The sequence below is a fragment of the Ambystoma mexicanum genome, chromosome 8 (assembly GCF_040938575.1).
Source record: "Ambystoma mexicanum isolate Mex_15411 chromosome 8, UKY_AmexF1_1, whole genome shotgun sequence".
NCBI lineage: Eukaryota > Metazoa > Chordata > Amphibia > Caudata > Ambystomatidae > Ambystoma > Ambystoma mexicanum.
Window position 1 is genome coordinate 169,329,016 of NC_090929.1, and position 144,179 is coordinate 169,473,194.

Genomic DNA, 144,179 nt, shown 5'->3' on the forward strand with positions numbered 1-144,179 from the left:
AAAACTTCTGTCTGGCCCTATAACTAAGATGGGAGTAATCTCGACTATTGAATAATAAAGAAACAGCCCTAGTCAGGTTTTGTCAAACAGTAAAGGCCTATACACACAAAAACCTAATGCCTGCCCTCGCTCTAATACTAACTAATGTGACATAGGGATATGTATCTAAAAAAAGAAAAAATCAGTAGTGAAACAAAATATCAGAATGGAAAAATAAATCAGTATCAATTCTCATCCCACGTTGTATAGCACAGGGTTAGGTGCAACACTTGATGAATGAACACACTTTGGCTTGCGAACACAGTTAGGCAGCTGGCTCTGCCCTCCAGAGCCTTCTTGGCCGTTCAATTCTGAGTCACAAATTCACTGGTTTAACCTCTTAGGTTCCCATCACCAAAGTCCAGGTCACCCTTCAAGCTTCTGCACAGTTTCAACAAAAAGTTTCTAAGCATGGTATTTGGTTGCAGTTCACTATAGGGTCCTCGTCATCTGGCTCAAACCTTTTCTCCTTGGTGGGGTTCCTTTCCCAAGATTTCTTCACATTCCAAACTATAGCTTCCCCTCAATCAGGTTCAAACCTTTTCTCCTTGGTGGGGTTCTCTTCCCCAAACTGTCTTCACATTCCACACATGGGCTTCCCTCTGTTGGCTTCGAGACACCTTTCATGTTTTGATTTTGCTGTCAAAGACTTTCGAAATTGGGATGATTTTTGCTCTCAGCTTCACATGACCACTTCGACCCACCTTTCTTTCTTCACTTCCACTTTACATATTTTCCTTCAGTTCCAATCTCTCTTGTAAAATACACTTGCTATGTATGTATGTATGTATGACTTGCTTTCATATCAATTGCTCCTAGAACAAGTCTATCAAACTTTTCTTTCATGCGGTTTTCTGATTACTTTCTTTATCTCACTGCCTGCTGCCTCAGCAGCTTTAAAACATTTCACAGAGACTTTTGATTGGGCAATCTCACTTCGCCAGACCACTCTGCTACTTTGTATTTCAAATTCACACTTCTTAACAATGGATTCACTTTCTCTCGCAGTTTATCATCACTCGCATAACCTTCATCCCTCAGATACTGTTGCAAGCGTTTCAGTTAAATACAAACCAGGCTTTCTTTCCTTCCTTCATTCAACTCATTAGTTGAGTTAAGATGCTTTCCGTCTTTTGTGCCTTTGATGTAGGAGTCAGGTTTGTTACCACTGCCACTTCTGCGCCTCCCCAACTCTGTTGTTTACCCAGGAGGGTGGCTGGTAAACATGTAGCACTTTGAAGACACTTTCTCCCTTCCAGCTGTGCTGTCGTGCACAATCCTCACGTCCTTTCGGAAATAATGATCTCTCACCGGGGGCTTCTCTGGCTTCCTGCCCCTTAGGTTCAACCCCTTGGTGTGTAGCTCTCCTTCGCCTGTTTCGCCATAGCCCCGGAAGAAGTGCTCCTTTTCATGCACTGCCTTGCTCAAAGTGTGTCTCAGTATTGCACCTTTTAACCATGTGGGGAGAGTTAATAGGTCTTAGGTGTGTGTGATTAAAGTCAAGTGCCTGACCCTGCCTGATGTCATTAGAAGGACATGTGCAGTGTATTGCATGGGTGGTAATCCTTTCAGTCTTAGACCTCCTCTTCCTCTGCTCAGTGTTTGAGTAGGAAAGTGGGGTGGGGGGATTTTGGGACGTTGGAATATCCTATGAAATAGGAATGGATAGGGATATTGAGAAATGGAGGGTACCACGTCTCACCATGGGATGTCTCTCCCCCACTCCCTGAGGACCCCTCACCAAGGTGATCCTCCCGCACTTGTCCAACCCCAGGATTTGGATCCAAAGGCTATGGCCATGCCCTGGCCACCTGAGCAGTGGATCCCCGGGGTCTGGACTGTTAAACACCCTCTGGCTTTTCATAGTGCAGACACCTTTATTGAAATGGTGGCTGATGCCCAACATTATTCTATTGATTTAGATAATGAAATCATCTGACTGATTCCAACCCACTGTTTTGACATGAGTGACGGTATTCCTCCAGAAAAGATTTTTTACCAGGCATGGGGTAATTTCTTGGTGTACTCTTCTGGCCCTTATGGGGTGGAAGAGATGACTGGTGACATCAGGAGGGATGAGGTATTATTCAGAGTCAAAAACAACTACCTCAAATCCCTGGAGCCACCTGTCAAGGTCCACACCATAAAAAGAGATCTCTCCACACAACTGGAGGATACTGATGAAATTGCCACGCCTTAGGTCTTTCCAGGTTTCAAACAGATGGTTGTTGAACGGATCAATCTTGCTGATGCCTGCTACACTGAGCAGCAAAATAAAAAGCTGAAACAGGTCTTCCTGGACTTCTAGGATATGACTTCAGTGGACTCATATCACTGTGGATGCACATCTATTCTTTCAACCACCATATCCACTGATCTTGAGATGGCTTCAGTATTTGTTATGCAATACTGGTTACCTCTCGCGTCCATCGGGTCACTCACAGAGATTATTGAGAATTTAGAATCCTGTGGAATAATAAATCCGATCCACAGTATCCTTAAAAACCTGGTATTGGGGAAACTAAAACCCAATGGCCAATGGAGACTATGTGCAGACCTGAGGGAGTTGAACAAACGGGACCACATGTCAATATGGGCACTTCCCTACATCAATCAAGGGCTGACACAGATCCAAGGGTCAAAGGTGTACACATCCATTCATTTGACCAATGGCTGACTGGACAGTACCCGTGAGTAGGGAAGATGAATACAAGCTTGCCTTTACCTTTGGGGGCAGCAATAAACGCCAAATCGAATTTGAGCAAAAGGGGAAGCCTAGCCTATGGAGATGATGTTCTGATCAAGAGCTCAACTGCGGAGGAACACATAGCAGAAATCTGCTATGTTCTGACCCAGTTACAGAAAGCAAGAGCAAAACTGTCATTTCAGAAGGCACAGTGGTGTACCTGAGTAAACTTCTTAGGTCACACGATCACCCCTGAGGGTCTCAATCCCCAGGTGAAGAAGATGGAAGCCTTAAAGAAATGAAAATACCCTACTACTCTGCGATAATTAAGAAGCCTTCTTGGACTCACTAATTATAGTTGAAAGTTCATCCAAGACTACACAGAGGTCACTAGGCCTTTAGTGCTTCTATTAAAGGTTGGAGTCAAGTGGGAGGTGGTTCCAGAACAATATGAGGCAGTTAAACAGCTAGAAAGAAGCCTTTCCCAAGCTCCTTGTTTGGTTAACCCCAACAGGAATAAGGAGTTCTTCTTGGAAACAGAGGTTCTCAGACACTTGCGTAACAGCTGTATTTTACCAAAAGCATGACAAGGTCAACAAAGTAATCTCGTCGGCGAGCAAAACGTTGTCCTCTGTGGAGGAAAAATTCAATAACTGCAAAAGGGCACTCCTGGCAATGATGTAGGGATTGAAAAATGACCACCCATTTATCCAGAGGGAGCACATCATCGTCGAGACTCCTCAACAACCCTTGCAATATCTACAAAGTGACATAATCTGGGCGGGAGCATAAGTAATTCCAGAATTTCTTCTTGGATTCTGTCTATGCAAGGCTTTCCTGTCAAGGTCAGAAATGTCCAAAATAAGAAGAGCCCTCTAGTGCAAAGATTAGTAGACCTGCATGATTGTGCTCAAGGAAACTGTCTCGAGGATGAAAGTCTAATGACCAACAACAACAACATGGAGGCATACTTAACTTCCCTGCACAAGATCTATCAAGAAGACACTTGCCACGGGATACCCACAGTTTATGTGGATGAGTGCTCCTACCATGTTGGTATCAACAGCAAAAAAATAACTTGTGGCTGGTATTGGGAATGCCTGTGTGAATGATACCCCTGTGACCTCTACTGGCAACAAATTAGGACCTCAAAGTTGCCAGGTAGCAGAGTTTAATGGCCGTTTATCAAGCCATCCTCACTGCAGTGCACCACCAGCTCAAAGAATTGGTCATAATCACTGACTCTGTTCATGTCAGGAATAGGTTTGTGGAACACCTGATTAAATGGAAGAATCCACGCATGCTTTGTGCCAACAACAAACCCTTAAAACATGGAAAACAGATCCAATCAATTGATATTCTGGTGACCTCTAATGAGATGACTATCTATTGGAAGAAAATAAGAGGTTATTCCAAAATATAGAGGACACATAAAACTGGGAAATACATGGCTGACCAGTTGGCTAAAACCACAGCTCTGCAGGGGGATTTCATAGAAACAGGATCCCTGCTTGGTGAAATCCAAGTCGCTGCTATCACCCGGTCCCAAACCCATGCCAATAGTGAACTATTCACTGCCCAGCGGAATACAGCTACCCCGATGCAGATTTGATCACTGCACACAAAGAGGCACTGATAAATGGAAAAGTCTATCAACACATTGAAGACCCCTTGAGTTTTCCTCTAACAGTATCAGAGTATGCCGGTAAAGAGGATCTCTGAGTGTTGATGATGTTTTCCAAGATGTTCCAGATCCAAGACGGTTTGTTGGTATGGAGAGCCCTATCTGGCTGTGACCAGTGGGTGGTACATACCTCATTCCAAAGCCTGATGTTGAACTATGCCCATGAAGCGGCCACTGCCCCTCATAGGAGGTTTCATATGACATTGGACTTCTTGAGCCAGGTTGCATACTGACCACACATGGGCCAGGATCTCAGCCTGTATTTAAAGGGGTGTCTTGTGTGTGCTCAATTTCAACCTAGTTCACTCACACACAGAGTTCCCTACAAAAAAAGGGGGAATGACATTGCCTTGGTCAGATTTGCAAGTCAATTTCATGGGCCAGTGATTCGTTCCTCTAGAGCATGGGTGCACAACATACGGCCCGCGGGCCAGTTGCGGCCTGCCATGGCATTTTGTCTGGCTCACGAGGCACAAAGACTTTCCTAATGGAGTGCGGCCCACCAGCTGCATCGGCCGCCCTCCATTAGGAAAGTCTTTGAAACTCTTCTCTTCCGGGCCAGACAAAACACTGGCCCTCATTGGCTCAGGGCACACACACCACGTAGCTCCTACAAGCCACTTAGTGAGTGTGTGCTGCACCAATAAAGGGCCAGCACTACGGATGACGTGGCCAGTAAGGCTTGATGCAGAAGGCATTTCAGCCTTGCCACGCCCACGCCAGCCGTAGTGCCAGAGACCTCGCCAGCGTTCCAGCTAGCCTGCCTTCCAGCACGTCCGGTAAGTGGTCTGTTTGTTTGTGTTTGTGTGTCGTGTCTGTTCTGTTGTATGTTTGTGTGTATGTTTGTGTTGTGTTGAGATGCGGGTGTGGGTGGCGGGTGTGCACAAATGTTTGTTTTTGTATGTTTGTGTTGTGTATGTTGAGATGTGGGGGTGGGGGGGTGTCGGGTGTGCATGAATGTTTGTTTTTGTATGTTTGTGTTGTGTATGTTGAGATGCGGGGGTGTCGGGTGGGCATGAATGTTTGTTTTTGTATGTTTGTGTTGTGTATGTTGAGATGCAGGGTGGGGGGTGTCAGGTGTGCATGAATGTTTGTTTTTGTATGTTTGTGTTGTGTTTATTGAGATGCGGGGTTGGGGGGGTTCGGGTGTGCATGAACGTTTGATTTGGAGTGTAAGTGCGGTGTATGTTGAGATGCAGGTTCTGTATGGGTGCATGCTTGAGAGTGTGTGTGCTGAGTTGGGGGGTGGGGGTTTCGGGTCTGTATGGATGCATGCTTGAGAGTGTGTGTGCTGAGTTGGGGGTGGGGGTTCAGGTCTGTATGGGTGCATGCCTGAGAGTTTGTGTGCTGAGTTGGGGGGTAGGGGGGGTTCAGGTCTGTATGGGTGCATGTTAGAGAGTGTGTGTGCTGAGTTGGGGGGTGGGAGGGTTCAGGTCTGTATGGGTGCATGCTTGAGAGTTTGTGTGCTGAGTTGGGGGGTGGAGGGGGTTCAGGTCTGTATGGGTGCATGTTAGAGAGTTTGTATGCTAAGTTGGGAGGTGGGGGTTCAGGTCTGTATGGGTGCCTGCTTGAGTGTTTGTGTGCTGAGTTGGGGAGTGGGGGGTTCGGGTCTGTATGGGTGCATGCTTGAGAGTGTGTGTGCTGAGTTGGGGGGTGGGAGGGTTCAGGTTTGTATAGGTATTGGTTGGGGGTGGGAGCCATGGGGCATAGTGTTTGGTTGGGGGTGAGGGGTCCATGGGGCATAGTGTTTGGTTGGGGGTGGGAGCCATGGGCCATAGTGTATGGTTGGGGGTGAGGGGGCCATGGGGCATAGTGTTTGGTTGGGGGTGAGGGGGCCATGGGGCATAGTGTTTGCTTGAGGGGTGGGGGCCATGGGGCATAGTGTTTGGTTGGGGGTGAGGGGACCATGGGGCATAGTGTTTGGTTGGGGACGAGGGGGCCATGGGGCATAGTGTTTGGTTGAAGGAGCCATGGGGCATAGTGTTTGGTTGGGGGTGAGGGGGCCATGGGGCATAGTGCTTGGTTGGGGGTGGGAGCCATGGGGCATAGTGTTGCACTCCAAGAGTGAACCCCTTAATAAAGCTAAAACAGGCACAGTTAGGAGATGCAAGAATGACGAGGCGAGAGTGCACAGCTGATTTGCTGGTATTTATACTTCCTTCTTCTTTTGGTAGTTGTACTTCAAATAAATTGTGTATTTATTAGTAGGGTGCAGCCCACTATCTTGTGCCACCGTGTAGGGCACAGAAATTAAACATGGAGAAGAAAGACCTAGGCATGTGTGCCTTCGGTGTGGGCCGCACACCTCAGATACCCACTATGGGTTACTCAATTTTTGAATTAAGTCTCTTAATAAACTCAAAAACACTTTTGAGGTCGTTTTTTATGGTTTTGTCATTTTAATGTTCAAAAGTTCAAAATGATTTTGTTCAAAAGCAAAATTCTTTTGGGCTTAATTGGTTAAACTTCACCAATAAAGCTGTAGCTCAGTATTGAGGCAAAATGGGAAACCCATATGGCTAATGCATTTCGGAATCTATCCTTCTTCAGAGCCAGGGTATCTTAGTACTGCACACATTGGGATTATTGTACCATCAAACATTCCCAAATAATTAGTTCAGAATTGTGAAATCCATCATGTATATCAAGTACATCAATTATAACCATTGTCCAGGGCACCCACGAGGACAAACAAACATTTAGCACAAATTGTACATTTAAGAGAGAAAAACAGAAACAATTCTACAACAAAGTAAACAAGTATATCAAAAGAGAGGTCTCTTTGTTGTCCGTATATATACAATAGCATAAAAGTGCCCTTATCTAAATCTGGTGATTAAACCTTAACCATTGCTAAATTGTGTGATCTTTGAGTATATTACTTAAGTAAGAGCATACCGCATAAGATAGTACACGCTGTTGCAACACAGCAATAACTGAAAGGGTTACCAGTCACCAGTTAACAAATACGGCATGTTATTCAACACAATGATGCCATACAGTAATATACTCAAAGATCACACGATTTAGCAATGGTTAAGGTTAATCACCAGATTTAGATAAGGGAGCCCTGTACAATGGTTATAATTGATGTACTTGATATATATGATGGATTTCACAATTCTGAACTAATTACTTGAGAATGTTTGATGGTACAATAATCCCAATGTGTGCAGTACTAAGATACCCTGGCTCTGAAGAAGGATAGATTCCGAAATGCATTAGCCATATGGGTTTCCTATTTTGCCTCAATACTGAGCTACAGCTTTATTGGTGAAGTTTAACCAATTAAGCACAAAAGAATTTTGCTTTTGAATAAAATCATTTTGAATTTTTGAACATTAAAACGACAAAACCATAAAAAACTACCTCAAAAGTGTTTTTGAGTTTATTAAGAGACTTAATTCAAAAATTGAATAACCCATAGTGGGTATCTGAGGTGTGCGGCCCACACCGAAGGCACACATGCCTAGGTCTTTCTTCTCCACAGTTAGGAGATGAACATCCTTTGCTTTTTGAGGAAACCTGACTCAACGAAGGCCGTACTCCTCTTGGGCAACCCAAACAGCAAACTATAGCAGTCCAAAATAACGGAATGTCCAATCAAGGGTCAATAAAATATATATCATTTAATTAAACAGACAATATACAATAACTAAATAGAAATAAATTATAACAATGGGAAATGTGTAGTACAAAATGTAAGTTTGAAATGCAAATAAAAATTGTTACCCCTCAAAAACATATTCTTTTTCCATGTGTTTAATACACATTGGGGGTTGAAAAAGCCTCCTGCTATGCCCCGCCTACCGCCCCGCCCACATTTACTTTTCGGCCCACTATAGCCATCATGTAAGGTACTTTGCGCCCTCTGTCAAAATCAGTTGTGCACCCCTGCTCTAGAGGAATCAAGTACATGTTGACTGTAACATGCTTGTTTACTAAGTGGGTAGAATGTCTTCCGGCCCTGAATTGTAAGGCAGAGACAGCTGCTGCACTAAGGATCAACAATATCTTCTCTCGTTTCGGTCTCCTACAAAGGATTGAATCAGGCAGAGGAGGTATTTTTTACCAGTGAGGTGATGGCAAAGATGTGGGAGATTCTAGGGGTAGAAAGAAAATTCCACACTGCCTACCAACCAGCCTTGATGGGGGCTGGGTGGTAGAGAGATACATCAAGACAAATGTGAGCATCTTAAAAACGTTTGTGTCAGACTCTGGACCCAGTTGGGACATTTAATTACCGCTTGTCCTGATGGCTAATAGGTCTACACCATCTTCTGCACCGAAATGTCTCCATTTGAGCTTATGACAGATGTAAAATGGTGTTACCTCAGCATCTGCTCTACAGAATTCAGGAGCAGACACTGATAAATGCATCCACCACTCATGAGTACAATGAAAATGTAAGGAAGCACCTCAAGCATGCTTTTGCTTATGCTCTGCGCAATTTAGAAAAGTCAGCAGAAGGAATGAAAACATATTATGATCTAAAGACCACAAAGAAAGAGTGAGATGTGAGGATGAAAATCCTGGATGGAGACTAAAATATATAAAACAGGGAGTAATTTAATTAACATCCATGAAAGAATGTCAAAATATGGAGAAGCTCATGTCAATTCTATTAAATGTTTCATATTATAAATATGTGATGTTGTCCCATGATTGTCTTATCTTCCAGGGAAATATGTTGTGTATAAAACACGGAACCTCTCTTTTTCTTTCTATTTATAGGAAAATAACCTCCTTCTATTCTAGCCTGCAGAACCACAGGAGGGGAATCCGGGAAGGACCCCAGCGAACAAGGAAAGGAAACCAAAGAGAGGAAGGGGTTCCATACCATACCCCCACAACAAAATAATATGCAAGTGGAGGTTGAAGCAGCCAACTCTCTAAGGAAGGAAAATGAGCAGGGGGTGCTCCAACTAAAAAGGACTTCGGAGGAAAACCCCACTCTCCCCTGCTCTTTCCCATGAGAGATACATAAAAGAGCAGCGGGGTGGGGGGGTTGTGTGGCTTAATGGCAGCCCCAGCACACAAAAGGAATGGCAGGTTAGGGTCTAATTTGAAATACATTGTTATTATGGCAACGCACACTGGTGAATGAAAAGCCTACCTTAAAACCTCAATAATGCTAAATGTACCTAGCAAATCCAAATATAGGTATTTCTGCAGTTGACAGAAGGAATATGTGCAGATGGAAAAGACATGTCGCTGGTTCAGAGACAAGAAGCAGCATTTTCATTGGAGCTACCACACATCAAAATGCTGTGCACCATGAAAAGGTAAGAGCACAAACCGGGCCTCGCAGGTGAAATTAAAGCCATGTTCAGAAGTGTTTACATTTTGGCATTTGTAAATAAAGACTTGGAGACAAATGGTTTCTTGCTGAAATGGACATATTAGTAATCAGGGCATTGAACAATGATAGCAGGATTTAAGCTACTAAAATTAATAAAAAGGCTTCTCAGGGAAACAAATGTAATATTAGCAAGGGCTATTTGTTTTCAGATGCCACATGTAAACCTGATGAGCCCAACACAGGCATGCCTGTAGTTTCTGGGCAGGTTTTTCAAGGGTCCTCCCCATTATAGGTCTGCTTGGCTCCTTATGTGGAAGGAAGATCTCTTTGAGGCTCATGCCCACTAGGTATTAACGATGGGTGTGTTCCACAGAGCCAGCTCGGGTAGGTCCAGTGCTTGAAAGTACAAACTATTAGATCTGAATTGCAGTCAATTGAAGATTGTAAGGACAAATGGCATATGCCAGCATGGTCTCATGATGTCAGAGGGCAGAGGTGAGCCATATGCTGAATGAATCTCTCTAGCCCTATTAGCTCTCAAAGAAAAAAGGCTATTGGTTTTACCCCAGTCTAAAGTCAACATTTGAGCCCAGAGACCAACAAATCCTGTGGCCTCCAAATGGAAGAAATTAAACTTGATGTTGTATATTTTAATTGTGTGGTCATTGACTTACATTAAAAATGTTGTTTTATTGAGTAACTTTTAGACTATGGGCCTCATTACACGTAGTGCGGTAAGGGTTTACCGGTACTGGTAAGGGCACCGGTACCGGTAAACCCTTACCGCCTTACTACGAGGTCCCTTTGCGGGTTGGTGCTTTGACGCCTGCTTTTTAGCAGGCGTTAAAAACCAACCCGCAAAGGGACCAGGGTGCTAATTACGGTACCGCAATTTGCGGTACCGTAATTAGCGCTTTCCCCATCCCCATAGAGCCCTATGGGGCAAAAATGGGAATGGGGAAGGGCAATGGAGGAAGGCGGAATTACTGCCTTCCCAACCTTGGAATAGAGCGGTAATTCCCCTTTCCTCCAAGGCGGTACCGGTAAATTACTGGCATGAACCATGGTGCTAGTAGCACCATGGTTTACCGCACTACGTGTAATGAGGCCCAATGATACTTACAGGGTTGGGAGGGATGCCATTTTGAAGCTGTTTTCAAGGCAATGTCATTGGTATATGAATCAAATTTTTTGTAACCCTGTGTCAATGAAAAAGGTGTTTCTAGCTTCCCCGAAAATGTTATACATCTGAAAGTTGGGACGCTAATGGCTTATTGAATTAGATATCTGATTAGGAAATGACACACTCCTAACTATGGCCTCATTCCAAGTTGGGCGGTCTGGTAAAAAAGTGGCAGTATTCACGGATATTGGCACTTCACCGGACCACCTGACTACGGGTTTGCCGGAGGGGCACCTTGACTTACCTCCAGCTAAAAGATGGTAAGTCATGTGCCCTACAGGCAAACAAAGCCCTCATTACGGTGATGGTAATCACAGAAAATTCCTATATGGAGTCCTGTGGGACTCCATGAATGGGGATTTACTTGTCCCTCTGGCACTCGTAATCATGCGGTAATGCTGCCGGACCGAGTGCCAGAAATGGTAGCAGCCTTTGCCGGTATCCTGGTGGGTTTACCGTCAAGTTACCGGCAAGGTTGTAATGAGGCCCAATGTTCGTTTTTTTATAAAGGGCAAAAAATTCATAGCTCGCATGTGCAATAACTTACCAAAACAAAAGTCAGTTCCACCAATCCATCATGAGTAGGGGAACATTAATATCTATATAGTACAGTATTTAGTTTCAAATTACTAATTCTTTTGCCATGTAGCGCTTTTTTGGGTGAGAAATCTGAGAAGTTAGATTGACCACTACAGGTGTTCCTCCCTCCCATCAATTCAACTTCGTAGTTTCAAGAAGCCTATCAGCAGAGAGAGGTTGGCTCTTGGTAGGAGGAAAACAGAATAATCTGACAATGAAAAGTTAGCAGCCATAAACTGGCACTTTTATTTGTAACAATTGGAGGTGTGGCCTATGGAGAAAAGACAGTCAGACAAGAAGATAGAAAAGTTGGCAAAAAACACCTTTGGGGGTTGAGCTGCTGAACATCTTCAAGGACCTGCCTATAATCTGCCTGGGTGAATCATGACGCAGCTTCCTGTCCTTACTTGGGTGGAGAGGTATTAAATTGAGGGGCCTTAAACTTTGCATGGGAGAAAGAAACTAGGAAAGCCAAAAGCTGACTGAGGCTTTTTCTTAAGGAACGCCTAATGCGGGATGGATGCTAGGACTATTTGCGATAGCAGCCTACAACCAGACCTGTGCTGCTCACCCAGAGGAGCGCGGCTATCTTTCCTAAGTGCCCCAAAACAGAGTTCCAATTTAAGTAGAATTGATTGCTTTGAAGCCAAGTGTGTGGGGGATCTGCCTGCCTTAATATCTTCCCTTTATAGTGGGTACAGGGGGAATTGTGTAGACCCTTAGCATATTCGATTGAAAATTAATTTAATTAAGTCCCAAATAGATTAGATCTGCCCTCTTCCGTAGCAGAAATTAAGTTACAGTCACGTAAAATAATTTGGTGCCTTTATTTTTCCTGTCCACCCCAGAGTTCTGTAATGAACAGGGGTGTCCTTACCACAAAACAAAATGTATACTTGTCCCCATTCTCAAACATGGCCTTTAAAACAAAAAGGTGTTTGTCCTAAAATGAAATTCCCAACTGATACCACTTCCAAAAACCGTGTCTTTCAAAAAAAGGTGTTTTCGTCCCAAAATGAAATTCCCAATTGTCAGCCCTCCTTAAACATTGTATTTAAACAAAGTGGTGCCCTTGGCCCAAAACTAAGTTCCTAAACTGTCCCTACTTCATAGACATGGCCTTTAAACAGACGGGTGCTGCATATAACTGATGCTTAAGTTTAGGGTGTTTGGGGAGAGAAGTGCTTTGCAAAAGTGAAACCCATTATAATTCTCCATTGTAAAATATAGTCTTTCCAGAGAGTGAGTAAGGAACCCTGATAGCTGAACCATTTGCATTGCTTTTGGGGGTGAAAAAAGAAAGGTGCCATCAAGTAACAGTATTTCCAAAAAGGTCTGTGTGATTGCAGACTGCTACTGTGTTCAAGTGTGCAGGGAAACCCCATGTATCAAGCACTGTATGTGTAACGTGTAACTCGTTTTAAAATCAAACCTGTACTTTATATTCAATCAAAATCTTATTAAGTAATATTGACCTGTTTATTACAATAAGGAAAACACATTTTGTGTGAAATCTTAGTTTTGTGCCACAGAGAAGGTGGCATGTGTAACCATTAAAGGAAAATATATATTTAAATTTAAATAAATATATATTCTGTGTATACCCCGGCCTTGTTCTTGGCTCATTGTTGGGGGATGGATCTACGTGGCTCAATATGAATTATAGATAGGGCTTGTTGAATCCAAATCCATGGTGTGTTGTGGGCTCTCTTAATTGGGGGGGGAGGGGCTCCCTATGTTGAGTGTGGTCTCCCAATATATTGTTACAGTAGACCAGAGGATATCATCACATTTGCTTTATAACCTCAGATTATGTTGGATCTAAAAAAGTACTGGGATGTGTTGGGTATCGGAACTTGCAGGGTGCATATGCACTCAACAAACTGCACTGGGTAAATATAAACAGCCTGAAATATGTTTCACATGGGACATAAAAGTCTAAATTCAAAGATATAACTCAGAAATATAAAATGAATTAACGTTTAATAGCTCTGTTCAAGCATTTTCTAAAGCTGAAACAATCTCGCTCTCTTCTTCATTGTAGAGCTTACGTCCCTTTAAGGTTATTGTGCAGCTCATAATTTCGTTTTTCTTTACTTCTGTGTCTTGATTCTTTTGACTTTGTCAAACCTGAGGTACTAGGCTGTTCTATAGCACTTAAAGCACTCTACGATGGGTAATATTTTCTTCATTATGACAATGAATGTGACTAATGAACATTGTACACGCTGGAGCCTTTCAGATAGTGTAAGTAGGATGCCCAGTGTAAAAGCAATTTGATAAGTTCTGACGTCTGACTGAGAACAAAAATGACTAATGCGTTGGCCAATTGTTAAAGATGGTTTCAAGAATTCATCATCTCTTTGACCTGCATTTTACAGAATGAATATTGATTACACTATTGTCTAAATCTTGTATCTCTTAAGATTCAGGTTTATGGGACAGGGACGACCCTTGAGCGCTGATGACATCACAGGAAGTGATGTCATTTGACCCCACCAAGAAGTGATATCACAGGAAGCGATAGAACATGACCTTTCATCCCTTGGCAAAACAGGAAGTGGCATCAGATAGCATTGTTCCTAAGTACACTGTGAAAAATATGGTTACAATATCACTGTAATGTGATATACTTTTCATACAAGAATGGATCACTACACGTATCGTTAATATCAGTGTGTATAGGCTCATATTACCAAATTACAGTCAATGCAAGCAGACGTCCAAGGCCAAATGATAATGATGTGTTATTATATAGCACTTACACTTAACTTCTTTATATAGAAAAACAATACATACAATATCACCCAACCTATGGTACGCAGTTATTGACCTCTAAAGAATGAAAGGCTGAGTTGGCCTTGTTGGGATTTGAACCTGCAACCTGCAGATCACACATATCGCAGCAGAAAGCACTCAACCCACTGAGCTATCCTACCAGCTATAACTACCTTACCCCCTACAGTAAAATGAGCATTTGCATGTCTGATTGTTTTCAAAGTCAGAAAGCGAATTACACTCTATAGTGGATATCATTAAACTGGTAACTTAGATTTAATAGCAGGCCAGTTAATCTGCAGGTCTGGTGCAAAGTTGGCTACATGTCAAGCCTGCGTGGAGCTACTTTTCAGGCTTCAGTGGTTGGCAACATATATACCATTAGGAGGGTTCATAACTGTGTATCAAAGAATTTAGAGTAGCGGAGGCAAAATAATGCACTCACTCTGCATACCGTACTCTGGGCACTCGTTACCTCATACATGCAAACAAACATCCTAAACAGCATGCCATGGAGATAGGAAAGATAGACACATTGCAACAAAGCATCAATTGTGGCACAATTAAATCAAGGGCTAAATTATATGCTTTGGTCAAACATTTCTACACTCTACACAAGCTTTTAGCCACAAAGATTTTGTCAAGTGCCCAAGGACAACGAGATCGAATGTCTTGTGATGATCTTAACCGAGAAAATGGCAGAAATAAACATGCTATAACTGCAACCTGGGAAAAGCAAAATACATAGGGCCTCATTATGACCTAGGTGGCCACGGAATGAACGGTGCTGGTAAGGGACCGGCACCGTTCATTCCGGGCCGCCCTATTACGAGGTCTGCAGCGGGTCCCGCTGAGGAACGCCTGGTCAGACCAGGCGTCCTTAGCAGGATCCGCTAGCAGAGCAAGATGCTAACAACGGGCCTGTCATTAACGAGCACGTTGTTAGCATCCTCCCATTCCCGTTTAGCCCTATGGTGGCTCGAATGGGAATGGGGATGTACCGAGTCCGGGACCCGCGAAAGGGATTTACCGGGCCCTTAAAGGTCGGAATGGCCTGGTAAGTCCCCTTTTGCGGGACCCAGACCTGGTACCCGGTATAGGGGTGGGGTAGCCATGCCGCTTTTAGCAGCATGGCTACCTCCATACTCGTAATGAGGCCCATAGTCCGAAATTGATGCTTATTCGACTCTAAATGCTTTTTGGACGTTTTTGTCTGCATTGTGAATTTGAAGTGTTTAAGAACAGGCTAAATCAATGACTCGCCCCCTGAAGCTTGCCTGAAATAAACCTTTAATGAGTCTAGCAATATTGTATAGCATTCCAGAAAGACAAATTATTTGTTATCCCTATTCTTTCTTATTTAGGGTCACTGCTCAAAGTGTTACACTTGTGTAACCCCCTGTTTTTTTTAAAGAGGACTAAACAAGCCAAGCACTCCAGAAACAAAGGTGGCACATGGCACTGGCCACAGCCCAGGAGCGTCCCTTTGTTTTTTTTAGGGGTAGCAATGGAGGCCACAGGGGTAGCAAGGGACCCCTGGCGAATCCCAAATAATGTCCCTGGTTCGGGCCATTTGAAAGGCAGAGGGGAGAAATGTCAGACCCATTTGAAGCATGTATATCTTACCCCACTAAGAATGTGTTGATGTCTCGGTCCAACTTCCTCTCCATTTAAACCCCAATCTTGGTGACATCTCTCCGTACCTCTCCGTACCTGGAAATCCAGGTGCTTGCAATGTATTTGTAATGGACTCATTGTTCAACAGTCCCTCTTTAAGAAGACTATTACCCTGCTACCTTGCCTTAAAAATCCCCAAGACGTTGTCATGGCAACATTGCAAGGGTTAAGGTTCCTCAGTATATATTAATATAGACAAATAGAGTTTAATAGTTGTCTGTCATACTCACAAACATAAGGCTATGTGACTCAGCCAAAGGCCAGGGGTCTACGTATTCCAGGATGCATTGACCATGTGCATGATACTTCCATCTTGCATCTTGCTCCGTCCCCAATTGATTCATACAGTTGCTTTGTGATCACTGTGTGATGAAGTAGTCCTTCTCGGTGTGGGGGTGGGAGGGTGCCTATCACAGTATACCACCATCAGTTCCCATTCAGGATCCCTTCCCAGGTAACATGGGTCTGGAAAATAACATGCAAGTAAAGCCCCTGGGTGTAAAAGGGATGGGAAGCAAATTAGGAGGAAGAAGGGCATGGTTAGAAGCAGAGGCCAGCTTATCCATCAAACCCCACCAAGGTCACTGTGATGTCTTCACGATGATCAAGAACCTGAGTGACAACTGGGAAAGATACCTTAGAAGTCAAACGTCTGGCAGAGCACCAAGACGCCAATCTGCCAGAGAACCATGGACCCATGGCATAAGACTAATTCCAGGACACGTACAGAACTGGAGGAGAAAGCACCCTCCAAGAGACGTGTGGGCAGTATCTTCATTTGGAACCTAGAGGAACTTTTCTGGGCTTTGATATTTTGGCTATCACAATTTGGGATTAGCGTTTGACTTCTGCGACACTGGACTTTGTAGTGAAGAAACTCCTTTGGTGCAAGGGGGAAGGGGAAATCCCTTGGCCCAAACCCGCACTTTAGAGTCTGAATTTTGAAAACATTATCCCATCCTTACTTGTAGTCACCTTACTTCCTGACCACTGTTAGTGTTTACTTTGGCAAGCACCAAGCACCCTGAAATGTTATGTTTTTAGCACTTCCACAAACCTTTGAGATAGATCTTTGTTCGTCCGTCTCTATTTCTGATGGCATATAAGTGACGAGGTGATGAGTCCACTAATGGGGCGTTGCCACAACTGCTTATGCGAGCCATAGGCAGTGAATCTCGTCCATCCCTCCGATTCCATTGTACACAGCAATGGTCAACACCTCTGGCCCACAATCCTACAAACCTATTGGGTTTCCAGGATAACCAGTGAATATGTAAATAAGTTCCGAGAACTCTAGTTGTGCACCCATGCTTTACACAAATTTACAACAAACAAGAGGGTTGGTGCGGGAGAAAAATTGATTACTGGTGCTAGCAGGTCTGGCCACTCTATCCAATTATCCGCATAATATTTACCATACCCTTAAATTAAATAATCAACCTTGTTTTCAGAGATGTGGTGAGTTATCACAAAGTAAGCCCCAGTAACTGTGGGACAATTCAATATCCATTCAGGGAAAACAACGATATACAATGAGTGGCAACATCAAGTCCTGCAGCCGGACAAATCATCATAGATTCCTTAAGTGAAAATGAATGTCCATTATTATTCTGTGTCTACATTTATTGTTGCCATCATATCTTTGGTATTACCTAGAATTGAGTGTGGGGTTTTAAACAGTCTATACTTTAGCATGCTGGATTTCCTCACTAAGAAACTGCAATGCATTACTTAGAATATGGAGGCAAGATTTCTTCTTTTACTCAACTGGGTGAACACGTTTTGCGCACTCTACAATCATTCCATTGGCTACCAGTCTAGAAAAGTATTCATTTCACAGCACAATGCCTCACCCGTAGAGCCCTTCATGGCCATGACGCTGAGTTAATGATATGATATGATAGGATATGAGTTAATACAAGGAGAGATCATCTGGTGCCAACCAAGGAGAACTTTGAGATCCAGCAATGATGTACTTCAAGAGGCCATGTAATATTCTAAATATAGGTACTGATGAATGATCAGCTTTTTCTAACATCATGGCAACACCTTGGAAATAGCTCCCAAAGGGAATCCGCACTTTCAAAGATAACTTGGCTTTCAGGAAAACCTTGAACACCTGGCTTTTAACACACCGGGCTAGCCATGGCCCTGTTCTGCCACCCAAGCACCTGAAAGAGGCTCCAACCCAGCATTGCTGATCCTCCAACTAACATCTTCAAACTCAATGCCATCAGACCTCAAGCAACGCAACAAGCACCTCTGCAACCGACTCACATGGCACATCCCCAGCCAATGCACCCTGACACCATTGGCACACAAGGTTCAGACCTGTAAACAAAGATGTCTGTGCCCCACACAAGTAACACATAGAAACAGAACTGTAGGTAGAGCTCAGGGTAATTCTGATCTACACATCAACACAACAACCAAGCCATCTTACATTTTCCCTCTCCTCCCTTCAACCTAACCCACACCCTTCCGATTCAGATATGCCAGAGCGCCTGAGGGCCATGCAAATGGCAGGGGTGTGCAGTATAATTCCCAGTAAGATAACATGATCTAACATCATAGCCATCACCTCCAAAACATTCCTACTGACGTTTGTTGAGTAAAATGGTTTATCACACCGTAAAAGGATCCAAATTGGGTCAAGCCATAGTTTGCATTTTTGCTGACAAATTTATTTAAAGTCTCAGAGTATTTGATCATTAAAGAGAGCATAAATAAAAGACACAGAACATACACATAATTTATAGTTATTTCAATAATTAAATGTACAGACAACAATTTACAGATGGTTCTTTGATTTCCTCTCGTGTTATTTTCTATGAATTTACGAAATTCGTAAGAAAAGAATGGAGATAGAGTAATGGCGAAAAAAAATGATGTGTTGTCATCTAACAAAACTTGGTGCATGGACACCATACTAGCTCCAGTTCTGTTTGAAAGGGAAAAGCAAAACAGGATAAGCATTTGGCAATAGGCGTTAAGTGCAACGTGGAACGCTTTGCATTGCAATAAGGTGATTAGGGACAAAATGAAGAGCTTCAGTTCAAAATTGCAGACCTTAGATTGTTTCAAAAAGGTTTTATCAGATATTTAAAAAATTAAGAATAGTGATTATTTGGTAATAAACACACCTATTCACAGTATACCAAATGATTTAAAAGGAAATTGAAATGCTACTCATCTACAAATTAAATGTAAAAAATTGTCAACTGCTCGCCTTCAGTATATAAAGGGTATTTGTTTCAATTGGATGGAAGGCATATCAAAGATGTCTTGAAAGTGTAAAAAGGGGAATTAAAAGGTTGGGAGAAAAAATATGTACTGTGTTTACAAATGAAAAGAGCAGCGGTAGATGACGATGTAAGACCAACCGTGATTTTCGGAGAGGTACATTTTACAAGGTTGACACATCACCTAGAAATAAAGGCAGATACTGTCTTCCATAAGACAAGAGAAATCCTACGTATGGAGAAGCATTTCAATCCACCCTCCAAGAATGCAATGGTAAAAGGCAGCCAAGGACATTTGCTTTGTAAAAACTGTAAAACAAATGTCTTGTAGCGCATAGCGTTCTGTAGTGTTCGATGATCGTTCCTTGACTTTATAGAGTCCCTTTACAAGATCTCTTTAACAGGGGTTTGAAAAGTTACCAACTGGCAGGGCTTTGGGGTAGCATTAAGGTTCATTTCCTTGTATGCCCCACATTGGCCTAGTTGATGCTCATTAGTTCGTAGATGTCTTTTAGTGATTCTTGTATCAAAATTGGGCATGGTCAACTTCATCCAGCCAAGAGGCGGGGCTGGCGGGGAAATCTGGGTATCCCCCACTGCTTCCTGTTGAGAGATCAGAACTTGGTCCATTGCCCCCTAAAACTCGCATGGGCTGAGGCACGCCCGGTCCACCTTGGGCAAGGATCCCCAGGGCATTGTCTGGATAAACCAAGCTTGAAATGAGGGGCTGGTGGCCCGGCATCGCCTGCAGCGATGCCGGCGACTGGGGGATGCCATAAGGACTATTGGATCGGAGGTCTCGGTACTGGTCCTGAGTTGGGATTCCACCGTGTTCCAAAGAGAAGGCACCATTGGTACCTGCTGGCCTCCCCAGAACAGGAGAGGTGTCATTCAGACTGCTGTAAATCCCATTCGAGTGACTCATTTCTGACATACTGGGTTCATCTGGAACGAAAAAAGAGGAGAAATTGTCGATTAATAAAAAGGCTCTAGTCAACGGGTAAATCATGATGCAAATACATATCAGTAAACAATACAAGGTTCAATTGCAAATTTACTTCTACATTTTCAATACATCAATTTATTTGCCAATCAAATGTAGTGGAATCAGATGGAAATTAACAATAACACTAATGCTTTAAGTCATCCAGTGTATGGCGTGTTTACGTAGTATTAATATATTGACTAAAATTACTTAATATTAAGCATGCATGCATTAAGTCCTCTCACCCTCCCAGGGCGCAGGCATATATTTTCTATAATCTGTACTCATCTTTCGATAATCGCTAGTTTGAATCAGCCAGGTGAATTCGGCAATTTCTGCTGAGACCATTATGCAACGTGCAGGACACCCATTTGAATCCTGGCAGAGCGGACTCCACTTTTCATCTTTTTTTGAGGGGGTCAATACATTAAGTATCATTGATTTTAATAATAATACCTTTTTATCCTATGAAGCGAATTTGTTCAGCTAAGCTTTCAAACAGATCCTTCCTCTGCAAGACTGAAAAGTCAGTAAGTAATCTAGCAAGAATTATTTTATTTATTTATTCATCCGAATGGACAACAAGCTAACACTTGAACCGCAAGTAGACATAATAATCAAGAAATGCTTCTTCCACCTATCCATCTGCACACCATCAGAAAGATCGGATAATTGTTCTCCTTTACGAACAAAACACTAGCCATCATCTCCCTCATCATGTCCAGGATAGACTACGCCTACAGCTTATACCTCGAAATGCCTATCTATTGAAGAAACTTCAGCGTATACAGAATGCAGCATCCAGGCTCCTCCATAAACTATCACGAAGTGACCACACCACTCCAGCGCTAAAGATGCTACATTGGCTGCCAGTCAAAAAACGAATCACCTTCAAAACAATGTGCATAACACACACAGCAATCCCGGGCCTAGGAGCAGAATTCCTACAAAAGAAAATCACCATTCACCAGCTGGCCAGACCTCTCAGATCCAGCGACGACATACGCCTGGAACCAAAACAGTACACAAGGAGAAAACTTGGTGGATCAGCATTCTCTTGGCAAGCAGCAAAAATGTGGAACTCCCTCCCAAGAAAAATTCAAAACACGAAGGACCATCTAAAATTCAGAAAACTCCTAAAAAGCTGTCTGTTCAACTAAGAACCAGGCGAAGACGAATGAACAATACCCACACCCCTCTGGATGAACACACACCTCACAAGACGAACGATTAAAGCATACCACAATAAGTGCAGGGAGCTGGAGAGACCTTCCGAGTGGGAGGAAGAACTGGGTCCCCATGGCGGGCCCAAATATTGTCTAAAGAGGAAGACGGAGCGCCCCAGGTTGAACCACAGACAGAGGGTCACAGGACCAGGCAGATCGAGAGAACCGAGAAAAGGTCCTACGATACCCCCCACCCCCGAAGGGGCTGAGGAACGAGGTGGCAAGTGTGCACCTGGATAGGCCAAAGGGCAAAACAGGTGCAGAAATATACAACCCAGGACACTCGGTGGAGGGGGGGATACACTTCCTCTAGATAGCCCTGCAGACAACCCTCAACCGCACACAGAATACCTCCTAGAGCACCACAAAAGGCAACGCTAGCAGGGATGTGTATCACAGGCAGCCACAGCATAGGAGGTACAAAGGAGGGCCACCATTAACCAAAGCCCACTAACAATCTCATCCCTCTGCTCACACCTCTCAAACTCCAAAACACAACACAACCATACCGGTACTGCGCAACAAACTGCACACACTTCACCACACCACAACAACAAAACAAACCACATATAGCCTCGCACAACAACACACGGCAGCTACCAACCAAGAAATAAATCACACCCACGCTCAGCGAACAATGTAAACAGAACTGCAGCTGCCAACAGCACATCACAGATCTCCAGAGCCTTTTCCCGCTAAGTCTACCCTCTTGCTTTTCAGATCTGCCAGAGCCCCAGGGGACCATTCCGGTGGTGACAGTGCTCAGTATAAATATCCTTTAAAATAACATAACATAACATAATTGCATAGGGCAACCATTTCCCTTGCAGCTTAGTTAAGACTACCTTGAATACCTGTAATTGGCCAAATGTATAACATTATTCAGATTCACCAAATATAGAAAGCCACAGGTTACGGAAGTTGCATCCTCGCATCATGAGTTTGGAGGAAAATAAGAACATGTATCATCATATTATCCATATCCAGAGCACTTCTAATTTGTATTGTGACAACAGAAGAATACCACTGGCTCTGCCTAGTCTGCTGTGTTCCTGTATATTCACTAGAGCCCTTATCTTCATAGATGCTTGATGGGAGGCATGGATATTCTCGTCGGCCTTCTTGGAGTCCCATCATGAGCAATCAGACGTGGAACAGCAGGATCTGAATGGAACCCAGTGAAATATATGCATTCAACTATTTGGAGACCTCTGCTGATTGGTGCCAGGACACCAATGCAAGCTCCCATTTACTATGACGTTTAGTTGCTGGTGCCCAAATCAGATTCCATCATCATTCAAAGCGAATTTGACAACCAATGTGATTTGTCGATTTCATGCATTTCACGTGTTTCCACTTCTTCTATGAACTGGCAAGATTTATGTGTATATATGTTATGTTAAAGGTTCTTTTACGGCGCACTGTGGCCACCTGTGTGGTATCTTGGCGCTCGTGTTAATCAGATTCTATACTGCACCGCCCACCACAGTAGTGGTCCCACAGGACCGAAGCATGGTCAAGTATCGGTTCATTGCACCCTTGCCAGTGGTCACGGAACGTGCAATAGAAAATGGCAGATGGAAGAGACTGGCTGAATCTGTAATGGTTTGAATCACACATATGATCAGCTTCGAATGAGTGCAAGGGCTTGAGAGGAGCGTTTTGGACTGTGGCGGGATGGTGGGGTGGGGTGCGTGTGCAGTACTTGATAATGGATCCAAGTGGATCGATGATTGGAAGGAGGAAAATATATCCCACCTGTGAAGGTAGTGGGGGGGTTTCCACAAAGGCGGTAATTGTTGGGAGGTACTGGAATTAGTCAATCGTGAGGTTGGTTGGCTGATGGGCTTGAGTTGTGCTCAAGCGTTCCATTGAAGTGTGGAGGCTTATATGCCAGTTAATGTCTTTACCATCCGCTAGCATACTCCAAGGTGATTAATCGGGGGCTTCCAAGCCGGCCATCATACGGATCCTTAAGGCTTGTCACAGTTGCACATACAAAGCAATAATCTAAAGTACAACAACGTGTCAAATAATTCCTTAATTCAGGAATGAACTGGTTGGTTGTCCTCATACATGTTGCACTTTGCAGCATGGCGGCGTCCATGCATCCAAATGTCCTTACCTGTGAAGGATACTTCTGCGTCGCTGTCGGGCCCCTCCTCCTGGAGACTGTCTTTGTCGGATTTCGAGCTCCCCCTCGACCGTTTCATATTCCGGAAATACTGCCCCCACCTCTGCCTCCCAGCGTCTTTCTTTAATCTTTTTTCCTTCGCTCTTCTGTTCTGAAACCAAACCTTGCAAGTGCAAGAAGGATACAGGGTTAGTTGCAGTGCAAGTAAGGGAAGCAAACTTGATAGTCTAATTTTCAAGAACCTTAAGAAGATCATTACAGATGGAAAAGATAAACTGAAATAGATATTAAACTTTTCATGTGATTCTTTGTCAAATTTGTCAAATGCTGTTTATTAGGGTTTCTATATATGACCCTGTGATGTCATAGTGATGGGGCGTGGTTTACCATTAGGTGTCTCAGACCAGGTTGTAGAGCATCCGTGTATGAAATGAGATGTCTCAGGTCAGCCTATGGGGGCTGTAGCTCCTGGGTGAGGGGGGGGGGCGAAACATGGCGATGGCACAGTGCTAAAGTGACAGCGTAGTTCACTGGGGTTTAACTATAAAGGTTGGGGTACCTGGAGACGTGGTGGAAAATGTATGACTGACCAATTTATAAGGAAGTGGGTTTGGGTTGAAGTCACCAATAGAGGTACTGGGCTTAGAAAGACTGACGAGTAAACTCAGGCTCTAGGCAGTGAGCACGCCACTCTGTGTGGTGACTTTCATCTCCCACTCTATAGCCTGAGTGTGGCATAATTCTGCATTGTAAGGAAGTCAGTGCACGAGAAGCTCTCCCTGAAGGGGAAAGGTATCTGGCAAAGCTTATCCGCATTGGGTCACCGGAACATACTGTATTGTGTCGGAAGGGCAACATAGTTTCTTGGTCAATGAGTGACCCATAAAATGTACCAGAGATGGCAAAATGCACGATCAGCCAATTGCTCCTAAAGAATCACGGCTAAAACCTGTACCTCTTCCCTGATTGAGCAGAATCCGCCCAATTAGGGAAGAGGGAGGTGCAAACAATTCTGCTAATCATGGGATTGGCTTAAATGCCCGAGGATTGCAGCCAATCATAACGTGTAGAGCGTTTAAGCCTCCTGGTTGCCAAAAGCCATAGCACACCACGCGCAGTCGTTTTGGACAGGCAGATGGTTGGAACCTCAATAAAACGGTGAGCAAAAGTGGAAAAGGCGAAATCCCCCTCTTCCAACTGCATTGGGGATATTTCGCCCAACCCTACTTCTAGAATTGTGTTTTTGTTCCTGGTGGCGTTTTGGTGTCGACTGGTTGCAGAGTGCAAGTGTCACCGCTGTGTTTAAGGGCATAGGCAAATTCAGGTTAATAGCAGGGGTAAGCTTCCAACAGTTTACAGTGAGGTGATACTTGTGTGCTCTTCCAGGGTTGTCTAACTGCGGCTGCGAGGGCCCGAATCTTACACAGGTTTTCAGAATATCTCCCAGTAACATTCATTAAGAAAAACTTTGCATATATTTAGAATCATTGTATGCAAATTTATCTCATGAATATTAAGGATGCAGATCCTGAAAACTCGTCAGAATTACAGCCCTCGAGGACTGGAGTTGGACCGCCCTCTTGCACAGCTCCGGCTATGTTGAGTGCAGGGGGTGGTTTACAATAATCTGATGCTGGGTAGCTAGCATGGTGTTAGGATGGAGTCTTTGGGTCATTATGGAAAGGCCCTGGACACACTCGGGCACATTACATCTTTAGATATTTTCATATACATGTTGGGCTTTTAACCCGAATATAAGTACGCTTAAAACAATAGCATTGCCCTTAATTCTGCTTTTGGAGGTTTTGGAAGCGCTTCTTGTGCCCTTCTTGTGCCCTGCTTTCGACTTGTGCTTATTTTGGGCCTGTTCTCGCTCACTGCAAAGCCGTACCTGCACCACTCGCATGTCCAGCCCCGTCTCCGAGGACAGCTGCTCCCGCACGTGCCGGGCTGGTTTCGGGGAGTTGTTGTAAGCGTTTTTCAGGGTCTCCAGTTGCTTCGCCGTGATGGTGGTGCGCGGCCTCTTTGCCGTGGACTCCGCTTCTGTAACCAATCAGAAGACAATTCATGGTCAGGCAAAACTGGCTTCAGAGGAAAACCACAACCATAATAATGTGGCATTGCTATTGGTCAAACTAGCGCAGGCGCGCAGCTTCTAATAAGTATAAAAAACACGCGGGGTTAAATGCAGGTCAAACCCGACCAGCAGCGTTTGTTTTTAGGCATCAAACAGAAATCAATGTTTTTTTTATTCTTGTTTTTACCAACATTGCGTCTGCCTTTAGCACACCAGAACAATGAAACAAAATTAAAGCAAAAAGCCTTGCGTTTGCATTTCACATGCTTTCGAAAGAGTTAACCTAAAAATTTGCCTAAAAGGGTAGCTTTTTTCTAAGACCTTATGTTGTTGCTTTGTTGGAGTATTTTGTATTTTTGCTAGAAAAACATAAAAACAATTATAAAAAACAGCTGCTTTTATTATTATTCACCCAACTCTATGGTGCTCATTTTATGCATTTCACAAAAATGGTCGCTGCTGAAACTTTCCCTGTAGGGCTAAATTAACTGCATCAAAATGAACACGGCGCCAAGAATCAACTATATCCTCTCAATGCTTCCACTCAAGATGTCTAAATGTATATTCAAGGAACTCGTTACTGTTATACAGAAGTTTGTGTGGGATGGCAAACCTCCCAGGTTAGCCCTATGGAAGTTACAACTCCTATTGAGGCAGGGTGCTATGAATTTGCCGAACTTCTTCAACTATCATCTCGCTTTCACCGTTAGGCATCTGTGTCGGATGGCAAGTACTAACCAGGATCATTGGGATGATGTCGAATTGATTCTAATAGTGTATCTCAACTGGAACCCAAGCCCTTCTTATTGGTTTCAAGACCATCTTGGCTGTTGAGTCCCCTGACAGCCATTCTGCGTGAATGTTGGTGCTGCATATCCCAACAACTGGGCAGTGATCCGTGCCTGTTTCAAGACACATCCATTTGGCTGAACCTGGCTCTGACTATACAAGGGAAAGTAATCTTCTGGCCATCCTTGTTCCAGGTGGTATCAGATACATCAAAGATCTGTCTGACAATGGAACATGGATCCCCTTCAAACGTTTGCGCAGAGATTTTGACTTGAGAGGTTGCACCTATGCAGAGTACAGGCAACTGAGAGGAATCATTGTGATATAAATTGGTCCTGTGCAAACATCAACAATACAGACTGTGGCCTGGTCAGCACTCAAATGTTGTGGATGTGTGATCCATCCGGCTGCAACTATGTATGGTGTTCTACTGTCTAGCTGTAAAGGGGATCCTGAGCTTGCAAATGTCTGGCTGGTAGACTGGGTGAGTCAACTGACCCTGGCTGCTGGCAGAGATGCTGTAAGAATGTCTGTTTAGTCAGCATGGACTAGGGTCGAAGGGCATGTCAAACTAAAATCCTCTTTACGACAGTTTGGTTTCCAGAATGTATAAGAGACATCTTTTAGAGAGTGACCTAAGCTGGAAGTGCAAGCAGGCAAAGGGATCACTGAGTCATTTACTTTGGCTTTGCAAGAGGACCTGAGACTTTTGGGAAGGGGCCTGGGAGAGGTTGAGCCTAGCGTTAAACTGTACTATTGCAAGGTAAGCTTTGCTTTTGATTATTGGGGATGTGTCTCCACTGGAAGAACTACCCTTTTTGTTAAAAAATGTGGTTGCTCCAGGGCTGCATGCTTGCAAAGAAGATGATCCTAAGGGTATGGAAATCATCTGCTTGCTGCATGCTTGCTGTGAAGATGACCCTAAGGGCATGGAAATCATCTGCTTGGTGCATGCTTGCTGAGAAGATGATACTAAGGGCATGGAAATCATCTGCTTGCTGCATGCTTGCTGAGAAGATGATCCTAAGGGCATGGAAATAATCCGCTTGCTGCATGCTTACTAAGAAGATGACCCTAAGGGTATGGAAATCATTTGCTTGCTGCATGCTTGCTAAGAAGATGATCCTAAGGGCATGGAAATCATCTGCTTCCTTCTGTACCGATGATTGGGTGGAGGAGTTGTTGACTCTGTCCACATATGAGAGGGCCATTTTCAAGCAGTCTGGAGAAACTGATAAGTTCAGACACATGGGGTTCGTTCCTGGATGTATATGGCTCATTTACCCGTATGTTGCATTTCATTGTTATGATCCCACCCATGGCACTCCACTTACACTCATACGGTGACCTCACTGTGCCTTCTGTTTTTACAAATGCATATTTTTATGATGTATGTTTTTTTCTCTCAATTACCTCGGTGTGTATTTTTCCTGCTTCATTGTATTACACTTGTTGAGTTTAATGTTACTTGCTTTTGGCGTGTGAAAATAAAACATTTTAAGACCCATAAAAAATAAAAAAAATTACAAAAAAGACTGATGGAGAGGGGGTCAGCCCTGCTGGGTTGAAACCAGTGACTGCATTTTGCACAAATATCTTAAAATGGAGGTGGCGAAACACTAATGAGCCCCCTTATTTACAGCTGAAAATGTGGTAAACCATTAAGAATGACATGCCATATATAACAAAATGCCACCTGACTGGCTAATGTCTGTGTATATGAAATAATGAAGGAATGTATAGTTATTTATTTGGGATATATTTCCACATGTACATTTAAAACTGTCACCCATGTCAATCATGTGGATTTGCTCCCTAGGGCACTGTACGTTTTCTTGTCTGGCACTTTATTATCCAGAGTACTATATTAACAGGCACCTGTCATGGCTGTTAATAGGAGTGTTCCAGATGATAAAAGGATGAATAATAATGTTTAAAGGCTGGCTAACAGAGCATGGCAGGTGGAGGAGTGCCAGTAAATACTGCAGCAGTCCAGTGTACTTGTTTATCTGTACTTTTGGCTCTGTTCCTGGCTCACCACCAGCCAGAACACAGGCATTCTGTTATCTGGCATATTGTGTTATCTGGCACCATTGATTTCTCCATTCCCGCGGGGGAACCAGATAACACGTTGTTTACTCCGGTTTGGAAATAGTAATGATGATGTTGAATCATGGATAACCACCATGTTGAAGTCTTTGTTGTCGCGTGTACATTGCAGACTGTGCTTCCTGCTGACGATACTTTATATGTAAGCATTAACTGGACTCATTAAGCGTACATTATCGTGTGGAATTCAGATAATACCCGGACTGATCTAGGGGTGGAAAGTGGAGCAGGTAACTAAGCTAATATAACTAATATCCTCGGATCATATTTACCACTGGATGTCAGACAGCTTTGCCCAAATGGATCCAAAATGTAGATTGGAGTACAGTGCATCCCAGAAGATGGCGCTACATTCTGCTTGCGAGCGGGCAAGCCTCAGAAGGCTCCTCTACCATCATGGTTGTCTCGGGAGGATAGCTTAGGGGCAATGTGCTCGCCTTGGAAGCAAGACTACACGGAGCAACACAGGTTTGGTCGCCGGGTCCGCGCTAACAAACCTCTGGGTATTAAGCGCGTTATAAATAAGCTATCATATCATATCATGGCTTAAGGAACCCCTACACAGGCGAATCAGAAAAGGGAGTGGGTGGCATTTTAACAAAGCCTTTAAACTGGCCAATTCCCCTCACGTCTTCTTCAAACGATGCCACACATTGGTTTGAATTAGCCTGAATGGGTTCACACCTCAACAGAAGCCAAATGTGAGAATACTCTTTTTTTAAAAACTATTAAAATAAATGAAAAATCAAATCAAAAGGTCTGAAGTGAAAATAGAAAAACGTGCCAGGTGGATTTTATAAACTTTCTCAACGACCCTCTTCGATATCAGCTCCATTTGTGTCTGTAGCTTTTGCTATATGTGCAGGGTCCTTTCCTCTGCTGCACTTCCTCGTTTGCCATGAACAGCAGCGGCCCACCCTCCGCTGTTTCTTAATTTTATCAGAGTTGTGGATATTGGCCCCTACCTTGGGGGCTATGGGTGCACTGCTTCGTTTTGCAATATTGTCTTTCATTAATCAATTATTCTGTGCCTCATTACGAGTTTGGCGGTAAATCTGCCGAAATACCGCCAAACTCAATTACCGTAACCACCACTGGGTCCCACAGAGTTATCACGGGATTACAAGTGGTGGTTATTTCCTATTTCCAGAGTCCATGTAACTCCATGGGGATTTTTGGTAATACCGCCGGTGGTAAATGTGGCAAAATGATGATGAAAATGGTGAGGAAAAAGCGGCAGTGACAGAATTACTGCCACTTTTTCCTGCACTGCCAACCTTGCAATGAGGCCCTTTGTCTGGTCTCGTCTCCTTTTTGGTCCTGTGTGTTTATTGTCATCAGTCTTATTATTGTACCACTGATCCATTTTATAAAGCTCGGTGGCATAAAGCGCTATAGAAGCATAATAAACAAACAACTGGATAGTTTGATCAGTTCCAGCTGCTTGGATCTTTCAAGTCATTTCAAGCTTCAGCTCTAAATGGTTCAAATCATTTGAATGCATTTACTTCCCCCTGCAGCGCCCCATGCTCTAGATGAGCTTTAATCAGATACTAGCCCATGCAAAAACAAAGAGGCTGTGGAGGCTGCGTGGGAGGGAGAGCCAGGAGGCCACGCCCCTTTCCTGCCAGCCTCTTCTGGACAAGTGATGTCATTTCTGCATATACTGTGGGGATCTTCTGGTGATCCATGGGAAATACTGTGGGCACCTGGGGGTATGAGGACAATCCCTACCATGTTAGAGAGTACCTGGACACACGAGGGCCATATATACTAAATGGCATGAATACCTGCGCATATAACAGGAAAGTCTGGAAAATGCTGTTAGAATTTGGGAATATCATAGCAATACCTGGAAAACTGCGTGAAAACCTTTGGGAAAATGATGAAAATACCTGGAAAATGGCGTGAGTACTAAGGCATATGCTGGCCATAGCTGGAAAATAATGCCTGTCCCTGGGCACATGATGCCAATGTCTGGCAAATGGTGTGAGTACTAAGGCATATGCTGGCCATAGCTGGAAAATAGCATGTGAGTACTAAGGCATATGCTGGCCATAGCTGGAAAATAGCATGTGAGTACTAAGGCATATGCTGGCCATAGCTGGAAAATAGCATGTGAGTACTAAGGCATATGCTGGCCATAGCTGGAAAATAGCATGTGAGTACTAAGGCATATGCTGGCCATAGCTGGAAAATAATGCCGGTCCCTGGGCACATGATGCCAATGTCTGGCAAATGGTGTGGGTATTAAGGCATATGCTGGCCATAGCTGGAAAATAGCGCCGGTCCCTGGGCACATGATGCCAATGTCTGGCAAACGGTGTGGGTAATTGCCGAAATGACTGCACTATCTGGCAATGTGGTGTGCCCAACTGTGTATCAGGAGATATGACGGAAACCCATGGCATAAAGTTAGGTAGCCTAGGCAAATCAGAGCAGAACCTGGCACGACACATAATGCAAAGCCTAGCGTATGATGGCAAAACGTGCCAAATGATGGGAGCACCTGGGCATATGATGGTAATATTTGGCAGGGTTCTTAGTCATTTGGTAGGGAAATGTGGCATATGGTGTCCATACCAGGGCATATAAGGGCAGCCCTCTGCCAAATGAGGGAAATACATGTATATATGATGATGACATTTAGTAAATGATAGGAATGCTTGGGCATATAATGGGAAGATATAGAAAAGCATGTGCGTACCTGGGAAGAGCATGGCAATGCATGTCAAATAATCAGACCACCTAAGCATGTGATGCAATGCCTAGAAAATGATAAGAAAGCCTGGCAAATAATAAAGCCATGAGCAGCCGAGGTGGTAACAGCCCAGGGCTCAAGTTAATCGAGTTTAACGAGGGTCCTGGTACCGTTACCACCCGTTCCAGGCCATGGAATGGGTGCTTATGGTTATTAACTCCTCGAGTTTGCAATCCCGAACCCCGGGGTTCTGATAGTAATGTTTTTTGTATGAATGGACGGGACGACTCGCAGCATCCGGTTCATTCATAGAAAATACTTATGCAAGATGGCCGCCACGGAGCTGAAAGAAAGGGCTCCAAGCGAAGCCCCTCTTCCATTTCCATGGCATACAGATAGACGGTGCCGCGGCAGCGACTCCAGCGACCGTGGTACAGCCGCTGCTGAAGGAATCAGTTAAGTGGAGGTGGGAGGGATGGGAAAAGGAAACAGGAAGGGAAGGAAGGGTGGGGCGAAGATAGGGGTGCAGCGCAAGCAGTCGTCAGGTTGCTTAGAACGTGGGCTTGGATAGTGGGATTCAACCCACGTTCCGAGCAACCTGATTGGTTGCTCCCCCACCCCGGGTGCTAATGGAAGTTGTTGTGGATATGGGGGCAGTAAGTGCCAAAAGACTGAAGTGCCACAGCATTTAATTTCAAAACCTGGCATATGGTACGAGTGTCTTGGAATATGGTAGAAAAACTGGCAAATTGTTCGAGTAACTGGGCATAGAATGAAGGGAATCCTTTTCATATGGTAAGAGTAGCTGGCAAATGGTGGCAACACCTGGTTAGAAATGGAAGTGTGCAGTCATCAATCCTGGTAAACTGTGTGGCTTTGGGGACAAACCCTGACAAAAACTGCCAAATGATGGACTGCAGAGGAAGTTAACAGCAATACCTGGCAAATGGATTGAGCACCTTGGAATATGTGGATGCACTTTTGGCAAATGTAATGAAGAGAATATTTGCCATATAATAGGAATACTTGTTATATGTTGCATCTAGCCAGATGTGAGCAGTACCAGGAAAATGCTAGGAGAACCTGGGCATGCAATGGTGATAACTTGCATATGATGGTAAATTGTGTGAGTACTGGGTTGCATGATGGAAATACCTGGTAAATGACAGGCCATTTTGGGATTTCACAAATGGTGTGATCACCTACACATGTTAAAGCAATGCCTGATAACGAACATATGATGACAAAAAGATGGCTGCACCAGGACTTTTAATGGAAACACACAGTACTTTTGCTGAGTACTTTGGCACATGATAACAAAGCAATCATCATGTCCATACAATTGCTGACACAAACTACATCCCAATTACAAACCTTAGTTCCTAGCAAAAATCCTTAAAAAAAAGGAACCATAACAACTCTGCGACAATCATTCAATGGGGATCAGGAAGTTTTCCACAACTGCCAATCAGGCTTGAGACTTGGAAGGAAAACTGAAACTACCATGGGACAACCACATCAAGGTGGTGGGCAAACACAACAACCCCACAGCTCCCCTCGCCATCATTCTGCCAGATCAATCAGTCACATTCAATCATTTCATTGTGTTAGTTATATTGTGCACTATCACCAGAGGCATCCTGGCACGGTGAGAACGATACCGAAGAGATGAGACCGGAAAGACTCACACAAAGAGGTGGGTTTTTAAGTTACGTTTGAAAAGCTCACAATCCGTTGAGCGCCGCAGCGCAAGCGGGAGCAAATTCCAAAGTTTGGGCCCTGCAACAGGAAAGGCTCTGCCACCAACTCGCTCATTGCGATACCTTGGAACGCATACAAGCGCTGCATCGGCAGATTTGAGTGAGCGAGAAGGGCTGTAGCGCTACAGTTTCTCCCGAATGGCCAGACAGCCTTTCCGTACAAAGCTCGGTGGATCATACATAAAGCTTTATACTTGACTCGGGCTGCAACTGGTCACCAGTGCAAAGATTGGCGAGCCTTAGAAACATGCTAACCAAAGGAGATTCCTTTGACCAATCGGACAGCCGCATTTTGTAAAACTTGCAGACAGTCGATGAGATATAAAGGTTGGGAAAGATAAATGGCGTTTACAGTAGTCAATGCTGCCATTAAGGCAGGCTGCCCCCACTTGAGAATAAAATTCCATACGAATAAACGGGAGGACTTTCTTCAACTGTTTCATCTTCAGGAAACCAAGACCACATACCGCGTTTACCTGATTGTCCATCGTAAGTGAAGCAGAAATGTTGAAGCCCAGATTCCGGACCAACTTGGCCTGTTCAGGTAAAAAGGCCCAGTGAGGATGGCTGGTAATGCCCCGGGGCCTACGTTAAGGCCCTCGCTTCGCTCGGGTCCTATAACTATGGGCCCCGGGGCATTACCTGAGTCGGTAATACCCCCGCCGCTCGGGGCATATTGCTTAATTATGCCTGCGGGCTCTGTTATACGCTATATAAATTGAAATAAATAAATAAACTGTGGCCGCCACTCCGGAAGCCTGGATACAAAAACAACCAATGCGTCCTGAAAGAGTACGTCAATAGGCATGCAATAGGTTGCCACAGACACTCAGCCTGCACAGGTGACAACTACAGAAACACAATGGGGCTAATTTTCTAAGCCCCTGAGTGCAAAAGCAGGTGTAACAGCAAGGCATTAACCATTTACACCTTACTTCTACACTCCTTGGCATTTTACACCATTTGGAGGCAGGGAATGAGCGCAAAATGGAATGAACATTTGTGCAATGCCTTTCACCTTCAACTTCAAAGGGCACATGCTTTAATGGTAGCATCTACTTTAATGCTGACATTGAACGAATGGATTCCGGTGAAACGCATCTGCATTTTGCACCTACCAAAAACTGGCAGACTCCTTAGGAATCCATTGTAAATGCCGTCTGAAACGTGGACTTGGTAACCTTACAAATCAGGGAGTAAAATGAAAGAATAAAGGCGGTTTGGTCAATTTCACTCTTTTGTTTTGTAAAAGTGGACAAGTGCATGCAGCGGACCCAGCAGCACGTAAGTGTTAATAGTGGTGGTCCCCTGCGTGCAATTAACACTTTTTATGAAATGACCCCCAATGTGCTAGCCACAGAACTGTATAAGGGAACAGAGAATCGACGGTAGCTTATTCACCAGCGTTCTATAGCGGGAGACGGGGGTGGGGAGGGGTGATGTTTCAATGCAATCCACTGGCCCGGGTAAGGGAAAATAAAGTGCAATGATTGGGTGAAGTTTGGAAACCCTCACCTAAATTCTCCCGGGTCCCCTGGCATTCAGCAGTATTTGCACACAGACTGGGCCTCATTCCAGCGATGGCACTGACGTGGCCATGAAAAGGGGACAAACAGTTCCTGTCCCGGCTATTTAGTCAGAATGGATGGTAAATGGGCCTTTGCAATGTACATGTATCATAACTAGGTTGGTAGTCTGAAAGACACAGGGTCCAATCAGATGCAGACTTTCACCCGACCCCAGCAACTGAGAGGCGTGTCACTGGGAGGAGCAACAGCACCACATGTATTTACCTCTCTGTTTGGCAGTCTCGTAGTCCGCCTTGCACACCAGCCTGCTGTCTTCCATGAGGTAGAACTCGTCCCCCGTGGCCAGCTGCCTCTTGCACACGATGCACGAGAAGCAGTGCAGGTGGTACACGAAGTCTTGCGCCCTCCTCACCACCTGCGTCGGGGGGATGCCTTGCTGGCAGGCCGCACATTTTGTTCCAAACCTCCTTTTAAGGAAGAAAAAAAATAACAATTCAGTCACTGCAAAAAGGAGAAGGTAAGTGTAAACTTGTATTTGTACTTCTAGTTATGTTTCGTCCCACTGACTGCTAATGCCCTACAGCACTCACTGCAAACTGCATGCAGCACTACTGGTGAATTCCGTACACACCGCACAGAGCTAGTCCCGCAGCTAGTCCCACATCCGTGGCAAAGTCCCTGGCCAAGTCAGATGCAAAGGAAATGACAGAGAAACAGCACCAGTGACCCTCTTTGGAAAGACTCTGGCTGGCTTCGATGCTTAAACACACTACATAACCAAAAATATCACAGATTGTTATTTGCAAAATGATACAACTGAGACCTCATATCCATTGCCACACATCTAATAAAGTTACGAAAGTGACCCGCCTACCCGTTGGTCCATTGTATGACCATTATAACCTCAGCCACAACCCGCCCCCACCCTTCCAGGGTGAGGGATAAATCCAAGTGTAACTGCACCGGTCTCCCAACCCCAACCTGGGTCCATTAAGCTTACATTAGCACCGGCAATGGAATGGTGCAATACTTGGAGCCAATCAGAACCCTCAGAGAATGTCTGTCGTAGCCAAGGTTCCCGTAGGATCATGGGATCCTATCTGGCAATCCGGGTGAAGGTTTCCTGCCCTCTCCCCACTATCCGGCATCTGCTTCCTTAGGGGCCAAACCTGGCTCTCACACTACTGCACTGACACCACCACGCCCATCAGTTTATGGATAGTCTATTGAAGACTAACTCCCACTGACTGCACGCCCTGCACCCAATCGTCGGCAGCCATGTTGAAATGGCCTGACAATCCGATTTTATTTTTTTAAATGTCATCCCTTACTCCTGCTTCCAGTAACAGCTCGCATGGCGGCTGGGTTCTAGCAGCAATACAGCACAGAGCCCGTGGGTTGTTGAAAGTCCTTGTGCCTCCTTATGCACCCTTGCTTAGCTCTGGCCCATAAGTCAGGCTTCCAGGCTCTACAGCCAGTATTGCCCAAGTCTCCTGGCAGCAATGTTTAATAAATAAAAGTTACACACTGCGGTGATTAGAGTACTCATAGTCCTTAGTCCCTTTTCCTCCAAGTACCAGCCCCACGCCTGGGGGCGCCCACAAGGATGGAGGAAAGGGAACAGGTTGTATGAGTAGTGCAGGAAAATATTCATTTATGAGTATAGGCAGTATGTAAGGCAAAATATGGACAGCCATACCATAAATACAGCTGCCAGTTATTCAGAATCCCACTCTTCCCTCGTGCCATTGGATCCTTGCAAAAGGTACAATAGTTTGAATGAACCGGTTACTAGCCTTTCCATCAAAGTTTTTCCATCAAGGGTTCCTTCCATCAAATCTGTTCCATTGAAAAATGTTTCATCCAATTGCCATACATAAAGTGCAATGTGTTTATGCATCGAAAGCCTTTCATTGAATAGGGTTTCATTACATAAACACTTAACATTTTTTGCATGGAAAGTCGATGACACATGCATAACGTTATAATGTTACAGGGAACTGTCCAGTCCTGAAATCTGTTCAATACAGTTGCAGTGTACTTTGGCACTGGACAGCTCCCTCTAACTTGTGTAGTGTGCACTTTTATTTTATTTTTTATTGGCCACCAAACCCCTAATAAATTTAAAAAACATCCCCAGTCCAAGAAAATAAAATGAAAATGCACACTACACCAGTCTGAGGGAGATGTCCAGTGCTGAATTCTATAATGTATTTCAACACTGGACAGCTCCCTCTAACTTGTGGTGTTTATTGTTTATTGGGGTGTCCCCCCAAACCTCTCCAAACCCCCATTTTCAAAATGTAACACTTTCCTCGACCCATTGAATTTCCACCTCAAACATCCATACATCTGTGTTAAAGGTATGTTTGTGTTGAAAATTCAATTAAAAAAAAATGCAATGAATATGCTTTTCGATGGAAGAGCATTTCAATGAATGAAATTCGATGGATAATGATTTGATGGATATTATGTCAATAGATGGACTGCATACCGAATGAAACATCAGTGTCATGATTTGAAAGGAGAGGCTTGCCTCCATGAAACATAGCATGAGGAATGCTTATCAATTGCACCTTTTCTTGATGTGAGTTGGACATGGCACCTCAAGGTTGCCGTACCCATGGGCCCCCATACTGTCTTGTAAAGATCTCAACGTGACAGAGTGCATGCACCAATCCTTGGGGAGAAGTGGAGACATGGGACTGATACACTGGCTCAAAGCAATTTGGTAAAAATACACTAAACAAATACCAAAAAAAGTAATATCGCCAGACACATTTAATACAGTGGCATAGTGATTTTGCTATAGCTTAACAAAGCTGGTGAGAAAAACTTTACCAAAAAGAAATAAAAACTACAATGATTCAAGAAAATATTTCCTATTACTAAACAAAATATCAAGCTTGCAGCCCTTTACAGCAGCGGGAGGAAGGAAAAGGAGAACAAACTCGTCTTGACGGAGAGGATCACTCAGGCTACCTTCCCTCAGGCTCACTGGATCAATTGTTACTCAGTAGTACTCACTCTCCCTCCTCTGCTGGCAGGTTTTGTCTCCCTTGCGTGTCTACTTCAGTTGGCATGTCACATGACATGTGTCTGTGCAGTTGCCCTTTGCTGCCCTGTATGCCCAAGCCACCATGTCATGTGACTGACAAGCTCTCTAGATAACACGTAATCATGTGACCTGATGAGGCCTCTGCTGCTCTGCCAAGTTATGTGCGGCAGTGGCGCACATTTTAGCATCCGCCGGCTCACTGACTGCAATCACTACGTGCCGAGTGAGAAATTGCAGCCAATACGCAAAGCCGGGAGAGAGCAAACCTTTCCACAACTGCAGAGCTCTGCTCCGCCAGAAATTGTCTTGCCGGAGCAGCGCTCCATCTAGACCCGTGGCCCAAACCACCCCTGTCCGACTGGACTGTTTGCTTTAGGTTTTCCCCAAAACGGAGCCCGATAGTACAGGTTAAAAGCTCTGAGAATGGGGACTGACAAACTGCACTTGGACAAAGCACCACCTGGCTGACGCATGTCCAATTCCAAAACAATGATTGGCCATTTGCTTCTCATCCTTATGATTGGCCAGAAGCTGAATAGCAGCTTCAGCTTCCAATTATAAGGCGGAACAGAAGCAGCCAATCATTGTGTACTTTGAGGAAGTGCAGTGCCGGTGTGAGCATCATACTGACCTTACTTGATGCGATCCTCTTCTGCTCAGATTGCTGTTCCATGTGAAAGGGACTTGACAACCTTTGTCAATCCCACCAACATTGATTCCCTAAGCTCTCCCACAAAGGATGCCCCTAACCTATGGTGGCAAGGGAGCTAGTCATTAAAGTCTCACGTTCCATCCACCTCATAGAACCCACATTGCTTCTAACCAAATGCAGTATCAGCTGCCCATTACAAGGCGTCTGCTGACACTGGAAGTACACAACAAGACCTGAACACCAGGTTTCCACCCACAGAACTGGTCTCGTTATGCTGCTCCCCTTGCAGGGAACATGTTACTCATTCTATACCAGTTTTCCAATTGGAAAGTTCTTAGGAGTGATTACAGAGCTTAATTTGGTCAGGTGTTTGCCAGGGCTGAGCCCTGGGACTTATTTTCCAACACCAGCACTTGTTATCTTAGTTACCTTAGTTCTACTGACATGAGCAGTATATGCTTTGTGGATCTTTTGGTAACTTTCACTTAATACTTCTTATTTCAACTGACAGCGGGAATCAGTGTGTGTGTGTGTGTTTGTGTGTTTGTGTGTGTGTATGCGCGCATGCGCACGTGCGCGTGGACGCCAAGTACCTGGTTCATTGTTATTCAGTTCATGATACTGATGTGCAAGGCTAACACTGTGGCATGAGTGGATTCAGCCTAGCTCTCACCCATTTTCATGAATGCTTTGAAGATATTGGAATTCACGCTGCCCACATCTGCAAAATACACAAGGCAGCCTGCATCATTCAAGCTGCTGTGGCGCAAGCTCTACTTTAAATGAAGCAGCAACAGGGAAGGTAGTGCTATGCGCATGCCATGTGGTGCATGTAGCCAAGTACCCACAATACCAGGGTCATGCTGTGTGCAGCTCTGAGCACAACAGCCTGTGTGTCACAATGCTTTTATATGTGAGAGTGGCACCAGTGGGAATGTGCATTGCCTGGTTGATTCCTTCCTTCTCTCTGTTAGGATATTCGGGATACCCGTATGCACAGGTGCATGCCAAAGCACAGAATCTGTGAATTTTAAACATACCCTACCAAGTGCCTGTGGTCAGAAACACACAGTCGGTGCCCAGGGCCTGGCTGAGCAGCGGAGAGCAGCACCTGCACCACCAGGCAAGTCCAGGGAAAAGATCATGCTTTTGAGGGCAAGGAGTGCTGAGGCTGTTAACCTGTAATATTAGAATATAGAGGGCCTGGTTCATGGAATTTTGCTCACGCTGAAAAGTGACTTTGCACACTTCTCAGCATGCAAAACTCAATTTCCCGATTCATGTATCAGACTTTGTGTGTATTTCCAGGACTCTGCGCGGGTCCGTCGCGTCTTTGCGTGCAACCGAGCCCTTTGTGCGACACTCCACGCAAAGTGTGGGACGGGCCTACGCAAAGAAAGAAATAGGGGCGAAACACAAATATTTTGATTCTCCCGGCAAAATGAGAAAGAACGTGGTTGTGTTGAGAGACGGAACACGCAAAGTAATCGCACGCCCAAACAAGCGCAAATCCAACCGAATTCCTGGATTCCAACGTGCAACTTCACATCGGGAAAAGTCACACACAAACCTTGTGAAGTTCCTGCCACATGATAGGAGGCAGAACGCATTATTTGCATAAGATCCAAAGTGCAAAGGTAACGTTAACATAGCAATTTAGGGATGACGGAGTGTAGTTCAGGTTCTGCTCGGAGTTTAGGGTGATTGTATGCTGATTAGCGGGGTGCTGCCTTGAGTTACGCAAAATGGTATGCAGATTATCAGGGTGCATTTTTTGGTTACGGGGGATCATACGCAGTAACGCCGGGGTGTGACCTTGGTTGCTGGGGGACAGACCACAGTATTGGCAAGGTGCTTGATAAGGTAAGCGCAAAGGTTGGTATATGTCCCTGGTTTTGGTTTGCGTGGGGGCGTGTCATGGGTGTTCCAGGCACTACTCTATTTTCTTTGCGGGTAGGGTTAGTTTGTATGTAAAATTCCATGAATATGCAGAACGCGCAAAACATACTTGTGCGTGCAGGTAGGCACACAGTTGTTTTACATGCGGGGTACTTTGCAGCGACTTGGCACTTTTTCTATGAAAATCGGGCCCAAAGTGTGCTCACTCTCACTGCAAACTCTATGCACCACGCCAAGGTCTGGCACTTATAACATTTGATTGTGTGCGACTAAAACAGAACCATTTACTTTTTTTGGTAATATTGAAAATATCAAGCACTTGAAATAAGTGCTTACAAAGAGGCACTTCGTACAGAAGACCCTATGTACAATGTATGAGAGTGTGCTGCTCAGACATTAGAAGAGTTAGGTGCAACATGGGTGACAGCCTCTGACAACGCATGTTTCGCATACAGCTGGGAGATCTGACACATTACTATGTTTCTCCAGGGTATCAGAACAAAAATATATCATGTTTTGCCCCCCAGAAGTAGACCTACTGGAGCTGCACTGATGTTGGTCATCGCTGCCAGCAGCGTGGTTGGCAAACTGCAGCTCTGGTATCTCCGAATCTCCACCTGCTTTAGACCTTATTGAAATGTGCCCCTTACCCTTTTCCTTGGGGGGGGAACTTGAAGTGCTGGCCCTGTGCCAGTAAAACTACAGCAGCCTCACCAGGCAGTACTGGCCTGAGGATCAGATTAACCCCTTAAGTGCCAAGGACGGGTATGCATAGACTTGTGTAATAGCCTGGCAGTTAAATTAAATGTGATACCTCCTCGGGAGATTATGAACACTGGAGGACAAGAGGACAGTCTGGAATAATATGAGTACTGCTTTTTACAGGTGTTCCGTATATGAAAATGCATATGAAGAACGCTATCTTAATTTGACTTCTTTTTGTGAACGCATCCTGCTAGACAGGCCGATATCCCTACTAATCAAAGCTGTAACGTTTTTTAATTAAATTACAACTAGTTGAGACTGTTTAATTCTATTTTAAGCAAACATAGTGTAACCTAATTTTATGACTAACTGTTGTGATGACATTTATAATTGTAATTGAATTGTGAAGTGTTTGATTTTGTATGGTCTTTCTGTAAGGTTTGAAATAAACCAGTACAATAAAAAAATAAACAAAATGAACTGGCCCTGTCCCATTAAAATAACAGCAGTAGAGAGGTTTCCTCAGAGTGCCATTAAATGCATTCGAGCCCTGCTGCAAAGGGCAGCTCCTCCTTCCAGTGCAGGCGAAATAACATCAATAAGAGGCTGGTAACAATGCGTACCTGAATTAGCCATGTACAGAAGCACATACAATCCTAGGCCCCTTATGCCATGCAGCTTGCAAGTGGAAGGCTCAGACGTAGGCGTGTCCAAGAGAGGCTGGCACTGACAGTGGCTGGGGTTGGCATGAGCATGCTAGGAAGCAGGTGGGTCCTGTCACAGTAAGCACCAGGTGATTGAATCGTGCTGCACCATGCCAGCCTGTTCAGTCACTCCTTCATTGATATACTAATTCATTCACAAAGCAAATCAGTTTACATTAAAAGCAAACGTCAGACATGTTTTGATGAGTTGCACTTCCGCAGAGACTTGGTCACTCACAGCTGGGATAATTGATTATTGTTAATCACTTAACAGCAGCCGATGACTCCACCCAATCAATGGACTATTGGCTGCTCGGAGATTAAGCGGGATAATGGAGTTCATTAAGAGGGGGGATTTGCAATATCTGTTAACTACTCAAAATGGCCGCTGGTCCCGTTGCTGTATGCTGGGAGGTATTTTACTGAGCAACAAAAGGGATCCCCTTACCTTACTATAGCGGCCTTCAAACTGTGGGGCTGGCCCCTCTGGGGGTGGGCGAAGGGTGTCCGGGGCGGGGAAGGTGAGTACGGTGACTGACTTTAATATAAAATATAAGCAGAAATGACATCTAGGGGGGAACAGCGGCAATAATTTTACTCAAGCGGGGTTCGGCAGCAACATTTTTACTGAGAGGGGGCTCGGCATAAAAAGGTTTACATACCACTGTGCCAACGATGAAATGTGATTTTCTATGCGGCACGCATGCATCTTTTCTGCAAACATTTGAAAGATAGTTGAGTGTCTATTGAAAGGTTTTGAAACATGCAATAAAATGTATACACCATTTATGAATATTTTGAGAGAGGTGCCATTGCTTTTCTTGGATTATTTGTGCGGTAGCCAAAGGCAGAATGCTGCAGGGAATGTGTCCACTGGCTGTGGTCGCAGGGCTTGGCCTACAGTCACGGGGTGCTACGGGACACAACCTTCGGGGAAGCCTTCGGTAGAGTGGACACTGAGCATCCATTGCCAAAGGCCCAGAGAACCACAATGGGGGCAGGTGGCCAGGCCCACTCTCCCGTGGGGGGTTGGCAAATATCTGCAGGTCACAACCAGAGGCCCGAGGACCTGTAGAGGGGGCAGCGAAGCATGGTGGTCACGTCAGGTGCTTTGATGGCACCTGGGACTTGGCCAAACGCCATGCCCTGGGCAAGTGGCCACTTCATACTTGGAGGCCTTGGTCACCGGCACGCAGACCTGCAATGGAAGTGAAGTGTCCACTTACATGTAAGGGCACGGCCACGCCTACATTCATGTATTCTGTCGTGTCATTTATATTTTAAATAAGAATACCTTTTGAGCAGATATATATAATGTGGCGTTAGTAACCTGTTCCATGGGCGGCACTGGGAGGTAACCGTCTAGCAGCCCGAGTTAATGGCCCGAGCTAAGCGAGGGCGGTTAATGGTGGCTGAGCTCTGGAGTATCAGGCTGCCATGCAAGGAACCTGATTGGCTGTACCCTACCTCCCCCACCCCCCACCCCCGGGCTGCTCATGATTTTTACAAGCCTCCATAATTACTAAGGATCGTGCTAATTAGGGTGCCTTGCCATGAATGATTCATGGATGATAGCAGAATATTGGGAGGGATGGACAATCTTGCGTTTCTTAAAAAAAACACTTTTTGTAATGCATTGCTGGCGAACATAACCCCTGCACTTTGCAATATTCTATTTGAATACACAAGCCTTCAGAAGATGACATCACAGTGAGTGAAATGTATAATTGATATTTTTGGAATATGTTGTTTGCTCTGGTACTGTTGATCACAATTAATATATTTGTTCAACAAAAGCATTAGATAACAGCCCTCATAATTGCATAACAAGCATTGCTCAGCCAGCTTTCATCTGAACGTTAATGCAAAACAACCCATGCTATGAAAGATTCCCATACACAATAACTGTGTCTATGATACACCTGGTTTAAGTAATTTCAATTACAATAACTACACCTCACTCCTAACGAACATAGCTCTGTGTGGGCCACAGCACAGATGCCAATGTGTGTGATGTCATATCTCATGTTGTCAGTGAAGGCATCAGGGATGTCAGTGATAATGCATCTGTTGTGATATATATATATATATATATATATATATATATATATATATATATATATATATATATCTTGGCTCTACAAATATTCTGGACTACCACTACCATCAGCACCAAACAGGCGATAGTGCAGGATCATGGGAGTCATAGTCCAAAAATCGGAATATCCACTGTTTGCAGATCCCTGTTAGGTGTGATGCCATCCATGATGGTATGTGTAATGAGACATGAATGAGAACATGGGCTGCAGAGGGAGGGGTCCAGCAGTTAAGGTCTTGCAGCGACCTTAACTGACAAATGTCAAGGGTATTGTTGCATTAACTGATAACCTTAATGCCTCTTCAGTTTATGCATTCCCCTGCAGTTGTATAATGATATACATAGCCTTCTAAACATATAATCAGTGCTGGTCCATTGGCCGGCTCTTGCCGGGTCCGAGATCCGGCATCAGATGTCTTGTCACTGCATTACCAACAGGATTTTGGGTGTAGCGCTGCCATGGAAGTGATTTCAAGTGGAATGAATGTACAGTGTGGAGTTTTAAATTGGGGCAATTTCTTTCACGCTGCTTCTTTCCAAACTATTATTTGGAACATTTCCTTTGCGTTCAGCTTAAATGTCAACTCCGTACCGTCGAACACCACCCCACAATGGCCCTTGTGGCATCCCCCTTTAAATGTGTTCCATTTCCACCCCGCATATCATTTCATACTGGTCCTTGCTGTCAGTAAGGGCCTCTTCCCTTCCCGTCCCCTCTCCACCTCTTCGAAGAACGCACATCACTAATTTCCAGAGCATCCGACCTCCCTCGTTCCTGTCTCAAAGACCACTTGCACTTTATCATGGATCCGAAGCTATTGTTCACCTAAGGCGCTGAAGCACTACTTAAACTGTATCAGAAATAAGGCTTAAAGCTCTTTTTACCACCCCCACCTGCGTCCTGGGATCTGGCAGCTGTTACCTGTTGAGTTGCATCCAGTGCTTTCTCATTTTTCGAGGGTGGTGGTGGGGGAGACCACAGTGACCCAAGTAAGTGACCAAATATTATGTTTTCATTAACATACCTTTATGGCTGTGTAAAGCACTCCCAAAGCAGCCGTCTGGGGCCTTCTGTTGTGCCCCACCTGCACACTGTGGTCTACCAGTGAACCCTGGTGCAGCAATAGGCAAATCCCATGTTCATGGTGTTCACACGGATTGTGAGGTATGCCATAGAGACGGGCCCAAGGATCCAAGATGAAAGACCAAGATCCAACCCTCTGATTGGTCCATTTAAAACGCTTCCACTCAGAGCCTTCATAAACACTGTAAACATTTCTGGCAGGGTTGGGTAGTTTTAAAAGTATTTTTTGAAGGTTTCCCTGAATGGATCTACTCCAGATTACGAAGAGGCGCTGCTGGGCATGTAGCATCTTTAACACACGAGCTCTGGAGTAAATCTGCTCAGTGTTATCTTCTGGAAGCGGGACGTAAATGGAAACTCACTTCTTCACTAGGCTGGGAAGATGGCTCAGGGGCAATGCACTCCTGATGGGAACAAGACAACTGCAAGCAACATGGGTTCAATACTTGGTCCCATGCTTAGATATAAATAACCAATTTAATTTAGCAATAAACCCCAACAGGCGGGGGCATTACTGGGTCAGGTAGTACCCTGGGACTGAGTTACAGCCAAGGGAGGGCCTTAACGTTAGCACTGGGGGATTACCAGACCCGGTAATGCCCCAGCCCAGAGGGGTTTATTGCTATTAGTATCCTTTAATACTTTTCTGGGATTCTAATGTTTTTTTTAAGGTGAGAAATGACGTGGTTGCCATTTCTCAAGACAAGTTGGCCTCCGTGGACAAGGGCGAATTGAACAACACATAGGGCCTCATTACACGGTAGGCGGTGAACCATGGCGCTATTAGCGCCATGGTTCATGCCGGTAAAATACCGGCACCGCCTAGGTGAAAAGGGGAATTACAGCCCTATTCCAAGGTTGGCGGGGCGGTAGGGCATAATGGGAATGGGGAAGGTGCTAATTACGGTACCGCAAATTTGCAAAAAGCAGGCGTTAAAGTACCAACCCGCAAAGGGACCTCGCAATAAGGCAGTAAGGGTTAACGGTCACCTGTACCATTACCGGTGACCGTTTACCCTTACCGCCTTCCGTGTAATGAGGCCCACATTCCCTTCTTTCTTTCCATGGTGGCCATTGCCCCAGGTGGAGAAGCGGCCAGGAACACTGAGTGTTCCTAAGTGCTTGCGTTCCTGGCGCATGTGAGAGACGAGGAAGCTGCAGGGAAGTGGGGGGTGCAAGGGAGGTGGAAATCGGGTGCGGGGAAATGGGACCCAGGGAAGCACTTACCTGCATCCCGGCAGGGGAGATGGCGCCCTCTCGCTTCTGAGGAGGCTCAGAATGCAGGCTTTATCATGTGCTAAAGACCCTGCACCAAACTTCCTGTTTGGCTGGGAAGCTCCTTGGTCCCCACCGCCAGGGTACTCATTTTTTTAAAATTAATTTTGAAGTACGCAACTCCGCCATCTTTCATGCACTCATAGACAACTTTGCTGCACTAGTTATACAAAGAACGTGGCACTGGTTATATACACAACATTACGGGACCACCTCTCAATGCACCGCGCCTGGACTTACTTGAAGAAATCCTCCTTGCAGAAGACACTCTCCCCCCGGCTGAAGCACTTCTCAGCCAGCTGCATCTGGCAGTCGCTGCACTTCAAGCACTTGCTGTGCCAATGCCGGTCAAGCACCTTCAGGATAAAGCGGTCCACGATGTGCTGGTTGCAGCCCGCACACAGGGGTATCTCTGGGGAGCAAGAGGACAGGATGTGAATCTACAATTTGCACAGACTGAAGCCAGGTCAGATGATAAAAGTCACGTGCTTATATAAACCGACAGACCCTCAAACCGGCAGGGAGGCAATGCATGCATGGGCGGATGGCTGATACATGGATACATGGATGGGTGATGGATGGGGGAGTTGAAGATGGGTGGATGGTTGAAAGATGGATGGATAGATGGATGGTTGGATAGATAGATAGATAGATAGATAGATAGATAGATAGATAGATAGATAGATAGATAGATAGATAGATAGATAGACCATGCAATATTGTTCAATGGCTGATGGGTGGGTGAATGAGTGTATGATTGATTGATGGACGGGTTGAGCCGATCGAGGAATGGATTGGTTTATACATGACAGACAGAAGAAGGAATAATTGGATTGAATTGAGAATTGTCTCTTTTCTTGTACACCAATAATTCACTGAGAGACAAAAGACTTTCATTTGAGATTTCATATTTGTATCAGATAACTCTATAAACATATAACAAGGAAAGAGATGTATCATACAATGTTCTGTAAGGTGCCGTTAGCATGTACAGTGCTCTGTTGCTTCACAGCTAGGTGTGCACTGCCCTGCTTACATACCCGCATACATATCGCGCCTGGTTTACAAGCAGTTTAACTGGAGCAAATCAGCAGTTGCCCAGGGCCCTCTCAGATTTGCCACTTTAACCTGTGGCCTGATTCACTAAGACTAACCGTGGGCGTGCTCTCGAGATACCTGGAGCGCACCTGAGATTCATTGAGCAAATCTATTTTATATGCATTTGCACAGGAGCATCTCAGAGATATTCCCGCCATCTCCGGATGTACTCTCTTTCGGGTATCTCCAGATGGCAGCTGCAACTCTGCGTTGCTCACAGGCATCTCCAGATTTGCTCCAGTGTTAGGCTTCATGACTACATAAAGGTATAAGGAAGCAGCTGCAACTCTGAGATGATCACAGACATCTCCAGATTTCATCCAGTTATAGGCCTTATGGCTGCATAAAGGTATAAGGAAGCAGCTGCAACTCTGAGATGCTCGCAGGCATCTCCTTTATTGATCCAGTTATAGGCCTTATGGCTACATAAAGGTATAAGGAAGCAGCTGCAACTCTGAGATGATCACAGACATCTCCAGATTTCATCCAGTTATAGGCCTTATGGCTGCATAAAGGTATAAGGAAGCAGCTGCAACTCTGAGATGCTCGCAGGCATCTCCTTTATTGATCCAGTTATAGGCCTTATGGCTACATAAAGGTATAAGGAAGCAGCTGCAACTCTGCGATGCTCACAGGCATCTCCAGATTTGCTCCAGTGTTAGGCTTCATGACTACATAAAGGTATAAGGAAGCAGCTGCAACTCTGAGATGCTCACAGGCATCTCCTCGGTTGATCCAGTTATAGGCCTTATGGCTACATAAAGGTATAAGGAAGCAGCTGCAACTCTGAGATGATCACAGACATCTCCAGATTTCATCCAGTTATAGGCCTTATGGCTGCATAAAGGTATAAGGAAGCAGCTGCAACTCTGAGATGCTCACAGGCATCTCCTTTATTGATCCAGTTATAGGCCTTATGGCTACATAAAGATATAAGGAAGCAGCTGCAACTCTGCGATGCTCACAGGCATCTCCAGATTTGCTCCAGTGTTAGGCTTTATGACTACATAAAGGTATAACGAAGCAGCTGCAACTCTGAGATGATCACAGACATCTCCAGATTTCATCCAGTTATAGGCCTTATGGCTGCATAAAGGTATGAGGAAGCAGCTGCAACTCTGAGATGCTCGCAGGCATCTCCTTTATTGATCCAGTTATAGGCCGTATGGCTACATAAAGGTATAAGGAAGCAGCTGCAACTCTGAGATGATCACAGACATCTCCAGATTTCATCCAGTTATAGGCCTTATGGCTACATAAAGGTATAAGGAAGCACCTGCATCTCTGAGACACTCACAGGCATCTCCTTGGTTGATCCAGTTATAGGCCTTATGGCTACATAAAGGTATAAGGAAGCAGCGGCAACTCTGAGATGGTCACAAACATCTCCAGATTTCATCCAGTTATAGGCCTTATGGCTGCATAAAGGTATAAGTAAGCAGCTGCAACTCTGAGATGCTCACAGGCATCTCCTTGGTTGATCCAGTTATAGGCCTTATGGCTACATAAAGGTATAAGGAAGCAGCTGCAAAACTGAGATGTTCAGAGACATCTCCTGCTTTGCTCCTGTGTTAGACTATATGACTACATGTATGTATAAGCAAACAGCTGCAACTCTGCAATGCTCACAGGAATCTCCTTGGTTGATGCAGGTGTAAGCCTTTTGTCTACATGTATGCATAAGCACTCAGGTGCAACTCTGTGATGCTCACAGACATCTCCTGATTTGCTCTTGTGTTAGGCTTTATGACTACATATATGTACTGTACAAGGAAGCAGCTGCAACTCTCAGATGATCACAGACATCCCCATATTTCATCCAGTTATAGGCCTCATGGCTGCATAAAGGTATAAGGAAGCAGCTGCAACACTGAGATGTTCAGAGACATCTCCTGCTTTGCTCTTGTGTTAGACTATATGACTACACGTATGTATAAGGAAGCAGCTGCAACTCTGAGATGTTCAGAGACATCTCCTGCTTTGCTCTTGTGTTAGACTATATGACTACACGTATGTATAAGGAAGCAGCTGCAACTCTGAGATGCTCACAGGCATCTCCTTGGTTGATCCAGTTATAGGCTGTATGGCTGCACAAAGGTATAAGGAAGCAGCTGCAACTCTGAGATGATCACCAACATCTCCAGATTTCATCCAGTTATAGGCCTCATGGCTGCATAAAGGTATAAAGAAGCAGCTGCAACTCTGAGATGATCACCAAGATCTCCAGATTTCATCCAGTTATAGGCCTCATGGCTGCATAAAGGTATAAAGAAGCAGCTGCAACTCTTAGATGCTCACGGGCGTCTCCTTATTTTCACCAGTGCACAGCTCATTACCAAGGTTCACGATCTGTGCATGTGAGCACCGTTCTATGTAATTAGTGGCCCGTCATTGTGTCCTTAAGAAAAAAGCTGAACTTTTTCAGATTGAACGTACTCTTTCGCAATGTTTTCATGTTGCAGGGGAGTTCTTCCCCCCTCGAATGCTGCTGCTTATCCTGTTCCAGATCTACTTGTGCCTATAAAGTGCCCTCTGGCTTCCCTTGCTGTGTTTTTGGCGTTTTCAGTCTCGAGGGAATTTTGCTCCATCTCTTCTTGGTTTAACACATCTCTCGTGTGTGCATGCTCAAGTGGTTGCCAATAGGAACATTTGAAATGTCTCTATGTTCCTCCGGATTCCTGTAAACAGAGCCTTCCTGTGACCTGTGCACCTTTTGGGCCTTTTTTATGTATAATGCTTGGGATTACGGTAACATTACAAATTATACATTATTAAAACTAACAATTCAAACCAGAAAGTAACAAGTAGACTAAGGCCATGTTGGATTACAATTAAGCCCCATATATAGCGAAAAAAAGATTTGGTATGTCAAATGAAATACAAATAAATCTTCTTAAGGGCCCCCGATTCTGGAATGTTTTGCACGGTTCAAAGTGACTTTGCATTGCCGACACAACCCCTGATTCATGGAACTCTGCAAAGTGTATTTTTGCACTGCAAAGTCAGTGCAAAATCATTATGTACTGCAAAAATGATGTTGTACTGACTTTGCACTGCAAAAATACACTTTGCACATTTCCATGAACGAGTGTTTGTGTCGGCAGTGCAAAGTCACTTTGAACCGTACACAAACATTCCATGAATCGGGCCCTAAGTGTTTCTTTAACAGGAGCAAATATGTAAAATTCAATTGCCAATATTATGCAGTATGCATCTCACGAGGAGAAGGGCTACGTTTCATTGTTGCCTTTTAATCCGGTCTATTTAAAGAACCTGAGTGAGGTTTCCATTGGCCTTTTGCCTGGAGGTAAAGGCCCTGCTGGTCGCTCAACCATGATAGGTTATTTATAATGAGCTTAATGCCAGAGGTTTCTAAGCGCGGTCCGGGAATTGAACCCGTGTTGCTGCGTGTTGTTTTACTTCCAAGATAAGCACGTTTCCCCTGAGCTACCCCCCCAAGACTGAGCCCTCGAGAGACTGGAATAAACAGCTCCTGGCTCGAGAGAAAAGAGCAGATGGGGAATGTTCGCCGGTTCACAGTGTGGTTACAACAGGCAACATCAGCAGCATCGGGCCTTAGAAAATTATTATTTACAACATTTCAATATATCTGTCGACTCAGTTTCACCGTCAGACAAGAACCAATGAAAATAAGAGCAGAGATTAAGGGAGGGGAAGAGTGAAGATGATCGAGAGAAAGAGGGAGGAGTAATAGAAAGAAAGGAGTACACAGAGAAGGGGGCGCAACAGACAGAGAGAAAGGAAGAGAGAGACAAGGATCAGGACAGGGTGCGAGACGGGTAGACTGAGAGCGTGGGAGAGAGTGATGAACTGAAAAAGAAAGGGCAGTAAAGGAAAGAGAATTAGAGAGAGTTACGAAAGGGAATAGAGAGGAGAGGGACAAACCGAGAAAAAGAAACAGAATGCGAAGAACATATGGGTAAGTAAAGAGGAAAAGGTGCTGGAAGAGTACATCGAGAAAGGGGGAGTGGTGGAACAGAGAGAAAGGACACGGAAAAGAAAAGGAGGAGAGAGTAGTGCGTGCAAGACAATGGGAGGGAAAGAAAGGATTGGGAATGGGAGGAAAGAGAAGGGGAAGGTAGAGAAGGAAAGGGAGGGGGAAGGGAAGGAACGGGAGAGAGTAAAGAAGGGTTGTGGGCGCAACAGGAGGTCACAGAAAGGAAGAGGAAGGGAAGCCATCAAAAACAAAGTCTTAGAATTCCTAGAGAAAAATATTAAAGGACTACAAACAGGCTATCATGACCGAAAGAAAATCTATCCATAACAAACAAATTAATAATGCTCAATCTGACTCAAGAGAGCTTTTCTCTATCCTCACGGGTAAAGGTTCTATAGAACACTCCCAGGCGATATCAAATGCTTGGTGTCAAAAGATTCAAGATGAGCTGATGCTCAAGGTCTTAAAGCACAAACAAGCAATCGAAATGCGTGGGCTAGCTGCAAATGATACAATATTATCTTCTATTGAGGTGATCAATACCCCAGAAGATACTCCCAATTGTCTTTTCACCAGGTTACAAAAGAAGAGATACAAATTATCAGCGCTAACCTAAGACCTACCCCTTGTTTAGGTGATGCTTTTCCCGCACAAAGCTTTAAGTAATGTATCGAGAGCCTGCTCTGCACAATTACACAGACGACAAACATTGCGTTCCCAGAATGCTGTGTGCCTATATGCCTTACAGAGACCTGGATTGCCCCTTCTCAAAAAAGAGCATCTTGACCCTTCAGTTGCTTGTAGTTATAGACCTATTACCAATCTGACATTCCTTATGAACATTTTAGACAAGGTGGCCTTTTTGCAATTGCAGGAGTGTATTGAGAACTGTAACATCTTGGGGTACCGGCAATCTGGGTTTAGAGCAAGACACGGCACAGAGTAAGCTTTGTTAGATTTGAAATCAAATATGTCTAGGATTATCGATGAGGATAACACAGCACTGTTATTGTTGCTGGACCGCTCTGCAGCCTTCGACCTGGTCGACAACTCTCTTCAGGTAAGGCGGTTGGTCGATGTGTTAGGACGCTCTGACAGGGTTGCAGCTTGGATCAGATCCTTTGTAGGCCCTAGGTCAGTAAGAGTCGCCAGGGCAGACTCCCACGCTGCTCCAGTAAAACTGCAACATGATTTTTCTCAAGGATCATGCTTATCTCTGCACCTCTTTGCGCCAATTATAACACTGGGACCCCCGACGCGTGAGGCGTGAGCACTATAGTTTTCAGGAGGGATTGAGCCCTAAGACTTCAGTTAATTGATCAATTATGAGAGACTTATCCCAGAGGGGGAATTAAAACCGAAATAGAAAGGCCCGGATTTGAAAAAGGCGCGAGATACACGCCGAAACACTTGTCATCCAACAAGGGCTAAACGACAAGTCAAATAAATTAAGAAAAACTTTTTCAAGTAAACCGACTTTTGTGACTTCTTACTACGTGTTATAATTGGCGCAAAGAGGTGCAGGCACAAACTGTCTTTTTCTCATATTTCTCAAACGGAGTTGGGGAACTCAGTGTCTCCGTGTTGACCTACACCCATGCGACAACCCAACATTAAAGGATGAAAAAATAAGCAAATATTATAGAAAGAAGACATAATTGGACCAAAAAAGCTTTCAGAAACAGGTCGCGAAGGTACACCTCAAAGATATCTCCATACCAAAAAGTTCCTCCACATTACACTCTTTTCGATTTGCTGGATAGCATTGGTGTATCATATATCAACTATGCCGATGACGCACAAATACTACTTAATCTTACGGGAGATTATGATCAAGATCAACACGCAAATAATAAGATCCATGCCCTTATATAAGCCTGGATGGCCCTCAATTCGATGGTTCTTAATGATGGAAAAACAGAGCTCCTTATTGTTGCTACTGGTCCTAGGCTTAGGAAACTTGATTCCCACTACTCACAGTTTTCCATTTCTGGTTCTCCATCCAAGTCACCCCCTATTTAAAGACGCTGGGAATCCATTTCCAAGCTAACCATTACTAACCATTTAATCACTATTCAAAGCCTGCGAAGGTCAAGGGTGTCTAGTCAAAGGATCGAATATAAAGGGTCGGCAGGTCAAAGGATTGAAAAAAAAAATATTTTTCACATTTTATTTTTTTTTGTGTGAAAAAAGGTGGTTTTTAGCAAAAAAAAGGGGTTTGGGGGGAAACCCCCCCTCCCCAAAAAATAAATGTGAAAAAAAATACAAAAAAATATTCGATCCTTTGACCTGTCGACCCTTTGGTGTCAATCCTTTGACCTCTCGACCCTTTTACTGTCGATCCTTTGACCTAGAACCAAGGTCAAGGGCGTGGTGTTGAGCGCTGAAGGTCTGCAGGTTACGCTGCCCGATCGACGCTCACTGCAACTACGCCATGCTATCCTACACCATGATGTTGATGCCATCAGGCCTTTAAAAGTGGGCCACTGAACCCTCTGTGGCTAAGCCTTCAAAGACAAAGGGCGCAGTGTTGAGCGCTGCAGAGCCGCAGGTTATACTGCCCGATCGATGTTCACTGCGACTATGTCGCGCTATCCTACGCCACGATGTTGACACCATCAGGCCTTTAAAACCAGCCTATTGAACCCTTTGTGGCAAAGCCCGTGAAGTCCAAGGGCATGGTGTTGAGCGTTGCAGGTCTGCTCGATCGATGCTCATTGTGACTATGCCATGCTATCCTACACCACGGTGTTGATGCCAACAGGTCTTTAAAACCAGCCTACTAAGCCCTCTGGGCAAAAATCAGCAAAGGCCAAAGGAACGGTGTTGAGTGCCGCAGGTCTATAGGTTATGCTATAGGTTATGCTGCCCAATCGACGCTCTGTGTGACTACGCCACGCTAGACTACGCCACGACATTGACACCATCAGGCCTTTAAAACCGGCCTGCTGAACCCTCTGTGGCAAAGCCCGCCAAGGGCACGGTGTTGAGCGCTGCAGGTCTGCAAGTAACACTGCCCGATCGACTCTTGCTGCGATTACGCCACGCTATCCTACACCAGGAGGTTGACACCATCAGGCCTTTACACCTGCCTACTGATCCCTCTGTGCCAAAGCACGCAAAGGCCCAGAGCGCGGTGTTGAGTGCCACAGGTGTGTGACAATGAAGGGGTTCAGCGCAGAGTACCAATCCACGACTCAGTCGTCAACCATCAGCAACCAAACGTTAAGGAAGGTGTGGGTAGGGGGTGCAGCCACTGCTGCTCCCTCCTAAACTACCCCGCCTTTGCGTGTACTTCACTTAATCCTACTGACATTTTGTTTGCTGTCTTTGCATAACATTACTTTGTGTTTTATGTGCATCTCCCGCTCTTCTACTGTGTTACTATTGCTCTGTGAATCTGTGCCCAAAAAGGCTCTCTCCCACTTCTAGGTCCCCTTCTATTGTGTTACTTTGATCTGCGAATATGTGCCCCTTTGAGCTTCTCCCACTTCTAGGCCTCCTCTACTTTAGTTACTGTTGTAATGGTGTGTGCCACCTGTCTGCTCCATTGCTGCGACCCCTAGAGTGACCCCTGTTGTGCTTCCTGCATTAAGGCATGGGACTGTGTGTTTCTCCTTTCTCTTTTGACTCCCTCCTCCTCCTCCTCCTCCTCTCCTCACACCCTCCATGGTGCTTTCCATTTCTCCATCTTCTCTGACTGCTACTCTATCTCCTATCCTATCCATCTCACTAAGTCTGGAAGGAAGATGTTCAAGTGGGACATCCTGGTCTCCAGCCCAGGCCTCCCTAACTCTGATACCTACACCAGTGCTTCCTCCAGACAGACTCTCTATGACATCCTCTCTGTCGTTCCATCACCAGACCTACAGACCCTTCATGTGGTCTCGACTCTTGATCCTATCTCTTCCTCTCCCATTAATGGTGGCACCCAGTGGGAGGCCCTCTTGGCCTCCTTCTACTCCTCCAAGGTCATCATCAATGTCTATGTGACTGGCACTGTCTTGGTCCAGGGCCCTCCGCCTAATCTCCTCCTGTTTGATAGGCGCCTTCTGCATCTTATTAACTTACTTCCTTCTCCTGCTATTCCCACTAGCACCTCACTGGCTCCTCTGCCACCCCTTGCTTCCACTTATGCCCACTCTCTGGCCCCGCTTCCACTTCTGCTGGGTGCAGCTCAAGCCAGTACCCCTCCCTGGAAGTCTTTCAAATGTGGCAACCTGTTCCACGTCGCTACTCTCAATTCTCTTGCTGCTGTCAAATGCTCCTCTGACATCTGTCACCTCCTCGAAGAACTTGACCTGATGTCCTCGCTCTCACCGAGACATGGTTCACGTCCAGCTCTGTCACAAGTTTTGACACTCTCCTCCCTGATGGCTACAAGATACACTCTGAGCCCAGACCCAACCGGCCCGGAGGTGGAGTAGCTCTGACCCTTCCTGAGTGGATTCTTGCTTCTGTCATTCCTACACAGGCCTACTCCCCCTTTGAATGCCTGGTCTCCAGGCTCTCTATCTCTCCTGGCCTCTCTCTGACTGTGGCCAGTATCTACAGGTCACCTGGCCAGGCTGTCCTCTTCCTCTCAGAATGAGCTGGCGTCTCCTGTTCTCTCCTTGCCCCTACCTCTCAACTTCTCCTCTGAGCCTTCAACATCCACCTGGATGCTTCTAATCCCTCCTTTGGTCTTTTCTGAAATCTCTTCGACACACTCTCTCTTACCATTCTCCCCTCTGGTCCGGAACACTCTGCCGGATGTACTTTGGATGTTCTCATCTCTTCAGACATTCCTTTCTCTAACCGTCTCAGAACTCCTCTCTCTTGGACTGACCACCCCAGCACTGCCACCTACCTTTGCAGTCATTCGGCCCATGAAGCCTGTGTCAGTGGATTCCTTTAACTCTACTTTCTCTGTTCCTTCTACTCATTCGGTTGACTCACACTCTGACACAGCCCTCTCTGACCTGCATCTTTCTACCTCCAATGCTCTGGACATCATTGCCCCTTTAATGAGAATCCAGCTGAAGCCTACCTCCAAGTGCAACTCTTGGTATGATTCTGACCTTGCCGTCCTGAAATGTAAGTACAGGCTGACTGAGAGGAAGTGGAGGGCATCAGGCACATCCTCTGACAAACTGGCCTGCCACCAGCTCCAAAGGCAACACAGACTCTCTGCCCTGTCAAAAAAGAGAGCCTGCTTTCAACCCTGCGTCACTACTGCCTCTAACAACACGGCAAAACTCTTTAAAATCTGCAAGGAACTGCTGCAGTCTCTACCTCTCCTGTTCCCTCCCAGGCCCTCTCTATAGCTCTGGCCTCTCACTTCACCTCTAAAACCCAGGACATCCTGTCCTCTATCTCCTCATCCTCTTCCTCTCCCTCTTTCTCTCTCAGCCCCCGTTTGGCCAACTTTGCCTCCCCTCCTAATTACTCCTCTTTCTCTCTGACAACACCTGACAAGGTTTCTAGACAAGTCCGATCTATGAAAGTTTCGTCCAAACAAGTGCCCCCCTGCTCCTCTAGAACCACCAAGGACCATATTGACACCCTCACTCCAGCCTTGGCCGATTTCTGTAATCACTCTTTCGCTACAGGAACGTTGCCCTCACTCCTCAAGCACTCCCGTGTGCACCCCCTCCTCAAGAAGCCACCTGACGATCCTACCTGTCTGGCTAAATATAGCCTGATCTCTATCACCCCTTTCCTCGGCAAACTCCTGGAAAAGCTGGCCATATCCCTGCTTACTCCCCACACTGAATCTGTTGGTTTTCTCCATGTGCATCAGTCTGGATGATTCAGAACAGCTAGATGCATGGAAACCGCCCTTCTGAACACCTGTGAAGATCTGCTCTCTAACCTTGATTCCAGAATTCCGTCTGACATCATCCTCCTTGACCTTTCCTCTGCTTTTAACACAGTCAACCACGCCATTGACTCTGTGAGAAGCTGGGTATCACAAACCATGCACTGGAGTGGTTGACCTCCTTCCTCTTGGACCGCCCCTCCCCGGTCCAACTTAGTTCCTTTCTCTCTGACACCTCTCTCTCCACCTGTGGTGTCCCCCAGGGCTCTATCCTCGCACCCTGGTTTTTCAACCTCTACTTGGCTGACCCTTTGGCCCACCTGATCTCTACCTTCTCAGACTTTCAGTGTTATGTCGATGAAACTCAGCTCTCCTTCAAGCTCCCCTCAGAACAGGACTGAAAGACTTATGCTTGGCCTCAAGCCCAGGGACCATATCTCTCCGGCCCTGTAATCTCTCCACTGGCTCCTGATGGCTGCAAGGATCAAGTTCAAGACCATTTGCATTGTCCACAAGGCTTTCTGGGGCCGGGGCCAGCACTACATCCAACGCTATCTTCTTAAATACCTTCCTTCTCGAGGCCTTCGCTCTGCTGCCTCCAATTCTCTAGTGGTCAGACGCTTCTCCAGGCAGAGAGTGGGAGGTAGATCTCTCTCCTATGCAGGTGCCTCTCTCTGGAATGGGCTCCCTGCCCCTCTAAAACTTGGCCCGGACCACTTGAAGTTCCAGAAGCAGCTTAAAATGTTCCTTTTCTCCTATGCTTTCTCGCTCTCTCCCTCCCCTGCTGACCTTCATGACCTGCCTGTCTGCTTCACCGACTGGTTGCTTGGCTACCCTCAGAGTCGCACTGGGAACCAGGCTCTTTCTTGATCAGTCTCCCCTGCACTGCCTCCGGGGCTACCATGCACTTAGGGACTGTAATTGTAACCTCTACTGTCCCTTGCCACCTGGCCCTTATCCAGTGCTGCGCCGCCCTGGTTGCACTTACTCAGAGCAATGCTGCCCTGTTTCCTCTTGCCTCTCCTTTGCACTTTCCCCCTTTCCCCTTGCACTTCTCGTTCTCGCACTTGCACGATCTGAATGACACAAGGCCTAGCAAGATCGTTTGTCTTGTCCTCCCTCTGCCTTCCCTGCCTTGTCTTGTCGCGCCTAGAAACACTTGTGTACAGGTGCGTTATAAATGACTTATCATATCATATCATGTAATGTCTGTCAGTTCCTCATGTATGTATATCAGCAGACTGCTCAGACAAATAAGACCTTACCTTTGGAAAACAGAGCGATACTAGCGACTGCTCAAATAAACTCTGCTGGTTGCCACATTGAAAAGCAATTTAAAGAAATATACAAACTGTCAAAAACTGTGCCTTTAGAGCGGATTATGGGTTCAGATCATGTCACCTCTAGTGGCGCACACTGCATTGGTTACCTGTACAGCACCGAATTGAACATAAACTACTTACATTAACACATATATATGTTGTAGGCATAGCCCCCCAGTATCTGAAAGATGGTCTGCACAAAAAATGTTCTAATAGAACGTAACGATCAAACCAGAGTACTCTTCTTGATCAGCTCTGCTTCAAATTGAATACATTTGGGTCCATTTATTTTGCTGTTGGGCACCCAAAGCTTGGAAGGACTTAAAATCGTTCCTCTTTGAAAAAAGTAACAGTCTAGTGGCATAATTCAGAGAATGTTTAGCACAGAGCAAAGTGACTTTGCACTGCTTTTAATGAGGTCAACCCCAGTTCACGTGTATTCATCACCTGTGTCGGTATTAACCTTGGTCGCCAAATATGTATTCCAAAAGTACGGGGTGAGTATCCAGCTCAAGCACCCTCGGGGGGAGTGCTAGAGCTGGGAGATGCCCACATTGGACCAGGAGTCAGGAGCGGGAACTTTGAGCACGTTCAGCCGTCTAAACACCCCGACTTGGCAGGGGTAGAGCGACGAGGGTGTGGGGACGGGGGGCAGGCGGTGGCATTGCCTTTCCCGGACAGCTGAAGATGCCCGGCCATTTACAGTTATGTGGACACATTGTATTTATTTGTATGAACATTGACATTTTTCAAACAAGTAAAAAAAATTGAAATTTGCTGCAGCCTCCTTAATTACGTGATATTTGGAATAAAAGTCGCGCACCTTTTAATTCTGCATGTTTTAATTCCACGCCCTACCCACCCGCGGCAAACGCTTGAGGTGACTGCATCATGGCCACTGGATGAAGCAGGCCCAATGTACAGGATGCCCCAATGTGCGAAGGGGGGCAGGGGGGCTGTGCTTCAATAAATGAAATCCACATGTGTCCTCATTATGGGGGCACAATAGGTACACAGTGCATTCATACCCGGCCACCCACTGCACAGCTCTCCACATCTGCACCACTCTCTAACAAGAAGGTGAATATGTCATGGCTGCACTGCTGGCAAAGCCATGGCGACAATAACACGGCAGACGGTTACACGACGTGACTCGGCCCGGTGTCCGTTTCATCGCCTTGCCGACGCCCCCACGCCCCGCCCCTGTCCCAGCGCCCACCCACCATAATGTCAGAGGGCAGGGTGGGGGTCAGGGGCACCACGTGTTCCAGTATTCTGTCCGCCTTTTGCGAACCCCGGTGACCTGGCACTTGTAATTTGGCCGCTAGCGAGGTGAGCCAAGACTACAAGCCCCAGAGTACACCCGTGTGGGAAGGTATTGGACACACTGGGCATCGTTTCCATGGTGGCCATCTGATTATCCAATGCCACGGTGCGAACCGTCCGCCCCCCCACCCTCCCACCCCAACACACGCACTCCCTGAAACGAATGTGCGGCCTGTGTTGTGTTCCTAGCGGGCAGCCCATTCGTGGCCCAGTCGCGTACTCAACTTCAGAGCTGCCTGGGGGAAAGTGAGATGCACACGCGGCCCAGGGAAGCAGGAAGGACTTGCCCCCCCTCACCGCTACCCCCCCCCCAGCCCAGCAACCGCCCCCCCCCCCCGCCAAGGCCTCTGTTGCCAGGGTTTCGCGGAAGTCGGATACGAATTGAATCCGTCGCCCACAAAGGGATACATGTTTGAGGCTGTGATGTTCTGTGCCTATGCTGGGGAATTATTGGCGGGAAAATGTAGACCTGTGTCATTAAAAATGTGCATAGCCGCTGCTTTTGGTTATGACTTTATTCTCCGGGTTATACTTCCGAGCAATATAACGCCTATTATTACAGCGCTTAGAAGCAGGAGAATTATGCCAAGGAACACGTCATAAAATTGACCCTTTCAATATACTATTGATATCTCATATTGGAGGGGACAGGTGAGGGTGGTCGAGGCGATCCGCTAATAAATGTTTCTTTTTAACTTCACAGTTGATGTAAACGCGCTATGTCCAAGCAAATAGCTCAGCGAGCGCATGCTACGGCACTAAACAAGTCCAAATTCTGAGAGGGCCGACTCAGCCCTTCATCCAAATGGAATATAATATAACACCCGTGGAATGCCGGGAGAGCCTTCTCGGTGGCCGATCGGCAGAGTAGAAGAAGAGGTTTGAAATGGTAGATTCCACGGCTATCAACGGTGTGGACAACAGCAGCAGCCAGTTACCTACTACCGCCCAGGCAGATTTAAGGGCACTTAACTATGAACCACATATTTGGAAGAGTGGTGAGGATTATAAAAGTTTTAATGACCTCACTTTCAGGCAGTACTAGGAGATGTAGGCCAATCAACCGCGTGAAATGCCTGAACATCAGTCTTCACTCTCAGTACAGCGCCTGGGCTGGGTCTGTAAAGTTTAAATAAAACATGGGGCCTGATTTTAAAGCTTTATTTCGGTGGGACTTTTCCATTGAAAAATCATTCGAAGCAAGTGGAAACGGATTTGAAGCGCTATATAGAACACTATTTCAAAGTGATACAGGAAAACCTAGGCCACAGTGACTTCGACTCCCGAAACACGTTGGCATGTGCAAACTAACAGGCCACAGAAACATATCACCGAGCAGGTAACTGCAGGCGCCAGGCGTGTAGCATCCAGCCTGCCTGCCCCCCTGCCCTGCACGCGCAAACAATCCCCTCCAGCTTCGCCCGTGCAAAAACAGCACACCACGAACGCCAAAACACACGTGAAATGTGGAAGAGGGGGGGTGTGGTTACATGTGTCATGCGTCAGTCCGCGGTATTTGCTACGTGCACTGGTTTCAGCGTCCTTGGGTGTGCAAGAGCGGCGAGTGGCACCGATCCCTGCTGCATCGTGTGACCAGCGGTGGACCCGCTTGCTGCTCAGGTCACTGCACCCCCCCCCCCCCCAGAGAAGCCAGTGCTCTCTGGGGTACAGATAAACAATGTGCAGCGAGATCTGGGTACACCGCACTGCCCCCAGCCTTCATTCCATGGGCAATTTCAAACCAGATTTCCAAAGACGCTCGAAAGGATTTCAGAATTTTAAACCGTGCTCACTTTGAATGTGAGCTATCCACTGTTCAGAGGCTGCTCAACAATCACAGACGAGTTTCGATCTGTTGCCTGGCATTGAATATTGTGATCTGCGCCACAGAAACAGTTAATCCTCACCTCCATGGCAACTTCATGGCGTGTGACCATGCACAGGTGGAGAGCCGAGTCGCTCCCACCGGGGTTCAAAAGATACATCACGTGAACCCCTCGCGCGAAGGCCGGGCCACACGTTGGCTATCGCATTTGACAGACGTAGTTCACGCGCGTGGCTGCGTTCGCGGACATGGACAGTGCGCCTCCTCCCCTGCCTGACGCGTTGCTGGGTGCATTCGAGTCCAGAATTGGGGGGAGGTGGGCAGTGGAATTAAGGAGAGCGTTGGTTCAAACCTTTCGCCCTCCACCGTGGTTCCACAGAGCTGTCTCTCTGAATGCCCCGTCTCTGCGGAGGTGGAGGGGGGTATATTTCTAATTCCATCATCAATTATTAACGCTAAGATGATAAGGAAATCAGCGGAAATGCGCCAACAACACGTGCCACGTTAGATATTAAAACACCGCTTGCTTTAAACGGAATGCTCATCACCAAACCTGTACACGCGTATGACATACACTACACAAAATGAACGGCATTCATTCCAGAAAGAGTGAAATGCGGGAGATGGGGGGCGGCAAAGAGCGGGAACGCAACGTAAAGGAGGTTGGGGGGGAGGGAGGGAGGAAGGAAGGAAGGAAGGAAGGAAGGAAGGAAGGAAGGAAGGAAGGAAGGAAGGAAGGAAGGAAGGAAGGAAGGAAGGAAGGAAGGAAGGAAGGAAGGAAGGAAGGAAGGAAGGAAGGAAGGAAGGAAGGAAGGAAGGAAGGAAGGAAGGAAGGAAGGAAGGAAGGAAGGAAGGAAGGAAGGAAGGAAGGAAGGAAGGAAGGAAGGAAGGAAGGAAGGAAGGAAGGAAGGAAGGAAGGAAGGAAGGAAGGAAGGAAGGAAGGAAGGAAGGAAGGAACATTAGCTGAGTAAAAAGGAAAAAAGGAACCAAACGTGAAGAAAGGGTACAAAAGTAGAAAAAACAGAAAAAAATAGGAATAGAAAGAGAAAAACAGCAAAATAGAACAAAGGGAAGAAGGAAAGGAATAAAGAAAAATGAAAGCAGAAATTGAAAAATGAAGACAGAAGAAAAGAGAAAAAAGACGAGAAAGACACAAAGCATAATTGAGAACAATTTGCTGAGAAATAATGAAGGAACCAAACATGGAGAAAACTGACAAAAGTGGAAGAGCAGAAAAATAGGAAAAGAAAGAGAAAAAGACGTAGAGCAAGATAGAACGAAAAAAAGAAAAAAGAAAGGGCAGAACTTGGAAAATTAGGAAAGTAAGTAATAGAAAGAAAGAACAAAGAGAAAGACAAAACGCATATTTGAGAACAATGTGCTGTGAAAAAAGAAGGAACAAAACAAAACCAGAAAAATGTACAAAAGGAAGAGAAAAAGATGCAACAAAAGAAAGAACGGAAGAAAGAAATGAAAAGGAGAACAGACATTTGAGAAATAAAGAAGGAAAGAAAGAGAACGAAAGAAAGAAAGATATTTACAAAAGAGAAAGGTGAAAGCAGTAAGAGAGCAGCAGGAATCAGGAAAATAAGGATAGAAAAGCCGCGAGGAAATGAAGACAAGACACGCACGGGGAAATAAACAAACACACAAACCACAAATGAACACACGAGAACAAAATGAGCCAAAAAAAGGGGATGGGGAAAGAGGAAAAAACAAATGAAAAAAAACAATAAAATAACAAAGGCGTGTACGAGAGGAAGATAAAAGGGGACGAAGAAAGAAAGAACTAAAAAAAGAAATATTTAGAAATGTGGAAAAGAAACAGGTAAAACAAGAGTAAAACATAAAATACTGGAAGAAAGTAGAAATGATAAAAGAAGCAGAGAAAAATAAGAAAAGAGGAACGAAGAACAATACAATATGCGAAAGGGAGGAAGGAAAGAAGGCGGTGGTAGAAAGAAAGAAAGAAAGAAAGAAAGAAAGAGAGAAAGAAAGAAAGAAAGAAAGAAAAAGAAAGAAAGAGAGAAAGAAAGAGAGAAAGAAAGAAAGAAAGAAAGAAAGAAGGAAAGAAAGAAAGAAAGAAAGAAAGAAAGAAAGAAAGAAAGACTAGCAAGCTAAAACGACGCTGCGTGAGCAAGGGTGCAGATACGTGCATTTCCTCCGCGTGCAGCGCAATATCTACTGTTTATGACAAATCAAGCTCTCCCATTACAAGTGGGAGTATTATTTTGTATTCGTACGTGATGTCTTTTCAGTCTTAATTCGAGAAGTGCTTTAAATATCAATAACACCTGGAAGCGGCGCGCGCAATGGAAGAGCACGGACCTGTACGCTCGCTGTCCTCAGGTTAATCACACTGGTTCGGAAAGCACACACGTCGATGTGGCCCCCACGCCCCTCACAGTCCTCCTCCCCTCGCCCGTTTTGGCGAGATTGAATAAGGGGGGCGGGGGGAGGCAAATACCAGTCCTACTGGGATGCCACGAAACACTCGTGTGACGTCACCTAAAGCTGGGACGATGCTAATGAAAGATATTGTTGTGGCATGAGGTGTACGTGGGGCATAGAATGAATGGACTCTATTCAATCGGGCAAGACATGAGTTGTGGCCAACACATGTATGGGATTGTTTGTAAAACATAGCAATGTGATTGGTCGCACATGGTCACGTGACCGATGTTACGATTTATCCCGGGGCTGCACATTTTTGTTTGGCTGCAAAATGTCCCAAGCGCCTGGAGCTGTAACGAAACACAGGAGCATCCGGGAAAACCGTTAAAAAACAGAGCAAGGAAAGTCATTTGTAATTTTAAATCTCCGGCTAGGGCAGATAGCAAACTCGCCGTATCCTCTTCCCAAACTGGATCCATTAAGTTCCATGGGTGAGTAATACTATTGCACAGATTATTATAGCGCCGAGAAGCTGGATCAATCACTAATCATTAGTTTAGAATGCACATACTTTACTATGCTCAATGGGAAGGCGACTGGTGCCTCAGCTGTGCCGAACATTGTGAACTGCAGGGCTCGTCTTACTGGGTACCACGAGGTGCCATCAGCACACGACAATGCCCCCGTGCTGCCAGGGCAGCACACACTCCAGGGTGCGTGAGCACAGAACAGTGCCCAGCGAGCATGATTAGATAATGCGTTAGAACATGGGTGAGCCCATATTACACTGCACGGGGGTGGTGTGTGTTATAGCTATATTGACAGCCCGTGGTGTGTGGGCACAGACTAATCTGCTGTAGGTGGGCAGGTGTGAAAGGGAATTGAGAACACGCTCCTTTGGATGTGACTAAAAAATACACGCTGGGGTGTGTGGGAACACAATCCTCCAACGGGTGCGTGAGTACAGTGCGTGCGCAGGAAGAGCATAGTCCGAAGCGCTAAAGAGTGCATAGCGCATTCCATGGTGTGTGGGTATATACAATACTCCGTTGTGTGTGAGTACAAGACACCCAAGCGCGAGCGTCGGTCCATATTACACTGTAACATGTCCTGTGTACGTACCGAATACAGACCAAACGAGCAGTGTACAGGGTGCAGCAGCACAGATTCTAACCCATGGAGTGTGAGTACAGAATATGTTCAGGGGTGTGTGAGTAGTGAGTACATATCACATTCGAACGTGTTTAAGTACAACCTTTACTGCAAGATGTGCGGACAGAGGACACTGTCAGTGGAGGCGTGTGGATGTTTTAAGTGCACCGGCATAAACACTTCCCCTGTATATGCCCTAGTGACCGAGTGTTGTGAACCATTTAAGTTGTGATCCGGGGTTCAGCCCCACCCCCGCTCCCATTCTCCGATCATTTTTTTAAATAATGGGTTAAAATTTTACATTTTACAGCACACATTTTTGAAAAATTGGGTAAAAAAGCCAAACAGTTTGGATTGGTTTTGTAGGGTCTCATGAAAAAAATCCAATAGATGCAAATCACCAACAGTGCACAGGAGCATTTCTCCAACACATTTTCATGATGCCCATGGCCACAATATGAGCCAGTGTAAAAAAAAAAATCACGCTGGCTGTGCTCATAAGTGTCCATGCTGGCTGCACCAACATATACCAGTATTCCCATATAAGAACATAATTATGTGTTTCCTTTGCGCTTAATGCCAGTAATAATACTGTAGGAACACATGTCCATGCTTGTTCTGCCATTAAATGCCAGTAGCCAATGTAAGAACATACTCCTGTTTGCTTTACCATTAAAAATGCATGCCATATTATGAACAATTGTCCAAACTGGCTGTACTAAAATGCCAGTCTAGCTACATAATAATGCTTAACATGCTTGCTTTTTCAAAGATGCCCTATACAAAATGTCATGTCGCAATAAGAAATGGCTAGACTGGCTGCATTAAAGTGCCAGTCTAGCTACATATTAATACTTCGCATGCTCATTTTTATCAAAGACACCCAATGCAAAATGTCATACCACAATAAGAAATGGCTATGCTTGCTGCATTAAAATATCTGTTAAACTACATAATAATACTTATCATGTTTCCTTTATCAAAGATTCCCAATACAGAATGTCATACCACAATAAGAAATGGCCAGACTTGCTGCATTAAAATGTCAGTCTAGCTACATAATAACACTTATCATGCTTGCTTTATCAAAGATACCCAATACAAAATGCCATGCAACAGTAAGACATGGGTAGACTACTTACAGCAAAATGCCAGTCCAGCCACATCATAACACTTATCAAGCTTGTTTTACCAAAGATTTCCAATACAAAATGCCATGTCATAGTATCAAACAGCTGGGCTGGCTGTGCCAAAATTCCAGTCTAGCCATGTAATAACACTTATCATGCTTGCTTTATTATAGATGCCCAGTAAAACATGCCATGCCTGCCCTGTGGTGTGCCAGTGCCTCGCAGTCACACATATTCCCATTCAGGTGACCCCCCACCATTAGGTCATGCCCCCTTGATGAGCCCCAGCTCATTTTCCCATAACACTTAAGGTGTGAGAGTACAGAATACATTCCAAGGTGTGTGAGCACAGCATAGACTCCATAATGTACTGAGTACAGAAATTACTCCAAGGGGTGTGAGTACAGCATACACTGCCCAGTTATACAAGACACAACTCAGGGCATTCAAGTGTAGAATACCATAGTGTGTGAGCACAAAACGCATTCCACTGAGCATACGCGACCCAATGCACATTGCCACAATTTCAGTGCAAAGACGGGTGCAAGCTGGCACAGGTAAGACGTGACGATTGAAGGCACAGCAACATGTGTCTGGTCTAGAGGTGACAGAAAAGGTCATGCACGGTGTGCCCGTTTCCCCAGTTCATATAATAGTTGTGTGTACCCTATCTTTTTTTGTAGCATTTCATGTACATGGTGTGACTTTGAATTCTATGCATGTTTAATTTTAGTTATCATAGTTCATAGCATGTCATAGTGCATAGCATGTCATAAACGGCAGGGTTTAAACATTATTTGGCGTTAAAGGGGTTGAGCGTTACCAGGAGAACAGAAACCCGCAACCTGCTCCATCTGCCTACTGGTCCAGCTCCCCCGGCTCCTGTGGCCCCTGCCAGCTAGGAACCCTCTGGAGGGCACTAGTTTGACAATTTCACCGGATGCCCCCGAACATCCAAACAACCGCTATGGACAAATGCCGGCATGTAATACATCTTTTTGGAATGCCCCCCATCAGCCCGCCCTGATATGTAACTTGAGTCAAAGGGTGGGTGTGTGGGGAAAAAGGTGCTGCTCTCCCTTCGTCGTTTGGACGGTGGTACAGTGATCACAGAACAACAGTGGAGGAGTGGGAAGGCAATGGGACATGAACCAGGGTTTTTAGTGGGCTGGGGCTAGCTAGGGCCGAGCCCCCACAGCCTCCCAAAAGGTCTCCCGAGGTGGGGCCCTGCCAGGGCTCACCCCCGACTAGCCCCAGCCATGCCGACATGTCTGGCAGCACGTGTAGCCGAAGTTCTGCACGGTTAAAGGGCTGCCTGTAGTTGTCAGCACTCTAGATTGGAAAAGGGAAAAGGCACTACCTTTTCTTTTTTGTACCACTGAAGTACTGGCACTTGCAGTCAGCCTTATAACCGCGTAGCCTTCGGCTACATGTGCTGCCTTTTGTCTCTGTACCCATGAAGCTAAAGGGCTTCCTGCTGCGTGATGACTCTTTACACAGAAACAACAGGGGAGACGGGCACTCCAGCCCTCCTCCTGTCTCCCAGTACAGAGACATGCAGCAGGCAGCCCTTTCACTGAAGGAGCTACGAGATTAAAGGGATGCCTGCGGGGGTCTGCAGGTAACCTTTCAGCCATGCAGCTCCTTAAATTAAAGTGCTACCTGCTGTGTGTGAGAAATGGGGTGCATTGGTGTCGCACCTTTGGTGTGCCCAGCCCTCCTCTTGTTTAAAAGGAGGGACTGGGAGGACCAAAGGTAATAATGTCAGTGAACCCCAACCCCCTTTGTTTTAACCAGCTCCCCCCATAACCAGCTCCCCCATTTCAGGTGAGGGGCAGCTCTTGTTAGGGGGTGTGGCCTAAATACACCAGTACTTAGGCCATACCCCTTAACGAGTGCCCCCCCCCCACCTCCCTCGATTTACCACCCCACCTAAGGCACTGACATGCAACTTTTACGCAGAAACCTTCTTTTCTGCCGTGCATCCACTGACCCCCCTCCCCCAAAAGCCTGCAAACCCCCTTCTTATGACGTGGTAGACGGCGCGCCTCGCAGTGCCGAAGGAAGACCACTCAGAGCGCCCGTGACCGATCTCTCGAACAGGCCATCCTGGCATGAGGCCAGGCATTGCCGTCATTATATTTAGTGCTGTTAACTATACCCATCGAAGCACTGGAAATATGTGTCACAACTACACAATCACGCGTCTAATCTAGCTCTTAGACACACTTGTCTTCCAGCACAACAATTGGCCCTACACAAAAATATAGCTATTTTCTTTCCATGGAACCCGCAGTGTGTGTACGTGTGCGTGTGCAACATATTGTGCACAGCGTGCTTTACCAGTTCTCCAGCAAATCACTAGGTTGAAGTCAAGAGACTATTTTTCTTTTCCTCTTGCGGTGGGAGGTCGGAGATAGTAGATATGCAAGACAGTCCCTGCTGGGGCCCACCTGGGGGCAATGTAACTAAGTCACTGAAGGGGCCCGCCTGGGGGTGGAGGGGGTAACGTAATACGGTCACTGTGGGCAAGGTAACTAAGTCAGTGCAGTAACTAAGACACTACCCCATCTGGGGTAATGTAAGACAGTCACTGTTGGGGCCTGCCTGGGGAGTAATGTAACATGGTCACTGCTGTTACTGCTGGGGCCTGCCGGGGGGTAATGTAACACAGTCACAGTTGGGACCTGACTGGGGAGTAATGTAACATGGTCACTGCTGTTACTGCTGGGGCCTGCCGGGGGGTAATGTAACACAGTCACAGTTGGGGCCTGACTGGGGAGTAATGTAACATGGTCACTGCTGTTACTGCTGGGGCCTGCCTGGGGAGTAATGTAACATGGACACTGCTGGGGCCTTCCTGGGGAGTAATGTAACATGGACACTGCTGGGGCCTTCCTGGGGAGTAATGTAACATGGTCACGGCTTGGGCCTGCCTGGTGAGTAATGTAACATGGTCACTGCCAGAGCCTGCCTGGGGAGTATTGTAACATGGTCACTGCTGTCAATGCTGGGCTCTGCCCGGGGGTAATGTAACACGGTCACAGTTGGGGCCTGTATAGGGGGTAATGTAACATGGTCACTGCTGGGGCTCGCTTGGGGTAATGTAAAATGGTCACTGCTGATCCTACAGTCACTGCTACGCTCCATCTGGCATTAAGTAACAGAGTCAGTGTGGGTCCTGCCTGGGGAGTAATGTAACATGGTCACTGCTGGGGCCTGCCTGGGGAGTAATGTAACATGGTCACTGCTGGGGCCTGCCTGGGGAGTAATGTAACATGGTCACTGCTGGTGCCTGCCTGGGGGAAATGTAAGATGGTCACTGCTGGGGCCTGCCTGGGGAGTAATGTAACATGGTCACTGCTGTTACTGCTGGGGCCTGCCGGGGGGTAATGTAACACAGTCACAGTTGGGGCCTGACTGGGGAGTAATGTAACATGGTCACTGCTGTTACTGCTGGGGCCTGCCGGGGGGTAATGTAACACAGTCACAGTTGGGGCCTGACTGGGGAGTAATGTAACATGGTCACTGCTGTTACTGCTGGGGCCTGCCTGGGGAGTAATGTAACATGGACACTGCTGGGGCCTTCCTGGGGAGTAATGTAACATGGACACTGCTGGGGCCTTCCTGGGGAGTAATGTAACATGGTCACGGCTTGGGCCTGCCTGGTGAGTAATGTAACATGGTCACTGCCAGAGCCTGCCTGGGGAGTATTGTAACATGGTCACTGCTGTCAATGCTGGCCTCTGCCCGGGGGTAATGTAACACGGTCACAGTTGGGGCCTGTATAGGGGGTAATGTAACATGGTCACTGCTGGGGCTCGCTTGGGGTAATGTAAAATGGTCACGGCTGATCCTACAGTCACTGCTACGCTCCATCTGGCATTAAGTAACAGAGTCAGTGTGGGTCCTGCCTGGGGAGTAATGTAACATGGTCACTGCTGGGGCCTGCCTGGGGAGTAATGTAACATGGTCACTGCTGGGGCCTGCCTGGGGAGTAATGTAACATGGTCACTGCTGGTGCCTTCCTGGGGGAAATGTAAGATGGTCACTGCTGGGACCTGCCTGGGGAGTAATGTAAGATGGTCACTGCTGGGGCCTGCCTGGGGAGTAAGGTAACATGGTCACTGCTGGGGCTTGCTTGGGGTAATGTAAAACGGTCACTGCTGGTCCGTGTTCGCGCGCCTTGAGCTCTGTGTGGATAGCTTCTAGGTGCTTTGCAACTTTCATATTTATGTGGGCTCATTTGTTTATTTGTTTATTTGTTTATCATAGCATCAACATGCCACCTTTGGACGACTTCAAAGCACTACAACACTAGACGTTTACACTGTCATCCGCTTCTCCCCAAAACGGCCTTTCACCATGTTCTGCATAACACGAGGGCCTGCCCATCAAGGGAAGCACAAGGCATGGGGCACCTGCAATTCTTAAATATCCTTGTAATGCTTGCGTCCAGCTACCTGAGGCTTTTGGTCTGCGCTATATTAAATAAACAAACAAACAACAATGGGAGTCAACAATCATTTTCATTAAACGTATGCAAGGGGTTTTTCCCAAAGAAAATTAAGAACAGATGACTCCAGATTGTGGAGTGACTCCCACGACCCCACTGCTCTTTGAGATATCAAAAGAAGTTTACAAGATTAATACCACCATGAATTATAAGGCAATAAGGCAGCGGCACGTCAAATGAGCCCTGAATGTCACTCTGTCCGCGTATAAAAAATAGCTTCTCTTATCTAAATTGATGACAGACAGCAACGTTTCTGCTGCCCCAAAAGATTGCACAGTGTTATAACAAGCCACGTGGTTTAGCCCTGTCACTAACATTCATGAAAGCATCCGCCACTGTTATTACTTTGGCGTGTATTGAGGACTCTTCCAGAAGCAACGCAGTACTTTACAGAGGCATACAAAAATACAGATACACAACGGAGCACTATGCAGAGGTGTACAATACAGCGTGCCCTGATGAAGATCTGCACACTCAGTGCCCTGGTTTGAAACATGCATGCAGACGCTTATCGGATCCAGCAGCGGTTTCATGACTATGGTTTTTCGCTAGGCACGTGGCAGCACCCACTGTGTTCCCCTTGCACATTTGCTACAGTCACTTACCCTCTGTGCCATTCGTTATACTGTGTTTTCTACACTGTTAGAAATAATGTGTATTATAATGGCTTATTTAAACATTCAGTTCATAACAAGAAACTGTTATGCCAAACACATCTTCCGCTTGATTGCAGGAGGGGCAGTAGATGCAGTGTTTGGCTCGGGAGAAAAGACTGGCTCTCATTCGGCTCGCATTTCAAGCCACTGTCATCCAAAATTACAAGCCACGCCCGGTCTGCCGCAGCAGGGAAAACAACTAAAACGGTGACTTGCCATCATTGCAGACATCATAGAGTCAAGCAGAGCAGAGCATTTGGGTGGCAAATAGGTGTTTCACACAGCTCAATGTCGTCAGCCTCACATCTGGATGGGAAATACTTTGGGTGCGCAGCAATCGGGGAACTTTGGGTGATATGAACTGGTTGAGTGCAGCATTTGTAGCTCACAGTACCCCCCATTCCCCCCCATCACCCAAGTTCTAGTCAAATTTTCTGCAGGCTTGATACCCACACAAAAGTGTTAACCTCTTTTACAGAAATTAACATTTTCTTCACAACATGCCTAATCCTATTAAAAAGCTGCATTCATGTGCCAAACAATGACTACAAACAGGTGACCTTGTCGCACAGTTTTGCTTCTTCATGTTGTAGTGTCGTCATTACGTCGTGAAAGTAGTTTCAAAACCCAGTGCCTGACATTACTTGGCAATCTGGCACTATTAGAGTTTCGTTTGGAAGGGGTAAAACAAAGTTACACTCAGACTCTATTTGTTGAACATATGGGTTTATAATGTGATTTGGGTGCTTTTTAAATTAGCTCTTTGAAAAAGGTTATTATTTTATCTCTTTAAAGCTAGAGATTAACCCATATTTGTATCCGCTGGAAATGAGAAAATGGCTGCTCAAGTGTTGAAATTGCAGACTGGCCTCAAATCCCAGCTCTGTTTCTTGACAAAAGTGTCTGATCCTGGGCGACACGTTTCCATCTCACTATTTAGCATCTGCGAAAATGAAGGTTTTGTATTGTAGATGATGGGGAGCCAGAAAAACGGGTATGGGTCTTTTGTCTTTCGGTGGCGAGGCAGAATGCCAGGAATGGGCTTTGTGCTTTGGTAGATGGGCAGGCCAGGTATACGATATGTGTGGTGGTGAGTGTCAGAGAGGCAGCATGCCAGGCACGGGCATGTGTTGTAGGAGATGGAGAAGCAGGAGGCCAAGGTATACAATGTGTGCAGTGAGTGTCAGAGAGGCAGGATGCCAGGCATCAGCTTGGGTAGTCGGAGATGGAGAGGCAGGCAACCAGGTATAAGATGTGTGTGGTGAGTGCCAGAGAGGAAGGATGCCAGGTATGGGCTTGTGTTATGGGAGATGGCGAGGCCAAGTATATGATGTGTGTGGTGAGTGCCAGAGAGGCAGGATGCCAGGTATGGGCTTGTGTTATGGGAGATGGCGAGGCCAAGTATATGATGTGTGTGGTGAGTGCCAGAGAGGAAGGATGCCAGGTATGGGCTTGTGTTATGGGAGATGGCGAGGCCAAGTATATGATGTGTGTGGTGAGTGTCAGAGAGGCAGGATGCCAGGTATGGGCTTGTGTTATGGGAGATGGCGAGGCCAAGTATATGATGTGTGTGGTGAGTGCCAGAGAGGAAGGATGCCAGGCATGGGCTTGTGTTATGGGAGATGGCGAGGCCAAGTATATGATGTGTGTGGTGAGTGTCAGAGAGGCAGGATGCCAGGTATGAGCTTGTGTTATGGGAGATGGCGAGGCCAAGTATATGATGTGTGTGGTGAGTGCCAGAGAGGCAGGATGCCAGGTATGGTCTTGTGTTATGGGAGATGGCGAGGCAGAAAGCCAGGTATAAGATGTGCGTGGTGAGTGCCAGAGAGGAAGGATGCCAGGTATGGGCTTGTGTTATGGGAGATGGCGAGGCCAAGTATATGATGTGTGTGGTGAGTGCCAGAGAGGCAGGATGCCAGGTATGGTCTTGTGTTATGGGAGATGGCGAGGCAGAAAGCCAGGTATAAGATGTGCGTGGTGAGTGCCAGAGAGGCAGGATGCCAGGTATGGGCTTGTGTTATGGGAGATGGCGAGGCCAAGTATATGATGTGTGTGGTGAGTGCCAGAGAGGCAGGATGCCAGGTATGGGCTTGTGTTATGGGAGATGGCGAGGCAGAAAGCCAGGTATAAGATGTGCGTGGTGAGTGCCAGAGAGGAAGGATGCCAGGTATGGGCTTGTGTTATGGGAGATGGCGAGGCCAAGTATATGATGTGTGTGGTGAGTGTCAGAGAGGCAGGATGCCAGGTATGGGCTTGTGTTATGGGAGATGGCGAGGCCAATTATACGATGTGTGTGGTGAGTGTCAGAGAGGAAGGATGCCAGGTATGGGCTTGTGTTATGGGAGATGGCGAGGCCAAGTATACGATGTGTGTGGTGAGTGTCAGAGAGGAAGGATGCCAGGTATGGTCTTGTGTTATGTGTTATGGGAGATGGCGAGGCAGAAAGCCAGGTATAAGATGTGTGTGGTGAGTGTCAGAGAGGCAGGATGCCAGGTATGGGTTTTTTGGTGTGAGAGATAGGGAGGCCAGGCATATTATGCGTGTGGTGGTGATTGTCAGAGAGGCAGGATGCCAGGTATGGGCTTTGTGTGGTGGGAGATGGAGAGCACATTTCGAAATGTGTGCAGAAATCCTGCAGGGGCCAAACACTGAGAAGGACACAGCATGAGCCTGCGCGCAGGTAAAAAAATACGTGCACCGTGTATTTGTGGAATTAACTGCGCAAAGTAACTGTATTTGCAAGTCGTGCCTGGAACGCCCCCGACACGCCCCCACGCAAAGCAAACACAGATAGAACAGCTACCTTTGTGTGCTTCCCCGGGCACGATTACACGCACCTTTAAAATAGCACGTGGGGTCCTCCACAAGGAGGCCTGCATCTCGGGGATCCTGCAGAGGGTCCCTGGTGACTGTATCCGGCACCCTGACAACCTGCGTAGGAAAAATCATAACTCGGTTGAAATCTCGAAAAACCTGCATGCAAACCCCCGTAAACCGTTCCTGCACCCCCGTACACTGCGTACACGCACCTCTAAGTTTGATCGGTACACCGGTTGTGTACACGCACCCACCCATAATCCGACATGCCAACACACCTCAGCGCTGCTATTCTTGTGCGCAAGTGTACTTACACCTTCCTTTGGGTGGCGGATAGTATAAAGGACTTGTGCATCCATTTCCCAGCAAAGAGGTTGCACAATCGAATCCATGAATACTTCTCATGCCGAGCAATTGTGGGCATGCGAGGTACTGCCTTCAGGCCGTCCCTTGGAATGCCCACTTTTTAGCAAGTTCTTCCCCATTTTTGGTGTTCTGCCCCCTGCCACACTCTGTGTGGAGTCTCGCCAAAGGCCCTCGACAGCTCGCAGGGACATGCCGAGCCTACGCAAACTCCACACAAGTTCAGGAAAAGTACTGCGCATTTGATTCCATGATTCGATGAACGCCGATTTGTATGCAGTTTGGCAAGCAAGTAGCCTATTTGCCATGCAAATAGTTCCATGAATCGGGCCCACTGGCTTTAAGTCAACGTCCTTATCGCAATTGATGGTTTTGGTCTTTGATCATTTTCTTTTTGTATACATGATTTTATCACTACTTAAGAACATGGTCCATATTCCAGGCATTTTTTTCAAGCTAATGTACATTATGAGAAATGACACTCCAAAAATAACTCCATGGAAAAAAGTAACGCCCATCAACGCTCCCTCCACTATCTCTTATCACAGGGCTCTGCAACCGGCGGCTCCCCAGATGTTTTGGACTTCTACTCCCATGACACCTCACATTGAGCATGCTGGATAGGGCAAATGGGATTTGTAGTCCAAATCATGTAGAGCGTGCAAGTATGCAGACCCTTGTCTTATTGGATGCCATAGGTTGAAATGAAAGTGTCCCAGGGCCAAGGGGCCAGTCACCCATAGTAGGAAGGATATGAACTTTCCCACATACCCCAACAAATGTTCCCCTTTGCCTTGTTCCTAAGGGTCTCCTTCTAAACGTTTGAAATAGACCACAGGGATCTTAGCCAGTCCAAGACCTGGTGGCACCACATATTTCCACTGCCCCAGAATCAGGCACTCTTTCACTGTTTCAAATTAAAGGTTAAGGATAGGATAGCTGTGCCATTGTTCATATATAGCTCTTCATACCAGAGGTCTAATGATTCAGCTTTGGAGCAGATAGAAGACTGTAGCCCAGGAAAATAAAGTGAGCTGTCCAGGATCACACAGTGTATCCAAGTCAATGTCAGAACCTCGATGTGCTGGGTGCCTCTGTATGGACAGGCCAAGTCCCCCTTATGCTTCAGTATAGGCTGCCTCTGCATGGGCAGGCACAGCCCATTTTATGATCCATTCTGCCTCTGTATAGACAGGCCCAAGCCCCCGTAGGTTTCAGTTTAGACTGCCTCTGTAGGGACAGGTGCAGCCCACCTTATGCTCCATTCTGCCTCTTCATAGACAGGCACAGACACCCTTATGCTTGAGTATAGGCTGCCTCTGTATGGACAGTCCCAGTTTCCGTTATGCTTCATTATAGGCTGCCTCTGTATGGACAGGCCCAGGCCCCTTATGCTTCGGGTTAGGCTGCCTCTGTATGGACAGGCCCAGGCCCTTTATGCTTGTGTATAGACTGCCTCTGTGTGGACAGGCACAGGCGCGTTATGCTTGAGTATAGGCTGCCTCTGTATGGACAGGCCCAAGCCCCCTTATGCTTCAGTATAGGCTGCCTCTGTATGGACAGGCCAAGGCCGCCTTATGCTTCAGTATAGGCTGCCTCTGTATGGACAGGCCCAGGCCCCCTTATGCTTCAGTATAGGCCGCCTCTGTATGAACAGGCCCAGGCCCCCTTATGCTTCGGTTTAGGAAGCCACTGTGTGGATGGGCCCAGGCCCCCTTCTGCTTGAGTATAGGCTGCCTCTGTATGGACAGGCCCAGGCCCCCTTATGCTTCGGTTTAGGCAGCCACTGTGTGGATGGGCCCAGGCCCCCTTCTGCTTGAGTATAGGCTGCCTCTGTATGGACAGGCCCAGGCCCCCTTATGCTTCGGTTTAGGCAGCCACTGTGTGGATGGGCCCAGGCCCCCTTCTGCTTGAGTATAGGCTGCCTCTGTATGGACAGGCCCAGTTTCTGTTATGCTTCAGCATGGGCTGCCACTGTATGGACAGGCCCAGGTCCCTTATGCTTCTGTATAGGCTGCCTCTGTGTGGACACGCCCAGGCCCCCTTATGCTTGAGTATAGGCTGCTTCTGTATGGACAGGAACAACCCACCTATGCTCCATTCTGCCTATGTGTCGACAGGCCGAGGCCCCCTCATGCTACAGTTTAGGCTGCTTCTGTATGGACAGGAGCAACCCACCTATGCTCCATTCTGCCTATGTGTGGGCAGGCCCAGGCCCCCTTATGCTTGAGTATAGGCTGCCTCTGAGCGAGTTGTGATTAAGGACTTTGTGTACTTTTACATACATTTTAGTGAATGGCAGTTTTGGTTCCTAAATGTAACCAGGTTTTCCTTGCAGGAGTGTGAGTCCATGCGGCAGGCTCTCTGCTCCCTGCGTAGTTTATCTTATCCAGTGTCAGGAGTGACTAGTCCATGGGTCCTGTTTATTTATTGGCGTAGAATCTGCATATACCTGCAAAAGCAAAAATGCAGGCTCCAAAATGCAGAAACAAATATAGGCTTTGGTTGGCTGCTCACACCTGGCGTACAGGACAATGTGATATCTGTGAAGATGAGGGATAAATGAAACAATAGCAGGCCTGGAGCGCGGCCAGTCAGTGGCTTGAGAGGCGCGGCGGGACAATTAGGGGGGGGGACACCCAGTAGGGGGGGGCAGGGTCTTCTTGGCGCCGGGACAACGTCATGGTGGTGCGCTAGCGCAGGAAGCAGAGTGAAGGGGGATCTCGGGTGGGGGGGCATAAAGGGAGGGAGCACAAGGCGCTCTCCCTCTTTTTTGTCTCCCTCCCTTCCCCCCGAGAAGTGAAGTTTCAGAGGCATCCCAGATAGATGAATTGCCCGCCATTCCACCCTACAGATTAGAGTTTGAGGGGATGGGTTTCGGTAGGTTGGGGCACATTACATTGAATTGAGTTATGGGTGCAACCTTTTGGGTCACTGGAGGGAGATTGATTGCTGATCTATGGTAGGGTCCAAGGTTTGGAATGGTCAGCCGTCAGGCCAGGGGCTCATTCTCGTCGGGCGCTCACTGGTCCGAGCAAAGGGGGGGGGAGGCGGTCGGGTCTGGCCGGTTTAGGGGGTTACATATTTCCAGCAGGACCATTCCCCCCAGGATATGGGGGGGGGGTGGCACAGTGCCAAACCACACTAGGTAATTAATGACGCAACATTGACGTAGATGATGGAGTTAATGATGAAACAATAATTGATGTGCATTTATGGGTTTGTCGCATTTTAGTGACGCATGAGATATAATAAATGTGGCCAAATGCCTTCCAAAAAGAATACTTGTGTCTGGGGTCCCTCCCTGGCCGCACCGTCTGCATCACTCACAGAACTGGGTGAACGTCTCACCCTCGACACGCGAGACGCCAGGAGATGGGTTCTCGCTATCCGCCATGCACGAGACAGCTGGAGACCTCGGCAAGGTACTAATGTCTCACACGAGACAGCTTAATAGAAATGGAGGGGCATCTCACACCTGACAGGGGACAGCTTGGCCTCCGCGTGTGCGCAAACTCTCAATAACGGCCTCCTTCCCGGGAAGCAGCCGGGGAGGGCAGTGCGATCAATAATGGATGCCCTACCTGCTCCCACGCCCGAGCCTTTGGATAAAGTGGCTTTGCTCTTTTGTTCACCTGCTACACCTTATGAAATGTTAATGCCCCCGTTTCTACAGCTGGACCCAGATCGGCAGCAGCCGAGTTGTGCATGTGTTTTCGGGTCCTGTGCCCGCTCAGCACAGCAACTGGTCGCCCATCAAAGCAGCGGCCTAGTGAGGCTGTGAGACCTTCTTGGGGGGGGGGGAGGGGTTCATAGGCCAGGCCTATGTGTTATGAGCTACCCATGTAGAATGCTGAAAATGGGGGGGGTGGGGTGTGTGTGTGTGTGTGTGTGTGTGTGTGTGTGTGTGTGTGTGTGTGTGTGTGTGTGTGTGTGTGTGTGTGTGTGTGTGTGTGTGTGTGTGTGTGTGTGTGTGTGTGTGTGTGTGTGTGTGTGTGTGTGTGTGTGTGTGTGTGTGTGTGTGTGTGTGTGTGTGTGTGTGTGCGTGCGTGCGTGCGTGCGTGCGTGCGTGCGTGCGTGCGTGCGTGCGTGCGTGCGTGCGTGCGTGCGTGCGTGCGTGCGTGCGTGCGTGCGTGCGTGCGTGCGTGCGTGCGTGCGTGCGTGCGTGCGTGCGTGCGTGCGTGCGCGCGCGCGCGCGCGCGTGCGTGCGTGCGTGCGTGCGTGCCTCAGATTCTCTCATATTCTGATGCTTTGACTCTGGCACTGGTCGAACTGTAGTTGTTTGTTCTTTATTGTCAAGCACTGTTATGCCTACGGGCATCTATCCTAGGACTATCCAAATAAAATAAATAAGAGAGAGAGAAAGAGCGCGCGTGCATGCGCGTGTGTGTCTGTGTCCACATGCATGGGTGTCTGTTGTTTGTGTGTGCTAAACACAGGGCGGTGTAAGTCACTTAGTTCTGTGGGCACAGAGACACGAGTGTCTGCCGATCACAAGTCAGTAAAATTAACATAGTGTACCTGTGGTGAGAAGGAGGGGCTGGCAGTGGGTACCAGCCATACCTGGCATACTCAAGTCAGGTACATGACCAGCATTTGGTTATGCCTTGTTGCACTGAGCCAATGAGGACGGAGAGCTGGAGTCAGGCCCCCACCAAGATGGCGTCAGTGAGGCCCTTTGCAGTGACCGGCTGCAGGTCTTTGGAAATTAGACCCATGCTGTTTGTGCAAGTGAAAGGTGCAACGAGGATGGGCTAGTTGCACCTAGAATCAGATATCGTCCATTTCAGAAAATAAACAAAAACAAACATTTTCCAGAAGCGCATTTCCTCCAAAAATATAGTCCCTGCCAACAGCTCTAAACAATGAGGCCAGCGCACGCGTAGACCTCGGCACGTCCCGCGCATTCTGTACTGTGCCACCAGGCCTACGGTGGTCTTTTCTGCAATTCTACCTATAAAATAACATTTACCTCCCTACCGTCTCTCTTCCTTCCCAATCTATCATGGGGCCGGCAACAAATAGGGTCGGATTTACAAAAGCGGTTTACAATGGGGAAATCCCATTGAAAAACGCGGTGTAAATCAGGTCCTTAATATCGTACACTTAAGGATCGAGATTCAGAAAATACTGCTAGGGAGCGCTCTCCCCCCACCACCGCCAGTCCCCCCCACCCCAAAACCCCACTTAAATCTGTCGGGCACGTGTACATGTTAGGTTCAGCGAATAATAAAATTACACAAATCTTCCATAAACCTCCCTGAGGCGCGGAACGGAGTGTGAGCGGGAGCACCCCGACGTGTGTGCTCCAATGGGAGCATAAACATCTTGTGACAAATACATGACCGTTGAAATTGGAACTACCTCGAGTGTGGTTGTGGCGAAATTAGGCACGGGGTGACAGGATGGGGGACGAACACAGAGGCTCGCTCCCATTCCTGCACCGCAGTTTCTCACTTCCAGGCAAGGAGCCGGAAAGAACTTGGCCTCTGCTCTCGCGGGACTTCCAGGGCATACCGGAACCCATGGTCTTTTGAAGTCCCAGAGCCTACGGGTTCACTCGCTTTGTCCCTTGACCCAGGAGTGCGTAGCGCACTCCCCATTTTTGGTTGGGCCGCTCACTCTGCACTCTTTCCGCGAAAAGGTGTTTTTTACTTCATCTGATCCTGTTATTTTAGCTATTATAATAATTCTGTTTATTTTAATTAAATGCTTGTTTATGGGTTTTCCTGATTTCAAAGTGTAATGCTATTTTGCTTGTGCAGGGGTGGTAGTTATAAGTCATGCCGGATTGTATCCTGGACCCAGTGGAGTAACTTTGCTGTAAATGTTGGGGGGGACATGACATCTGAAGAAATGGTGCCCCAACCAAATGAATGGGGACAAAATGGTGTGCCATGAAAGTTGGGGGGGACAAACACCCCTGTACCCCCCTAAAATTACGCCCATGCTTGGACCCTCCCCCCCTTTTCCACCCTCCTTCATAGAGATGCACCCTTTCATTTGCCCCTGGTGGAGGGCCGGAGGATGGTGCTGGCGTATTGGGTAGCCAGCCTTCAGGGCTCACTGGCTGGCATGGATTCCACAGGTCTCTAAGGATGAGGGGTAACCATGGACGGCATGAGGGTTGACCATGGACTGGCCGAAGTATTACCCCGTGGCCGAGAACCGCCCTACAGTGCGGGAGGGGGAACTATGCCCTTGCGATTCATTATATCACCTCTATGAGAACTTTGTCGGGATTAATGCTGGTCCATACATTTTGGGCAATATATTTTTACTGTTACCCTTCTCCACTCTGATTGTATGTCTGTAAAATTATATTTGGTTAAGAAAATGCCGCCAAAGAAAGCATCTCCAAAAGTTATGCCTCATGCGCGTCTTTGTACCAACTTCACCACCTGCACCGGACGCCTTCCACGACGTGTAAGCCAATGTCTGTGTCAAGCGTTTTTCTAAACATATTGCGGGGGGGTCGCTCATGTTCCTCTGGGGCTCCATCCTTTGGAATAGCCTCCCCCTCCCCCTGCGCCTTGAGCAGGATCTTCTCAAATTCAGGAAGCTCCTTAAGACTTTCCTCCTCCTTCCCTCCTCTGCCAATCCCACATTTGCTGAATCGGTGTCCTTGGCCCTTATGCATTTCCGGGGCCTTGACCTCCCACACCAATTCCTCCCAGCTCCTGTCTATCCACAGCACTTTGCATCTGCATACCCTCCGCTCTGTAGACTCTCACTTACACCTCCCGCAGCCCAGCCCCTGTAGCACTCAACATTCCTAGCACTTCGTCTGTGGCTCACCCACAACCTATGGCTTCCCGGAACTTACCCCGACTTCTCTCTTCCTTTCTGCACTCGCACGTTCTGGATACTCACAAGGCATAGTAGGTTCGTCCCTCTCCCTCTTCCCCCTCTGCTCTTAAATATTGTGTCGTAATGTATTTCCCACCCTTGCTCCCTCCCTGCCCTGTGGGCGCTTTGAAACAGTATATTCGTATTGTATAAGCGCCTAACAAGTAAACAATAAATACATAAATACATAGAGGAGCAATGGGTAATGTGGGGTCTCTGAGGCCCGTGCACCGCAAGGGGATACCGATCACTAGCAATGTTAATATCCTTCCAATGCCACTGCCCTAACATTTGATCAGTGGCAGCACGGGGGAAATTCATGAAGTTGCTCCCTTGATGCATGCTTGCATGTGGCATGCTGGAGGCAGGCCTGCAGGGAAGGTGTATTCGCTGTGCTCGTCTCTAATTCCAACATTTGGAGCAGAGCCAGTAGAAGCCAGCAAGTAACTGCCACCACCTGGGGTGCCTATTGATAACTGCATAGTGGGGATGCCCGCGTTTAATTATAGAATCCAAGTTGCAATGCATTCAGGGGGATTGAGAGAAGTTTAATAATCATACTATCAGATGATTGTATCCCTCAAAGTAATGAAACAACTGTGAAGTTGCTGTTAATAATACTACCGAGCAGGGATAGTGGAATATAGCGTGGCTACTAATATTAGCATTATTATTAATATCAGCAGTAGTAATCACCGATATTTTAGCACACTATGCAATATCATACGTATCTCACCTGAACGAGTGGAGTGACATGTACATTACACAGCGCATTCCTTAATGGGCAGTGAAATAAATGTAATATTGCACTGATCGGTGGTTCCTGTGTTGTTTTACACCACATAACGCACTGCCAACCTGCCAAAGTGGCAACAAGCATCGCTGTAAAAGAAGCTGCACCAAAGTGGCATGCTATGTTTGGTGAAAATGGGTTTGTACTTCAATAAATTGAGCGTGTAGTAGGGATGTTGCGATATAACTGAAACATATTGAAACAAGCATAACATACATAGGTTTCCACTGCTCTCATGAATGTGTCCAACTTCATCGCCTCTGCTAAGCATTCCAACCTATCCTCTATCCTAATTCTCCCACACCTGTCTGTTGCCTTTGGCACTGTCGATCACTCTAATGTCTGTAATACTCTTTCTACTTGGGATTCGCGATTGAGCCCTTGCCTGGCTTGAATCCTACCTTGCACCTTGCCAATTCTCTGACTCCTAGAGCAACCACACCTCTCAACTCACTCCTCTAACTGTGGGTGTTCCACAAGGCTCTGTCTTGGGCCCACTGCTCTTTACACTCTACACCTCTGCTCTTGGGGCACTCATCTCCTCCTTTGGGTTCTCGTACCAACTCTTTGCGGATGACACCCAAATCTTCTTCTCTTTGTCTGAACTCTCCTCTGGTCTCTCTATCAAAATGTCCAACTGTCTCTCTGCCATTAAATATTGGATGGCTTTGCACTCTCTGATGATAAACTCTACCAAACAGAGGTGCTTTTCTTCCCGCCAAAAGCTCTCTCTCATCTCTTCCTCTGCCTATTAAAGTTCCCACCTGACTCTTCCCTACTATTCTTCAGCTAGAAACCTCGGCATCATCTATGACCCTTCTCACGCCTCCTCTACTTTCATCTTACGAACTGGAACAGCAGCGCACCTCAAACTCCTAAATATTAGGAAAATCAGGCACCTCCTTCGTTTCAACACAGCCAAGCATCTCTTAACCACTCTTGTCTTCTCTAAACTGGACGACTCTGTCTTCATCCTCTTTGGTCTCCCCAGCTATGCTTACTGTCCTCTCCACAAGACCATTAACTTTGCTACCAGGACTCCCTTTGAACTCCCTCACTTCACACCTACTTCCTCATACCGCCACCAGGCTGGATGACTGATGATACAAAACCATTCTAAAGCCAGATTTAAATGTCTTCCCCTGGTTCACAAATCTATCCACAGTAAGGCATCACTGTATCTATCCTCCTCTATACAACTCTAGGGCCTAATTCAGAGAGCGTATTCCAATGGGATTGTGCCATTATAAAGGGCTTCTGTGAATCCGGCCCAGCACATCTTCTCATAATCTCTACTCTGCCTCCTCGACTACCCTTGTGGCTCCTCGCCATCCCTGTGCTTCCTCTCACTTCTGCCCTTTCTCTTTCCTGCTCCACTTGCATAAAATTCTCTTCCCCGGTTATATGAGAAACAGTCCAAACGGATTTGTTCAAAACCAAACTAAAAGCCTACTCACTCGCCGCCGATTTAACCTTCTAATTTACCACTAATCTGCCTGCAAGCTCCCATTTTTCCCTCACCTCTATCCTGCGTCTGTCCCTCACTTCCTCTGCCTCCACTCTAGCACTTCACCCATCATGGTCACATCCCGAGCACAGCTGGCCGTACCACCTACATGCACTTAAAAATGTCCACTGTTGGTTGTCCTCCATCTATGTATGTCCACTTATGTATTGTCCCCAGTGACTGTTCCATTTACTCCCCTCCACAACCTGGTCAGAAAGTCCCTCAAACACACCACATTGTAAGAAGCTCACTGAGTCCTGTCAAATCTGATTTATTTATTGTACGTTCTTTTGTGATAAAAAGAGCATCGTTCCTCCTGTGTATATAAATAAATACACGTTTTTCGCATCAAAATGTGGTAAAGAAGAATATATGCATGAGCAGGTGTCAAGCTATCGCATTGTCACAGGGTCAGGTGCCGCGATTGTAGAAACGTTGGCTGTGTATATATCTAGGGCAGAATTGGTACTTCACCCCGAGGAACCTCTCTGTGGGCCACGGTAACCATAACCACAGGGCAGCCATTCGCACTGCGTGAACATATGCGAAGGGGTGGACTGTGGAGATGGGGCGCGCCTCTACCGCGGGCCACAGCGCGCCTCCTCCAGATGAAGTACCAATTATACACTTCATTTTTGTATGTATGTATGAGTTTGGCATTGCACGACTGTATATATGTACCTCACTACACTATGGGATAGCAGTAACCCAGAAAGGGGCAATAGTGCACGCAGAGGGGCATAACGAAGATCGAGGTCGCAGACCATGGGCTTTGTGGTTCCTGCAAGGGGGCGAGGGGGGCTCCTAACTTAACGGGCGGACCGCAACATCTCATGTGCACTAAAACGTACAACCATATGAAGTTCCCATCACAAAACGTGCACACAGCAGAGTACGATGGGAAACAATGAAAATCAAGTCGGCATAATTTTTGGGCAACGTGCCACCTCTCCCCTTCCCCACCCGCAAACCTCTTTAAAAATAGGTGAGAGTGGTGTGCAAACGGGCGATATTACCGGACGAGCCTGAAATTCGGTGAATTTCTGCAAATATAATGAGGAGTTAATGCCAGTAACAGGCCAGTGGAATGCTTGTGTGTGGAAACAGCGCGCATTGCATTGTGTCTGTGTATAGAGCCATGCCATGGTGCCCCTGGCAGTGTTGGCCACCTGCTATCTCCTCGCAGTGCACTCGAAGCACACACAGCCAGAGCGCTCCTCGTGGAAGAATTCACAGGAGAACGAGTTTGCGGGTAATTTCCCATGGAAGCCGGTAGTTTGCTGCCCGTGCCTGCAGCTCGGGGTGCCTGGATGAAAGCAGACTTCAGACAGCACTTTTCACCCGGTGGGCGGCAGCCTCTGCGGGGCTCGCCGCCCCCCACCTGTGGGCTGGGGCACGGCTGCGTTACCTGGGCTTTGGGTCTCTGTTCCCGCCGGATTACACGACCGCTTCCCACCCCCTTATCCCACGAGACAGCAGTGTCAAGTGAAGTGTGGATGCCCGGGCAATGTTTGGGGGGGGGGGCGGGTGTGTTAGGGATCTGTCCTGATTAAATGCACCTTGTGTTCACTCGTTGTGGCCCTGGCACTCCGTGATGCGCACGTGTACCCCACGCGCACCCCGGCCACTACACAAACGTTCATGCAACGGGTGCGTTGCTCACACTTCTGCCAGAAGGCCGAGGTCGCAGCATATGTCGCCCTGAATCCTGCCTCCTTCCTTCCGCCTAATCCGCCGCTGCTTCGGCGGCGATGCTCGGCCTAATCCGGCGCATTGCCCGGGTATAAGGAGCCGCGGGCACTAGAGGGGTGGCGGGGGCATGATAGAACAGCCCTCGGGGCAGGACCCCGGAACCCAGGCGGCTGGAAGCTATAGTCCAAAAATCCCAAACCTGCGGCCGGGATCATGATGCGTCCATTGGGTATTTAGACTAAAACAACCAACCGCAATCGCCCACCCTTCTCCGGTACAAAGTTGCATTTGCGCCTGTTCGCGTTCACCCCGCCATGTTCCATTAATGCCCCCGAAATTCCGCGGCCTCTGCAGAAATGACCATAACAAGGGATAGAAGTTCTTTATCGCGGCGGCAGCGAGGCGCGACGTTTCTCAAGCCTCGACGGGCCTGCTTTACCGCGGGTTTTCCCGTTAAAAAAGGCTTTCGTAAATCAGGGCCGTTGTGTGTTCGCTTTCTTAAAATATTCGTCCCCAGCCGAGCTCGTGGAAGTCGGCAGTGGGCACAATTCCCCCATGCAGTGTTTTCTAGACACGGGGAAAGGCCACGCACAGAACTGTGTACATGACAAAGGGAGACAACGAAAGCAACGTCCACACTTTCAAGCCTGAAATGAGAGAGAGAGAGAGAGAGAGAGAGAGAGAGAGAGATACTGTGTCTGTGTGTGTGTCTGGTGTGTGTGTGTGTAAGAGGGGGCCCTTTCAGATATGTCCTTATGCGTGCAGTTAATACAATTTGAACATGCAGTTTGCAACTATCGATCACTGTTAATATGAGCATTTGCGGGGATTTTAGCCACGGCATCTTCGAACCCACAGTTCCAGCGGGGTGTTGCTGGATTTGGGGGGTCCTGCAGGTGGGGGTGGAGGGGTATATGGAATTCCAACATATGGGTTTTCGCCGATTTGGATGAAATATTCACATGGCTGTATAGCTATATATTGAAACAACGCTCCCAGCCCCTTCCACCGCGGTGCCAACCCCCCCAACCCACCACGGATGAAATGCGGGGCCTACCTTTGCGCAGGGCCTCACTTTGGGCGAGTAAGGCGAAGAGCATGTCCGTGCTGGGGGCCTCCTTGGAGGCGTGCAGCTCCTTACGCGCCTCCATCTTGCATCCCCGCTTCGCCTTCCACAAACTCCGCCAGTTCTCTCCCGTGCGCCTTTAAGGGGTGGGGGGGAAACTTTCCCGTCGCTCCGTCCTTTATAATTCCAACCCCATCGTTCCCGTTCCACCCAGGAAGGAAAAAAAAACAAGGCTGGCCTCCGGTCCACGAGCCTCCTGCAGCTAGGGCGCAGCGAGGGATGCCGTGCGCCTGCACTTGCAGAGGAGGGCGGGGCGGGGATGGGGAGGGGGGAGCGGTGCGAGCGGGCAGTGCTGGGGCAGAGTTACCCTGGTGACTGCAAGTTCGCATCACGCCGAGAGCAGGCAGAGCAGGCGCTGGGCTCCAGAGGAGGGCGTGTGCCGGTGTGCGTCAAGGGTGGGTGTATGACACATTTATGAGAGATGCAAAATAAGGGAGCCTGCCGCCCACCCCCCCAATATGCGGGGGTGGGATTCAGGTGTGTGAATCGGTTGCCTTCCGGGGACCTCGCTCTGGCAGGAGTATGTTATGCAGTGGACCAGAGAGAGCGCGGGGCATCACAGAAGGCCAGACGAATGAACGCATGCCCTCGGCCTCACTGCGCGGCGCAAGGAAGTGCGCGGCGCAGGGGCGCCAGGATCCATTCGCCGGACCACAAGAGGCAACTATGAGAGAAGGGCTGGGGCGTCCAATCACAATGCAATGCCGCCAGGCTAGTGGTGATAATGGAACTAATATTACAAATATGTAATCGAATATGAATGATAGTAATAACAAAGGATGCAATAATAATGATCGAACGAAGATCAGCACTACAAATAATATGACTAATAATAATTATGCGGAGTCCAGCATTAGTAAAATTAACAATAAGTATAATTATAGCACCGTATGATAACATAACCTTTCTGTATGTGATCATATTGGTACGGACAGCTGTTACCTTTCACGTTATCGGTAGTCATGTTATCGCTTGTATTAATAATAGCGGAATATTCATATATAAATATGAATGCGCTCCGAGGCCCACGGTTGTGTAGCGCGTCGTAAATGATACACGAAACTATAATAATATCAATGGTGATCACACTACGGACAATAATGCGCATGTATAAGCGCCATCATTATAATGGTAGTGGGAGCTGGCATAGCGTTCGCGCCGCTGCTGTTGCAATACGCCCTCGTTGCATACACTGCACCCGCACCCCCATAACCCCCCAGGCCCCTCCCAGAGGGGTCCTTCACCCCAACAGCCTGAGGCGCCACCTAGGTGAAGAATTGCCGTGGGGAGGGGGGGGTTCGCCGCTAATCGCCCCCCCCCCTGCACACACCTGCCCTCACAACGCTCGCGGACGCCCACCACCCCCGGGTTTGTGCTCTGCAGCTAATGCTCGAGTGCATTGTTAGAGTTCAGGCGGCGCGATGTCAATGTGCATTACACTTCGATTAACAATACCTTCTTCGTGGGCACGTGTCAAGACATCTGCTTCGTTGCTCTTTGTTTGTTTTTAAATGGAATGTTTTGAAAATATAAATTAATTGTGTGAGTATAATTCTAAATGGACCGAACACCAACACCGCGTGCGCGCGTGCGTGCGTGTGTGTGTGGTGTCTATATACCTATGTGTGTGTATGGTTTATGCTATCTTATTGGGAGTTATAGCACGCGCCACTGCCACTTTCATCGTCTCCAGGTGTGAGTGCGTGAATGTGTGCATATATATATATATATTTATATATACCTATACACACTCCCCTGAGGAAGCCCTGTTGTAGGGCGGAACACGTGGCAATCATGTACCTGTCTCAGGGTTATTTCCCCTCTGCCTATTTTTCAAAGGCACGACGCGTTGTTGAAAGTATTCAATAAATGTGCTCTTTCCTGCACCAATTCCCTTTAAAGCTGTGTGAGCTGGTGATTGTTGACCTCACCTTTGCCATTCGGATCGGTTCGTGGCAATAGCATGGTCTTTGTTGGAATACTAATATATATATTGAATTTGCCTGCCTTTCTTTTGTAAGCATCACACTCATTATCAGAACTCCGCGTAAGGAGGCCTCCCGCTCTCCTCTTTTCGAAGAGACGGACCTCATATGCACTGCACGTCCCGAGCGCCTCCTATAGGACTGCCGACTACACTTGGGGGTGCGCGAGACATTCCTGTGCACTTGGCTGATCGGAGGAAAGATGTACGTGGAAGTGACGTCATCATCCGGTGCCGTGGTCCAGCAGCCACATCCGTCACGCGTACACACTCGGAAATGAGTGCCCACGCGAGCCTCTAGTGTAGACGCAGCGTATATCTCATTTCCCGAGCAGTCCGCAATTCATATTATTATTAAAAAAAATCATTCATGCAGCAGCTAGCGGGGGACTTGGGCCCCCTGCCCAGTTTCGCATTTTAAACTCCACTGACGAATTTCTGATCACTTGGAATTCAGTCCTCCGAGGGAATTCACCGACAGCGCTTTGAGACCATACACATGGGAAAAAGCTGCTATACATACAAACACGCTTGGACTGGCCTATAGGGCGATAGGCACAGGGCCGAAACAAAAACACACAATGCTGGCATGGACCGGTTTTTTTGGTCGAAGTAGGCCACTTTTTGGCAAATGTGGGCCAGTTTGAGGAGTTACGTCACTATGCGACACCAGAGCTGCAGAATAAATATTCTTTAAAATGAACAATTTACATCAGGCTTTACCAAAAAACTCCCCCTTGGTTACTATTCAAACTCAAAAGGAATGAGTTGCCATTTGCAACTGTGGGCCACTTTTTCATTGGTGCCCGAGACAATGTTATGGCACAGTGTCCGAGCATGCATGCAAATGGCAAATGACTTTACATTACAGAATGCAAACTCGCAGGGGTGGGGGAGGCAGGCCGTGTGAGTGCTGCGTGAGTGCAGCCTGTACGGGGCCTGTAGACTGATGGTGGATGATCTGCGCGCTAAGGTGGGGGCAGAGACTACCCAGGCCTGCTTGGTGTTTATAGAAATACACAAGTGTTTGGGCTGAGAGCGCGAGGGGCCGAATGGGAGGCGACACCCTGATGCATTGTATTGGCCCCGATATTCCGGGGAAAGCGGCGCCTGGGGAAATCAGGCGAGCGCCGCCTGATGCTCCCGGCTGATGAATCCCAAATCAATGGGCCATTTGCCTGCGTTTCCCGCGCGCACGCAGCGCGTTTTTGTGCAAGGTGCGCTATGCGTCAATGTTATTCCCAACTTTCAGAATGTAATAATAATTGTAGACCCCATTGATCGCGCGCGTTGTGGGAGCCGGTGACGGTAACGGTATAACATGGGAAACGCGTACGGCCCTGGGAGATACGAAGGGGGTTTCGCGGGGCAGCAGGGGGGAGGGGCCGTGGATTGTCACGTGGCTAGACTATTGGTTTGTCTCGTTTTCGAAAAGGGCGACATCGAACATGTCTCTGCTCCTTCAAGTGATAATCTCCGCACGTCATCCGCGTGCCCTGCAAATGAGAGAGTTCAGCTAGCGCGCAACCCAAAACAACGGTACTCTTGGCGCTTGATTATATTTGGGACTGATGCACAGAACGTTTTTCATTAGGGGCATCTAATTCAGAAACGGCCCTGCGAATCGGGTGGGCTTTCACCCACCTCTAGGGTGTTCAAAAGATGCCTGTATATGGAATCATGCGCATGCTTCTGTGAAGTTTTATTTTAAAGCGAGCAATCAGTTTAGACAGGGCGAACGGGTCCTACTGAGGCGTGGATCTTTGGTCTGCAGTAGCCCACATATCCCTTCAGCTGTGCTCAACCCACTGAGCTATCCTCCGGGCATCTTGACACGTACCTTACCCGTCTCTGCTAAGCACTTCCATAGAGAGCAGCACTGGCCCTAGTGACCCTCTCTCCTGCACTACGCCTGTGCTGCCCTCAGTCAAGACCCCCCCCCGTGTGGGTAGGAGGGGGTGTATCCCAGACAGCCGAACTGTCATGTTTGCAGAGAGACCAGCAGCGAAGTGGGGACTCGCTGCTTGCTCTGGGAGGGCGGGGGCCTTCTATATGTAGCTGGAGGAAGGACCGCCCCTACACCGCATGTTGTGACAGGCACCCCAAGTTCCACATCAGGCCTCTTCCTGCCAAGACAGATAGGTATGTGGATAGATGGATAGACAGACAGGTAGCGAGATGGATAGATAGAAATATACACGAGGAGATAGAAAGATAGCACTATAGATAGAGAGATAGTTAGAGAGATGAGGATACATAGAGAAAAGAGGAGTCAGATAGATAGCTAGATAGGCGAGTAGATAGATTGCCATATAGATAGATAGAGAGATTATTAGAGATATGAGGCGATAGAGAGATAGATCGATAGATCGATAGATCGATCGATCAATGGATAGATCGACAGATAGATAGATAGATAGATAGACAGACAGCCAAATAGATGGATAGCATATACATATAGATGGAGAGATTGATAGAGATATGAGGAAATAAAGAGATGGATAAATAGATATAAAGAACATGAGGAGATAGAAAGATAGATAGACGAATATATATATATAGAAGAGGAGATCGCTAGATAGCCAGACAGATAGATAGACGAAGAGATAGATAGAGATGGATAGATAAAAAGATAGATAGATAGATAGATAGATAGATAGATAGATAGATAGATAGATAGATAGATAGATAGATAGAAGCGTACAGGTTTCTGCTGGTGTCATAATAATCCTCCAGGCTGTGGACCCAGGTGTCTGCACGCGTCACCAGGACTCACAGATGCATTTTCTTGGCATGAATACATTATTATTCCATTGTGTAACATAAAAACCAAAGTAACAAACAGACTCCTTCGCTGGACATCAGCAATATGCCCAAAAGACTTAAATTCCGAAACATACATGTCCGGGTTCGCGGATTTCGCATATTTCATGCGCATTCCGAAGATTGCGGTGACTAGTGTTTGTGAAAAATACATAAGCTGGACAATTCATCCATCTATATTAGTATATCAGGGAGGGAGCAAGCAAACGAGGGAGGGGGAGGAAATGAGAAAGGGGGTGGGAGAGAGGGTGAGAGAGAGAGAGGGGAGAGGGAGAGAGAAAAAGCCGCTGTAAAAGAGAGGGAGGCGCAGTAGAGTAAGAGCCAATGTGAGCTTAAGTGAGAAAGAGTGAAACAGAGAGATGACTTGACATGGAAAGGGAGAAGGAACGTGAGAAGAAAAGGCAAGAAAAGGAAGGAGCGCAGACAGGAGAGGGAAGGAAGGTGCATGCCAAGGGGTGAGCAGCGCAAGTGAATCCATGGGAACCCAGCGAGACATCTTCGCACACAGCATCAGGCCTCCTGCCCTGGGCCCTCTCAGGCCAGGGCCCACCAGAATGCCCTGCAGATACCCAACACACTCCCTACCACAGAACCAGCGCCCGCAGGCATTAAAACAATGGCCCGGTGCAAATTATCAATAACTAGGGGCCAGATTACAGAAGCTTTGCACCGGTGCAAGGGCAAAGTTGTACGGTATTAGCACTAGGGCAAAGTTTGCCCTATTTTTAAAAATACTAGGACATATTAGAAAACTATTGCACCATGACAATTGCACCTGTGCATTGTATAAGCACCTGGGAAAAAATGCCCTAGTCCAAGAAAGATACATTTTGGATGCGTTTTTTCCATATTAGCACTAGGGCAAACTTTGCCCTGTTGCAATAACGCCATGAAAATCTATCTTTCTTGCCCAAGAGCAATGTTTGCCATGATGCCTACACCATGCCAAATTGCACTTGTCATGGTGCAAACGTTTTGTAATATGTCGCAGTGTTTTAAAAAAATCGGGCAAACTTTGCCCTAGTGCTAATATGGTGCAACTTTGCACTTGCACCAGTGCAAAGTTTCTGTAATCTGGCCCCAGAGCGCCTGCAGGCATTAAAAACACCGCCCGGCGCAAATGAAGCGCCACTGGAGCGCTCGCAGTCATGTCAAACACCGCCGGGCACAAATGACGCACCACTGGTGCGCCCTCAGGCATTAAAAATACCACCTGGCGCAAATTATTTTTCACTGTAGCACCCGCGGGCAATAAAAACCACAGCCCGGCGCAAATTACGCACAACTTGAGCGCCTGCAGGCATTAAAAACACCGCCCTGCGCAAATGAAGCACCACTGGAGCTCTCGCAGTCATTTCAAACACCGCCGGGCACAAATGACGCACCACTGGTGCGCCCTCAGGCATTAAAAATACCACCTGGCGCAAATTATGTTTCACTGTAGCTCCCGCATGCATTAAAACCACAGCCCGGCGCAAATTACGCACAACTTGAGCGCCTGCAGGCATTAAAAACACCGCCCTGCGCAAATGAAGCGCCACTGGAGCGCCTGCAGGCATTAAATACCACCCGGTGTAAATGACAAATGACGTGCCACCGGAACGCCCTCAGGCATTAAAAATACCACCTGTCGCAAATGACGCGCCACTAGAGCGCCCGCAGGCATTAAACATACAGCCCGGCGCAAATGAAGCGCCACTGGAGCAAAGGGCGCGTCCGCTCACGCAAAAGACACGTATGATTTTATATATATATATATATATATCCAGAGAGGATACGGAACGCATGGGTTCCACTGGGCCCGGAGGATGCGGAGAGAGCCCGTGCAGGCAAACACGATGCTCTGAAATAGCAGATCGCAGTGCCACGAGCTCTTGCACATCTCTTGGCGTTCTCCACCCGCGTAACCCGCTGCGGGAATGAAGCGTCTTTTTAATTTTGTAGCATTTGGGTCTAGTCTTGAAATGACTCGGATGAAGAGCCGGAAATACGTATTTATTTTGAAGGTTATAGTGTTAGAGGCGTGGGGAAGAATACGCCTTGGCTGGAACAAGGGTCATTATAGTTTGAATCCCAGCTATGCCGCCTCCTGACCACATGGTGTGTTCCTGGACAATGCCGTTTCGGGTCCGACGTTCGACAAAAAAACGTAAGCGCTTAGAAACCTTGCAAAGGCAAGTATTAAGCGCTGCACAAACAGCTGGGCACCGTTTAGCTGAGTGTGGAATATCGTGTACACTTTCAAATGTATGTTCCTTTAAAATTGAGTTAATCACTTTTTATTTGTCTTGGAGCCCTCGAAGACGCTTGTTTCGTGCACTGATTGGCAATGGGTGCCTAAAACTAGCAAACAGGGTCAGACTATTTTGTTTTAACAATTTAGGGCTTGACTTGTGGACTTTTTAGTGCTGTGTAAAGTGACTTTTCACAAACACCCTGATTCATGGAGCAGTGCAAAGTGCAAACATACACTTTGCACTGTTCCATAAATCAGGGAGTTTGCACCAGTGAAAAGCCACTTTGCACCAGTGAAAAGTAACTTTGCACTACGCTTGTAATTCCACGAATCCGGCCCTTAACCTGAAATAGGACCGGTCCCACACGCCCGGATCTCGCGACGGGTAACCGACTCTGCAAAACTAGTCGGTTTCAGCTGAAGCCCAGGCCCGGTTCGGAAGAAATGCGTTACCCTGGGCAATAGGACCATTTACAAAGCAGTTCATTAATTCCGAAAACAGGTCTTTATACGAGAATGCACTAAAGCAAGCAAGATAGCTCCTCGGGTTTATGCATGTGTTGCAGAGCTATCTTGTGGCCGTCTCAGCATTTCATCATTCCGAGGCTAGTTGGGCAACAGCATCGGATATTCTGTGGAGCATTCCAGACTGCTGCAGAAATGGGCAAGCCATTGTTCATTGTATTAATAAAAGAAAATAATACTATCAATAAGGACACACATACCAGGACTCCCTATAATAGTGATACAAATATTAATAACAATAATAACGATGATAATAATTGTCCTGAAAATAATGTCCGCAATTGCCCAAGCAGTGCATCGGTGGGTGTAGAGAATGCTGTGGGCAGGGTCATGGGGCACTTTAATTATGCCTGTAAAATAAACTCTGTCATTCCTCCTCACGGCCTGTTTTTAGATTGCGGGGGTGGCTGGGGGGGGCTGGGGGCGAGGCGGGCATATGGCAGTTCAAGTGGCCTCAAGCTCGTAGATCCATAGACTGGAGCAGGCCTTGTGGAAAGTGTGGGTGCGGGGTTGCCCAGAATGAATTGGTATTGACGTATTCATTGATAATTAGCAAAGCGCCGCTAGCCGCTTACGGCCACTTCAGGGCGCATTCGGCATATTCTAGCAGAGGGAACAGGCGCAACTCCTCGCAGTGCCTTTCCTGTCCCTTTGAAAGAAACATACACGTCTCTCCTTACGGCAACCCAGGACAGACACGCCATACACAGAAAAGGCATGGCATAGCATGACATGCAATGAGAGTGTATGCTGCCACGACAGCATAATGCATCGCACTGCATTGCGTGGACATGCCGCAGGAGCACGCTCTCATAACATGGCATCCGAAAACTGGGAAGTGTAAGATGTCACAATGCAACATAACTGGTATAACACGACAGCATAACATAAGGCAAGAGAAGACTATAGCGTGGCATTACAAAGGGTAGCTTGGAATAACAGCGCTCTGTGGCATAGCATGGCAATTCAAAATAATGTAACTTCACGTAACATGAGGACATAGCATACGGTAAAGTAACATACTACAGTATGACGAAACCAGTACCACGTGACGACAAACAAAGGGACTACATAACACGACATTGTTATTATCAACCAGTACAGCGCGAGACACAGCAGACACGACAAGAATCGAAGTCTACCTTTTTTATAGCGCCCTCCTTGAGATGAGTCGCCTTTATGCGCTTGGTGATGCAAAATGCTCACCAGAACTGTCCCGGAAGCGCCTAAACAGCCAACTCTGCAGAGTGTGCTGATTAAATGTTTCACTCTGATGTAATCGATTCAATAATGTGATCATTCATTCATCCTGAATCCATCATTTCATCCATCCGTCCGTCCATCCAATCTGTCCTCCATCCATCCAATCATTCCTCCATCCATCCACACGCCAATCGACCCAGCCATCCACCCGTCCAACTACCCATTCATCCATCCATCCAGCCATCCATCCACACACCAGTCCACCTAGCAATGCTCCCATCTAACTACCCACCCATCCATTCATCCACCCATCCATCCACTCACCCATTCATCTATGTATCCTTCCACCCATTCACCCATCCACCCATCTTCCCATTCATCCATCTATTCATCCATCCACCCATTTATCCATCCATCCATCCATCCATCCATGCATCCATCCAGTCAACCCTATTTCCACCGATTCATCCATCCAACCATCATTCCATACATCCATATGTCTATCAATCCAAGTGGGAGAGGAACTACTTACAACTAGTATTTGTATTCAAAGTTTGTGACAAACTATGTGGCATGAACCAACCTACTCGTGATGATTTTGCAAAACTCAAAATAAGCAAACCGTGGCACCTTTCACTGCGCCGGGACAAAAACGCCGTGGCGAATGCAAGTGTTTGCTTAACATGGTCTGCGGGCACCCGATGCTCCCGCTTTACCTCAGTCAGACTTTCATAGCGCCAACAACCCCCCCCCCCCCAAGAGTGACAGTAAAGCGCCGGGGGTGGGTATTGCGCGCCTGTCCCAAGCTGGGCCAGCAGCCACGCTGCATGCCTCCAAGTGCCCCCAGAATGCCACCCTGCCCCTGGGCAGTGAGTGCACTCTCGTGCCACCAAGAAAACCGTCCCAGGAATGCGTGTGGAGGGGCGAGGGAGGGGGCACCCGCTGGCGCCCGCAGTCTAGCGTTTGATGGGCACGCAGCGACGGGCATTCATGTTAATGCCTTCTGGGAGCCGAGCGAAGGCAGGGGTGTCAGTGGTGGGAGGAAGGTGGCGAGATACTGTTTAAACGTCACTAGTACCACGCGATGGCGTCACTGGGCCATCCGATATTAGCTGGTCGGCTAGCACAGTGAGCTGGGCGCTCTTCTCTGATATCTGTGGAGAGTCCGCTGTGGCAGGTTCGAATCCCGGCAGGGTATACTCAGCCCTTCATCCTTCCAAGGTCGGCCCATTCAGTACCACTCGGTGGCGTAATCATCTCTTCTGTTATTTCAGCGCTCTGTCTAGCACTATATAAGAAGCAGCCCCCCCCCCCATTGGCTGAAAACTTATACTAGCCAAACTTGCACATAAGAACACACATTGACTGCTGCTGAGCCCACATGGAGAGTATATTCTATCAGAGAGTAATTCTATGACTGTAACTCTATGCAGCATCAAGCCGAAAGTCTCCTTGTACTGCTTACGCCCAGTTACCCTCCGGTTTGGTGCGCCATATAAAAACAATAAACAACCAAACATATGCTGGAAGCCGAGGCCACATTTCCTGCGTCTTCTTCCCAAAGCGTGCACGTGTCAAGTCATGATACAGACTGGCATGCAAAAGCCCATTTTAAGATATGCATCAAGTGAAGGATGACACGTAGCCATGTGGAAAATGTGTGAGGAGGGAAGACAACACTTTTTTCATTAGTAATTTGAACATGGGGGCCTAAATGAGCTTATTTTTTTTATTACCATTTATTTAAATGATTTAGTTTTTTTTTATTTTACAAAACTTTTCATTGTATCTCATCCTTCCATTCAATAGAGTTCATGTCTTAAAAGTAAGGACAATTCACATAACAATCCATGAAATATCTGTTATGCTATTAGTTATTCAAGTTCGCCAAGTTGCCCCCTTGTGGAGGATTTGAGAGGTTCTCTCAAAGGCTGCCATTTTTTTTACCAATTACTTTTGTTCAACATTGGTCTGCTCTACGCTACTCCTTTTAGGTATTTATTTAATTGTTTAAAGCGTGCAGATAGGTTGAGAGCAGCGAAGCGCCGCACAGGGTGTGGCTAGTCAGCGCTTGGGCTGGCATCTTTTAACAGTAGCGCAGTGCTGCGAGTTGCGTGGGGATTAGCCCCATGGCCATGACCTTGGAGTCATGGGGGAAAAGGCAGCTGACCTTTCTGAAAGTTATTAGATTCCTGTAGTGGTTAAATGAAGAGAGGGGAGGGGTCGTGGACATGGATACACCTGGTCCAGTAGGAGACCTTTGATCGTCCTTGGGCACCGGGCAGCTTTGTGGTCTGTGGTCACTGCCTTGGGTTCCCAGGGAATGAAGGCAGAAGCCATTAAGCAGCTTTTAATATATGCTTTCATTTTTCATGAGCGCTTCGATGGCATCATCAACTGCTATGTTTCATGGGTGCCAACTTGTGATGTTTCGCTACTGGGGCAGACATTTTCGCACCGAGCGAAGCGATGGTGCCATACCCACCCTGGGTTGAAACAGCACATTTTGCAGCACCTTGAATCAGATAAAAAGCCATACGGCCAGATTGCTAAAACAAATGCATGCGCGTAACTTTTCAAAAATGCATGGGTCACCTTATTCTGAAAGGTGACCTCATTTCTTGAGGACCGGTGGACAGTGCAAAAGATACGCTGGCCAGCCCCCTTGCAGACCTAAAGTATAACAGGCTTCCGCCCCCCCCCCACCTGGGAGCGCATTTCACCGTGACAGTCCCATCACTGTGAAACGTCAACCCGAGCGAGTGGCATATGCCTTCCTGTTTGGCGGATGGAAATGCTAGTGTGACATCCAACAGTTGAAACCGTGGCTGTCGCACTTCAAGAAAAATGCACGACAGGATCCGAAATGACCATGATTTTTTTTTTTTTTTTTTATTTTTCATTTAGTTTGTACAAACTTTTGAAAAAATTCTTACATTATCATTATCATTCTCATCCCTAGCAAACTTAGCTTGTAAAATCTTAAATATGTATTTCGTCTAAAACTTTTTACAATTTCATGGGAAGCCGCTCCCTTTCACTCCACTCCATCATGGTCTGTCTGGAGCCACTTGGCCCTTCTAGGGATTTCTCCGGCTTCAACCTATTTCTTTTGGGAGCAGGCAATTTCCTGCATGAGCATGATTTGCACACCCCCTGCACCCGTTCCAAACATGGACAGCCGATTGTGCACCCTTTATGTGCTTTCAAATGTGCATGAACTCTACATGCGCGGAAACGCCCCCAGATGTGTGCAAATACGAGCAAACAAACTGGCCCTGATTCACAGCACGTTTTCCAGTGGAGTTTTGCCATTATACAATGCTTCTGTGAATCGGGCCCAAACACGTACACATTCAGGCGCCCTTTGTAAATTGGGATGCTCCTTTTTTGGCGCAAGTGATGAAATGCTCTGCACTAGAGCATTTCATCTGAAGCACCAAACAAAGGTTGGAGAGTCTGGCCCATAACGTTTACAGGAAGGTATAAACATGTAACATCTCAGCAACAGCTGCCTAACCTGCTGAGCTGTCTTTATAGCATTCTGCTTTAGGAGCCACTGCTACTCCTCTGCTCGCCACAGCCTCTGGCCCTTCTCTCACTGCCCAATCGAGGCTCAGGTGGTCCATTGATGAGGCGGCCACCCACTTAGCAGGCGAGGGGCCAGGGGCCCTGCAGAGCACACGTGATTCCAAAAGAGCATGGCACTCAAGCAGAGCACTTTTGGTTTTCATTTGCCCCATGAAAGTATGTGCAGAAGCTCCACGGGGGCAAGGAAACACTCCTGCCCCGTGGGTTAAGGGGAACGGGGACAATTGCCCCATGTGCCCCATGCCTATGGCCACATTCATAAATCAGACACACCACGTGCTTTGACAAGCATGGCAGTAGGGCGCGAAATAAGACCACTTCCCGTTACATTGCTAACATCTCAAAAGCCCAGCACGTGGGCATAATTTTCAGGATGACAAGGGAGTGAATAAAGGGACTGAGAGAGGGAGGGAGAGAGGGAGAGGGGGAGAGAGAGAGATAATCCAGACTTTGCATTCAGATAAATAGCTAGATAATTAGAAAGATATATACATAGATAGATAGATAGATAGATAGATAGATAGATAGATAGATAGATAGATGTCACGATAGATTGATCGATAGATCGATAGATAGATAGATCGATCAATGGATAGATAGATAGATAGATAGATAGATAGATAGATAGATAGATAGATAGATAGATAGATAGATAGAGAGATAGAGAGATAGAGAGATAGAGAGATAGATAGATGTCACGATAGATCGATAGATAGATAGATCAATGGATAGATAGATAGATAGATAGATAGATAGATAGATAGATAGATAGATAGATAGATAGATAGATAGATAGATAGATGTCACGATAGAGAAATGGATAGATAGACGTCACGATAGATTGATCGATAGATCGATAGATAGATAGATCAGATAGATAGATAGATAGATAGATAGATAGATAGATAGATAGATGTCACGATAGATAGATAGATAGATAGATAGATAGATAGATAGATAGATAGATAGATAGATAGATAGATAGATAGATGTCACGATAGAGAAATGGATAGATAGATAGATAGATAGATAGATAGATAGATAGATAGATAGATAGATAGATAGATAGATAGATGTCACGATAGATCGATAGATAGATAGATCAATGGATAGATAGATAGATAGATAGATAGATAGATAGATAGATAGATAGATAGATGTCACGATAGATCGATATATAGATAGATATATCAATGGATAGATAGATAGATAGATAGATAGATAGATAGATAGATAGATAGATAGATAGATAGATAGATAGATAGATAGATAGATAATGGATAATAGATACATAGATAGATAGATGTCACGATAGATCGATATATAGATAGATAGATCAATGGATATATAGATAGATAGATCAATGGATAGATAGATAGATAGATAGATAGATAGATAGATAGATAGATATATAGATAGTAGATAGATAGATACATAGATAGATAGATAGATAGTAGATAGATACATGGATAGATAGATAGATAGATAGATAGATAGATAGATAGATAGATAGATAGATAGTAGATAGATAGATACATAGATAGATAGCTAGATGATAGATAGATAGATAGATAGATAGATAGATAGATAGTAGATAGATACATAGATAGATAGCTAGATGATAGATAGATAGATAGATAGATAGATAGATAGATAGATAGATAGTAGATAGATAGTAGATAGATAGATAGATACATAGATAGATAATGGATAATAGATACATAGATAGATAGATGTCACGATAGATCGATATATAGATAGATAGATCAATGGATATATAGATAGATAGATCAATGGATAGATAGATAGATAGATAGATAGATAGATAGATAGATAGATATATAGATAGTAGATAGATAGATACATAGATAGATAGATAGATAGATAGATAATAGATAGATACATGGATAGATAGATAGATAGATAGATAGTAGATAGATAGATAGATAGATACATAGATAGATAGATACATAGATAGATAGATAGATAGATAGATAGATAGATACATAGATAGATAGATAGATAGATAGATAGATAGATAGATAATAGATAGATACATGGATAGATAGATAGATAGATAGATAGTAGATAGATAGATAGATAGATACATAGATAGATAGATACATAGATAGATAGATAGATAGATAGATAGATAGATACATAGATAGATAGATAGATAGATAGATAGATAGATAGATAGATAGATAGATAGTAGATAGATACATAGATAGATAGCTAGATGATAGATAGATAGATAGATAGTAGATAGATACATAGATAGATAGCTAGATGATAGATGGATAGATAGATAGATAGATAGATAGATAGTAGATAGATAGATAGATACATAGATAGATAGATAGATAGATAGTAGATAGATACATAGATAGATAGATAGATAGATAGATAGATAGATAGTAGATAGATACATAGATAGATAGCTAGATGATAGATAGATAGATAGATAGACGTTCAGACATATGCAGACAAGCAGGAAGACAGGTACTTTCAGATCGGCAGGTAAGTAGAAATATACACAAGTAGGTTCAGACACATGGGCAGATAAGTAGAAAGATATGTGCATTTGGACTGGTAAGTAGGCAGGCGGACAGGTGCATTCAGGCAGGTTCATGGGTAGATAGACGGGTGTGGTCAGACAGGTAGGTGGTTCGAGTTATGGCTGTGATACACCATGTCTCTATAATGCCAAAGAGGAGTTTTGGTAACGTGTGAGGAGACCCCAAACGTGGAAATCTTAGGGTCACCAGAAGCACCAGATTCCATTACTGGGGCATAATACCCAGTAACCCCCTATATGGTTGTAAAACACCATAAGGTGCATGTACTGTCTTTGTGTTTTCCCGTGTTTCTTAGAGGGTAAAACTCTGTATTTTACAAACATGACGTCTTCTTAGGACACTATAGGGTTTTACTCAAACCATTGATAAACGTGAACTAAACAACTCCTCAGGCCATTAGTGAATACCCGAGACACTGTGGCCCAACAGTGGATTGGTATATACCCGAGACACTGTGGTCCAACAGTGGATTGGTGAATACCTGACTCACTGCGGGTCAATAGTGGATTGGTGAATATCCGAGACACTGTGGCCCAACATTGGATTGGTGAATACCTGACTAACTGTGGGTCAATAGTGGATTGGTGAATATCCGAGACACTGTGGCCCAACAGTGGATTGGTGAATACCTGACTAACTGTGGGTCAATAGTGGATTGGTGAATTCCTGACTAACTGTGGGTCAATAGTGGATTGGTGAATATCCGAGACACTGTGGCCCAACAGTGGATTGGTGAATACCTGACTAACTGTGGGTCAATAGTGGATTGGTGAATACCCGAGACACTGTGGCCCAACAGTGGATTGGTGAATACCTGACTCACTGTGAGTCAATAGTGGATTGGTGTATACCTGGGCAGCTGTGGGTCAACAGTGTATTAGTGTATACTGGGCAGCTGTGGGTTAACAGTGTATTGGTGAATACTTGGGTAGCTGTGGGTCAATAGTGGATTGGTGTATACCTGACTCACTGTGAATCAATAGTGGATTGGTGAATACCCGAGACACTGTGGCCCAACAATGGATTGGTGAATACCTGACTAACTGTGGGTCAATAGTGGATTGGTGAATACCCGAGGCACTGTGGCCCAACAGTGGATTGGTGAATACCTGACTCACTGTGGCCCAACAGTGCATTGGTGTATACCTGGGCAGCTGTGGATCAACAGTGTATTAGTGTATACTGGGCAGCTGTGGGTTAACAGTGGATTAGTGTATACTTGGGTCACTGCGGGTCAAACATTGATTTATGTATACAGAGTCACAGGGGATCAACAGCGGATTGGTGTATACCCGAGAGACTGTGAGCCAACAGCGGATTGGTATATACCCGAGACGCCGTGGGTGAACAGTGGATTAGTGTATACCTGGGTAGCTGTGGGTGAACAGTGGATTAGTGTATACTTGGGTCATTGTGTACAATGTACTGATGTAAACTGGATTATACATATGTATGTGCATAACCTGTATGCAATGATGAATAAAGTTTTTTTTTAGAAAATCATTGATTTGTGTATACAGATTCTCAGGGGATCAACAGTGGATTGGTGTATACACGGGTGGTGTGGGTCAACAATGAATTAGAGAATACCCGGGTCACTGTGGGTCAACAGGGATTGGTATATTCACAAGTCAGTGTGAGTCAACAGTGATTGGTGTATACACAAGTCACGGTTGGTCAACAATGGAATGGTGAATACCCGGGTCACTATGGGTTAAAAGTGGATTTATATATACAGATTTGCGGGGGATCAACAGTGGATTGGTGAATACCAGACACACCGTGGGCCTGATAGATCGATTTTTTTTCACGGTGCAAAGTGACTTCGCACTGCCAACAAACACCCTGATTGAAGGACCAATGCAAGGTGTCTTTTTCCCATTCAAAGTGACTTTGCACGGCAATAGATGACTTTGCACTGCTCCATGATTCAGGGTGGAGCAGTGCAAAGTGTCTTTTTCCCGTGCAAAGTGACTTTGCACAGCAAAAAGACACTTTGCACTGCTCCATGAATCAGAATGTTTGTTGGTAGTGCAAAGTGACTTTGCAGCAGTGAAAAGTGACTTTGCACTGTGCAAAAAAATCCATAAATCAGGCCTGATGGGTCAGCAGTGGATTAGTGTATACCCGGGTCACTGTGGGTCAAAACTGGATTTATGAATACAGAGTCAGGGGGTTCAACGGTGGATTGATCTATACCCTGGCCTCTGTTCACAACTATTTCTAAATAAAAGGTTGTATAACAAGTCACACAGCACTGAGGCCGTGTGCAGAACTATTTCTAAAACACAGCGGCACACAGGATGGAGGCGGCTTGGTCTGAAGTGTGTGTGCTCGAAGCCATGTGAAGAAAATTCATATATAAAACACAACTTTGTGAGGCTCCGCCCCATGTGCAGAAGTGCAGGCGAAGTTGCTGGACTTGTGTTAATTTATTTGATTTATTTATAGCATTTGTGTAACGCCTAAACCCGGGGGTATCACAGCGTTTATACAGAAGGGACAGTAAGACAACAGGCATCAACACAGTACAGAGTGAAGTTAGTCATATTTGTTGAACAGACATTCTTGGCATCTGTGTGTGCGAGCTAGCATGGATGATGTGTGCTTTTGTGCACATGCATGTATGCATATTATATCGGCATACATCTGTATGTTTAGTGTGTGTGGTATGTCTGTGCATGTGCCTTGCATGTTCATTTGTGTATTCGGATGTTGTGTGTGCATGTTTGGAAACATATGTCTGTGAGTGGCTGCATGCGTGAGTGATGTGTTCTTATGTAGATGCAGTGTGTGTGTCTAGGACAGTGGTATCCAAACGTTGCCGAGCTTCAGGTAGTGTGGCCCGCCCCCCAGATGCCGTAATTGCTAATTTTTTCTATTGAAAGCATTCACCAGAACCCCTTTCTGAAGGGCCCCAGTCCCCCGACCCGCCCCTCCCAACACACACCCCTTTAGGGGCCCCTAAGTGGACCCGCGCTACAATTTGAAGACCACCGGACTAGGAGTGTGGTGTGTTGTTCCCAGGGGGGTACATGTGTTGAAAGGGCTGTGAATGTTTGCCACATATTTATAAAACGGAGATGTCGCACACACCCTGCATGCACGCTGCATGTGGAGACCCAGAGGGTCCCAATACAATCGATTCATGTTAAACCTGAGAGGTCTTGAAAGGGTTGTGTGTGGGGGGTGGTGTATTGCGGATTGCTTGGGACAGTCACGCAGTTTACCAGGGCGGTGAAGTCTGGAGAAGCGTGGGAGGAAATGCATGGGGACGTTCCGGCACGGCGTGACTAGTGGCGTGGTTGGGTGCTGCCACGTGACACCTCAGGACCTGTCTCTCGTGTTGAGCGACATGGACGTAAACACGGGGACGGGGAATCCGTTCCCCCCTCTGTGTTCCAGGTCCGCGCACGCCCATCTCCTCCCCACAGAGCTGCTGATATCTGCGTTTCCCACCAGTGCTTTAGGAGGGGTCCGAGGAGGAGGTGGGTGGCAGCGGTGGGATTAACACATTGCAGGGAAGTGTACACTGAACTCAGAAATGTGGGAGTCTTGGCAGAGGGGCACGTTGCTCCTAGTTGTGGGACGTGGCTCAGCGCAAGTGGGAAGAGTTCTCTAATGGTCCCTCATTCCCCCCCCCCCGCCCGCAGGACCAATCCCGAGTTGCGTAGGAGGGTGCGTGAGGACATACACCACCCCTCGCCCCCCGTCCATGTTATGATTCTAGGAGTGAGATAACGCGCAGTTTATCCCGGCATACACACTATCCAGGCGCGACACACAAATTAGGCAAATAGGACACATATAGTACATAGGACAGTGGGAGAACACTTTCCCCAGCGGTCCAGGGTTTGAAAAGTATTCATTCAATTAGAGGTGATATTCTTGACTACCAAATGTATCATTAATGTATGATGTCAATCATTCATTCATTGTATTTTGCTGCCATTTACTTTCCAAACAGCATCATTTGTTGTGTGGTTCCTCCCACTAGGCCTTGCCACCTGCGCCACCCACCTGAATCCTAGCTTAGTGGACCGTCCAGAGCAGAGCAAAGTGACTATTCGCTGCCAAAAAAAAAACAAGCTCCACCGGGCCTAATTCACAGTGCAGTGCATCGTGAATTTGTGAAGAGCAAAGTCACTTGGCACTGCAAAAGTAGTCTTTGCACCTCCCTAAATGGGCCTCATCCACAAAGTGGGGCAGTGCAACAGGGGGCACTTAGTGGTCCCACAGGAGGTCTCTCTGGAAGGTGCAGCAATCGGCATTTCTATCGCCCTCCCCTGAAGGGGGTCTTGTCCTGTTCAGGGTGCAGGGTATTTAGTTATCTCAGATGATATGATAGGTTGTTTAGAACGGGCTTAATACCCTGAGGTTTCTAAGCCCGACCCCTGTGTTGATCCGTGTTGTCTTGCTTCCAAGGCGAGCACGTTACCCATGAGCTATCCTCCCGAGATCAGATGCCTGCCAGGTTGTGCTGTGCAACAAGTGGTGGTGGCCGAGGGGGTGAGGGTGGAATGCCTCAGGGATGCGGGCCCTATATGCAGATATATTCTTAAGAGAGGGAGGGGCGCTGTCGGAGCCCACTGGTGCCTGACGGTACTTCCGGTCTCTAGGTTCCGGGGAAGTCCATGCACACGCACTCCGGGCCGAGTCCGTTACAGCAGGTGAGAGGGGGCGAGGGCCTGATCTCACTGAAGGAGCCGTGTTGGGGGGGGGGAGAGGAAAGGGGAGAGTGTGCTCTCCAGCTGACAGCCCTGAGCGATGGGGGGGCCGTCCCATTCCGGGTCAGACACGCGCTGTGCATCTGTCAGAGCGTTCCCTCGAACAATGGCACTCATTAAGAATGCATAACGTCCGTGGCAGCATGGCCACAACACCACAGCCGGGGGAGGGGGCTGTGCCCCCCACAACACACACATCAACAGCGGGCGGTTTTCAAAAAAGTGAATGTTTAACCGCAACGCTAGGATTTTAACAACGTTGTCACGTGGCAAAAGTGAACGTGCGCACACGGTGTTTTCACTTAGTAGCACAAGGTGTATGTTTATAAATAAGCCTACTTTACATTTCACGCCTGTTTTTTGTGGGGTTGTGTCATTGCAAATAGTTTTCAAAACAAATACTTGAATTGTCTGCAAATAACCGATAGGCTGCGTATCGAAAGGGGTTTATGGGAGCGGTCCCAAAACGGTGTGAAAGGGCAGCTGGACATGTGTTGAACGCTGTGGGGAATCTAGCAAAACCCTGGAAGTCCAGGGCAGGGGCACTCCGTTCCAAGAGCGGGCTCCATCGACATCCTCTTCTCCACCAACTCCACCTTCCGTGCACCTGCCCTCTCCTCACCACTGCAGCCTCCAGTACCAGCTCCCCTGCCACCTTCCACACCCCTGCAATCCACACTCCACCAAGTCCACGCTCCGAGCAATCATCACCCCAAAGCCTACTATCTACCATACCTCCACCAAGTCCAGCCACACATACTATCCACACCTCCACCAAGTCCACCCACACCACAACTCCTACCATCCACACCTCCACCAAGTCCACAAACACCCCAAAACACACTATCCACACCTCCAAGTCCACCCTCGCAGCCACCAACCCCCTAAATCATACTATCCACAACTCTACCAAGCCACCCACACCACCACACACCCTACCATCCACACCACCACTCCTACCATCTACAGCTCCACCAAGTCCACCCACACCACCACTACTACCACCCACACCTCCACCAACTAAACCCTCACATCAACCAACACATACTATCCACACCTCTACTAAGTCTACCCACACCACCACCAACCCTGCATTCACACATTCAGCAAGTCCAGCCCAGCAGCCACCAACAATCGAATGCATATCATCCATACCTCTAACAAGTCACCCCTCACCATCAACAACCAAGTCCAAGCTCAGCACGTCCATCACTCCTAAACCTACTCTCTGTGTCTCCACCAAGTCCACCCGCACCCCCACCCCTACCATCCACAGGTCCACCAAGTCTTCACTCACAGCTACTAAAACACCAACAGATACTATCCACACCTCCACCAGGTCCACCTGCACTGCCACCTCTACCCTCCACACCTCCCCCAAAACCACCCCCAAAGCCACCAACACCCCAACACATGCTATCCATATCTCCACCAAACCCAACCTCAGCGCTACCACCACTCCAAAGTCTACTCTCCACATCTCCCCCGGTCCACCAACACATACTATTCACACCTCCACCAAGTCCACCCTCACAGCCAACACACTCTATCCAAACCACTACCAAGTCCACCCCCTTGTCACCAACACCCGACACATGCTATCCACACTTCTACCAAGTCCATCCGCAACACCACCACCCCTACCATCCACACCTCCATCAAGTCCACCCTAGCAGCCACCAACACCCCAACACATACAATCCACAACTCTAACACGAATACCCACACGACCTCCCCTACCATCCACACCTCCATCAAGTCCACCCTAGCAGCCACCAACACCCCAACTCATACAATCCACACCTCTAACACGAATACCCGCACCACCAACCCTACCATCCACACCTCCATCAAGTCCACCCTAGTAGCCACTAACACCCCAACTCATACAATCCACACCTCTAACACGAATACCCACACGACCACCCCTACCATCCACACCTCCACCAAATCCACCCTTGCAGCCTCCCAACCTCAAAACATACTCTCCACACCTCTACCAAGTCTACTGACTACCACTGCCTGCAGCACCCACACGCACAGCATCCACACCTACGCCAGACCAACAATCCTCCTCACCACCAGCAACACCCCCCCCCCATCCACGCCTCCAACAACGCTTCCCTCAACACTGCCCTCGCCCTTACATCCACACCGCGAACCCCTTTCCCACCCCACCAATTGTACCTCCGCCATTGCCATCTCCCTCACCCACTTTCACTGCAAAGTTTTCCGGGCCGAGTTGCGTTTTCAAAGGTTAGCAAATGCGGTTTCAACGCAGCCCACAGAGAGAGCCATGAGTGGGTGTGTTTCTGCATCCGATAACAAGTCCACGGCTGGAAGCAGCACCGTAGAATGACGCGCCCTGTTCACGGCAGCAGCTTCTGTGCGCTATAGGCGTGCGTGGGCTACACTTGGCACACGCCCGGTTGGCTTTCCTGGACACAAACTGACATTTCAAACAAAGGGCATCACAGAAAAGCAGGATGTGCTGGGAGGCAGAGTCGCACGCACGAGGCAGTGATCACGGATTAAACGGTGAATAAACGCCCTGCGTGTGTCACGTTGTCGCCAAAGCACCGCGGGCTGTCATTTCTCTATTCCACGTGCATTCTGTGCGACCATTCGGGGTGCCTTACGCAGCCGGCCTCCAGCCTGGACCAGGCGAGCCGCGCGTGTACAGGGCCCCCACGCCGTGTTTATCTGTCAGCCTAATGGAGGCCCCAGGCCGCCCGATTTCACGGCCTGTCACTGCCCGGCGCCCACACACAGTGCCACCCGGCCTTGGCTGGAGGGATGGGAACGCGCTGCCTCCGCGCAGCCAACCCGTGGCAGTTCCCGAGCTGGAACTTTCGTTTTCTGATTATTTAAGCAGTGCCCCCGCCTCCCTTGTTTCCAGGACTAGCAGAGGTTAACATCGCAGAGATTAATGAGTGCACACACCTGACGACTTTACCTGACCTCTGCTTTTAATTATTCGTTATTTCTTGATTTCGGTGTTTTATAAAAAACGGACCCCATAGATACTAGGAACTGGTGGTAAGTTCTTGACCACACGTGCAAAGGTGACAGTGAACATATTTCTGCAAAGGCAAACTCTTTGAAAAAAATTAAACATACATATATTTGCCGACTAATATTCGCTTCTTTTGAGCACTCCTGTTTGGGGGGCAGTGCAGTTCTTTACACGAAAACAACACGCGTGCAGCACACGTATCCCACATGCTAAACCACGTTTATCGTCATCACAACATGTGTTGGGTCACGGATTGGGTGCAGGTACTTAATCGTACAGTGCGAATCTACACACAGTTCGATGGAATCTCACGAGCTAGCCATCGGGTGTGGTCTGTGAGGGTTATTTAAGACATATATGCAGTAGTCCCTTGCCCGGCACGAAGTTGAAGCCGGTGGGCTTTGTTGTGGGGCCGGGGGCAGTCTGCATGCACACGCGTACACACACACAGCAGATACCCCCCTCCACAGAGTTGCGCAAGTGGCGCAGAGCCACCCGCGCACGGTCGACGCCCACGCGCGATGATTCCGCTTACCTGCGGCCCCGCTGTATCGGCAGATCTCGGCGGACCCCTGAGCCCCAGCTCTCCCGGGCTCCAGCAGCATGTCTGTGCGCGTCCGCGGGGCTCTCTGCTGGCGGATTGTGGCGTGGCGAGGCTCAGGACCCGGGCAGGCAGAGCTCCCTGCGCAGAGAAGGCGGTCGCGCTAGTGACAGGGCGAGATCACCCCTCCCCCGCTCCAGACAGCCAGGACGGTGATGCGAGGCTCAGACTTCCAGCCCTCACTGGGCAGCGGGACCAGAGCGAGTCTAAAAGTGAGCGGGGGCACGTGAGATTGAAAGCGAGGGGGCGGGGGCATTTGGAGCGGAGGAAAAACGGGGTTGTCAACATCTGCGTAAGATGCGCTTGTTTCAGGTGGAAAGAGACGTTAAGAGGCGTGCAACCATGGGTGGGGTATGGTAATGAAGCCGGACCCCGCTGAGCAGCTGGGAGGGGTGGATTAGCTGTTGGTGAGCTATATTAAAGGTATATCGTCACGTTGTATGTACACCGTGTTTTGATATAGCGCTCCAGCCCGGATGCAACAGGTTTCCAATAGGCACTAGCCTGTGGTAGGGGCCCACCCACTGTACACTTAAGAGGGGCTTAGCATGGAACAACCTTGGAACCACCCCTCCAGCCCCCCCCCCCCTGTGCGGCTCTTGGCCATGCCACTGGTGAGTCGTGGTGAGTGGAGACGTTACACCCCTAGTGAAATATTGTCATGTGGGATTATAATAATCACTGAGCTGTGGTGAAAAGTTCTGTTTCACCAGTAGCGATGGCATATGCTGCATGGACTGTGGCGAACCAAGGGCTTGCACCCGCAGGAGTTGAACTCTTTGGAAGGAGGATGGTGTGTCCTGGTGCTTGTGATGAAAGGAAATGTTATACTCCTGCTGTGCTGTAGTGACTGGCTACGTCACTACAGCTGAGAAAGATGTGGTAACATGGTAGCTTCTACCTATTGGGAGCTGTGGTGAATGGATAAGTAATAAGCATCCTGAGCTCTGGTGACTGGCTCTTTAACATGATCGTTTATACCTATAGCGAACTGTGGTGACTGGATATGTTATACACGGAGGTAGATGTGGTAACATGATAGCTTATACCTATGGCGAGCTGTGGTGAATGGGTGTGTAATACCCATTCTGAGCTCTGGTGACTGGCTACGTTATACCCTGAGAAAGATGTGGTAACATGATAGCGTATACCTATGGCGAGCTGTGGTGAATGGGTGTGTAATACCCATTCTGAGCTCTGGTGACTGGCTACGTTATACCCTGAGAAAGATGTGGTAACATGATAGCGTATACCTATGGCGAGCTGTGGTGAATGGGTGTGTAATACCCATTCTGAGCTCTATTGACTGGCTACGTTATACCCTGAGAAAGATGTGGTAACATGATAGCTTTTACCTATTGGGAGCCTTGGTGACTGGCTGTGTACCATGATAGCTTTTGCCTATTGCGAGATGTGGTGACTGGCCATGTAACATGATAGTTTATACTTATTGGGAGCTGTGGTGACTGACTGTGCAAAATGGTAGCTTCTACCTATTGCGAGCTGTGGTGACTGGTTGTGTAACATGATAGCTTATACCTATGGCGAGCTGTGGTGAATGGATAATTAATAAGCATTCTGAGCTCTGGTGACTGGCTCACCAGTTTATACCTATAGCGAACTGTGGTGACTGGATATGTAACGCACATTCAGAGCTCTGGTGACTGGATATGTTATACCCTGAGAAAGATGTGGTAACATGATAGCGTATACCTATTGTGAGCTGTGGTGACTGGTTGTGTAACATGATAGCTTATACCTATGGCGAGCTGTGGTGAATGCTCTGATTACTTACCGGTAATCTTCATTACTCCTAGTCCTACTCTTCCTCGTCACAGTACTTACTTCATGAGGCACCTGCCTCCGACACAGGACCTTCTTCTATTTCTTTAAATCTCTATAACTCCTCCCCCACATCAATGTCACTCAGTTTCATATTACCAAGCCGGAGCATGGGACCTTCCCCGGAGGGAGGGTGAGGAGGGTCGTCAGTACTGTGACAAGGAAGAGTAGGACTAGGAGTAATGAAGATTACCCATAAGTAATCAGAGCATTACCTCCACGTCCACTCTTCCTCGTCCCAGTACTTACTTCATGAGGTATACCAAAGCAGCAACGGGGAAAAGGTCCCAATGGGACACAGAGCCAAAAACAGTGCAGCAAAACACACCCACAATAACTCTTAAATCACATCCCCAGAGACAAAACTCCAACCACGAAGGAACCAACCCCTGAGTGGGAGAAACTCAACCCATAGCGGTTGATGAAAATGCCTAGACCAGCCAAGGCGGCAGCCATACAAATCTCTTGCAGAGAAAAACCCTCCTTGCATCGGCCCAGGAAGCCGCCAAACCCCTGGCAGACCGCCTCTGATTGTGCGCAGGCACAGGCAGGCCAGAAGCCACATAGGCCCTAGAGATCACAACCCGGAACCACCGGAAAATGGAAACCACAGATGCGTTATGCCCAGCCCCAGCCGGACCGCAAGCAATCAGAAGACTATCAGATTGGTGGAAAAAGCAAACCAAGCCAAATACTCCAACGCGTCCCGCCGGACATCAATGTTAAGCCGAGCCACCTCCTCAGGCGTCTTGGATCATGAAAGAAGTCAGGGAGAACCAGACCCTGAGAGGTGTGAAAACCGAGAGACAACTGAAGGGAGAAACATCGGACCACACCCCGGCACCACCGAGTCTGGCAGCACCCTCAGGAAAGGAGAGTGACATAAGAGAGCCCCAATATCCCCAAGCCTACGGGCAGAAGTGAGGGCAATAAGAAAAGCAGATTTCAGTGTAAGAAGTTTGATATCAATCTCGGAAATGGGCTCAAAAGGAGGCCCGTGAAGGAACCGTAATACAAGAGGGAGATCCCAAGAGGAAAGCCCTTTATCAGCACAAGGACGGGAAGAAGAAAAACCCTGGATCAATTTCCCCACCAACACCTCCCCATCCAAGTGACCGTCAGAGTCCCCCAAAAGTAATTTCATGGAGGCCCACTGAGAGCGAAGCCTGGAAAAACTGCCAGGCCCCTGTCAAACCCCCTCCGGAGGAACCGAAGGATAGCAGAGGCCAGAACGCAGGGGAGGGATCCCAGACCGCCCATACCAGTCTCGGAAATGGCCCCAGTGTCTGCCTAACACCTTCAGAGTGGAGGGTCTAAGAGCATCCATTTGGACCCAACTACAGGATCTGAGAACCCCTGAGATATCAACCTAGACTGAGCAATAGCCACACCGCCCATTGCATCTGGTGGAATTCCAACCGCAGATCCCCTTGAAGGGGACACGGCCACCTCGGAATCAGCCAAGGTTCCTAGGACCGAAGCTCCAACAGAGAGGGGAGCCAACTCCGGCGGGACCAAAACGGAGCTAACAACAACACAGTCACCCTGGACACTCTGATGCGCCAAACCACCCGGTGCAGAAGGGGAATAGGCGGAAAGGCATAAAGGAAAACCCCAAGGCCACTGTACAGAGAGGGCGTCCATCCCCCAATCCTCTCAGCCTGAAACCTAGAGCAGAAGAGGGGAACTTCTGCTGAGGCTAGGGATGCAAACAGGTCTAGAACCAGGGACCCTAACCTGACACAGGTCACCGCAAAGACCTGGGCCAACAGGACCAGTTCCGCAGAGGAGTGAAAACCGGCGTCTGAGAAGATCCGCTTGAACATTGTCCACCCTTCTGATACATGAGGCCACCAGAGACACCAGATGAGAGTCCTCCCAGGTGCCTATCAGCGCTGCCAGAGCATTCAAGGAGTGGCCGGAAGCCCTTTTGCAATTGACATATGCCAAGGCCGTCGACCAAAAACCGCCGACCGTCCAGCAACTCCTCGAAGTACACCAGAGCTTGGACAATGGCACAACTCTGGATGATCGCCGGCTCTCCCCAGATCTCACAACCCTTGAGCTGAGAGGACCCCCAATGTAGACCCTTTCTGCTGGTGTTGGTAGTAGGAGAGGCCACAGGAGGAAGGACCATGCACACCTCAGCCTGTAGACCTGAAACCCCCCGCCACCATAGCAGGGACACTCGCAGCGCTGGGGACACTGAAAACAAAACTACGAAAGCTGAGATGTCGGGAGCCAGTGGGAGAGAGTATAAAACACCAGGAGACGTAACCGAAGACGGGCTCAAGGAACTGGAAAACATGCAAGACGCCACGTGCCCCGTAACTTCAGCAACAGGCGAGCCGAGATATACTGCCTTCTGAGAACCCAGCCCAGAACAGCCAGCAAGCGCCCCCCCTGCACAACATCCAGAGTATGCTCTCCCCAGACGTCCGGACAAGCAGTGCAGGGTCTTGAGACCCATAAGCAGGTGACACATCCTAGAAGGCATAGGGACCAGGAACACCCGCAAGTAGAAAACTTGACCCTGAACGGGGAGAGGAACGGGCAAGACGGTAACCCACAACAACCGTTCGGAGAGAACGGATCCCATGGCCAACTACTTGGACCGTGAGCTGGGTACCAAAGTCCTAACCATGCAAACCTGGACAGGAGGAGACAGGAACGGCAACTGATACCCCCTCCGGAAGGAGCCCATTACCCAGGAAGCTTAACCCCACCGGTCCCATACACCTCCGAGAAGATAGAGACGAGGAGCCAGGGAAAACCGCCAGTCACTGCACTTGCACCAGAGGGAAATCACAGGACGTTGAAACAGGCCTGCGCCACAATGTAACAGCATGCTTGTCAGCCCACAAAAAGATCTGACCTATCAAAAGGAAGATACTGGACAGCCCAGAAGTCCAGCAGACTATGGCCCCCTCAGCTGACAGAGGAGCCACCAGGCTGGCGTCAAAAGGGCAGAGTACTGTCACAAAGCGGGGCAAAGCAATCCATCCCGGATAGCCGACATCAAAGGCAACCCCCTACCTGAGGTATGCCTATACTGGAAAACCCACTGAAGTGACATCCCCCTCCACCGGCACCAGGGGCTCTGAGAACCCCTCTAAGCACAGACATGTGCCACCATGTGCCCTATTACTTCCCACAAGTCTGAGAGGAGGCGTGAAAGCAACACGTCGGCACCGGAGGACCTAAGCCCTAAAAGAAGAGACACTGGGAACCCCATGCATGGCCGTTACTTCCATGATGCATTTTCCATAATCCCATGCCGGACGAGGGAAAAACAAATCAACTCCTTCGACTTTCCCTCGCACAGTTTAGAGGAAGAGGACAGGACAAGGAGTCTGCGTCCATAGCTAGCACAGACCCAAACACACCACTAACACGCCACATGACTGAGAGGTGGCTTGAGCCCTGTATCCAGTAGCTGGTAGCCCCATGCTCTAGATCGTTCCAATGCGTCGACCTAGGAAGGTTGAAGGACCGAGTCAGCACCGCTGATACTCGAACCTGAAGTGTAGACTATGCCAGGCCGGTACCCTTCCGGCCGCTTGCAGACGTGTCCAAATCTGCGCCGTATTCACAGGCAGCACGCAAGGAATGCAGCCAACATCCGGTGCATCCTGGGCTGTGTGTGTCTGAGGAGCGGGTGGTATGTGACATGCCTGTGACAGTACAGAGCCCCCACACTTCCAAATACTCTGTCACAGACACCCCACGACAAGAAGCAGAGAGGCCTCACAACAAAAAGGGAAGGCTAGCCCATACTGCCAAGTGCTTGCCATCATTTCCAATAAAGATGTGTACACAGAGCACGAGGTAACGGCCTTTCGAAGGAGTCAAGATGGCCATAGCAGCAAGAGAGGGGAAAACATCAAGCACAGTCCTCCCCTCTCCTTACCTTCGCCCAGATAATGCAGCTAACATCCGGTGCATCCTGGGCCGTGTGTCTCTGAGGAGCGGGTGGTATGTGACATGCCTGCGACAGAACAGAGCCCCCGCACTTTCAAATACTCTGTCACAGTCACCCCACGACAAGAAGTAGAGAGGCCTCACAACAAAAGGGAAGGCTTAGCCCATACTGGCAAGTGCTTGCCATCATTTCCAATAAAGATGTGCAAACAAAGCACGAGGAAAACGGCATGTTGAAGGAGTCAAGATGGCCATAGCAGCAGGAGAGGGGAAAATATCAAGCACAGTCCTCCCCTCTCCTTACCTTCCCCCAGATAATGCAGCTAACATCCGGTGCATCCAGGGCCGTGTGTCTCTGAGGAGCAGGTGGTATGTGACATGCCTGCGACAGAACAGAGCCCCCGCACTCCCAAAGACTCTCTGCCACTGTCACCCAACGACAAGAAGCAGAGAGGCCTCACAACAAAAGGGAAGGCTAGCCCATACTGCCAAGTCGAATCAAGACGGCCAAAACAGGAGGAGAGGGGAAAAACATCAAGCCCAGTCCTCCCCTCTCCTTACCTTCCCGGGGCCGTGCAGGACCTGGGACACAATGCTCACGCTGCGGTCCGGAGCCCAGCAAAGAACCGAGCGAGGCAATCCAGCTCAACTGTGACCCCAAGCCCCGCAGGGGGCCCAGGAGCAGCGCCGCACCTGAGGGAGCCGAGGGCCCCGCCACACTGCCCCCCCAGGGGGCCAGCAATCGGTGCTCCCTGGTGCCCCGCACCGGGACGAAAAAGTCCAACCTGCCGGAGGCAGGAAAAATTAAACTGAGTGACATGGATGTGGGGGAGGAGTTATAGAGATTTAAAGAAATAGAAGAAGGTCCTGTGTCGGAGGCAGGTGCCTCATGAAGTAAGTACTGGGACGAGGAAGAGTGGACGTGGAGGTAATGGGTGTGTAATACACATTCTGAGCTCTGGTGACTGGCTATGTTATACACGGAGAAAGATGTGGTAACATGATAGTTTATACCCACTGGGTGCCGTGGTGACCGCTATACCCTTAGTAAGCTCTGCTGACTGGCTACGTTATGTGTGTATTGTTTAGTAACATGGTGTATAACAAAACATTTTCTATTGACATTAGTGAAAAATATATAAAGAACGTATACAACAAATCAATTACAATTTAAATCAACCACAACATGTTCTAGAATGTATGCTTCTACACTTGGAAAGCTGTGGTTATGTGATAGTTCATACGTGTTGCGAGCTGTTCTGACTGGATATGTTTTGCCCACAGAGAGCTCTGGTGATAGGACATGTTATAACCTTGGTGAGCTTTGGTGACTGGCTATGGTATGCTCTCAGTAAACTGTGGAAACTGTATGTGCTATACCCTTGGGGACCTGTGGTGATTGTGTATACCCTTGGAGAGCTGTGGTGATATGTTTTTCGTTTTGGTGAGCTGCAATAGCTGTTGACATGGGACCCACTGTTGCAATAGAATATGTTATACTTTGCTAACTGTGATGGCTTCAGTCCTGGGATGGATTATAGCATGGGTGAGCTGTGGCGACAGACTATGTAATATTTTAGGCCTATGACATTGCTATTGCCATCTGATATGTTGCCATTTGATATGTTATGTCATCGGTTGGTGGTTGCGTTAAAATACCTTATACTTTGCTAACTGTGATGGCTTCAGTCCTGGGATAGATTATAGCATGGGTGAGCTGTGGCGATAGACTATGTAATATTGTGGACCTCTGAGATTGCTATTGCCATGTGATATGTTGCCATGTGATATGTTATGGCATCGGTGGGTGGTGGCGTTACAATACGTTACACTTTGCTAACTGTGATGGCTTTATTCCTGGGATAGATTATAGCATAGGTGAGCTGTGGCGATACACTATGTAATATTGTGGGCCTCAGTGGTTGCTATTGACATGTGATATGTTGCCATGTGATATGCTATGGCATCGTTGAGTGGTGGCGTTAGAATACGTTATACTTTGCTAACTGTGATGGATTAAGTCCTGGGATAGATTTTAGCATAGGTGAGCTGATATTGTGGGCCTCTGTGGTTGTTATTGCCATGTGATATGTGTTGGCTTCGGTGGGTGGTGGCGTTAGAATACGTTATACTTTGCTAACTGTGATGGCTTTAGTCCTGGGATAGATTATAGCATGGGTGAGCAGTGGCGATACACTATGTAATGTTGTGGGCCTCATTGGTTGCTATTGCCATGTGATATGTTGCCATGTGATATGCTATGGCATCGTTGAGTGGTGGCGTTAGAATACCTTATACTTTGCTAACTGTGATGGCTTTAGTCCTGGATTAGATTATAGCATGGGTGAGCTGTGGCGATAGACTATGTAATATTGTGGACCTCTGCGGTTGCTATTGCCATGTGATATGTCATGGCATCGGTGAATGGTGGCGTTAGACTATGTTATATTTTGCGGATCTATGATGGCTGTCGTCGTTCCATATTTTAAAACATATGTGAGCTGTGACGACAGACTGTGTTTCATTTTAGTGAGCTGTGATAGTTTTAGTCATGGGAAGTATTGCTTATAACTGGTAAACTGTGGCGTCAGACTATGTTATGCTTTGTTGAACTCTGATGGTTGTAGGTGTAGGGTATTTTATAAGATGTGTGAGCTGCGGAGATAAAATACGTTTCACTTTGGTGAGCTGTGAGGGCTCGAGTCAAGGGTACACGCGGGTGGACGGAGTCCTCCCCCCCACTTTTTTCAGCGTGCACCTTGATATGCTACTTTCTGGTGACACCACATTCAAATGGTATTTTAAGGAATCCCCCACTTTTTTTAGTACTTGACCACTGGCTGTGACAGCTTACGTCGTGGGGTATATATATATTACGTATAGCATAGGTAGGCTGTGGCCAGAGGATACGTTATAGTTCGGGGAGTTGTGAAGGACGCAGTGATGGGAGATGTCATGACGTAGGCAAGCCGTGGTAGTCAGAGTTATTACAGTACACTATGTCCGGGGGGTGATTGCAAGGGTAAGGAGAGGACATTAGGCTCGTTCTCACATCAGTTCTTAAGTGTTTGGTTCCAAACGTGAAGGGGAAGGGGGGGGGTAACTGCTTGTACCCTTGAAGCTGCACCAGAATAGTCTCATTAGAAGGTGTAAAGAAGTTACATGCCCCCGTGCAAGTAAGTTTGTCCCTCCGCACAGTCTCTGATCTCAGCGCTACTTCCAACATGTGAAGGGTTAGCCGCCACGCCCCCTCTCGAAATATTAGTCTAGGTGCACGCCTAGAGTTGGAAAACCGAGTCGGCAACATGCGAGGTGCAGTCTTGCCCCTATCCACGGCGAGTGCTTAACTCGTGGGCTATTCCTCCCCCGGTGCGGTGATAAGAAGTTCCGCCGTTGCTAGATTCGGGTGAAATGCTCAGCCTTGGTGGGAAGTGGTTTGGCTGCTGCTGTCTTGGTGGCTCTCGGTGAGCAGGGGGTGGCCTGCAGCGAGATGTCACACCCTCGGCGGGCAGTGTTGTATGAGTGGGCTACTGTTCGGGGGGCACAGCCAGAGTCTGCAGTCGAGTGACCCCGGGTTGCCTTCTGTGAGCTCCTTTGCATCACAAAGGCCCGAGCCGGGGGAGCTGCTGTCCGTGGTGCTGAATGGACGCTGGGCCCGGCGTGACGCTGCCGCTTCGGGCTCCCCGGGACTGAAGGCTCCCTGGAGGGCGGCTAGCCCCTCCCAAGGCCGTAACCATTCCCAGAGCAGCGTTTCTCCCACCTCAGACCTGTGCATAGTACCAAGGGGTGCTGCACCCCGCCGCTCCCCCGTGGGATTTAACACACCCTGGCGTGCTGCCCCTGTCCCCTTGCACCCCACTCCCCCTCTCCCCGGTGGGCGAGCATACCCATACACGTGTCCCTCATGCCAGAGACAATAGCCGGAGGGGCTCCGGCGTCTGTCCATTGTCCTCACGCGGATCCCCCCCTTTTAGTTAAAACTCACCCCTTTGTCCTCCGCACAAAGGACACAAGAGGCACTTTGTCTCCCGCTCTGTTCAGCTTGTCTGCCCGGCTCTCCTCTCTCTTTTGGGGACACTTGACTGATTTCCCCCTTTTTCAATACTCGAGGTCTGAACGCAAGAACTCTGTTTCTGTTGTTGTTGGGGGAGGCGGTGGGGGCTGACTGGGGACTTCAAGATTTTACTCTTTCCAACTGCCTTCCGAACCAGTTCCAATTGGTCGTCAACAATTTAAGTTTGCATTAAATTGTATTGTTGTGTGCGTGTCAATAATAAATTTAAAATGCGGTCTCGTGGATATCTAGCGTAAACCACGCAACGCCTACCTTGATGGTTGCTACTTATAAAGAGGCCCCTTGTATTTCGTACATTTGCCGTAATGTGCGTTCTGCTTTTACGCCTGGGCAAAATAAAAATAAAAATCTATTATTACATCATTTTCATTACAGTGGATTTGCCGACTAAACCCTTCGCGTGTGGCACACAATCACACAAACGACATCTAAAAGGAGCGCCTAGCAACAGAAAACGCTGCGTCTAGACGAAAAGTAAAATGATAAAGACCGCCGCATTCTTCCATCCCTGCCGAGCGCTGGGATTCAAATATCGCCTTCCCGAACAACGTGGCGAACCCCCTTGCTTTGTGTGTTGTTGCATATTTGCCCCTTTCCCATTGCAGCACGTGCTCAATAACCCGTTTGCACGGGTGTGCTGCAATTCTCTCCAGTCCCAAACTGTATTAACATGGACCGCGCATTTGCGTTTCCCGACAGCCGACTCTTCTGGCTTTAGACGGTTGCGTCGGTCTTCTTGAAATGCAAATGCAATAGAGCTGTTTTAAATAAAAACATCGCAGTGCAATTTAAAGCAACACTGCACCCCCTTAAATAAATAAATAAATAAATAAACAAATAAATGACGAAAGGGGAATGAGGGCGTTCTCAGTAGTTTCCTAAATTATTAATTCGCGCAGTTTGGTTGGATTGTTAATTCTGATGCACAACGTATGTGATAAACGAGTCGTGGGTTCATGTCCCCAAAACACTTGTTATACAGCGCATCAGAAACTGAAACGGGCGTTAATGTTGCCAAACAAAGCGGTACTCATTTAATCGCCCTCGGAAAGAGGACACGCGGAGTTGCGTTGAGCTGTTTTCTAACATTCACTTGGAGTTCAGGCGCGGAAATCCGAGGCAGGCGTTTACATGCACTTTCTTACCGCGAATGGAATCCACCGGCCAGACCCACTGGGTTCGCTGCAAAACCGCGCTGCGATCCCTGTATTGGAAACAGTAGATTGCATAAAACGGTCTACATCAGGCGCATTGACCAGCAGAACCATCACTGCAGCAGAAGGACCGATAAAAGCCAACCGAGACTTCTTGCTCAGAAAATAACCTGCGATTCGCAAATTAGACGCACATCTTCGCAGCAGATGCGTTAGCCAACCGAGGTACCTAAATGACAAATATATATTTGACAGTCCATGGGACGCCTGCATTCCTAATGTTGAGGCCATTGCGCCTTAGAAAGGGAAAGTGTGCTGGGGTGCGGGGCTAGGCCGGGCCAGATACGCACCTGGCACAGATCACTCGGCCGGGTGGCCCTGAATGTTTAATGCGGGGCCGCGGCGGGTTCACGTGTGCTCCAGGCGCGTCTTTTAACCCCTTCGGCATCCGATTAGCTCTGCTACACAGGGATCGTTCGCTCCACGCACCCACTTTCATGGGCACCGCCAGCGAAACAAACCGCTCCCGTGTACGCTGACACGGAGAAACCCCACAGGTAGCGGGGTCATTTAAATATGCGCGAGACTGTGGGTGCACACAAAATTGCCCCAACGTGAGACCAGCACCAAACCCTTTAAAATGTACCTTCATTAGACGGAAGCTGGCAATACTCCCAACTTCGGCTCTGAATACAAAATACATGGCTTTGGTGCCGACATTTTCTTTTTACAAATATTTTTCAAAAACGCTTCTTACCACTAAACAAGTGATGTTTGTGACTTCAACATTTATATTAAAAAACATGTTATAAAGATTTTTAAAATGTAGTCGTAGAAAAGCGACTTGGCGCTGACACCACCTTTGATGATTTTTTTCCCCGTCCGATTTACTAATGGGCGCTGTAAAGTCTTACCAGAAACAATTAAACTGCAAAACACTTTTAAAGCAGTTAACGCTCCCGAAATAAAATGCTTTGAGTAGGATCGCAAGGTTTGCTCAAACTGAGAACCCCCGCTTTGAACTCTTTTATTGTCCATCTCAAGTGGAATAAGTGCCCAATTGCCCCTAGTCTCTCCCCCCCCCCCCCAAGTCAGAATCACTCTTCTTATCAGTGAAAAGCTGGGCAGGCCCACGGAAAACCCAAAATGTGTTATTGCAGAGTGAACACAAACCTCAGAGCAGCCGCATATCCCACTGAGCTATCTTACCTAGTGACACCCCGGCCTGGAAAAGAGGACACGCTCTACGTGTAGCCAACGGAGTCCTGTTCGCTTTCCACCCCCAGGCTCCTGGCCTGCTGCACAGGCAGGCAGCCTCCATTTCTTAATTAGTTAATGAATTTTGGAACGATAATGCGATTTGGACGAGGCAGCGTGAAGGCTCGCGCGGCTGCCTTTTGATTCCGCCGGCCCTTCAATCTGAGTCTTTTAATTAGCTTAATACGGGCGGCCAGCGGGGACTAAAGCTCTCGGGGTGTTTCACAGCTCGGAGTGACAGGGCGCTGTCCAGAGGCACTAACACCGCCGCCGTAGCACAGAGGCCCGCCGAGCAGGGCATTAATTCCCTTATCGCACCCACTTGCCCAGCGCCCTCCCCTTCAGCGCTCCATTATATTATATTTCATTGAAATTCATAAGGTGTGCCTAAAGCTAAGTGGTGCTTTTTGAAATACACCCCCTCAAACACACAGACTGACTAAAGCACACATCCAATCCTCGTAGACTTCAACTTATATAGGTAGTAAACCTAACTTATTTTTTTTTTACACCAATATCCCTTTTTAACTCTTGTGTCCGGATATGTGTCTGCGTGTTGGATTGTGTGTGTGCATGTGTCATGCATATCCGATTCCCCACGCTTGAAACCCCGTGCTTACTTTAATTCCCACCATCAGGACCGTATGCTACGCTTCTCTGCTTTGGTATTGCGCCCAATCTCCACCGTAGCAATTTCGAAGCACCATATCCTTGCCCAAGGCATATTGTACCCAAGAATAGAATGAGCACGCCTGTACTACAAAAGGGAATGTGGTAAAGGTGTTGACAGACACAAGGAAGGGCCTAAGGAAGGCTACACAGAGAGGCACACAGAAAAGCATGTGTTGAGCGAATATACACACGAGATTCCAAGGCAGTTATGGAGCATTACACATACAGAACAAGGGCCCGATTCATGGAATTTCTGGCACGGTTCAAAGTGACTTGGCATTGCTGAAAAGTGACTTTGCACTGCCGACACAAACCCTGATTCATGGAACTGTGCAAAGTGTATTTTTTGCAGTGCAAAGTCATTTTTGCAGTACAAAATGAACTTTGCACTGACTGTGTAGTCAGAGCAGGCCTTAGGGGGGGGCGAGCCGGGCGCCAGGAGCCCCCACCATGCCAGCTCGGGGGAGTCTTTCAAGGACTCCCCCAAGCTGGCGTTGTGGGAGAAGGCGCGGCAGGCAGCATTTTGCTGTTGAAAGTGCCTGCCACCGCGGGTGCCTTTAACAGCAAAAGGCACCATTGGCCCCCCCACCACGCCAGCTCGGGGGAGTCTTTCAAAGGCTCCTCCGAGCTGGCGTGGTGGCAGAGGTGTGGCAGGAGCCTCATTGTCATTGAATGAACCCGCAGCGGCGGGCTCATTCAATGACAACGGGGTGCTAACATGCCCCATTCACACCATTGCCTCGCCGGAGCGAGGAGGTTTAAGGAAAAAAAAAAAAATATTCCCCTCCTGGCCCACCCCCTTCAACCCCACCGCCTGCTAACCAGGGGTGCGCAAAGGGCGAGGGGGGGTGCCAATTTGCCCAGGGCGCTGCTGCCCTTAAGGCCGGCCTTGTGTGTAGTGCAAAAATACACTTTGCACAGTTCCATGAATCAGGGTTTGTGTCGGCAGTGCAAAGTAACTTTTCGGCAGTACAAAGAATCTTTGAACCGTGCAAAAAATTCCATGAATCGGGCCCGTGGTTTGGCATGTATTCATTGTGTGTTGTGTCTGATGCTTCAGCGGTTACATGATTATAAAATGAATGTTTGCTGATTTTGAACAATGTGTATGCGTGTTTCATGCCGTGCTTGCGATCTTTGCGTCTATTCTAACCGTGTTTTCACTGTAGCTTTCGTGTGCTCTGTGGTTATTTTAATCTCAAACATGATATTGCATGGGTTTACTTGCGTTCTGCCATTACATACACATTCTGTGCATATGGTATGTGCATGTTGTTTGAGGCTATTGTGCACCCCGTTTTTCCGTGCAGAGGGGGCGTCCGTACATTCATACCGCAGTGGCGCAAAGTCACTATGCGCGCGGTAAGAGTACACTTTGCGCCGTGATGAAAACGAATTTCTGATTAATTGATTGGACTTTGAGCTGGTCCTTCCCACTTTGCACTGTGCTGCAGCGCTTTGCGGGAGACAGGCGCAAAGTGTGGGAAGGGCCAGCACAAATAAATACATAGGGGACATGTTGGGAAGGAGAGAGGGTCTTCCCACCACCCTAGGTGATAACAAATGAGAAATAAACACTGAGAGAGCACATCCAGGGAGTTAGGGGGGTACACATAAAGAGTGGTGCCTGATCATCATAGTGCATGCATTACAAGCTATATGGTAGATGCAGGTGTGAATGCCATTTTGGCAAGTGGCAGCCATCTTAGAAGTTAGGCGCAAGCGCAGTGAACAGCATTTTGTGTGTTAGTATGAGGCCCCTTGCATGAGCGCAACACCACCCCCACCCTGGCCAGGTCTGAGCGATCCACATCCTCAGCCATTGTTCAGAAAGTTACAGGCCCTCGCACCCTGGGTAGAATGCGCCCTGCAAGGTCATGAGATGGAAACAGAGCACCTCTTGGCAGTACCATCCCACGGAACAGATATCAAGGCCCTCCTGCCCTCAACAATTCCTACATGAGAAATAGAGCTCTGCCATGCTTTCATCCCATGACCCCCGCATGCCACAGCACCATCCAAACCCAGACCACCAACCATACAACTATTACACCCCTCGATCAATCACTAAGATCAGAAGGCAAGGCTATTGCACCTTCAGAAATGGGTCACACGATTTGAGCAGCAAGGTGCAGGGTGGCATCAGAATTATAGTCCAAAACTAAGGTGGAGGACCTGGGGAGTTTCTGATCTGCCTGGGAGCGAGTGAAGTGTGTGTGAGTTAGTGTGACCTCTGTTCTCCCCCGAGCCATCCCTGTATCTGCCAGGTGCATTGTTACATTCATAAGAATAACATTGCGTGTCAGAGTAGCTAATTTATTGTCAGCTCAGCTCACAGCAGATAACAAGACCAGCAGCACCCATGTGATCAAAGATGGACAGATGAAAATGGACCAATGGCCTGCAATCCCATACAGAGCAGGCCCTACATCTATAAGCCTCCTCCAATCCGTATTTTAGAATTGTACATTATAAGATTACATCATTAGTGACACTGTTGGTGCTTATAATGTACTGCACATGCCACGGACCTCAGAACGTTCTGCGGCAGCAGTGTTCTTTTCTGATGCATTCATATTTTTGAAGAAATAAATACTTGTTATTCTTGCAGAGTGTCTTGTGCCTTTTTCCCTGGCGGACTGTATTTATTCTGGTATGAGCGTGCAGGGGCGTGCTTTCAGGCATAACATGCAAAATCCCCATTCCATGCAGAAAATGAGGAAGAACATGGGCGTGGGGAGGGACGCACCGCCCAAACAACAAACACACCCTTTCAAGTGTAAAGGAAACCCTATTCACAGAAGCTATCACCCAATTGCCCGGAGTCCAAAGGAGAACGCACATCTCACGATGTTACTGTTACCTAATACATGTTGCAAAGTACAAAGCGCAATGAAAGCACAAGTATAAAAGCACAATGCATCCCTATTTAACATAGGACTTCCACAGTGCTGGAGCCTCCTTTACTAGCATTTATCCTACTACACGGAAGAAGGAGGAGGATGAGGAGGGCCAGAATCTTCCATCCACGAACCACAGGGTATATGGAAGATACTGATTCCCCCATGCCATCTTAGAACTGGTCAGGCAGTGGGAGAATAACATGGCATCTCCCACCATTTGCTCACACGCACTGACACCCCTGGTGAAAGTTCTATCAGCCTTACACTTCCTGGCAACTGGATAATTCCAGCACACCACAGCCATTGTTGGGCGCATATCACAGCTCACACAATCCAGGTGCCTCCAAAGTGGCAAGTCCTCTGTATACTAGTACATGTGCATAGGCACATGGACATGCCACATGCACTGTAGGCAAGGCAGAGAGTGTACCAGGAATTCCACGCAATCACACACTTTCCACGGGTTCTGGGAGCCATCGCCTGCACACATGTAGCGCTCCAGGGCCCATGCCTGAGATACAACTATCTTTCAGGCTACCCTCAGCCGCCTCTTCCTCCTCGCTCATATCTGACTGACTGTCCACTATTCAGTAATGGTGTGCTGAAAATGACCTCTGCCTTAACGCCAGTAAGACTGAGATCGTTCTCATTGGGACCCCTACTCCTGCTTTCCCACTCTCGCTCTGGCCGGCCTCCCTTAGCCCTGCACCCGCACCCACCTGTGAGGCAAAAACCCTTGGGGTCATCTTCGACTCCACTCTCTCCTTCTCCTCTCACATTTCTGGCATCTCTAAAAAGTCTAACTATCAGCTATACCTCCGCAGATGTACTCTTCCTTTTCTCACTTTCCCCCAGTGGCTCACAGAGCCTTGGTTCTCTCGAACCTGGACAATTGGAACAGCCTCTTCCTCAACCTCCCTTCTTCTGCTCTGCACCCTCTACCACTCATCCAGAACAGAGCCACAAAACTTATCCTTGGCCTCAAGCCCAGGGAGCACATCTCTCTGGTGCTGAAATCTCTTTACTCGCTCCCCGTGGCTGCAATTATCAAGTTCAAGACCCCCTGCCTTGTCCACAAGGCTTTCTGGGGTCTGGGACCTACCTACTTGCAACACTACCTATCTAAATACTGTCCCTCGTGAGCCTTCTGCTCATCTACCCCCAACCTGTTGTGAGTGAGCTGGGTCTCCAAGCAGAGATTTGGAGGGAGATCCTTATCCTCAGCAGGTGCCTCCCTCTGGAATAGCCTCCCTGCTGCACTCCATCTTGTGCCTGACCTTCTTAAATTCTGGACACTCCTCAAAACCATCCTCTTCTCCTCTTCTTTCACTCTCCCTCTACCCTGATAACCTAGCCCTCTCCTCTCTCCATCTCTCCCTCTTCTTCCTTACAGCTTGCTGACTGGCTGCCTGGTGTACCTCAGAGTCTCACCGGTCCCGGGAACCATCGCCGTTCCACTCTTGCACTTGCCTCAGGGCCCTATCCCCACCCACCTTCACTGCCCTTATAATAACCCAAGAGAGTGTCTCTCTCTGCACTTAGCCCAGTCTCCACAGATTGGGTGCACTTGGACCTCCTTCCTCCCTGTGACCTTCTGTGCACTTGCACAACCCAAATGCAACATGCCTGATGATCGTCTGTCTGTTCTCACCTTAATTGCGCTGGTAAAACTGCAGAATCGCCGTCAAGCCTATTTGCTGTGTCTAAACTGTTAAATGTATTTTACGCACTTACTCTGCCTGTGCAGACTATCATCGTCTCAGAATTTCAAGGGCTCTGAGCGACTGTTATTTTTCCCCTTGTTCTCACCCTCCTTGAGTGCTTTGAAACACTTTCATGTGTATAGGCGCTATATAAATAAACAATATAATACAAGGATGCACTCATGACAGCTACATCTTACGCTGTTCCCCCATATACCAGGCCATTGCATCGGGAACCTTTCCAAACATCTTGCTGCTAGGTGAGTATGAGCTATCACGCACATAGAAGCAGTCACATGACACATAGAAAAACAAGCAATGCAATGACAATCGAGGCTAAAAACATAGCACACATAGCCACTAGGGGCATAGTGGAGTGCTATTTCAGGGGGTTCAAGTCATACTTCAACACCCTTGACCACTTAGGTTTTGTATTGATATATACAATCCCTGTAATATACAAGATAATCGTGGCATGTTGTGTCCTGCACAATATCGCCATACATCGTGGCATAGCAGTTGAGCTGCAGGAGGGACACCTCCCTCATCCACAGGCTCCTCCCATTACTGTAGTAGGCCAAAAGGCATAAGGACAGGATACATGCAATCAGGTTGTACAAACATAATTCACCTGAACTGCAACCCCTGTGGATCACACACAGTGAAGCCACATCCCTGATGCACTTCAATGATGCAATAGGGCAAATCCAGCTAGCCCATAAGAACACTCTGAGAATGTGTGTCTCTGAGAGGCAAACTGTGTGTGCCCCATAACACAAAAACTACAAAGCACCCCATCCACATCTATTACACCAAGTGCACAAACAACCTACACAGTCATAGCAAGTGGAAAAAACAGTATCCTTGTCATAGCCATAAAATCATAAACCGAGTGAAGACATCCCCAGGCACAATGTCACCATACTATGTGCTCCGCTGGGTGGCATGAACCAACCGCAACAAAGGCAACAAGGCCTCAGCTAACTGCCATATTCATGATGTCTCCCTCTGCACATTTGCTGCGGAACCTGCTCACCTCCACATGCCACTGCCATGTATGTGCTCCCGAAATGGGGAAAATCAACAGCTTCCCATCCACCTCCTCCACATGCATGTCTCTGATACCATCAACATGTCCCCCATCTAATCATGAAGATGCTTTTCTAGGAATACCAGAAAACAAACTGGCAAACAACGGGATACACACACAGAAATAAAAAGGTAAGGTAACACACCCCTCTCCCTCAACATTACATGACCATATTAATGGGAACACATAAGTCACATGACACATGACACATGAGAAGGGCATACCGGCATCCAACACCTGCACCTCACCAGCAGTGCACCACACACTACACACATCACCCACAGGCATACATGTCAACTGGATAATCCACCTATCATGAATGAGGCAGGTGTTTTGCATGCCCATGAAACATGGACAGGGGTACACTAGGAACCATTAGAGGCCATGGAAATGACACACAGTGACCACATATCACACTTCAACTACAAGGCCACCCTGATTCCCATGTTAAAATATGGAAACGCCACGCAAATGAGGCCCAGGGTGCAGAGACCTACTGTGAAATTACCGGAGTACCCAATAGGCCATCCAGCCCCGATCATGGAGTGGCTACTGGGCATGATGCATGACAGGAGAAAGCATGCAAGGCTGACGTGACAGAAGTGCAAATGGAATGCCAAACAAAACATGAAGCTACTGCACAGGCCCACACCAGAAGCATTTGCACAGAAACATCCCAAGGAGACTGTCTCCAAGCGGCAAGTCGTAGATGTCCAGCCAAAAACCCAAAGCACACACATGGCTGCACAAGGAAACATGCACACACACAGATATGTAGGCAAACTCACATCTTCAGCGACAGTGACCATCACCCAAACATCACCAAATCATATCATCCATGCAAAACTTACGTGTGCCACACCATGCTACTAACTGGGGTGCCTACGCTACCAGCCATGAATAAGAGAGACAGTGCTCAACCTTACCTGCTGGTACAGCTGTAGTGATGTAAATCCCTCACCCCCTCAACTTAACACTGTGCCTCTGCATTGGTGCAAGCAGGGCCAGTGTCCAGCAGACGGAGTAGGGGCTAAGGTGGAAAAAGGGGGCTGGGTGGTCCTCAGGGAGTGTGGGCAGTGGATGAGGCAAGATACCTGTAACAACATAGGACATTGGTTTGGACTAGCTAAAGGAGTCATTCATATGGACTGCACATATGAGAATCAATGCGGAATCGGAGGTGCACCTGTGTCGGGGAGGCTGTAGCATTACACAACACCACGTCAGTTTTCTCCACTGAGCATGGCTGCATGTTCAGTCCTCAAACTCAAAATGCTCTCAAGAGGGCAATGGCCCTGACATGAGGAAAAGAATACCTTGACCGGGGTACAAATCAAATACGAGTCCACCCTGGACAAAGACAAAAAATAAATGAGTCCCCCTTGTACGGGGTAAAAATCAAATAGAGCCCACCCCAGATGACATTTTTTTTAAAAAAAGTCCAGCATGGACAAGGCAATAATCAAAAATATAAAAAATATGAAAATTAAAAATCAAATTGTCAACCCTGGAGGGGGTAGGGGTCCACAAATGTAAAAGAATCAAAAATCTAAATGCATACTCCCTCCATGGCTCATGGACACCGGAGCACATGAAGAAGAGATGGCATGGGCAAGAGGATAGGGTATGTGTATGCATGGCCAAAGGACACACCTGCGTGGTTCGACTGAGACCGCCATCTATGGTGGATCCTCGTATGCTGCACTCTGACCATGCAGTGCCAAAGCCTGGTCCTCATTGACCACAGCCACTTGTGTGAGGGATGTATGCATGAGGGTGCCAGTCACTACTAGGTTCTGGTGATGTACGTCACGAATGGCCACAAAGTCATTATGCATGCTCACGCTTGACATCTCCAACTGCATGTCGAGAGATTTCGCAAGGAAGCCATCTTCTGGCGGTGGACGTGCTGTGTGGCAAACATTTCATTGTGCAGAGACTGCCTGAAGGTATCTGTGTTATGTTATTGTGTTAAGTTATTGATATTTTTTATGTTATTGATATTTGTATTGTGAAATTATTTATGACATATACAATTTTATTATTGTAAGGTTGATTAAATTCAACTAATTCAATAAAAAATAAAATTAAAAAAAAGAAGGTATCTGTGTCTTGACAGCGGAATTCCCTTGATGCCAACATCTTGGACGGCACGCATTTTCTCTGGGATCCACATCTTGACATAGGGATTCCTTCAAAGCCAACATCTCTGCCTGCAGACATTTGCTCTGGGCTTCCCCATCCTGATGTAGGTATTACATTACAGACAACATCTCTGCCTGTAGGCATTTATTATGGGCTTCTGCATCTTGACGTTGGGATACCCTTGAGGCCGACAGATCCACACGCAGTGTTTTCTTCAAGGTGTCCATCACCTGCCGCTGGTGGTGCATGGAGGCCAAAGACTCATCATGCAGGGATTGCCAGGGAGGGTGCTGGTGCCGACTGGGTAGAGAGACTGGTATACTTTGAGATTCATAAGGACCAGTCCACCAGTCCCAGCGGCAGTGTGGTCATTAGCAAGAAAGGGAAAGAGGGAAAGAGGTACAGAAAAGCAGACTTTTGAGAAGTTTCCAAAACTTAGGAAGGTCCAGCTCAAGTCTAAGAGGGGCAGGGAGGCTGTTCCAAAGGGAGGCACCAGCCGAAGAGAGAGACCTGCCCCAACTCTCTGCTTGGAGAACGCTTGACAATCAGAGAGTTGGAGTTAGCATAGTAGGAGGACTCTGGCAGGGGAGTATTTATGGAGGGAAAGTTGAAGATAGCATGGTTCTAGGCCCAAGAAAGACTTTTGGATGATGCAGCGGCTCTTGAATTTGATCCTTGCGACCACCGGGAGCCAGTGGAGAGATTTTAGGGCTGGAGAGATACGGTCCCTGTGCTTGAGGCCAAGGATAAGTCTTGCAGCCCTATTCTGGATTGGCTGAAAGGGATGTAGGGAGGAGAGGGGGAGATTGAAGAAGAGGCTGTTGCAGTAGTCCAGGCTAGAGAGGACCAGAACCTTGGAAACTTTGAGCTTCTAGGGGAAGGTGAGGAAAGGGAGAATGCCTCTGAGGAGGTGAAGCTGGAAGTGGGCCTTCTTGGCAAAGTCCAAGATGTGATGGGTGAAGGAGAGAGTGTAGTCAAAGAGTGCCCTGAGGTTTTTAACCTCACAGGATGGTAAGGGTAGAGGGCCCAAGGAAGGCGGCCAGAGGGTAGAAAGAAAACAGGGCACAGGTGTCCCAATGAGAAGGATCTCAGTCTTACTAACATTAAGACAGAGATCATTAGCCGCACACCATGCCTGGATGGCGGTCAGACATTCAGGAATGAGAGAGGAGGAGGAGGAGCTGATGGTGGGAAGTTTGAAGGAAAGCTGTGTGTCATCTGCATAACACTAGAAATGAGGAGAGAAGGAGTAGCCTAGAGAGGACCAGAGCGATAGTGGAATTCCCACCAGTGGATAGATGGAGGTCCGTGCATCATTACTGAGTCTGTGCACTAGGACCCCAACCGGCCCATAAAGCTGGGGGTTGCCCAATAGCAATTTAGGATGAGGCAGCAGCACCCGTAAAATGGATGGGGATGCAGATTAATACTCTAGCATCAAATCAATAATGACAACTTATCGGTTTGGCAAAGGGAGTCTGTTTAATGACAATTACAAAAAACTGGGAGTTCATGAATATCAGCAATCGCTCGATCTTCCTTCTCGCTTCAGCAACTCCAACGAACTTCATAAAAACACATAATTTATACTAAAAACTCATCATCACTGACGTCTAACGCTTAAAATGTTGCATGCAATGTTATTGGTTCTAGGAAGGTAACTTTAATAAAGGTACTATATCTGTATATGGTAACAGAGTAAGGGGATTGGACAAACACTGTCAGGTGGGGCATCTAAGCCCTACCTTCAAAATGGCTACTGTAGACATCACTAAAAGTACGACGTCTCATTAGTTTTACTAACTATAGGACCCTAGATTACTTGGTCCGCTATGATTGGGTTGGCAAGAGCCCTACTCATACTTTTCCACTTGCCTAGCAGCATACAGAATAGCCGGCCAGGTGTAGGGAGCTTGTCTGCACCCCCAGCTTCTCTCCAATTATTGCTACAATCAATCATCACTTCAGTGGCCATGTGTCAATTATTTCCTTGTGTTTGGCCTCGAGACTGCTGTATGAGTTCATGCAGTGGGGGCCCCAGGGGTAGCGCTGTTCCGTGGGGGAAGTGTTCAGGAGTGTCACTTAGGGGGTCTGACCCCATTCTCCCATCCCCCCTTCTCCTTACCGCTGAGCTGGGCTGCCAACAAGAGCCCGCGGTTCTGCCGCAGCTCAGGGCGGCTTGATGGTGTTGTGCCTGCTTCCCCGAGGTGGGCTACAGAAGTACACAGGCTCATGCACTGCCGCGGCGGTGGTGACTGCTGGCAGTTCTATGTCTCTGTGGCTGCAGGTCGCCGGCAATGGATATTCGGCGTTTGCCACCATGGACACCCCGCCCCTGCTCTCCGATCCGCAGTGGGGTAGGAAGACCTCTCGTCTCGGGGGGTCCCGTAGGCAGGAAGCAGGGAGGCACCCTCTCGCAGTCAGGCAGCGGCACCAACGGCAATCCAAATGCTCCTACGTTCACTCTCCAGCTTGCCACAGCTCCTCTCCTCCCTCCGATTTGTCGTTGTCCCTCGGGCAGGATTTGTCACCGGCGTGCGGCGCCCTCCGCACATCCGCAGCATGCAGCGGCCATTTTGTTTATCTTACAGCGCGTGGGCCCGCTTCTTGTAGGCTTTGCAAACTGGGTCTCCTGGCACCGATTACATCGGAACTGGGTAGAGATGTGCAGCACAGCTTCCCATGTCGATGAGGCTCTTTAAGTCCTCTCAGGCAAGCAAATACAGCAGGATTAATGCAGGAGCTGGCTGGCGGCACAGGAGCAATGCGATCTCACATCCTCATTGTCAGCCTGCTGGCCACGCCCCCGTACACATAAACTTTGAATCGGGTATGTTGTAGTATCTCCTTCCGTGTTCTATGCTGCCCTGCACCCTTGTTATCGTCGTTGCAGTGATCCTGAAATTACAGTAAGACAAGATGTCATGCAATTCAAGTAGTTTTGCAACTCTGATCCTTTTTGCAACTCTGATCCTAAAATTTCTCCTGTTGGCTGAGAATCACATCTAGCTCTATCTCTGGGTATCAATGGAGTGTGCATCCTTCTGCCTGTTCCTATTTCGTGTGGCGTAAAATGATGGCCAGAACCAGGCTGGTTCCTGAGTGCATACAGTGCCAGTGGAAGGCAGTGTAGCCATCCCTTCTTTGGAGTAAGCTTCAACTTGGCTATCCTTTCCTTTAACAAGCCGTTGAGCTTCTCATATATTCCATTACCTTTCGGATGATACGCTGACGAGAACTTGTGCTTTACACCAAGCAGCAAGCTAATCTGTTCATTGACTGCATTAACAAAGAGAGGACCATTATCTGACCTCATGACCTCACATATTCCCCACCTGGGAAATACCTCTCTCACCAGAAATTTGGCCGCACAGGTAGAGTCTGGGTGTGTACATGGACCTGCTTCTATCAATCTAGAGAATGGACACACCACAACAATAAGATACCTGTAACCTGTACCCGTTACATACTTGAATCATATCAACATAATCGACATGCAAGTGCTGAAAAGGTCAGTTGGGCCTTGGGATGACTCCTCTAATTACTCTTAGTGTATGCCCAGCCATGAAAAAATGCAACGTGCTCTGCTAAATTCGGTATAAGCCAGTCTTCAGCGATCGTTGCTGCTAGATTCTCTTTTGTCATGTGCGCTGGTTAATGCAATTGTCCCAATGCTATTTTTAACATGGCTATAGGCATCACCGGTTTACCAGTGCTGTCTTGTCACCACAAGCTTTCGGAGGGGTTTAAAGAACACCCTTGCCGCTTCCAGAGATTCTTTTCTCCCTGTGGTGCCTCCCCTTGGAGTTCCATTAACTGGGTTTGCCCCATGTTACTATAACCCTCAGGATCAATTTGCGCAACAAACATTTTTTCATGCACATCAGTTATTTCCGCATTCATTATTGCTTCGTCCTTGGATGCCATACACTTGGCTTCCATGTCTACTGCTTCATTTCCTTGTGAGATAAAATCCCTTTTGTGTGGGCGGCGCATTTCACGACGGCTATGCCAACTTGGAGACTGTGGTGCCTTAATGAGCCTATCCAATAAGGCTGCGCGCTGCAATGGCATGCCGTCTGCTCGGAGGTAGCCAGTCCTTTTCCAGTGAGCTAGGCCTGTGTGCACTGTCGACATCACGTAGGCAGAGTCAGTGTACACCGTTACTTCCTGGTCTGTGTGATTCTCAATCACGGGTATCAATGCCAATAATTCTGCAGCTTGCGCGGAATAATGAGACCGTAATCGTGCACTAATGAGTACTCAAAACTCTCCATTTGCTGTGTGCTTCACCACAGCAGTGCCTGGATATCTTTGTCCATCATTTTGATCGATTCTCGAGGAACCATCAACAAAGACAATTTCTCCTTCTGCGAATGCATTCTCTTTCATTCTGGGAATCTCATCATAGAATTCTTCATAGTTCACGCAGTCATGGATTGGCTGTCCTTCAGTGACTGGCTCTGCTATAAACATATCTGGGTTCACTATCTTACATCGAATTATCTTAATTGATGGATTTGATATGATCACTTCATAAACCGAAGCTCTCTGAGATGTCAATGTGCCTTTCGGTTCCTCTAGAATGGCAAATAATGCATGCTCGATGAGCAACGTCATTGAGCATCCCATCACAATGGTTGTAGCTTTTTCTATGGCGAACGCTGCAGCAGCTAAACTTTGTTCGCACAGGAAGTGACCCCTCATCACTGAGTCTAGATTCCCACTGTAGTATGCCAGGGGCTTGTACCGCAACGTGGTTCTCTGTGTGAGTACTGCTGTCATAACGTTGCCATTCGTGTGTGAAAACAGGTAGAATTCCTCTGCATAATTGGGAATCCCTAAAACTGGTGCCGTGCAAATGGTTTTTTGAGTTCAACAAACCCTTCTTCCATGGTCTTAGTCCATTCAATTTTTTCTTTCATCACCTGTGCTTTCTTCAGGGCCTGTAACAAGGGCTTGGTATATGTGCTGTAGTCAAAGACCCATGCCCTGACATAATTGCATAGGCCTAGAAAACTCTGCATTTGTTTTATTGTGTGTGGCTTGGCTGTGTTCAATATGGCCTCAGCCCTTTCAGGGGTAACCCTTTTCCCCTCTTGTGGGATCAGCTGGCCTATGTACAGCACTTCCTGCTGACAATATTGTAACTTCGCTTTGTCAACTTTATATCCTTTCTCAGCCAATATTCAGTAGCTGTATAGAATCGTGTCTGCATAAGTCAACCACACAGAGACATTAAGCAATTTCCCGATGTGTTGACCTGACTCTTTACACAAAAAAATACTGGACAATCCTTTGACCAAGGATCAATCACGTCTACTTGTTACCTTTCCTTGTCCTACCCAGGTCACTATATCTTAGTACTTTGAACAAATAGGTACTAAGTTTCAAAAAAACTTTGACAAAACTAAACCAAAAACAGTAGTTCACAATTATATTACATATGCATCACACAGTATCTAAAACAATGTAAAATTGTAAAAAAAATCCTAAAAACCTTATACAAATGTTATCATAAAATACAATTACAAAACCATACAGTACCATACAAAACCCAGTGTTGTATTCAACCGTGTAACCTCCTGCCTATACAAAACTAAATGGTGTATAGTACCTAAAAGGACATCGCTCTACCTAAAGAAAGCACAATGGTCGGTAGCTCACAGGTTCCCTTTAAATACTGGATACCTTGTGTTTTCTACTCTGTATATTAATACCCTTCATAATGCTACTCGGGGGTTTAATCACAACTGAATTTACAATGTTATTTAAGTATTGTCACTAGCTCACAATACTACTCAATTGCCCAACATGTTTCGTCCAACAATTCAGTTCAATACAGTGCTCAAGAACTTCATCGGGGGACCATCTGTACCCTTTAGCTCTCTTAATACCTATATGGTTGTTACATCACATTTCAACATTTCACCTTCAGTGACACTCAAAAGTTACAATTTTGAATATACTTCAGACATAGTTCTTGACCTGGGGAAACACAGAGTAGGAAAAAATAATAACAAGAAACAAAAGTCATTAATACTTCAGTTGCTGTTGTACTTCCTAGTCGATACCTAAATTTATCAAACTAAGGCTTACCGTGTCACTCCAAAAGTGTCAGACCACTCAAAACCTAGAGAAACACAAACAAAAAAGCACTCTCATGTGGTGAATAATCTCCATGTGGAACCACCTACAATCACCTTTCTAACATGGTGTGCTCGCTATTCATAACACCTTCTGACCAAAATTACCATTAAAGAAACGCCATATGCATGGTCATAGTTTGTTATAATGCTTGGATTTCGTCTTAAGGGTGCTTACTATATTGGTACCATTATAAAACCACCTCTATGTGTCAAATCTGTCACCATCATCCACCTTCTAGGTCGCGTGCACCACACCTTCAACGTGCTGAATTCTCTAATGCACAAAATAACAGCAAGGAGAACACTCCACATACCTTTTGTCAACGGAAATTAAGCCTCACGTTGATCGATCGTACTTCGTACATTCGCAGCTCGTCTTTTTGTCAACACCGCTTTCACTTATGAAGCGGCAATGCGTTATGTCCGTGACAAGTCAATTGCCGAGTGAATTTCTGCACCAAGATAGGAAAACACACCACCTACATGAAGTCGTCACAGGCGTCATAATGCAAATGATCCCAAAAGAGCATTCGTTGCTCTCCATTCTACGTGCAAATCGCTTACCTAATCCACGAACAGCTCCGACCTCGTCTGTCTCCTCTTAAACCGTGTTGTGTGCTAACGATATTAAGACAAAGTTGGTTATATCCGGGTTTCTAGAACCACGTCCGGACTTCCAAACTTGTTCTACGTCACACGGCGCAAACGTCTGCATCACATGGAAGTTCACGTGACTGATTATGTTTGTCTAACTCAAGTAGTTAACTCATTGTAGTCCGCGCAAAGGACACCATGTCCCACCCTCGGTCAGAGGAATGCGTGACACATTGCTCAACCAACTGCATGCTTGCTGAACAGTCGTGTATGTACACTGGACACAATCAACATGGTAAATTCCAACAATTAAGGACTTCTTGCTAATACCTAACGCCTGTCGTGATTCCATTCTATCAGTTACAGCAATTTGACTTTAACTACGCCCTAAGGGTTACCTTTTATGCCACAGTAATATAAGTAGGGATGTGGTGGCCCACTATAGGATTCGTTCTCATTACTTTCCTGTATGGATCTACACCACCCCCGGGCCATACATAGCTCTACCCTATCATTGGATCATCCAAAATTAAAATTTCCAATTACTTATTTCGTTAAGTCCTGTACTCGCTGAGTCAGTCAAAAAGATTAACCATTGTTCTTTATATTGAAGTTTCCTTAAATCAGCTTCTGAGTTATTAGTTCTTTCTGCTTGCCACAGTACTGTCCACCTCAGTTCCTCTACATTGTGGCCCATTATCATGAAATGACTGACCATCGGAGCCAGCATATTCTTATTACGGATGCAACTCCTGTGTTGTCCTATTCTTGTGGTCACTCTTCGTTCTGTCATGCCTATATAAATTTTCTGGCATGGGCACCATACTGCATAGATCACATGCGTCGAAATACAATTCGTGAATTTGGTCTGTTGCCACATTTTTTGTAATTTCAAGTAAACCTCTTTTGTTCTCCGAGTGTACTTGCAATTGACACATTTGCCACACTGCACATGTCCTACTAATATGGGTAGCCCCCAAGCTTGTGTAACACTAATTTGATCTTTCAATTTCAGGGAAATGTCCTTCTTCGTTAATAGTTCTTTTAAATTAGAAGCTCTCTTATAGGCACATAAAGGCCTATTTAATGGGCTCTCTCCCCCTATAAGTATGTGCCAGTTCTTTTTGACAATCGTAATAACTTCATTGCTTCTTTCGTTGAACGTACTTACAAACACAATCTCTTTCTTGTCTTGATTTTTCGGATGGTACTCTAATAATGCGTCCCGATGGTTGTTAGTGGATCTTTTATAAGCTCTCTTTACGATCTTCTTCGGGTATTTTCTACTCAGCAATTTCATTTTTAATGATTCTGCTTCCTCATGAAACGTTGTGTTCAATGTGCTATTCCTTTTTAGCTGAAGGAATTGCCCAAATGGCAAATTTTCTCTTGTGTGTCTCGGGTGGAAACTGTTAAAACCTAACAAGGCATTCTTGTCTGTTTTTTTGTGAAAGGGTTTCACTTGTAAAATGTTCTGTACTGTATCTACCCAGATGGTAATATCCAGGAAGTCAATTTTTTCCGCGCTATAGGTGCAGGTGAACTTCAAATGTCTATTCTGTCGATTGATCCATTCAAAGAATTCTAGAAAGGAGCTCACAGTACCTTCCCATACTATTAGGATGTCATCAATGAATCTACGCCATAAGGCGATTTTAGAAAAATATGGATTGGTGTTTTGATAGATGTGTTGTATTTCAAAATTTTCCACATAAAGGTTAGCAGCCGTAGGAGCAACTGGCAAACCCATGGTAGTACCATGAATCTGATGGTATAATTCATTATTGAACATGAAATAATTCTCTGTTAGAGCCATCTCGGCACACCATAGAATAAAACTATTTGGTGTTACCCCTGTAGTCCTCTTAGTTAGTAAAACATTTTCAAGTACCTCTAATGTGTCATGTTGTGGAATACACGTGTATAACGCTACTGCATCTATGCTAACTAACAGATGAATGTCTGGATCAAAAGTCATATGTTCTATGGAATTGATAACCTCTGTTGTATCTTGTATGTATGAAAACATCTCTAATACGAATGGTTTAAGAAATGTATCTGCAAATTTTGCAGGTGGTTCTAGCAACGACCCCATGCCTGAGACAATTGGACGGCCCGGGGGTGCAAGTAGTGATTTGTGGATTTTGGGCAGAGTGTAAAATTTCGGAATGGAGGGTCTGTGTACAATAAGATATTCGTATTCTTGTTGACATATCCATTCTCTCCCAGGTGCTTTCTCAACTTTCTCTCGAATAAGACTCGATAGTCTACCAGAAGGATCTTCTGTAACCTTAAGGTAATAAGACGCATCACTCAATTGTCGTTCGCATTCTGTTATATAAGCTTCCCTATCCTGAATCACTGCAGCACCACCTTTATCTGCCTTGCGTATGATAATACTGTGGTTTTTTGCTAATGACTTTATAGCTTTTCTCTCCTCATTACTCACATTTTGAAATTTAGAGGGAACACTTGTATTTTCCATTTTATGCAGATCTAGCCACACCCGTCTGGCAAAAACTATGGCCTCAGGTGTATAGCTAGCTACCGGAGGATCAAAGTTTTTCAAATTCTTTGTCCATAAAGTACTGTTTCAGATGAATCTTCCGCAATAACTGTTCGATCTCAATTCTAGTTTGAAACTTATTGTAATGCGTAGTAGGGACAAATCCTAGCCCATGATTTAACACTCTCTTCTCAACAACGTTGGGGGTATATGCGGATAGATTAACTAATAAGGATGATTGCTCCGAGTCCTGTGTTCTTCTGATTCCCATTCGTTCATTCTCTCTCGCTCGTCCAAAAAAGATACCGTGGAGTTGGGAGGTTGTTGTTGTTGTTGTGGTTGCAGTCCTGAATTAAATTGATTACTTGTACCACCTCTGCGTTGTGAACGCCTATTTCGATAGTTCCCTCGCTGCTGCCGACCTCTATTTCTATAGGGTCTCTGACCTTGACCACTCTGAAAACTACCGTCATTAGAACTACCCGAGCTGTATGACGTGTAACCTCTCCTGTTTTGTTGTTGTTGGCCATACCCTCTTTGTCTTTGTTGTTGTACTCCTTGGGGTACATGGCCTTCTTTAGTATATTGATATGCTCCTTCATGTGAGAACTGTATGAAGTCCTTTTTCATCCGAGCGACTCTGTCTTTTGTACAGAAACTTTTAAAGTCCTTCATTTCACGTGTAATTTCCTCTAGGCGTTTTTTATATGTGTCTAATGGTACCAATTTCTTGATGGCTTCACCCATTGTGTCTAGATCACCTGTGATCTTCAGTGTCATTTCTCTGGCTGTGTCGATTATCAAAATCACCCAGTCTGTGCCACATTTATTAGCTATGTAGCTCCACTGGATAATGAACTGCTTATTGTCCAAGAATAACCGTGGTTCATTCCGTACGATCAGTCCAGTGGGTAGCGTACCCGACCGTAGGTACTCTATCATGATGGATCCATGCAGCTCTGTGCGTATTAACCTTTTTTTGATTTGCACAAGTTCGTCCCAGTTGCTCAAATTCACAGCCAGTGGACCATCTCCTTCTTCAGAGAAAAAAGAAGCTTGAGCTAATAATTCTTCCACATATTTTGCATCATCGTGTCTGCGCCTTTCCTCTGTCGTGCTGCAAATTGAGATGTCATCCACATATTGCAAGGCAATACTCTCTAATGCAATATTGCTCAAGTCCATCTGCAGGACTCTGTTGAAAATTGAAGGCGACTCGCAGTACCCCTGGGGTAACCTTGTACTTTTCAGACGCATCTGTCTGAACATAAATGACACTTGGAACAAGGGGGACGCCACTTCCTTTAAGTCTCTATACCTATATATTTTGATAAAGACTAGCTTATTTAGCATGCTAGATATGGCAATAGCTATTTCATTAAGCTGACTGTCATACGTATTCTAAAAGATGAGCAAAAGAGCCCTTCATAAATACACTATAGCTTTTTTATTTGGCCAGTATTAAATAAGTGCAAACCAAATTTTATGCATTTAGATTTGACAAAAAACTTTTTTTGTTTTCAGTATACATTTGAATCAAAACACATTCATATTATTCCACAAATGCATTGAAAAAAGAGTAACTAACATTGTTTAATAAAAAGTTTACAAATACAAAAAACATATAGATACACCATCATTAGTGTTTTATCTCAGTAGGCAATAAATGCAAAGAAACATGGTGTATTCTTTTTGACACAAAACAAACAGTTGCATGTAGTGTGTGAAGTCTAGAGCCATGAGTAAGAGAAAAAGGGCATTATTTCTTTCTGAAACTGGGTTATTTTCTTGTTGGCTCTTGAAGAAAAGGGACCTAGTCGTTGGTCAACATCAAGAAACAGATCGAGTTATGGAACGGGATTGTGGAAATAAAGCCCTCAAAATAATGTGTTCCTGTGATGTTTTAGCATGAAGCCTTCTTCATGGGCCTCGACTTGGTCTCCCCTGGACGGAAGTCCGGGAATCGTATTGACTTCCAGTCGTTGTTGACAGGGAATTGAAAATGGTGTGTGGCGGACCTCTTCGAGGAGATTGCTGCAGTTGGATGGCAGTTTGCCAGGGTGAACTGTTTCACGGGGTCCTGCAGCCGTATGAGGCTGTGTGCAGTTGGGAGAAATCTTTTGGAGAAAGCCCTTTGTGAAGTGGCTGGCGTCAAATCTTGTGAGTCTTTGTGCAATGGGATTGAGAAAAATGCATTTTTCAAGTCAATCACCGTGAAATATTTTGCCCCAACGGGTATATTACATAGGATCATAGACGGGTTAGGGACTAGAGGGAACTCAGCCTCTATAATATAATTTATCGAGCGTAAATCTTGAATTTGTCTCCACAACCCTCCCTTTGATTTTTTGTTAGGGTACACCACGGTATTGCATGACGACTCAGACGTCACCAAAATGCCCAGCTCCATCATGGCAGAGATTGTCTTGAAAATCCCCTCATCTGCTTCCCTAGACATGGGATATTGTTGTGCCTTTGGTAAAATTGCTCCTGGTTTCAATTTGGTCCTCACTTCTTCGACTCCTTTCAGTAAGCCTACGTCATAGGGGCCTGTGGTCCACACTGAGGCAGGCACCTAGGCCATGTCGTCATCAAAATATTCCAGACGGTTTTGTGCCAGCATCATTCTCTCGGGCACCTCTCTTTTGATCATTCTGACCCAGAAAATAAGATTCATCTCAACTGTTGTTTCCTCAACACCTGTTTGTTCATCAAACAGATCTTCATCAGTGATGTCAGTCAATCTTTACTCTTTCTCAATGTGGATTACTGTGCACCATTGTCTGCCTTCATCATCATAACCATCTATCAATGCCTTTTGTCCTCGCACTATGGCTGTGTGCATTGCCAAGGGAAATACTTGTCCCTTTTCTTCATGCATAGGTATTCTTGGCCTGAATAGAAACTCATCAGGAGTCCTCATGGTTTTGTCTGCAAGGCCTGGTAGCCCTGCCATTAACACATGCACTCCATACGCAAATATTTCTGGTTCCAATGGGACAGCCCTCATAGCTGTTTGTCCCGCGTAGGCTCTAATCATTTCGCATCCATTCAAATAATGCATTCCTGGAGTTGAACATACTATGCCCTTCTCCGAGAACAAGATCATCATGTTTAACTTCGTCATTAGGTCACGCCCTAATATATTCACTGGGGTTTGCCTTCAGTATATCATGTCACAGTCTCCTATAGAGACTGGAAGTTCATTTGTAAAAGGAACCTGTAAAAGGAACCTGGCTTGTTGCTTCTGTGAAACCCTGAGTATTTATGGCATCGCCGGACAAGGAAAACTTGCCTTCACGTATACACAAGCGTGTTGCACCTGTGTCAACTAAGAAGGAATTTTTTTTATCCCCTATAACGACATCTACCCTTGGTTCCTCGTGAGGGTTAGGTGTCACTGATAGGATAGAACACATCACGTTTCCCAAAGAGCTGTCCTAATCCATATATAACTTCGTCCCATGCTGAGTGAATGGATTTCCTCCATCACCAGTGTTATTTCTCATTCCAGAATTCATTACCTGTCCTGCACTTGTTGTCTGTGACAGTTGCATAGGTGACTGTTGAGACTGACCTTGCGGAAAATGTGTCATGTTCTGAGGTTGCAGGTGTTGCTGTGCTCCCAGCGCTTGCTGCACCGTGTGATTTTGTGCAACTCCATTTCTACCCTGCTGTACAAACGCAGGTGGATTTACCATTCCTACTCTTGTTCCTTGGTCATTTTGCATCATGCCTTGACTTCTGCATGTGCATGCTAGATGCCCTGTCATCCCACACGTCCAACATATTGGGGGTGGTCTGATTATTTGCCCATTGGACATATCCTGATTTCCATTTTGCATGCTCTGAAAACCTCCCTGATTACCTTGGACACCTCCCTGATTACTCTGCCATCCTCTTCCTCGAAAGCTTCTCCCCCTTGGGTAGAATCCATTATTGCCCTGATTAACCTGCTGTTGATTGTTGACCTGCTTCATGCTCGATCCGTCTGTGCTAGTTATCATTGCCCCTTCAATGGCATATTTTGACCGTTTTTTCAGCGCTAATTTTGCCTCTTCAGCTTTTCGTGCAGTCTCTTTTTTGCAATTCTTCTCTTGCAGCAATCTGCAATAGTGAGCTATGGTCAACTGTATTTCAGACCATGGTTTGGCTTATATTCCTACCAATTTCTTGAGCTGCTTCTGTACCTGATCTGGCAGCCCTTGGCACAATATATGGTAAAACACGGGTATAGATTTCCCCCAAGATTCATGAGTTTCAAGCACCCACGAGTCTTGGAAATTCTGAATGTAAAGCAAAGGATCCTCTGACTCCTTCATTTTACGTGTCATTATAGCTCCCATGTCTGAAGTGTCTGGGTATAGCAATCATAATGCTTTCCATACCGCGGCTCTGCAATTGTTAAATGGCGCTCCATCATGCACAGTGTTTACAGTAGACACACCAGGATAACCTGCCCATGTCCACACATCGTCAGCTCTTTCACCAAGTATGGCGATTAAAAGACACTTAATGTCCCTGATGGCTAATGTGTTTCCTCCCATCATTTCTTCTAACTCATGTATCCATTTTCTGGCTCCCGATGTCAACATTGGAAGCTT

At 46.9% G+C, this 144,179-nt stretch overlaps 1 protein-coding gene across 2 annotated transcripts; it reads right to left on the reverse strand.

Annotated features, from left to right (window-relative positions):
- Nucleotides 1-18,596: 18,596 nt before the first annotated feature.
- On the reverse strand, nt 18,597-109,767 carry LHX3 (LIM homeobox 3). Of its 2 annotated transcripts, none has more exons than XM_069609563.1 (6): nt 109,499-109,767; nt 46,196-46,367; nt 34,745-34,947; nt 25,407-25,558; nt 23,507-23,678; nt 18,597-20,115 (listed from the first exon to the last, which is right to left on the reverse strand). In XM_069609563.1, the coding sequence occupies exons 1-6, from the start codon at nt 109,566-109,568 to the stop codon at nt 19,697-19,699; spliced, it is 1,188 nt and encodes a 395-aa protein (XP_069465664.1). In that variant the 5' UTR covers nt 109,569-109,767; the 3' UTR covers nt 18,597-19,696. The 2 variants fall into 2 exon arrangements, with proteins under 2 accessions (XP_069465664.1, XP_069465663.1); XM_069609562.1 differs by lacking the exon at nt 109,499-109,767 and adding an exon at nt 86,211-86,485.
- Between the last annotated feature and the right edge of the window lie 34,412 nt (nt 109,768-144,179).

What these genes read in the sequence shown, in the direction of transcription:
- LHX3 (XM_069609562.1), bottom strand. Translation starts at nt 86,304, where the DNA reads ATGGAGGCGCGTAAGGAGCTGCACGCCTCCAAGGAGGCCCCCAGCACG. An exon ending in TGCAAGGAGGATTTCTTCAA is followed by an intron (nt 34,948 to 46,195) that starts GTAAGTCCAGGC and finishes CTTCCTTAAAAG; the next exon opens with GAGGTTTGGAACAAAATGTG. An exon ending in CGAGACTGCCAAACAGAGAG is followed by an intron (nt 25,559 to 34,744) that starts GTAAATACATGT and finishes GATTGGTTACAG; the next exon opens with AAGCGGAGTCCACGGCAAAG.